Source organism: Acomys russatus, chromosome 10, assembly GCF_903995435.1.
Source record: "Acomys russatus chromosome 10, mAcoRus1.1, whole genome shotgun sequence".
Classification (NCBI taxonomy): Eukaryota; Metazoa; Chordata; class Mammalia; order Rodentia; family Muridae; genus Acomys; species Acomys russatus.
Window position 1 is genome coordinate 7,956,936 of NC_067146.1, and position 143,390 is coordinate 8,100,325.

At 45.5% G+C, this 143,390-nt stretch overlaps 3 protein-coding genes and 1 pseudogene across 3 annotated transcripts; 1 reads left to right on the plus strand and 3 right to left on the minus strand.

Moving 5' to 3' along the window:
• Positions 1-28,519: 28,519 nt before the first annotated feature.
• LOC127194399 (aldo-keto reductase family 1 member B7) lies at positions 28,520-37,928 on the minus strand. Its single transcript, XM_051151757.1, has 10 exons — positions 37,786-37,928; positions 35,233-35,400; positions 34,561-34,677; positions 33,294-33,371; positions 32,338-32,460; positions 32,076-32,182; positions 31,571-31,652; positions 31,051-31,134; positions 30,385-30,467; positions 28,520-28,655 (listed from the first exon to the last, which is right to left on the minus strand). The coding sequence occupies exons 1-10, from the start codon at positions 37,849-37,851 to the stop codon at positions 28,613-28,615; spliced, it is 951 nt and encodes a 316-aa protein (XP_051007714.1). The 5' UTR covers positions 37,852-37,928; the 3' UTR covers positions 28,520-28,612.
• Positions 37,929-48,274: 10,346 nt separating this feature from the next.
• On the minus strand, positions 48,275-53,397 carry LOC127194397 (aldo-keto reductase family 1 member B7-like; annotated as a pseudogene).
• Positions 53,398-76,388: 22,991 nt separating this feature from the next.
• LOC127194398 (aldose reductase-related protein 2) lies at positions 76,389-87,922 on the minus strand. Its single transcript, XM_051151756.1, has 10 exons — positions 87,768-87,922; positions 85,777-85,944; positions 84,332-84,448; positions 83,010-83,087; positions 80,010-80,132; positions 79,467-79,573; positions 78,818-78,899; positions 78,038-78,121; positions 77,378-77,460; positions 76,389-76,626 (listed from the first exon to the last, which is right to left on the minus strand). Exons 1-10 carry the CDS (start codon positions 87,831-87,833, stop codon positions 76,584-76,586), a joined length of 951 nt encoding a protein of 316 aa, XP_051007713.1. The 5' UTR covers positions 87,834-87,922; the 3' UTR covers positions 76,389-76,583.
• Positions 87,923-123,515: 35,593 nt separating this feature from the next.
• LOC127194400 (aldo-keto reductase family 1 member B1) lies at positions 123,516-137,966 on the plus strand. Its single transcript, XM_051151759.1, has 10 exons — positions 123,516-123,683; positions 128,982-129,149; positions 129,713-129,829; positions 130,756-130,833; positions 131,182-131,304; positions 131,713-131,819; positions 132,090-132,171; positions 132,671-132,754; positions 135,214-135,296; positions 137,911-137,966. The coding sequence occupies exons 1-10, from the start codon at positions 123,618-123,620 to the stop codon at positions 137,951-137,953; spliced, it is 951 nt and encodes a 316-aa protein (XP_051007716.1). The 5' UTR covers positions 123,516-123,617; the 3' UTR covers positions 137,954-137,966.
• The last annotated feature ends 5,424 nt before the right edge of the window (positions 137,967-143,390 follow it).

Genomic DNA, 143,390 nt, shown 5'->3' on the forward strand with positions numbered 1-143,390 from the left:
TGTTTTGTCTTGTTTTGCCAACCATGATTATTCAGTTCTGTTAGTCATTGTAACCGTCCATGCTTTATAATGAGATGTGACTAAGAGATTTAGTGCTTTCAGATCACTGCAATCTTGGAAAATTCCTGTGAGATCAAAGACTGCAAGAGACTGCTTTCAGCCATGGGAAGCTATTTTCGGATCTCTGAGAGCCTTTTGATCATTTTTGCTTGTCTGTGTGTGTGTGTGTGTGTGTGTGTGTGTGTGTGTGCGTGCATATAACTTCAAACATAAATAATACAATGAGCCTCTTCAGTGATGGCCTGTGTCCTGCCATTCGTGTTTCATTTATGCCTCGCGGTCCTCAAATGTTCCAATTATTAACATTATGACTTGTAAAATTTAAATGTTTTAAAATATGCAAATCTTAATTATTTCGCCAGTTGGACGTAAATGCATCCCTACATGCTTATCATACTTCTGTCTCACAAGAGAGAGAAATTCCTCCTTGAGGTCCATTTCCTTACCTCTAAAGGCAAGCAGTAATTTATTGTTGGGCGCCACATGTCGTTTTTAATTTACTTGCATTATCAGTGTGCCCAGCTAGCAATCAATCGAGAAACAGACACCTGTTATATTTTTATAATAGCCTTAGTTAACCTCTAACTACTTCCCATAGTGGGGCAGGTATGGGATACCTGTCCCAATCCCATGCCATCTGCTTCTAATAATGTCTATCACACTACCTCCCATCCTCACACTACCTCCCATCCACAATCCCAAATATTTGCTAATGTTCTTTATCTGGGCCAACTCTTCCATCCACACCAGCCATGCGCTTTTCTTCCATCTAACCCATGATGGTCTCCTTCTCCTCTCTCTCCTCCAGTCTCTTCCTCCCTCATCCTTCCCAGGATTCCCTCTGTCTCCCTAAGCCCAGGAACCTCAGCCACACCTATCTCAGTTTGCCCTGCCCAGGTGATTGGCTTTTTATTAATTAGCATCAAAATACATCAGACCAACCTCCAACAGTAATTTGTTTTCACTTTACCTTATTTTTTTTTTTAACCTATTCTATAACATTGTAAGTAGAGTTTAAAGTGTATATTCTTTAGTATCCAGCTTCTGTTCTCAGCGTTCATTCATGTTGTTCTGTGTATTGGTATAAGAGTTCATTCTTTGTGTCGCTAGGTGCTACTGTACCATAACATGTTTACCCACTCTCTTCTTGATGGATACTTACATGGTTTTCTATTTTGTAACCTTTTGAATAAAGCTGCAGTAAACATTCTTGAACAAATCCTTTTATAAGCTTCACTTGTTGACTAAGTACCTAGGGCTGGCCTTGCCAATCCGAACGTTGGTGTGCACTGAACTGCTAAGAAGCTGCCAATCTTGTCATTTTATATTCCTGTAGAAACATAACTGAGCTGTATCCAAATATTCCACATCCTGCTGATAGCTGAGATTATCACTCTTAAATTTCAGCTGTTCTAATGGGCATGGAGTAACATAGAGTAGGAAAACTGGTGTGTTAGATACAACGTAGCCTCCTTTCGGGCCCAGGTTTCCATACACAAAATAATATAATTAAGTAGATGGGCGTGGTGGTGCACACCTTTAATCCCAGCACTCGGGAGGCGGAGGCAGGTGGATCGCTGTGAGTTTGAGGCCAGCCTGGTCTACAAAGCGAGTCTAGGACAGCCAAAGCTACACAGTGAAACCCTGTCACAAAAAAAAAAAAAAAAAAAAACAACCAACCAAAGAAAACAAAACCAGAAATAAGTACTTGAAGGGCTTTGCAAAGTGTGAGTCTGGAATCAATGCAAGCTGCTGCTTTTGTTGACAGAAGCTGAGGGACAAGGTACACCACAGGATGGACATGAATGCAGGCGGAAACAGGTCAAGCTGAGAAGGGGTTTTTAAAGCCCCTTCCTTTTGTTTTATCACTTATCCTTCTTGTCAACTAGTACAAAAGAGAGTTAGCTGATTAAGATTTCTAATCATCCATTGTATCCATTTGTCAGGTGTGCGGTAAATGAAACCTGTGAGCCGTTGAGAGCCACACATTCCTCATGAGTGTGTGAACACACGGCTCTTGTTCATTTAAAGAAAGAATCATTTCTTTGAGGAGATGCCATTCAATTTCCTGTTTCTTACTGCATGATTGGCCGAAACCCAGTGGGTGGACCCTGAGAAGGGAAGCAGGGATGGGAGTGGAGGGCGGGGCGGGGGGGTGCGGGGGTTGGCTGTGGAGAGACAGACAGCTGGGGTGAAAGAGACCTCAGGAGGCTGTGAGGACAAAGAAAAACAGACTTCCCAGGAGACAACACTATCGAAACAGCTTGTTTAATTAGGAGAGACAAAGGCTACTTAAACCTTTTGGGGATGGGTAGGAGCTTTTGGGGTGAGTGTACATTATTGGCCAGGGTCAGGATGCTGGGAATGCTTCATTTGCGTAAGGGGAAATTCCAGATGCTGCCAGACCTGTTAAGGGGAGATGAAGTTTAACCTGGCTAACAGGCTACATTACCTGGGGTGGGTGGGGTGGGGGGTCCTACTTCTGCCAATCTCAAGATGAGATTTCCAGGGTCTGAACACCCCTTGACTCCATCTCCCCCATGTCTCTCCCTCCCCCCCTCCTCCCCCCTCCCCTGTCCACATTGCCCCCCCCCCACATTCCCTGGCCTCACAGCCACTCTTGCTTCTTCAACAACAGCAATATCACGTTTTCATAATCTAACTAAATAATTACATTTATTGAATAATCAATGATAACAGCCACATGTTTAAGATTTATTTTTATTTATGTGTGTATGACCATGCGTGCATGGGTGACTGCAGACTAGAAGAGGGTGTCAAATCTGGAATTAAAGTTACAGGCAGTTTGAACTGCCCAACGTGGGCCTGAGGTACCAAACTTGGGTCCTATGCAAGAGTAGCAGGTGATCCTAACTGCCAAGCCATCTTTCCAGCCCCGCACGTAAACATATTCTATTTGGAGAAAAGTGTTTGTGTCATTTGAGCGATGCTTGAGAGCTGGGGAGATGCGTAAAAACACTTTCTGCTTGAGGCTGAATGAACCCAGAGTGAAAAAAGAACCAAGTCCTGAAGGTACCCTCTGGCATCCACACATGCATTGTAGCAACCTCACTGCACAGGCATGCATGGACACACACACACACATACAGCACCACACACAAATGATAATACTTTATAATTTAAAGTGATTGGCATTTGAGTGGAGGCTGGTGCACCCATAGAATCTAAAGAGAAGTGCTGTGTAGACCTTGTCCCTGAAGGACTGAAAGCATTTCCGTTTGGAAGGATACCCTTGTGGCTTTCCACCTGTAAAGAAATGCAGTTAAAATTCACAGCATGAGAAAACAATTTCCTTGTGACATAGGCACTAAGTTCTCAGTAATAGGCAAAGTGTCGCATCTCTTGCTGAGTGTGCTCTGTGGAGCTTCTCTGGCCTATCCCTCTTGCCTTCTGAGAGAGGCTTGTTTTCTCAGGCTGTCCAGATAGCCTGATTTTGAGATACTACCTGGGGGTTGAGGAAGAGCATGCAAGGATCTTGTGTGGGGGAAAAAGGATACAATTTATGCTTTCCATGTCTAGCATCTTTGGCTCCAACCTTTTGGTTTTGCTGTTAAGAGTAGTGCTAATTATTGGCCTTATAATCGGTCACATCTCTGAAGGCAACTGTGCTCTAAGTATATATCTCTTCCACATCTGATGTTTCTCTGAGAGCTCACAGACTAAAGTAAATGTCTGTATTTCTAGGTGTTAATCAATCAGTCCTTTCTTTGACCACTAGATGCTACTGAGGACCAGACAGGTGTTAGACTTGTTGGGAATGATCCTCCAATTAGTGACAGATGGTAGGTCTCTAGCTTTCTCATCCTTTGGCTAATACAACTCCGAAGCAGGCTGTACTCTAATGGTCTAAATTAGCCTAGTAGCTCCCTACAGCAGCAACTGCCTCATTATTGTATCCTCAGCTTGCTTCCTGCTCTTCTCAGACTCATTGCCCCCCACCCAAACTACCAGCTCTCAACCTACGTCTTGGGGGCTGCTCTGGAGAAAGACGCCCGATTAACTTAGAACCAAGCAGAAGCACTGCTAAAGTACTGTGGGTGAACGTAAGTAAATATTCTGATGCTCCAGTGTTCCTCTTGGCGTTGAGTGTCCCTGAAGATTTGCCACTCGCTTGCTTTACGTGGCATCCTCTTTGAGGTATTTTTGTTTGTTTGTTGGCAGGGTCTCACATGATCATGCTGAATGGCTCCGCCTGGTTTGAAACTACGTGGCGTGCTGGCTTCTAGCACACAGCAATCCTCCTACCCTAGCCTCCAGAGTGTCGGGATTACAGGGCACGGGCCACCATTCCCAGCTCCTGAGATACTAGCCGTAGAGCATTTCCCTCAGGTAAAGACCTGTATTAACAAATAGTCCCTAATCTAAAGAAATGTGTCTTGTGTACTGTATTAGATGGCAGTCATCTAATTGACTTCTCAAGGAAGACTGTTGTTTCCTACTGCATTGCCTTGTGTGTGCAATAAGAGAAATCCTTAACATATTAATATTTTGGGTTTGCCAATTTTGGATCAGGAAAAAAAATGGAATGAAAGAGTAATTTTGCTGATAAGAAATGGCTGACACCAGGGTACATGTATGAGCTGACAAGTTATTAGAATTCTCCATCATCCACACCCACCACCCACCCCCAAACGTTAAGAATTAAAATACTCTGGGAGGGGACTGGAGAGATGGTTAAGAGCATCTCAGTAGTTAAGAGCACTGGCTGTTCTTCCAAAGGACCCAGGTTCAAATCCCAGCACCCACATGGCAGTTCACAACTGTCTTTAATTCCAGTTCCAGGGACCTTATACCCTCACCCAGACATACATGGAGGCAGAACATCTACATAAACAAAATAATAATTTAAAAATGCTCTGGAAGATGTGAGCTTATGAACTTGTCTTAGGTTGGTAAGCTTGGTTAGGCATTCCACATAATAACTGTATAGGTCAAGAAGAATGTTATGGAGTTGAAGTGCGTCAGGTTACGTGGCTTTGAGTCTGCGAGCACTAAAAAGCCCCAATTCAAGGTCTGGAGATCCAGCTTGAAGCTTAGTTCCCTATCGTCCCTCGCAATAAATACCTTCCAGATGCTTTTAACTTCATCGGTGCCTTCTAGTGCCACAGGGCTATCTCATGATCTTTTCAGAGAAAATTTTGAGGTCAACCAAGTGCCTCACATGGCTAGCAACTGGTTGGAGCTCAGATTTTATAACTATCCACTTTGGAGGCACACAACTCAAGACTTCATGACTTCCTGGTAGCCCAGTTTTGTTGTAAACTGACTCTCCCTGCCCTGCTTCCTCCCAAAGGTTAAGAAACGAGCGTTGATATTCTTATCACATGTCCTTCTCTGCTTCTCTGTTGCCTCCTTTTGTCTTGGGATCCTGACCTCTGTAAAGTGTGCTGCTTACATTTCTTTGTGCTCTGGCTTGTGGGACAGGAGAGAGGTCTGGATAGGCACTCCACCCCCCCCCCACTCACCCTGCACCCCCACCCCGTCTCAGTGTGATTTTGACAGTGACCTTATCTACTGCTGTGTGTCCTTCTGCAGTTGCCTTCTTCCCTGTTCTCTTCATCAGACGTGGGTAGTCACCTTGTGGGAGCGGAAGGGAGACACAGTGACAAACTCCAAAAGCCAGATGATACCAGATGTTGAATTTAAGGAGAGGTCAGGGTAAATAGATGAAGAGGAAGGAAAATACCCCAGGGGGTAGTAAGATCACGGGAGAAAACTTTGGAGTTGGTCAGGAATGTTTAGAAAGTACTGTTAGGTCTTAGGGAGGAACAAGGTGTGAGATAAGTTCAGAATCAGATCCACCTCCAGGCAAAGAGTTTATTAAAGTAAACAGCAAAGTCTGAAGTGAAAACTTTAGCCTGTTCAGGGAGAACAGACTATGCTATTTTAAGGTCCCTTGTGAGGGTGGGAAGAGAAAAAGCTATGCCACAAGAATGGAGTCCAAAGTCGGCTCCTATAACCCAACAAGCCTAGTTAAATTAAAAGGCACATATTCTTTTAAAATATATATTACATATTAATATCTATTTAATTTCAGCCTGAGGTCTGGCTATTTCTGGATATGGTGTGCGGCTGAAAGAGCAGTGTGTCCAGTTAGTCTCCGATGTGCCAGGACTCACTGCTCATGCAGTAGCTCTGTTTTTCTGCCTTGCTGTCTGGAAGGGCCCATTCTAGACTGCGATTGCAGATGGACAGGTTCGCTGCTGATGTGACATGCCAGAGGCTCCTGTTCATCAATATGGGAAGACGCAGCAATTAGGTGTGAGATTCAGACGATGAGTCTTACAGGCGGAGGGATACTCTGTGATAGGTGCTTTGTGGCTATTGTGTGAAGTGGTTGGACCACCTTGCTGGGAAGATTCTTTAGTGTAAACATCCGCAGCTGAGCATCTGTCTGGTTTCCATGGTGACTCTTGGCCAGCTTTTGATTTAGAGATAGTGGTGACAGTGAGTGAGGGGATGACTCATGTATTTCTTCTTTCTTTCTTTCTTTCTTTCTTCTTCTTCTTCTTCTTCTTCTTCTTCTTCTTCTTCTTCTTCTTCTTCTTCTTCTTTAAATAAATCCAAGTTTAGCCTAAATCATAAAACAAGTCTGTAGCCCTTTCCCACGGTCCCACGGTCCTAGTCCCATGAGAACACACTGCTTACCTCTCCCAAATTTCTCTTCACGTTTCTGCCCACAGCTCCTGTTTACAGGAATGCTTCTACATCTCCCATAGAGCATACTTACATAGAAGCTTAGATGCTCGGAGCAGAAATCTAGCTGGTTTGAACACAGCTAAGCATTCATTTTTAATATTTCTAAAATCCAAAATCGTCCTGAGGTGACCTCAAGTGAAACACGATGAGAAGGGACATTTGGATAAAGTGCAGAATGACAGCATCCAGTGGAACACTACCTGCTGTGGAAGCTTCAGCTGTCTGCATTGACCACACAGGGGGAATGTGGTCCAGTGGGATTCTCTGGTGATGGCTTCTGGCAAGCTTCTGCTAAGCGAATGTCAAATACAAGAACCCACCTGCCACGTGCTCCAGGAGCTGGTGATCCCGGCATGGCACTGCCACTCCCATCTGCAGGGAAGAAACTCCTCTGACCATAATGACAAAGCATTAAGCACCTGAGACTTCTCTGCTGAACTCAGTGACGTAAGACACACTAATTTCTATGTCACTTTGTCTCTTTGTTTAAATTTGAATGACCTGAATCCTCAAATAGAAGAAATTCAATCACAGCAGTTGCATGTTTTATAAAAACTTGGAACGTGGTTGTTATAGATTCTTGATATTAACTTTCCTTGGCTTCTATGAAAAATGTGGAGATAGATTCTAGGCTAAGTGTTTCAGGTAGAAGTAAGCCATGACAGAATTTAGTCAGTTCCTCAAAAGAAATTCACAGTTCTGTGAGAACAAAAGAAGCCATCACTAATGCCTTGCTTGCATGGACAGAGCAGAAGATCTTGAGACAAGTGTTGAAGGATAAGCAGGGACCCACTAGAATCAAGTAAAGCATCCGTGAGTAGAAGCATCAAAGGATGGCGGTGGTTGCTGACTTTTCTCATTTCTAATGAGACCAGTCAAGAGCCCAGAGGCATCCAGATGTGTGGGAGGTTGCCCTTCCTCCAGGACAGACTTAGCGCAGACTTACTGTAAGCTAGACTTCAGGACTGCAACCCTTATGAGTAAGCCATAGGGGCAAGACTTCCTGGAGAACAAAATATTTGCAAATACTTTCATGGAAATGGAACAATGGACTCAAAATAACTGCAGAGTTTCCAGGCTGTCTCTCTCTGTGTGGTTTCTGGAGGGTTCACAGCGTTCTAGAGGGGCCCAACGGGAAATGTCATAAGGTTTCAGGAACTTCAGATGGTGCCAGTCTCCTTTCCTAGCTACAAGAAAGCTTCCTTGTCTAGTTCCGCAACCATTCTCCTTACACTTCTCTGAAGCATGCGTTTCCTCCCTGCCTCAGCTTCTGGGGCTACCCTAGGAAATGACCAGAACCTGGTGACACACAACAAAAAAAGCTTATTCTCAGGTGAATGAGACAGAACCAGAAGTCAAGCAGGGCTGTTTCTTTGGGGAGTGGAGGATTGTTCCATGCCCATCTCCTGGCTTCTAGAGGGGACTAGCAAACGTCACCCTTGCGGACACACCACTCTAATCTCTGCCTATATCCTTGCATCACCTTCTGCCCACCAGAAATCTCCTTTCTCTTACAGAGAGCCGAGTCGTTGAGTTTAGGGCCTACCATCAATCTAGGATCATCTAATTCCCCCAATTTTTAACTTGGTCAATCTGTAACAACCTTATTCTCAAGTAAGTTTACATTCAGAGCTGTTTTTTCTTTAATATATTTTATTAATTTATTCATTTTTATATCTCAGTTGTTATCCCATCCCTTGTATCCTCCCATTCCTCCCTTCCATTTTTCCCCTTACTCAGAGCTGTTCTTAAGACTTGGAATTTGAGGTTATGATCCTTGGAAAATGCTTCTTAGCAAATTCCTATATGTCTTCCTGGAGCAAAAGTATGTGTTGAGAGCTGTTAAGGAAAGTATATACAATGTAGGGTAAGTTGAATTCACCTTTATACTAAGCCTGGACCCAAGAGGCTGCATAGAGTTGGAGAAAGAAACATCCCCTTGTACTTTAGACTTAAACCCACCAACCTCAAATGAGACTGTTGCTTCCTGGTCATTCCTCTTTCCCAGTCTCGGACGGTTATCCCCTTCTGTCTCCACAGTCTGCCAAAATTTTGTCCTCTCCAATCACCAGCTACCAACTAGAACATCTCAAAAGAGAATTTTTGAAAATCGTAGCCTCTGTCTTTGTTCTTCTAATAGGGTGGAGGGCTCCTGTGTCTCAGATGCTGATGAATATGGTATTCACAAAGGTGAGCCAGCTACAGTAGATTCCTTTTCATTTTTGATAGGCTAGCATAAACTTTTGAAGGTAGCATAAACTTACTGTGTGGACCTGTACAGGCATTTAGAAAGGTCCTTCATTTTCATGATGAAAACATCTAACAATAGGTCCGAGATTATAGATTATGTAAATCCATACCAATTAAATGACTGTACCCAAAGAATAATGGTAAATTAATTTCTTTCAGTCTTCTTGTGGCAAATCTCAGGGCTCTGTTCTATTTAAACATTTAGCAATATATTCAATAAAGGCCATAATTCAAAAATAGAGTTAACTGAAAGAATATACATAATGTGATCATGGGACAGGATAGTAATGTGCTAAAGTCTGTCATGAAGACAATGAATCTAACAAGATGGAATTTAATGAATATAAAAAGTTCTTTATTTTGGGTCTATTTTTTTTAAAAATCACATAAAACACCCACTCAGAATTTCCTTTGGCGTGAAGATAAAAATGAGTCAATGACAAGTTGTGGCTGCTAACCCAAACCAGACCAAACAAAACCCCAAAGAAATTTAGCCTGGAAAAGCAAAACGATGGGGTGGGGAAATGTAGCTTGTTTATAGTGTGATTGTCTAGAGGCATGAGGCCCTGGGTTCAGTCCCTGGGATTGCACAAAGCTGAGGGGTGGCATGTGAGGCCCTGGATTCAGTCCCTGGGATTGCACAAAGCTGAGGGGTGGCACGTGAGGCCCTGGGTTCAGTCCCCGGGACTGCACAAAGCTGAGGGGTGGCACATGAGGCCCTGGGTTCAGTCCCCAGGATTGCACAAAGCTGGGGGAATGGCACGTGCTGCTAGTCCTGGCACCAAAATTAACGTGTGCTCTGAAAGTTCTCTACGTAAAGACACTATTCCTTTTATGTAGAGATATTTCAATAAGAATGCTAAAATATCAGTGAGCCACCACCAAAGCCTGAATATATAAAGCCTTACTGATTTACCAGCTGTAAACCTCCAATTTTCTGAGAATCTCACAAGCAAGGCTATATAGCCTTGTTAAAAGAAAAATCATATGTTGTAATACCCTTTTGACTTAATATCTTAAGGATTTCTTTGACCTTGTGACCTACAGACTCATGCTATGAGCTCATTTACTGAAAAAAGAAGTTTTAAACGACCACTTGAAACTTACCTTCAGAAGCCACAAATCATATATATTTATATATGTATACATAATATATATTGTTGTAAAGGCACATAGCCATCATACGTGAGAAACCCACACCCACATTTAGAGTGTGAACTGTCCTTTCCCTAAGCACCTCTTTATTAAGGCCTATGCTTAAGTCTATGTTAAAACTCCTCCTTTTCTTTATTTTGAAGCAAGGTTGTTTAAGCCCAGACTGACGCAAACCACACAAGTTGTGTACCTAAAGATGACCCTGAACTTCTGATATTCCTAACTCCACTTCCTGAACACCGGGGTTATAGACATGTACCACATACCCAGTTCACACAGTGCTGGAGATAAAATCCAAGACTTCTTGCATGTACTCTGGGCTGTGGGGAGTGGAGGAAGCACTGAGTGGAGTCCTGGGTGGATGTGTGCTATTGAGGCTCATAAGGAAATGGAGAAGCCTTCCTTTCTGGTCCATGTGTGGATGCTGACAGTATGTGCAGAAACGTCAATCACGGCTTTATTCTCCCACCCCTCCCTGGTATTTACGGCCTGAACTCTGCTCCTCTACAAAGACTGCTCTCACTAAGATTAGCTTAACCTGTCTCCAGATGTGATCCAGATGTGTACCATAAGCTCTGCTTGCCTGTTTACCTGGATGTAATAACAGCTGCCTCCTGCTTCATCTGTTTATAGCACACACACCAAGCTTCTGGGGTGCTGATGTTTCTCCAGCTGAGAGCCTAGTCTACCTGAAACCTAGCTTCTCTGTGCTCTTTCATTGTCCCTTCACTGCCCCAGTTAGGTCTGTCTCTGGAGCCATGCAAGGACATGGCACTAGGGCAAACAACCCATCAACTGAGCTACATGCCCAGCCCCGAATTCTCAGTAAAGTCCAATTCTGCTTCCCAGTGACTCAGCCTGAGATTCCTTTCTGTAGCAAAGTCAACAGCAAAGGAGGAAGACTGTTAGGCACAAGAAACACAGATTTGGGGAGCTGAAAGAATTTTTGAGTTAGAGGTCTTGCCAATGGAGGAGTATTCAAGTGCGAATAATATCAAAGGGGTGACTTTCAAGTTCTGTAACCTCATCTGAATAGAAGTCTCTGGAAAAACTCCCTGGGCTGCTAACAACACTGTGGTCCTGTGTTTCTCACGCTCACTGACACTCACAGCTGACAGAAATATAGTCCAAGGAATGAAAGAAGTCTCTAGAAATCATCTTGCCTTTGGGGAGTAAAGAAGGGAATTCTTCCAGACTGGCCAGAGACTAATGAGGTCAAGGACAAGGACAAGGCAGCCAGGAAGCAAATATTTATCAATTCCAAATTTCCTGAGGAAAGTCTGAGGAAGAAAAATAGCTCAGAGTAACTTAGGAGATCAGAGAAGAAGGAGTTCTCAGGAAGGCACAGGCCTAGGATCAAAGGAAGTCGCTTGCCCAAAGCAAGAGCTCTATATTCATGAGACACAATCCTTTTAAGAATGTTCCTTTTGGGCTGGAGAGATGGCTCTGTGGTTAAGAGCACTGTCGGCTCTTCCAAAGGGTCCTGAGTTCATTTCCCAGCAACCACATGATGGCTCACCACCATTTATACTGGGATCTGATGCTTTCTTCTGGCCTGCAGGTGTACCTGAAGATAGAATATATATATAACATTCATATATATACATATGAATGTTCATATACATAGATGAAAGAGACCTAGCAAATTCCTCTATATGATTTCAGGGGATCCTCCATTGTCTGAAGTGCATGAACTGCAGATTCAGAATTCTTGAATGAAAATCTCCCTTGGAGAGCATAACCAGGGAGACTAAGCAGTTGGGACGGCGAGGACATTGTTTCCAATGGTTCAATTTTAAGCGACAAGTCAACAGCAGCAACCAAGGTTTTCCTCTCCTGCAAGCATATACAGGCCACTGAAGTGCCGGGTGCCGGGAACTGCTCAGTGAGATAGGAGGACAGCCTTGGAAAGGCTGAAAATAGCTGCTTGACTTGAGAAAGCCAAGTATTTGAAACTGTCTCAATTAAAAGCTAAGCCACCCAGTTCAAAGCACTGAAACACGGATGATACACAAATCTGAGCGAGGAATGTGAGTGATCATTCTAACGTCTTTGACTTTCGACTTTAAGGACCTCCTTTTGTCTTGTCTATTTGCCGTCGTAGTTACTCCTTTGATGCTATCCCACATCGTACTCCTCTGGTGTCAAGAGCTCTAACTAAAAATTCCCTTTAGCCCAAAAAAATCTTACTATTTTGTATTTCTTGTACCTAATAACTCTTTTCCTTTCCCTTATGGCGAACTCCAGGTGTTAATATTCAAATCTTCCAGCTTTGTCTTGATTCCCTGTGACTACTTTCTGGCCTAGACACCACGGATGGATATGCTTGGATATGCGAGTTGGTTAAGGACCACTGTTAGGATTCTGCCACAGTCCGCCTACCTGTGACGTCACTGCTTACCTGTAACGGGGGCGTGGTCCTGCCCAGGGCCATATAAAAGAACAGACCCTCCACGTGGCTCGCGGCTCTCGCTCTCTTTTTACCTCTCTCTCTCCTCTCTACCCTTCTCAATTTCTCTTCCTCCCTCCCTCCCTCTCTCCCTCCCTCCCTCCCTCCCTCTCTCATCCCTCTGTACAGTTCCGTGGTTCACATCTAACCTCCACCGCTCAGCTTTTTATAACCACTAGGTGGCAGCAGAATCCTAATAAGATGTTTGATTCCCTAGGCACCTAGTCCTGTCAGGTAATTAGTATTTGTAAGGGAGCCTAAAGTCATTAAAGGAAGGAGAAACTTACTCCATTGTTTGAAATTAAATGTATGTGCAGGAGGGAGTCCTAGGTTGCCAGCAGGCTGTTAAGTGCATTGTTATAAGAGGGGTTTGTGTGGTGATTTTAAAATGGCCCCCAAAGGCCCATATTAGGAGGTGTGGCCTTGTTGGAGTGGGTGTGGCCTTGTTGGAGTGGGTGTGGCCTTGGGGTGGGTGTGGCCTTGTTGGAGTGGGTGTGGCCTTGTTGGAAGAAGTGTGTCGCTGGGGGTAGGCTTTGCTCCCTCAGAAGCTCAAGCTAGGCCCAGTGGCTCACTACCTCTCCAACATCATGTCTGCCTGCATGCCATCATGCATCCTACCATGATGATAATGGACTAAACTGTAAGACACCCCCAATTAAATGTTTTCCTTCCAGTGTTGTCAGGGTCATGGTATCTCTTCACAGCAAATCTTAGAGTTTTTGTGAGTCTTGGTATACACTCTACAACGTTATTAATGCTGTATACACAAGCTATTCTTTTTTTTTTTTTTTTTTTAAGCACCGATCAGGTGAGGTAATCCTATAGAGCTTCCTTATTGTTGTTGCTTGTTTTGTTTTTTTTAAAATTTTTTCCCCTTTTATCGCTTACACTGGAAGCCTTATCCAGTCTTGAAGACCCAGGTTTTGGGTCTTTGGAAGGCCCATACATATGACCCAGGTTTTTAAAAGACTATTTCTGTTTGTTTAAACTCAGAGCCTTGCACTTGCCCTACAAATTGTACCAAAGCTAAATTCCCAGCCTCCAGCTGCCCATCCCTCTATATTCCTCATAACAGATGGGTGTCTGACAAAATTTTCTCTCTGAGCACACTAGAACCTACCTCCCAAGCATCCAAGAATGTGTATTTACTGTTGAGAACACTGCCTTTATCATTTGTGGGGGAAAACTCCTTCCTAGGCTGCGAGGCGAAACAACAAACCCCATGGGGATCTGCAGGTAGATAATCATTCCCGTGGAGAGAAGCCTCAAGACAGAGAAGTAACAAGTGCCCACGCCTGCCTAGTATCTGCTCAGGCTATGGAGGACACACGTCAAGACAGCCTCAGGACCATCTCTGTATCAGTCAACCACAACATATAAACCCTTTCTTTCTGATACTTCTGGGTTAGCCTTACTCCATGTTGTTAGTATATGTAAAAGCCATCATTATCACTGTGAAAATTAACCCAACGTACAAAGACCAATGTAAATTTGGAGGAAATTTTCATTCAGGGTAAATAGGAGGGATGTAGTAGCAGCCAGCATCTATTGTGGCAACTTGATGACTGAATCAGGGATGGCATGCCACCATGACCATAGCTGGTCCAGAGGGGGGAGGCTAGGAATTCCATTTCCTCCCGGCGCTTCAAAGCAGGCAGGAGGAGGCCCCCAGGCTCTGAGTGGTAGTTTTCCAGGGTAGGTTGCCTCCCTCTCTGCATCAACAGGATGCCGACCCATGAGTGCTCTTGGGATAGCAGGCCCAAAGCCCCACCCTCTGGCACCTGCACTGATGAGCACATTGTTCATTCTGGCTCCTCATCCTAAAAAATTGGCTCCTTTACAGTCTCTGCATCTGCTGTTGAAATTCTGAAAGTTCATCTCTGTGAAGTTCTCCATGTGAGTGGATTCCCCGGAGACCCACAGGGGAGTGTTTGCTGTTCTGATGGATGTGAAATTGTGATTTGGAGCAAATTGTGTTCATCCACTGAGATTTCAATCCAGTATTTAAAGAAAGAGAGGTCCTGCTCTGTGTAAAAAAGAGGAGAAAAACAGGAGGCCATCTGGAGATGAACCCTGCGGGACAGGAGCGCAGAAGGGCCTGGAAACCAGCTCCAGGCAGGTACAGTGGCTCCTGCTTGTCGCCTTAGCACTGGGGAGGCTGAGGCAGAGAGATTGTTCCAAGTTCAAGGACACCGTGTTACCTTATTTCAAGGAACCAAAACCAAAGGCAGCTCCCGGAAAACAAGCTAGCTATTGTCATGTTACCGCTGAGGGGAAAGGCAAGGAGGAAGATGCTTCAGTGGGTACCAGGAGCCTCAGGAGACTGTCAGGAGAGGTAAATACAGCCAGGCAGAACCTGTGGGGCCACCCCCAGACTCTCTGTCATTCTGGTACCCAGACTTGACTATATACTAGAGCCATATGGAATCTTGGTAAAGTGGACAGGCCTGTTCAGTCGCCTGGGATGGGGTCTGAGACTGCCTTTCTACTGGCTCCCAGCCAGATGATGGGGTCCTTCCCCATGGGCAGCAAGGAGAGCTGGGTCATTTGGGAGTTTGGGTTGGTTTTTTTGTTTTGTTTTGTTGTTGCTGCTGCTACTGCTGCTGTTTTTTCAAGACAGGTTTCTCTGTGTAATCCTGGCTGTCCTGGAGCTTGTTTTGTAGACCAGGCTGACTTTGAACTCACTGAGATCTGCCTGCCTATTCCTCCTGAGGGCTGGGATTAATAGCGTTCACCACCACGCTGGGCCTTTGTTCACAGCTACAAACCTGTGCCCTGGTAAGAAGGCAGGCAGTGTTCTTATGTCCTGAATCAGGAAGTCAGCTCTTACAGTGTGGGCAGGCAGCCACAAGTCAGGGTCTGGCACAACAACAGAAATTTCAGCCTTTCATCAGGCTGAGTAATGTGGATGAAGATTAAACACTATCTAGGGATGTAAGACCTTGTTTTTGTTTTTGTTTTTGAGTTTTTCGAGACAGCCTTGGCTGCCCTGGACTCACTTTGTAGACCAAGTTGGCCTTGAATTCATAGCGATCTGCATGCCTCCAACTCCCAAGTACTGGGATTAAAGGCGTGCGCCACCACGCCCAGCTTCCAAGATGAATTGGTTAGGTTTCTTGGGAAGGAGCACTGTGACACAAGGAGGCACACTGTGGTGAACTGTGTGGACACTGAGAAGTCTAGGTCAAGGGCAAGCTTTCCAAGGCAAAAGCAGGGAGTCCACACAAATTATTTTGAAACCAAGTATCATGAGACACACGGGTCAATAAAAGGAGGCTGTCTGTCTGAGATCAAAGAAACAACTGGACAGCTGTCCTGCAGAAAGATATTTTTTTTTAATCTAAGGTTGTGGTAGACTTCATACCAGCCTATGATTCCATAAATGCCCATGATTTGATTTGTACTTGTCTAATTGTTCTGAGATTAGTTATTAAAAAAATCTCATAGAGTGAGAAATACCTGTTAACCCCTTGGCCAAGACTGTAATACCTACTTTAAAAGTCTTTTGTGATTATAAGATGTTATGTGCTTGAAAAATAATGAAGATGATTGTAAGTATGAGCCTATAAGTTCTGCCTTTTGGATTTTTCGAGATGGGGTTTCTTTGAAGCCCTGGCTGTCCTGGAATTATCTCTGTAGACCAGACTGGCCTCAAACATAGGGACCTGCCTGCCTCTGCCTCCGGAGTGCAAGGATTAAAGGTGTGTGACACCACTGTCATGCAGAGACTATAAATCACTTTTATTCCCATTACTCAAGATGCCACTGTCCAGTACAGTCTTCTTGCAGTTTTTGCACATGTGTGTGCATATGTTGTGTGTGTGCTACTTTTTATACACGTCATACATATTTTTTTAAAAATTGCAACTGTAAAACAACTTTCTGCTTATTTATAGAAGGTCAGTTGACAGTTCTATCACCCCAACTATTTAATGATTATAAAAGGTTCAATTTACGACCATTTTATTCTGTTGTTCTGAAAATTTCTTAGATGCTTGGTTTCTAATATGAATAAACAATATTTCAAGGTATGTGAAGCCACCTAGTTTCTTCAGGTTCTCCAGTCTCTCCTTCCCATCTCACCATAGGGATATTAAGATTACAGATGCTCCTACCTTTTTACTGTCTGAAGATTTGAACTTTGGTGACCATATTTGGATAGCACATTTTTATCTACTGATTCAATCTCTCCAGTCCCCACCCCATATATATGTATGTGTGTGTGTGTGTATATAAATATATGTGATTTTTTGAAACTGATGAAAACTTAGCTACTAAACCAAATGATAATGATGACCCTGATAGAGATGATGTGGTGCTGGTGATGATGATGATGATGATGCCGACGATACGACAATGACTATGATGATGAGTTTTTGCCTTCATTCAAAAATCTAAAGATAAGAAATTTTTATTGGTTTTTTTTTTTTTTTGACAGCTTACTACAAGGATGAACATAATTTAAAGATTTTAATAAAATTTTGCAACTCATGAAAGCATTCTTATCTCTGGGGTTGACAGAATATATTTCATTTACTAAAAAAAAAAAAAAAAAAAAAAAAAAAGGAAAAAAGAGAGAGGTATAGACTTAAGCAGGTGACCCTATTCTTAGCAGGCTGTCTGCCAGCAATGGTTTCCCATTTCACAAAGCACAAACAAGCACACTGTGAGGGCTTTCCAGTCTGTCCCACCTTTACCCAACCAGAGCAGGACTTCTCCCCTGAGAACCCCACCCCTTGAAGAGCATCACCGTTTCTTTGTTTGATCCCAGCCTTCAGTAGCCGCTCTGCCCCGTCTGGCCATTGCCTGTGTGAAGGATGCCTTTAGTTCCTCTAAGCCCAACTTCCCATCCAAATTAGAAAACAGCCTGTTATTTGTTCCTATCTGCTGCAGGAAGAAACTTCTTGGATGATGGCTGATTAAGGAACTGCTCTACAAGCATAGCAGAATGCCATCAGAAGTCATTTTATTGCTGTGATCCTTACAGGATCGTAGTGTTAAAATTAAACACTTCATCTTCAAATGAGGTTTCTCCTTTTACCTTGATCAACAGCCATTTGTCCGTGGGCCATGTCTGTCTCCTCTCTGTCCTAAGGCTGCTCTTTGTCCCCTTCTCCCTTCCTCCCTTTCCCCTTCCTCTCTTCTCCTTCTCCCTTCCTCCCTTCCCCTTCTCCCTTCCTCTCTTCTCCTTCTCCCTTCCTCCCTTCCCCTTCTCCCTTCCCTTCCTTCCCCCTTCTCCCCTTCTCCCCCCTTCCCCTTCCCCTTCTCCCTTCCTCTCTTCTCCTTCTCCCTTCCTCCTTTCCCCTTCCTCCCTTCCCCTTCTCCCTTCCTCCCTTCCCCTTCTCCCTTCCTCCCTTCCCCTTCTCCCTTCCTCCTTCCCTTTCTCCCTTCTCCTTTCCTCCTTTCCCTTTCTCCCTCTCCCTTCCTCCTTCTCCCTTCTCCTCTCTATTCTCCCTTCCTCCCTTCCTCCCTTCCCTTTCTCCCTTCTCCCTTCCTCCCTTCCTCCCTTCCCTTTCTCCCTTCTCCCTTCCTCCCTTCCCTTTCTCTCTTCTCCCTTCCTCCCTTCCCCTTCCTCCCTTCCCCTTCTCCCTTCCTCCCTTCCCCTTCTCCCTTCCTCTCTTCTCCTTCTCCCTTCCTCCCTTCCCCTTCTCCCTTCCTCCCTTCCCCTTCTCCCTTCCTCCCTTCCCCTTCCTCCCTTCTTCTCCCTTCCTCCTTTCCCCTTCTCCCTCACTCTCTATCTCCTGTCCTTATCGCTTCCTCCCTGCTCTTTGTCCCCCTGGAGCAAATCAATCTTTGTTGTGCTGGCAACTTGACCTTGCCGGATACCAGCCCCTACACTTAGAGCTTGCCCGTCATGTCGGTTTTTTTCTCTCCAAGTCTAATAAAATCGTTCTTCCTTTGAAACAGCTTTAAAAATAACTTTATTAATAAGGCTAAGACTCCAAAAGTAACACCAGATTCCCTGGCAACACTTGGCAAGCAGTTTACCAACTGAGCAACATTCCCAGGCCCTCACCTGCAAAGCATTTCCCCCGCAAGCTATAGCCAAGGCATTCTTTCACTATTCAGCTAAGGTTGGCCTTGATCCCCTGATCCTCTCTACCTCCACCTTATAGAGCTGGGAGTATAGGAATGGACCCTACCTGGTTCCGTTTCCTGTCTTCATAATTTTTTTCCAGTGTGCCCCACATGGAATCAAATAGCTTTTCTGGAATGGTATCCATAACTTGACCATACACTCAGGACTCCTCTGTGCTCATTTTTGCTTTCTCAGAATTACTATTCCATCGTCTGCATGTACCACAGTTCATGTATCCATTTCCCTCTGAAAAGGCATATGCATCTCTTCCATGTTTGTGGACTTGTGTGAATGTAGCATTATAATTTTCTGTTGGCTCACCATGAGTCAGCATAGCTGGCTTTGGAAATCTAGACTTTCTTAATGTAGACAGGAACTCAGGCATTGGAGAAAAGAAAAAATGTGTGAAGGGCGATCTCTGGCCACTTGAGTGTTTACTATGTGAGATGAGGTCCAGAGGAGATGGGAACAATAGTAGCTTGGGTTTTTTTTTGTTTGTTTGTTATTTATTTATTTTTATTTATTTATTTTACAATTTTTATTAAATATTTTTACATATGCATTTATATTATTACACATATATACAATAAACTACCTACAGCAAGAAGAACCACAAAATAATCAGGAATTTTATATATATATATATATATATATATATATATATATATATATATACACACACACACACACACACACACACACACACACACACATATATATATATATATATATATATATATATATATATATATGTTACATTCATAGTGTTTTGGCTATTTGTATTTGGCAGCCTTGAAGAGAACATCTTTCCTATCTTGGTGAGTCTAAAATCTGAATGTAAATCACTATCTATCATATCTCATCTTTAGCAACTTAAAACATCTCTTTATGTCATGACCCCTCCAGTGGAGTCTGTGTGACAAATGTTACTGCACAACCCGAGGCGACAACCCCTCCCCAGGGAGAGCCTGCTGGAATGGGTCTGATGTTCCTGCCGGGGGTAACTGATTGCAGCCTTCATTTTACACATTGTGTTGGCATATTCTGTGTTTATTTTTTTCTTCTAGCCTTACTCTCATATCAGAACTTTTCAAACATGACTACCGTTTCCGTGAAACTCCCTAACGTGGGACTGCAGCCAAGGACCATTCAGGCCCGGAGTTCACCACCAAGTTCTGCTCCGCTTGTTAAAAGAAACACGGCTAAGAATTAATGATCAGTTAGTAATTTATATTATGACTTCAAAATAAAGCATTTAAGAAAGCTCCAGAAAGTGAAGCTCAAATAAAAAGAAGAACTAAGAAAACAACTGTCTTGGCACACAGATGTTTGGCACAATGAGAGAACACTGGCCCTTGATAAAGAGGGCACATGCGTCCTGATACCAAACTAACGACTTAGAATGATAACAACACTGTTACTTTGCATTCTGTACTTTGTACTGTGTATGCCTGATTGTTTCACTGACTTCCTTGAATCTACTCCATGGGAAATGAAACCACAACACACTCCCTGTTTCAAAAACTGTGTATAAAAATCTAGACTGCTTGCCTGCAAAATACACTCAGATCAAACTTCCTCTGTGTTTGACTCTGTTTGTCCACCGACGCTTCGAGAACTCCCGTTCCCAAGGACCTATACCCGACTGAGATGGTCCGTGGCATATCTAGACCTAAGAACCTCTTAACCTCTAAAACACTAAGCTTAATTGTAAAATTAAACTATCTGGTCTTCAACCCCATCAGAGACTTGATAAGGAATAAAAATGATTACCTGAGTAGACCAGGTGCAGGTTAGCAGCTTCCCAAATGAGAAGGTGACAGAAACAGTTTATTGCCTGAACACTCAATCAAAATTCTCTATAACATTGGCGCGTCATCTTCAGCCTTCTGGGCCAATATATCTGACAGACATATTTGTGAGGCAGGAACTATTGAGGACTTGCTTACCCTGTCTCGGCAGAGTTTGGCCATAGACTCTGCCTGCATCCAAGCCTGCCGATTTTGAGGAGAATTCTGTCTGTGGTAGAAATGAGGACATTTTGCCCAGTGGCTTGTTTGCCACATTTGAAGCCATCTCCATAAGGAGGTTCTTTGATGCTCATCATCTTCTTTGAGGTGGGCTGGGTGTGGCCAGGAGTTAACCTGTCTCATTGTAAATGTATCTTTGAAATAATAAAAACATCTTTACATGCCATATTCTGTATGTCTGAGTTTTTTAAGACTTTATCTATTTTACCTTGTCTTTCTATAGAATCATATCTATATCTGTTAAACCTAGGATGTATATTCTTATGATAAAAATAGACTAGTAATTGAGATGACCATGATTTGATCGACTAACAATTAACTTGTATAACTTATTTATGCTAAACCACCTGCAATATCACTTTCAAAGTATTGGAAGTAAGCCACGTATTATAATTTAGTTGTATTGGGTACAATATCACATTGCAACTCCAGATTCAGTTTAGGGGTGGATAAAACGTGTCATGATTGGAGTCAGCTATAACATTTGTAACCGGCAAGCCATGGTAAGGACATAGGCCTTGGAATGGTGAACAGTATTTTTGGTTTGGCACACAGTAAGGGTGTTTCTATTTATTCTTATTTTATTTTGCTTCTCTATTATTCCGTTTTATGTGTATGGCTATTTTGTTGCACGTGTGTCTGTGCTTGATACCTGAGGAAGTCAGAGATGGGGTCAAATCTCCTGGAGCTGGAAGTGGTTGTACAGAGAAGTGGTTGTAAACCACCACGTGGGTGCTAGGAACCAAACCCAACTTCTCCAGAAGTGCATCTAGTGTCTTAACTGCTGAGCTACCTCCAGTTCCTTAACTAATTGTTTTTTTCTTTTCTTTTTTTTTTTTTTTATTTATTATTATGTATACAGTGCTCTCCTTGCATGTACTCCTGCAAGCCAGAAGAGGGCGCCATATCACATTACAGATGGTTATGAGCCACCATGTGGTTGCTGGGAATTGAACTCAGGACCTTTGGAAGAGCAGGCGGCGCTCTTAACCACTGAGCCATCTCTCCAGCCTTAACTAATTGTTTTTATTAAGTAGTTCTATATGTGTATATATAACATGTATATATATATAAGTGTGTATATATAACATATAAAATATAACGTATTTTAATAATGGTTTTCACCTCTCTATTACTTTCTGTCCTTGTCACTCTCTTGAAGAATGCCTTTCTTCCCTACTGGTTCCCCCTTTGCTTTCACATTTTGTTTGTTTGGAGTTTTTTTTTTTTTTTCTTAGCTTTTGATCCACTGTGTTTGCATGGATGAGCATGGGTAGGGAATCATTTTCTGAAGCATGAGCATCCCAGCCATGGATGCAGCACTGAATAAAATGTCTCTCTTTCTCTTTTGTTTTCCAGCATTTTACGTGTTTTGGTTCATTTGTAAATTGATTTTGGTTGGATCTTGACATAGATTTTAACCTGTAGGCCATGTACAACTACGCCCGCCATTCATGGGAGCTAATTGGCATATCTTGTATCTGTAGCTAGAAAACCTCAATATACATCATTAATTCTTGCTCAATTATTACCTCATTAATTATAATGAATGTTTCCTAATCAAGTAGCCACCAGACTGCAGTACAAAGTCTTCTGAATCTACTCCCCTGCATATACAGTAACATGGTTGTGCAAGAGTTGTGAAATTTGGAAATCCTTTATGAAAGATGTAAAGGTGAGAGCATTATTCCTGATCAGATTTATTCTGGAACCAGAAAAACTGATTCAGAGTAAAGACCTTTATCAAAAATTGGGGTTAACTAGTTTTCTAATATGTTGTAAGAAGTCAGCCTAGTGTCACAGCAAATGTTAATCTGCTGATGACTTTGTGGAGTTGGAACTGGCTGCTCTGTTTATCTCTGCTCGGCTTGCTGGCATTTGGCCTTGCTGCCATGTTTGAGTAGGCCAGGATGTCAGAGGAGTCTGGGACTCCGCTTCCTAACCGACTAAGCCTTTTTACACTGTCACTAGGAGTACTTCTCAGTGACTCTACTTGTGCTATGCATGAGCTGGTACATTACCCTGGCCAAAGCAAATCACCAGACCACCAGGGAAGCTGAGAAGCAGGGAGAGATCCCACCTCTTGATGGGAGGGAGTTATTGTTTAAAAACAAAACAAAACAAAACCAAAAAGAACAAAAACAATGAAACAAAACGCCCATGGTATCTTTTAACCAACCCAGAAGGCTCAATAAGAGCTTTGCTTTTACTTAGTTACTTTCCAATACCTAGAATAATAGGCTCAGGGATTCATCAATATATTCTTGGCTTGTGTTTTTAAGAAATGTATCTGTCAGCGTTTCACATAAATATGTACATGTAACTAGCTGTACTTTGTTAGAAGTACATACAAAGCCGAGAATAAAGAATTTAAGATTAAGAATGAACTGAGCATTGTGATTTTATTTTATCATTTTTAACATCCGAACTTGAATTTGTCAAAGAAGAAAGAAGATCACATAGAAACAGGCAGGACAGAAAGTCTCAGTATTGGAGTGCATATGTTTTCATTCAAACCATTACTATTCTATTTTTAGAAGACACTGTTGCCCCTTCATATTTCCTTGCTTCTAATGCAACTGCTTGCAGAAGACTTAATTGTAAGGATGGATGGCTACTGAGAAGAAATGTCCATCTAGGAGATGTCCCCAGTAAGGGGACTAGTCCTCAGCCCAAGACCATGTTCTCAGGACAAAGGGCAGAAGGCAGGGAATGAGAGACAAGGACAAGAGGTAGATGATAAGGGAGAAGTGTAAGAGAGCAGGGAAGGGGGGAAGGGGCATCTGTCCTGAGATGGGGACAAACAAACCTGCCTTTGGATAGAGAGGAGACAGACATGGCCCACAGGCAAATGGCAGTTTATAAAGGTAAAAGGGGGAACCTCATTTTAGGATAAGATGCTTAACTTTAATTGGGCATGTTAATTGGGTGAGCCAAAGGGGACTTTTGATTGTTGGACTTCAATACTTTAATAGCTAGACTTTGGTAGGCAGCCTTAGGAAAAGGAAGTGACCAAATTAGGGCCTAAACCTTGGGCACTAGCCTTAGGAATGTAATCTAAGGGTTTTTAGCAAGGCAGGGGGAATCGGGGAGAAGAGCAAGGCCTGCCAGAGCCCTGCTTGCCAAGCTCAGGATGCTTAGAGTCCCTTCACGCAGACCACCCAGTAAACAAGGGGTAAGCATGAAAGCCTGCAGCGACACTGTGGTGCCGCGACACCGAGGACGCTGCAATGGTAACGCTACAAGACAGTGGTGCAAATGTAAGAACCAAGAGACTTCAGTGCCTTTAAGGGCACTCAAGGACCCTGCAAGGGCAGAGGGTAGCAACATTGGCCAAGTAATTAGCAGGCAACAGACAGTCAAGGTGAAAGCTAGAGTCAGAAATGAATGGGGGGAGGCCTTGTGGGAGGGAGGCCTTGTGGGAGGGAGGCCTCGACCCTAACTTGACGAACATGAACACTGCACAATCATAGCCCTGGTTGAGTAAAGATGTCAAGGATACTCTCCGTTGGCTGTGCGCATGAAAACTCAGAGAATTAATTAATCAAACATAACCTCAGGTTTTGTCCAGCATCTGCTCTCTTTTACACAATCAATTTACTTACAAGTAAACCTGTTGCAACTAGTTGCATTAGAAGAAATGATATGTAAAGCGACAACCATGCCTTATATCTGTCTCTACACACTACACTATAAAAACTGTGAACAAAGGACATTCATGTCTGTTTTTCTGTGGGAACTCCCACTTTCCCTTAACTTCCCTCTGTTCTGTGACAGTTCTTTTAAAATTTGAAAGAGATTCATTTGTTTCATGTGTGTGAATGTTTGCCTGCGTGTACGTCAAAGCCTGCTCTCAGTTCCTTACTCCCAGGAGAGTCTCTATCCTTAACTGTCATGACCACGGGACAACAGACTCGGGGCCACTGTCACAAATGGAACCCTGATGACTGTGAGTTTCAGGCACTTTAGAACTCTGGGTCAAGCTGGGCGTGGTGGCACACGCCTTTAATCCCAGCACTCAGGAGGCAGAGGCAGGTGGATCGCTGTGAGTTCGAGGCCAGCCCGGTCTACAAAGTGAATCCAGAACAGCCAGGGCTACACAGAGAAACCCTGTCTTGAAAAACAAACAAACAGGGCTGAAGAGATGGCTCAGAGGTTAAGAGCACTGACTGCTGTTCCAAAGGTCCTGAGTTAATTCCCAGCAACCACATGGTGGCTCACAACCATCTATAATGAGATCCAGTGCCCTCTTCTGGCCTGTGGGTATATGTGCAGGCAGAACATTATATACATAATAAATGAATAAATCTTAAAATTAAAAAGAAAAACAAACAAACAAACAACAACAACAAAAAGGACTCTGGGTCAAGCTCAATTTGGCAAGAAGGGCCTTGTCACTCTCAAAGGTCTTGCATCAAGACCATAACTCAATAAATAAATTAAAAAGTAGAAAACACATTTAGCTCATGGTTCCAGAGTTTTCTAGCCATGGATTCCTGTCTCTGTGGCATTGGACCGTAGATAAAGCCACATGTGTAGAAGGCTATTTGTTCCATAATGACCAAGAAGGAACGGAAAAGAGACAGAGAGGAGGTGGCGGAGGGAGAACAGAATAGAAAAGAAGCTTCGAATAAAGATACAGCATCCTGGGGCATAGTGCTCATCATCCATAACCTACAATTGGACAATAGTGTCTAAAATTTACACTACCTGTCAATGGCAAGTTCAACACAGGAACCTCTTGGGAGGATATTTGTTTTCAAACCATGACAAGAGTCTATTGGGGCTTCTGAACTTCAGGGCTTGCTGCCTTTTTGTAGATAAGATGACTGCACCATGTACCATTTGTTAAGACCAGGACAGCATCTTAGGTGGCTCCCAAAAATCTCTGTAGAAGGCAACTGTGGTCAGCAGAGACTGTCTCCTATCTCCAGCCAGGTTCTTGTCTCAACCACCCCCCCCCAACCCCGTCCCCCTTAAGAAGGAAGTGGGCTGACAGCAAAGTGCTCAACCAGGAAACATTGTTAATTCAGGATAAATAACCTGACATGGAAAAAAACACCACCCAGGAGTGACAACTTCAATGGGATGGATCAGAACTTTCCATAGCAGCAAGGTGCCATCTGGAATCTGGTTTTCTCCCCCATGGATAAAACTTGAGTTAAGAGAGGTGATTGTTCACCAAGGTGCAAGCTTTGCTCTCCTGTCTCTGGACTGCCTCTAACTCAATGTCAGGAGTTCTACAGAGACTCTGCTTTCCCACTTGCTGGATGGCACCCACTGATTAAGTACAGGACCCCAGAGGGACACTCTCCAAGCCTCAACATAGCACAACTGAATTAAAATGGCAGTAGGCCATGTCATATCAAAATGGGATATGAAAAAAAAAAAAGATGATACTGCATAAAAATAATTTTAAAACTAAAAATGATCCTGCATTATCTAACAGCTGAGGGATACAGGAAGCCTAGGGATTATGGGAACTAAGGAAAGTCTGGTAATTTTAAGTCACTGGTGCGAAACCTGCTGTGACTTGAGATTTTCTCTCACTGGAGTCTCTGAGTGAGGGCTGGGCAATAACTACATAGAGAAGCTGCAAGCTCTCCTTCTTTTCAGGCAAGCCCTCTTTCTGTGGGAATGCATGAGGTAAATGAGAACGTACCAGAACTATATTCTACCACTTTTCCACGGGGAGGGCAAGCTTGGCATGATGACCTGAGATCTTTGAATGGGGCCAAATTGTTGACATTGGGGCTGCCATAGAAATTGGCTTACTGGTCACTTTCTCATGCAAGGGCCATCCCTACCCATGCATATCCATATCAAATGAGTGTACCAGGGTCTTACAAGCCAGGGCAGCCTCATAGTGTACAGTGGCCCAGGAGGACATGCATCTTGGGTCTGTTGGTTTCTGTTGCAAGCTTGCTTGAGCTTTGGAGTGCAATGTCTGCCAGTTTGAGCGATTGTGGCATGGTGAGTTTGTGGAAAGGATCATTGCACTGGGATCACCCTTTACCAGTTAGAATTTCCATTTTATCATTAAGCTATGAAATGAACGTGTACCATAGAAGCAGCTAGGTCTCTCTGCACCAAACAACAGGAAACGCGCTAACTGGCAGGCGGTGCGTGTTCTGTGTGCATCCCTTGCTGCCCCGCTAGCTTCTTTCAAGCACTGGACAACTAGCTCTACAAAGCTGCTGGGGGGCTGCCCTGTCCCAGGAAGCCACAGATGCCTTCGACCTCTTGCTGCCTTTTCAGTCCTTGTGTTTTGTTTTATTTTGTTTTGTTTTTTGGTGAAAACATCATGTGACTCCTCCTACCCGCCCCCCCCCCAGCCCCGATTTCTGCCAATTGTCCTGAATATCCTGCTCACAAACAGAAGTAGGTGATAAAAGATTAATAAGATTGCTAAAGGTGGCTCAGGATAATTTGGCTCTGGATTTTCACCTTGCTGATTGCTCAACATCATGGAAACCCAAATCCCTCAATTAACTTTACAAAAGACTCACCTGATGATGGGATTCTTTCTAGGGACTTCTGTTCATACTGGCCCACTTAGTTCTAGAATCATTTCCTTCCCTTCCCTTCCCTTTTTTTTTTTTTTTCTACCTAGACCAAATGGTACAAGATGTTGGTGATGTTATGTCTGTGAGACACCTACGGGTGCCGCTCTCTCTCAATGAACAGAGGCACCTTTGCTCATTTTGCAGATTCTACTGCCAGCACCTCAAACTCTGGCAAGATGTCATATTACAAAACAAGATGGGAAAACAACAAGAGGGAAAAAACTGAGAAAGTCACAGGGGGAATTGGAGGGAAGGAATCAGGGCAAGGCTTGGAAGGAGAGCATCCAATTGCCTGGAGCTCTGCTACCTGGGGGCCTTCAGCAAGTTCGCGGCTCCCTGGTGCCTCTATTTCCTCTGCTGTAAAACGGGAATCAGGAGATTTTGGATGCAGTGGGTTTACTCATTCGGGGGGGGGGGGAGACTTCAAACTGTGCTGGATACTTTGGTGACTGTGCTCTTTAGTTTTTGTCAATTTTGACACAAACTGGAGCCACTGCCTCCATCCGACGGCCTGTGGACAAGTCTGTAGGGACTTTCTTGATCAGTGACTGGTGTAGGAGGGCCCAGCCCTCTGTGGGCGATGCCACCCCTGAGCAGTAAGTGCTGGGTTATATAAGTATGCAAGCTGAACGGGCCACGGAACAAGTGAGTGAGCAGCAGCCTCTATGGGCTGGGCTTCAGCTCTGCAGCCAGTTCCTGCCGTGACTCCCTTCTATGATGGACTGTGATTGAAACACATAAGACAGCCAGATGTGGTGGCGCACACCTGTGATACCTGCACTCAGGGAGGCAGAGGCAGGCAAATCACTGTGAGTTTGGGGCCAGCCTGGTCTACAAAGCGAGTCCAGGACAGTCAAGGCTACAGAGAAACCCTGTCTCAATTTAAAAAAAAGAAAAAGAAGAAAAAAAAAAAAGAAAGAAAGAAAAGAAAAGAAAAAAGGCCATGTAAAATATGTAAGCTATTATCTCTACAAGTTGCCTTTGGTCATGGTGGTTATCACAGCAATGGACAACATACTACAAGAGTTACTATTATGATTTTTTTTATTGCTCTATCTTTGTATCTTCAGTGTTACCAGTGTTCCTGGTACCAAACAAACATTTGGTCCAATGTCGATAACGAGAACCACTGTTGTTTGTTTCTCTAAGTCACATTGCCCTGACAGTCTGCTCCTTGCTAAACACAAAAATTTTAATTCAGCATTGCCTGATTGAGATTAGCTTTCGAAAAACTTGGCTAAAATCGGACTCAGGAAGAGTGAGTTTCACACAAGGAAGAGGGTCTCCGTCAAGCGAGCCAGCTTCAGAATTCAGCGTGGAAAGGATAGTCCTCTTCGTCAGCTGCGCTGCAAGAACAAACACGAAGAAGAAAACAGTCCAAAGAAGCAAAAAATATGATTTGAGGCATTCTTGCATGACATCTTCAGCTATCTCTTGCTCTTTCCATCTCTTCCCTAACAGGACTACGAACACAGGACATGGAGGAGGCCACCCGGCATGACTTTCTCCCAGATTATGAGAGGAGTATAAAGGAAGGAAGGCCTGCAAACACTCAATGACCCAATCATCAGTAAATTGTCTTAATGAGGGTCATAAGTAAGCCGACATCCAGCTGAGGGCTCAGAACTATTGTCTCAAATTCTCACATCTCCGTGAAGTGGGAAATAGTATTAAAATTGACAGATTGGTTATACGTATTAAATAAGATGCCAATAAAAGCAAAGAGATTAAAGTGTCTGCTGTATCCTAAGCTAGTATTCAGTGAATGTTTGCTGTAATTAATACCGGCATGTCTGCTTCGTAAAGAAAGTGACTTTGTGACGTCACTGAACTAGCCAAGGCCTCGTCACTAGTGAATAAGCAGTACAGTTTGGATTTGGACCCAGCTAGGTTTACTTCTGAGGCTTCCAAATGCACTAGCTCAACATATACTCCTAGCTGATACCCAACAGGCATAATAAATACATCTCAAACACTTGATTTTTTTTTTTTTTTTTTACCAAAATGCTAACTCTGCATTTGAGTTGCTCAAGAGAAAGCAAAACAAAAAGATAAAAAAAAAAAAAAAACCACACTGAGCTGTTAAAAGTTTTTGGTGAATTAAATTGACAGCATGTTCCCATTTATACAGAAGGTGGTCTTCCTCATTTCCTCCCCGACACCATGGTCCAGGTCCAGAGAATGCCATTTTGTCCATGGGCTACTATAGTAGTCTCTCAATGCACAAGTCATTGTGAATCTTTTAAGACATGTGAACTCATTCCAGCCTCTGCTAAAAGTTCCCTCATGGCTTATCTTCCCTTCAGACCTGAAAAACCAAAGACCTGTCCATAGTCTGTACCACCTGCATGATCTTTAACCTAGAGGCACTCCACATCCTGTTTTCTTACAATAACCCTTACTCGTTCCACTATATTCTCAATTCTTACTCAAGTGCTCTGAACACCTCACACCAGGGCACTTGGCCTGGTTGCTGTGGTTGTCAAGATTTCCCGAAATATCTGTGTTACTCCTCTTTCACTTTCTTCAACTGTCACTTTGTCAGCAAAGCTTCCCCCTGGATAGCCATGTATCAAAGTATCTCTACTACCCAGGGCTCACTACATCCTATGGCTTTTGCCCTAACTTATTTTTCTCTATGGCATTTGTTACTCTCCAACATATGTACTCGCAGTGGCTCACTTTTCCCCTCTGTAGAATATAAGACCAGGAACAGGAAGTCTGCAGTGTGATGCCCTGGATACCTACGTCATTCCTGGCACATGATAGTAGGTTACTGAGGGAATGAGTGAGGAACGGGAGCTTGAGAACGTCTGACTCCCACATAGTAGAGACAGCTCCTTCCTCAAAACTCCTAGCTCTGTGTGCAAGAGTCAGAAACTGAGCAGAAAAGAACAGCATCTCTCCTGGTCACTCCCTGGGACTCAAACTTTAGCTGTTCACAATTGTCAGAAAAAAGTATTTGAAGACAAAAATCATCCTACAATCCCACATGCCTTCCGTTTCTTTCAACTAACCCTCAAGAACCTTAGAAAAAGGCCTGACCAACCTCCCACTTAGCCTGGTACCACTTACACGAACACGCTACAGGCTCTCCAGTTCCTGTTGAAGCTGAGGATCACAGCCATCTCCTCATCACTCAGCTGGAAGTCAAAGACCTGGAAGACAAGAGTCCCAAAGCAGCCTCAGCAGAGAAAGTGCTGGTGGGATGTGAGGTTCTAGATGTTTCTCCTATATGTCCATTATAATGTGCAAACACGTTGTTCTCTGAATTAAGGGTAAATTATTTATAGAGCTTAGTGTTCTAAGAGGGAGGAAGTTGAGTTTATAGGTATGCTAAGTGTGTACAGTGGCTGTCACTCCTGAAGGTACCACACAGGACAGTTTTTCAAGCCGAGTCCATACGTCTACAAGGCAGTCCATAGCTGGCCAGCACAATGTTCGGCCTATGGTCTACGTGTTCAATGGTAAGAAGCGGTCTTTTCAGCGGTATGAGGCACAGCTGTGATCAATCCTGACAGGGCTTTGCTGCTACCTGCCCCGAGTCCATCAGTGGCCAGATCATCTCAGCTCTGGTGGGCCCAGCTTTCTGGCCTATGAGTTGATTAAAGTGCTTGGAAGAGGGGAAGACGCAGCACTAGCCATGAAAGGGTTGCATGAGAAGTTGAAAGCCAGGGCCCCCTTCTGCCCGCCTATCATCTGCTCCACTGAGGACTGTCGGATGAACAAGCCAGGTCTTACCTGGATGTTTTCCTGTATGCGGGAGGGGGTCACAGACTTGGGGATCACCGCCACATTCCTTTGGATGTGGAACCGAATCAGAACCTGCGAATGAAGAAGGGAAGGCACGTGTCCAGTTATCTACGAGAATTTCTCCTTCTGGTGAAATGGCAACCTATGGCTTAACAACAACAGTTAATATTAATAGCACTTCACTGTTAGGGACGTTTCCCAGCTCCCTTCTTACATCCCTCGATCCTGGAAATGGCACTGACTTTCCTGGTTAGGAATGAGGAGAGTAGCCTGTGCTCATAAGGCCAAGACACTAAACCAGTGCAGTTGAACAAAGCCCAAGGTCTTGGTGGGAAGCCTACAGGCAGAGGCAGCCCTTGCTTCGCTAATACAAGCTGTATTTCCTGAGGCTCCCAACAGGGTCACGATTCCCATTTCTTCCTCTCCAATGAATTAAAAGTAAGCGACACCGTTAAACACTTGACTACAAAGTAGATTGTGAGAGAAACGGGGGAACACTCTATTGTACCTGAGCTGCGGTTTTCCCGTGCTTCGCAGCGATCTCTTTGATCTTGGGGATCTCCAGAACTAATGGGTCCTCTGGCTTGGCACTAGAGGAAGAAAGATGGCTGGAGTGAAAAATCACCATGGCTACCACATGCCAGTGTGCATCCCTTCCAGGAACGGCGTCAAGGCTGAGCATCTATCTCAGCCTTTTCCCTGTGCAAGGCAGGCAAGAGGACCTGAGAGTGCTGTGTCTTTCTGCTGGGTTCCGGCATAGGTGCTAGTGCTTTAGCAACTGAGAAGATTGCCCTGCACTCTTTTGCAGAAATGGAGTGAATATTCCAGGGGATCAGGCATATTACCATTTAAAAAACACATTAACCTGGCAGTCCCACTTGGGTTGCCAAACACATTTTTTTTTCTTGTGCCTTGGAAATTACATGCTAATATCAACAAAATTATAAAATGCTAATTTTAAGAGTGATTGAAAAAAAAAAGAAGAAGAAAGTGCTAGCACTCTGAAGCCTTACTGAGGTCTGTCTGGTGAGCCCAGGGGACTGTAGGCTGTGATGGTGATGCCCTTGGAGTGACAGTACTGGATCAGCTTTTCCTGAGTGAGGTATGGATGGCACTCAACCTGCAAGAGAGAACACCTCCCTCATTAGGAAAGTAGGCAGTCTGCCTCCCACCTCCCTAAGCATCCTGAACTCTGACCCCTGAAAGAAGACTCAGTCCCCTGGCCCACAAATGTTACAACAGGCACAGAGCAGGACCTGCACACACAGAACGCACCTGGTTGGTCACTGGCTTATGTTTGAGTCCAGGCTTGTTCAGGAGCCTTTCAATCTGGAAGTGGTTGAAGTTGGAGACGCCCAAAGCTTTCACCAGCCCCTGGTCCACCAGTTCCTCCATGACCTGTCGCAGAGAGGGATATCGTATAGATGCCTATAGGAGGATATGTGATGCTGGCTTGCTTAGACCTTGCATCGGAGGAATGGCTCCTGCACGGCAAAGTTAAGAGAGGCACTAAAGGAGAGTTTTGGTCTAGATGGTGGTACCCTTAGGGCTGCTTATAGCTCTTCTACCCCCATCCTCTAACACAGCTGTAGTTACAGGAATACAGCAAGAAAAGCCTTGCAGCTATATGGCCTAGACTTGGGTGACCTGACATCTGTCCCACTGACCTCTCATCCAACCCAAATTGCATCCACCCATGGATCTGAGGTCTGTCTATTTATCGCCTAAATATAATGAGCTTGTTCTAAATTTTCCCTTTAGCTAGGATAAACTTTCTCCTGCACCATACCTAGGAGGAGTCATGTCCTTCCTTTTTATCTCTTTGTTTTTTATTTTTCGTTCACTGACGTACTCAGTCCTGTTGGTGTCTATCAGAGTCTCTGGCTTGCAGCAAGATTTTTTTTTTTTTTTTTTTTTTTGTTCCTTTAAGTGTTTCATGGGACCAGGGAAATGTCTTAGTGGGTAAGGTCCTTGCTTCCAAGGCAGAAAGTCTCAGTTTATTCGTGGAGCCTACATGGTAGAAGGAAAGAACCTACTTCTGGTAGCTGTACACTGACCTTCCCAAGCACCTCTGCATCCACTACTCTAAAGGAGAGAGGGAGAATGGGAGAACAATAGTCCTGAGACTGTATACAAAGCACTTGAGCCTTTTCATGCCAGGGTGGAGTCTCGAGGGGCCCGAGAAAAGATTTTCTTAAGCCCAAGCACACTTGACAGAGGTTGGAACCTACCTCCCAGGCCTCCAAGAATGTGGATTTACCCATGATCACTTTGCCTTTTGGATCTGTAGGTATTATCTCATTCCCAGCCTGCAAAGGAAAAAACAAAAGGCCCTGGAATCTACACTGAGACATCCGGTCCTGTGAAGAGACGTCTCAGGACAGTGAAACCACAGTGAAACCAAAAATACCCGTGCCTGCACAGTGTTTGGTCAAACTCCTCGGGGCTCACATAAAACAGTCATCTTCAATAAAGTATCTGTGCCAATCTACCATGGGATGTGAAGTCCTCTATTTCTGGCAATACTGGATTGGCTCCAAATCCATTAGTACATTATAGGAGCCATCATTATCATCATGAAAATTAACCAACGTAAACTTGGAGGAAATTTTAATTTCAAGGTCATGAGACCATGCCACTGTCACTATAGCTGGTCATGAGGGCAACAGATAAGAATTCACATCCCTCCAACTCTTGGGAGTAGAGCCCCAAACACAGTACAGTGGTTCTTCAAGTTGGACTAACTGCCAACATCACCATACTTGGAGGCCACTCCCTAGACATACTTTGAGTAATAGGGACTTATTCAAGGTTATCTCAAGAGATCCTGCCTAGGGCACTCCTAGGTGTGGATTCAACAGGAAGGTGACTGGCCACTTGCAGCTTATCTTAGCTGGTGGCAGAAATGACTGTTTCTTTCACAAACACCATTGGGGGGTGGGGTGGGGAAACAAGCATGTGCTTGTCTGCTCTGAACAAGATCATCTGGGAACCAAAGAAATGACTCAGCAGATAAGAGCACTTTTGGCTCTTGCAAAGGAACCAGGTTTGGTTCCCAGGATACATGAGGTTTTTCATTCATAACTTTAATTCCCAGGGATCCCCTGCTCTCTTCTGATCTACACAGGCACCAAGAATGGGCATGGTGCACATACATACATATAGATAAAATACTCATACACAGGAAATAGATTTAAAAAAAATTTTAAGCCCGGTGTGGTAGCCCATGCCTTTAATCCCAGCATTCGGGAGGCAGAGGCAGATGGATCACTATGTGTTCGAGGCCATCCTGGTCTACAAAGCAAATCCAGGATAGCCAAGGCTAACACAGAGAGACCCTGTCTTGAAAAACAAAACAAAACAAACAAGCAAACAAAACCCAACAATTTTTTTTTTTAAATCTCCTGCTTCATCCATTCCCAGTGTCATTGTCTGGACACAATAGCCATTTTGTGTCATCTCCCAGAAGATAGAGAGGAGGCAAAGAACAGCTCAAACCTGAAATCCCTGTGGCCAGTGAATTAGATACAGGTCCAGATAGTCCAGTTTCAGATCCAAGAGGGTTTTCTGAAAGGCTTTCTTCACCAGGCTTTTCTCAAAGAAAGTGGACCACAGCTGTAGGGTGTGACAAAGGGGACATTAAGACTAGGGCGAGAAAGGGCCACACCCACAGCCACTCTCCTTACTTTGAGATTTCTAAACCGTAGGACAGGCCATTCACTTATAATAAATCAGTTAAGGAACCCACCCCAGTAGGTCATCAGCTCTCAGCGAGTCAAGGTCATTTCCTAAGTGCTCTTCTGTGCTCCTGGCCTTCTTTGTTTCTTAGGCCACCGAACATAGTTGAGCATTGACTAAAGCTTTACGTTCCTACGTCATGCCTTTCTGTGGTTCTCTCTTCTCTAGGGTCGGAGTTATGACTCTTCAAGTTCAAGCTCTGGCCCTTTTAGTACTTCCTCATCCCCAGGCCCGCCTGGCTCTGTGGTGAATGATAATAAGTATATACAGTTGTAGACACTTCAGCATCAGGTGTATTTGTATGTGGACGTCTACCTAGAGCTATAATGAAGGCAGGGACTATGGGCTGGGGATAGCTAATAAGCCCTTGAAGCTGGCCACACCCAGATACTCCACCTGCCTTGAATTGCTGTCCCCTGAGTGTCACTGTACCTTGCTGACGATGAAGAGGTCTTCCCGCTTCACAACCTTCTCTTTGATCTTCTCTTGGATCCCTTCTCCCACCTCGTTCTCATTCTGATACACATAGGCGCAGTCAATGTGGCGGTACCCAGCATCAATGGCTGCCTTCACAGCTTCCTTGACTTTGCCTGGGGGAGACTGAAAGGCAACAGAAAGGGCCACTAGATGCTCCCAAAGGCCCCTGTCAAAGGCTCCACATGGACCAGATTCTCAAAACCACAGCCTTGCTGGAGCCCCATTTCCAAGTGGACACGGGAGAGGAAAGTATACACTAGGAAACTTTCCAAAGGGAAAGAAAATGTGAATTTTTAAAAATTTTGTTTAAATATTTAGGTTAGCATACAAAGTGATGAATCTCATCGTAGCATCTTAATACATGTATCATTGTAACGATTATCACCCATATCCTAGTCTAGTCAACATCACTTGTCCTCTAATCCAGGTTGGTCTTTAAGTGTCCCCAGTTTCTGAGAGTAACAGATGGCTCCTCTTGCAACTTGCTGAAGGCTGGACTGAAAACTAGATTATGAAGAGACCAAAAGGAATTCTCAGACTCTAGACAGAAGGATCTCAAAAACCATTATAGTGACCTAATTTGAACTCTATTATGGTACAGTATGAGGCTGAGCAGATTCTTCAATTTCTCTAAATGTTGACAGCAAAATATAGCAGTAGTTATGGGCCCTGCCCCATGAGGCCTTTGTGTTGCTTGCTTGCCACACAACTGTGAAATTTTTAGCACAGCACCTGGTACTTAGTAAGGCTGAGTGGATACATCCAATATGTAATCACTTTTTCAGGAAGCTGTTGTGTAGGCACCTCTTCCATTTGTCCCGGGTTTTATACCTAATAGAAACTTTATCACAGTGGATCCCCTCCCCACTGATAAGAAAAAGAAGATGAAACAAAAGAAGCAGATATTTGTAATATTGTCTTGTGCCCTAACATAGCCTAGCCAGGCACTGGTTTAGGAAAACAAGCACCGAGAACTCAGGTGTCTGCAGAGGACAGTGCTCCCTGCCTGTGACCCCGCTGCAAGAGGCACAATCGCAGAATGGCCATGGCTCTGAGGCCAGCCTAGGGCACACTGCCATCTCACTCAAAACAAAACAGAAACATCTTTCTGGATATGGTGGCCCATGTTTATAATCCTAGCATTCGGGAAGTAGATAGTAGGAGAATCAAGGCCAGTCTTAGCCACATAATGAGTTGTAGGCCAACCTATGTAAGACACTCAAACAATAGCAAATAAATAACATGTCATCGGTCACAAAATCTAAAAAAAAAATTTTTTTTAAAGTATCCAACCTTGAGAAGCATATAAAACAAAGGTCAACAGCTCTGCCATCACGAGCACAAAGAATTGCCAGAGAATCAAAAGCCCTGGAGTCTGGGCCCAAAGCATCAGTCTCCTTCCTGCACATCCACTGAGCGCGCAGCATCCTTAAAACAGCACCAACTCCTTTCCTTGCAAATGACCCCTTCACAATAGTTCCATCTGCTTTTGAAAGTTCATCTCATCTCATTTTATCCAGGGTGAGTGGATTCCCTGGAGACTTGATGGAATGTGAAAATTTCTTATCTGGTTGAAAGTCTCACTACTCTAGGAAGATTACACTCTTGCACAGAAACAAAAAGGGACTCTACCCTCTGTGCAGAGAAGAAAAAAGAAATAGAGGAGGAAGACTGGAAATGAGTCTCTGAGAGAATAAACATGTGTGCAACCCACTCCTGATCCAGGAGTAAAGCCTCACACTTATGATCCCAGCAGGCAAGAACCTGAGACAGGGGGGTTACTCCAAGCTCACTCAAGGTCAGTTTAGGTTACGGAGTGAGACCCTGTCTCAAGAAACCAAACTCAAAATTAAAAACAGCTCCTGGAAACAAGCTGGCTATTGTGTTATCGCTGAGGGAAAAGGCCTGAAACCGCGTCAGGTATGTCCCAAGATTTCCTGGGAAGTGTGTTGCATTGGGCACTAGATGGGGCCATGGAACATCTGGCCAGCAGACGTTAACACAGCTGGGGATGGATGTGAGCTGACTCCCAGCCCAGGCTCTGTGGTTCTGATGTGCTCAGGTCTTACTGTGTGAGGGAGTCATGTCTTGATAAAGTGCAGGGGCCAGTTCAGCAGCCTGGACCACTCAGAGTCTGGTATCATGAGCAGGAGAGGGGGCAGGGCCATTCAGAACTCTCTATCTTCTCTCTCAGTCACTCAGCCAGCAACAAACCATCAGAGAGCCTCTGAGTCCCAAGGGAAAACTTCCTAAGAGAATAACCGCCCTCAAAGTTGTTTTCTCCCCAAAGTATAGTACCAACCTAACCGTCACACTTGCCAAGTAAGCTGTTGCCATTTCTGAGAAAGGCTTGTCTTAGAACTTTGTAACCCAAAGCAGCCCCAAATGAAAGGACCTTGGGTGATAATTGTGGGGTTCCAAATCCAAGGCAGATGCTGTGCAAAGAAGGGAAAATGCCAAGATACTAAGCCTCCAACAGAAACAGGTGTCCCAGGATTGCACACTCACCTTCCAGGTGCCCAGGCCCACGATGGGCATCTTGGCTTTGGTCCTGAGCTCCACAAAGGCGGCCATGGTTGCTGCAGAGACTTCTCTGAGAGAGCAGATGAAATGTGCTTCCTCTCTAAGGAGGCCGCTGCTGAAGTTTTTATGTCCTGGATAAAGGAGGCGGGCTCTAGCCTCCTGTTAGCAAACAGCCACAGCCAACGGTTGGGGCGCTGGACTAACTTCATTCCAGCCTTTTGAAGGCCAGATTAATAATTAAGCTCGGTAGAATACAAAGTCTCTGTGGTGCAGAATGCATGGTTTGCTGGGAGTGAGGCTCAGAGGTGTGTGAACCTAAACAGCAAGGTTGAAAAGTCAGCCAAGAAAAATTGATAAGCTCATTTGTGACGAGACACTGCCTGCCATGAGGGCGAATATAACCCTAGTGAACTGCGTGAGTGTTCAAGCAGTTTGAGGCAGGGGAAAATGTCAAGGAAAAATGAGAGGTTTTACAGTAACTATTTTGAAACAGACTGTCCGGGCCACAGAATTAAGAACAAGGCCATATCTGTTGACAGAGGAAACTGACAGGCAACCCAGTGGGAAGATGTTTCTTTTGTAGGCCATGGACACCGTTGTGCTAGGCTGCAGTTATGGGAAATGCCTGTGATTTACTTTGTTTTAATGCAATTTCTTTCAGATTGTTGGGCAAATATTTCCCGAAGGATGAAAGTTACCTGCTAATCATTTGGACAGGACCTTTTAATAATAAAATTCTCTTTCTTCTTTTATTTCCCCTTTCTTTTCTTTGCTTCTTCATTCCCTCCTTTTCTTCCTTCTTCCTATTCTTTTCCTTCAGATTTGGGAATTTGACCAATTGTGTTTATAATGAAGTTTTTAAAAATTGTGCCTGATTTTTAAAAAATTATGATTATAAAATGTTACACACTCAACTATGAAAAATAAAGATTGTTTATACACATTATATTGTGAGATTATAGAGCACAATTATTCCCATCACTCAAATTGCCATTTCCAGTGCTGTTTTCTTCTGTTTTTGCATATGTGTTATTAATAGTTTCTCTGAGAATATATGTCTTAATGCTTAAAGACTATATATATATACATATATAATTTACTTCATAAAACAAGCTTTTAAAACATTTTTAACAATTCATTTTGGCTTTTTTTTTTAACTTGTGCATGTGTCCAGCATGTGTGTGCACATTCCTTTATAGGCCATAAGAAGACATCAGATCCCCTGGAGGTTTCCAGGTAGCTATGAGCCACCAGATGTGGGTGCTAGCAATCAAACTTGGGGCCTCTATTAGAGCAGCATGGTCTCCTAACTGCTGAGCCTTCCATCTCGCTCTAAAACACCACTTTGTTTTATTTTATTTTAGTTTTTTGAGACAGCTTTTCTCTGTGTAGCCTTGTCTGCCCTGGACTAACTTTGTAGCAACCTGGCCTCGAACTTACAATGATCCGTCTGCCTCTGCCTCCCGAGTGCTGGGATTAAAGGCGTGCGCCACCACCACCCAGCTAAAACACCATTTTAAAATTACTTTTACAACATACATTCGAAAGGTTTATGTTAGGGACAATAGGCCATATGGCCAATGTTCAGCCATCTTGTCCAAGTCTGCACCTTTAAGTCTCTGTCTTTCCCAGAGCTTACCTTTCACCAGAAATTAGCTGACCCTGTTGTGAGTCAGCAGTTAAAGACAGATAGGATGGAGCCACCCTGTTGTGAGTCAGCAGTTAGACTAAAGCTAGATGAAGACAGAACAAGATACCCTGTGTGGCAGGACATTATGACCCTGCCTGGAATTCCCTGTGTTTTGAGAAAAGCCTGAAGCTGGGTGACTATAGCAATATGCTCCCCTGCCTTCTGACTTATAAAAGCTGCTGCCTGACTAATAAAGTTTGAGAGTTTGATCAATCAGACTTGCTCTCCTTCTTTGTGTCTTGCATTTTTCAACAGGTGACCTCCCTCCTGAGTTTTAGTTGAACCCTGCAGGTCGAGTCAAGTGGCGCCTAACGACGGGCTCGAGGAACGGAGCACTCACCTGTCCATTGTTCTTTAAGGACCGGTCACCCTGGATCACCACGGACTTCGTGCCTGTGAGACAGATCGGCTTGGATCGCCACGACTCTCCCAATTGTGAGACAGATCAAACAAGGTAAATGATGGCAATACATATGGGACAATCTCTTAGCAAACATGAATTATTTATCAAGAGACTTAAAACCTCCCTCAAGACACAAGGAACGTGGGTAAAGAAAAAAAAACTTAGTAAAATTTTTTTCTCTTCATTAGTGATATTTGCCCTTAGTTTCCAAAAAAGAGTACTGTGGACAAAAAACGCTGGCAATGGGTAGGGGATTGCCTTCATGATTAGTATAGGTCTTTTGGGTCTGAAAAAGGTCCCTGTTGCTGCCTTTTCCTATTGAAATCTATTTAATGATATCTTGTGTGTTAGATGCTTTCATGAGGATATTAAAAATGTGTTAGATAAAGGTAAATTTTTCTTTAAAAAAACTTAGAAAAAGTCTGGGGAAATGTAAAAGTCAGCCTACCCAGTCCTCCCTTAAGGACCCCTATTAAGGCCAAAGGCTGTAAATCTCCTCTGCTTTAGGAGTCCCTTCCCAGACCGGGACCCTAATCAAGGAGTTAGGTAAGGCGGCCACCACTCTTCTTTGTCTGTCTTTCTTGTCTCTCCGTTCTTTAGTTTCGCTTTGGAGGTCGAGCATTTGAGTTAGTCACAATGTCAGGGTTGTTCTTTCCCTGTGCCTGGAGATAGTGTACCTCCTGACGGGGAGGCTGGAAGACGTTCCTGACCTCCAGGAGGGGCAGTCAATCCCCCTCCACTTGGGGAGCACTCTCGGGCCGCCTGATCACCGGGTTGGATCACTCACTTGGTTCTGGTTTTGGTGTAGTCCAAACTATTGTGGCTTTTTGGTGCCGTTTTCTGTTTTTGTTTATTTGTGTTTATTTGTGTAGATTTTCTTACTATGAGACAGAAATAATCAACCCCCTTGACTGTTTTCTTAGACTACTGGACGGACGGACTAGGGCACATAACTTGTCCCTCATAGTGAAGAAAGACAAACTTGTCACTTTTTTTGTCTTTGTCTGGTGTTTAAACGTTGTTTTATATATTATATTCTGTTGGAGAGAAAAAAAAAAAAAAACAAAATTTCATCTGCTGGCCATTAGTTCTAAAGTTCTAACTCAGTTCAATGATTCTCAAGAAAAAGAAACAACAAAAACTGATTAACTAGCTCTATCATTGGAGCTAGGCTGCCTGGATCAAACTGGCAGACAGCCCAGGGCTGTCTCAACTCCTAATGATGTGCTCTAAACTCCAGCCAGCCCAAACCCCTCAAGCATGGCAAGTACAAGGTCACTACCCACAACAGAAAAAATTAGGTTGCTAAAAAAATGAGAGCTAATATGATGGGTCTTTCCAGGAACTGCGTGGTAAGCAGTGACCAGATAAAGCCACTGGTAAGGTCTTTTTCAGTCCTAGTCACTCCTTAGACTCCTTGGTAATGGGCTCTGAATAACTTTCACTATAGAGGCTGTATATTTTCAACAGGGGCTGGAGAGATGGCTCAGAGGTTAAGAGCACTGCCTGCTCTTCCAAAGGTCCTGAGTTCGATACCCAGCAACCACAGGGTGGCTCACAACCATCTATGATGATATCTAGTGCCCTCATGCAGAAATACATGCAGGCAAAACACTGTTATACTTAATAAATAAATCTTTAAAAAAAAGAACGGGTACGTTTGAGAATACAGAAAAATATATGTTCTGGCAAACAATGGTATGTATTCACTTATAAGTAGATATTAGCCCAACACAGATGCTCTCTGAGAGACTCCACTCAGTGAAGGATTGGGACAAATACTGGAAATCATTGCCAAACTCTGGGCAAAGAGCTACGAGTTATGTAAAAGAGTGGTCCAGATGAAAAACATTAACAAGTATTTAAGATTATGGATGAGACGTAACTTAATAAAAATCATTAGAAACAGATGGCATGGGATTGAGACAAGGATCCCATACCTGCCCCACTATAAAAAAATAAATAGTTTAATTAATTAATATTATCTATGTCTTGATTGATTGCTAATGGGTTAAAAAATACAACAATAATCATAATTATAGACATAATAATAAACATTCTTAAGCCACACTGGCACCTTAACTACAACTGGTATGTAAACTTAAGAGCTACTATCACGAACTGTTTAAAATAATTAAAACTTATGGTTTTGTTAGGTACTAGCTCAGTTAATCACAGGTGTTTTCTAAAAATAATCAGCCAATATATAGCTAGAAACAAGCAATTCAGATATACTAAAATTAAACAGATGTGGTCCTCTAGCACTTACCTACAAACCACAGATTATAATGTTCTGCTTTATGTTTATAAAATATAGGTTAGAGCAGACAACTGAAGACAGACGAGGACTGAGCACAGATATGCTGGTCCTCAAGCTTATCAGAGATCTGCTAAATATGGCATTAATTATATTTAAACTAATTAAGACAGAGATTCCCACATCCTAGCAGTGGCTTCCTATGTTTAAAGGTCTGAAAAAATGTTGAATATTTGAGGGTCTAAGAAAGTGTTTAAATGTTGGTAAGTGCAAGTTACAGATTTAAAATAAGATCAATGGTCATAATAACCTGGTAAAATACTGGCTGCTTATTAAAAAACGAGTCTGTCAAATCTGTATATCAGGTCTTCTGGAAAAATGTTTATGCTCTTACTGGGTTTCGAAGACATAAGCCTACTCTAGCTGCCTTATGGATACAATTTTAAGTCCTGTCTCCAGTCTGTATTTGTCTCAACAGATTTTTATCTAACAGATTCCATCCAAAGATCACCTTTAAATTACAAACTGCTAAGATCTAGACCTGCTATTCCTCCAACAAGGTGGACTCTGTGCTGCCCTCAAAGAAGAATGTTGCTTTTATATGGACCACTCTGGGGTGGTCAAAGATAGCATGGCCAAGGCTAGAGAAGGCTTAGAAAAGAGGAAAAGACAACGAGAACAGGAACAGAGTTGGTTTCATAACTGGTTCTCCACCTCCCCTTGGCTTTACTACCTTGTTGCCCTCCATTCTGGGCCCCCTGGTAGGATTTTTCCTCCTTATCTCTTTTGGCCCCTGGGCTTTTAGACGCCTCACTACCTTTGTAAAACAACAGCTAGGTGCTGGAGATGCTCGAGCAATACAGGTGCATTATCATAAACTTGACTTGGCCGACAAAGGCCATGATGAGCTTGAACACTAATGTGCCTCTGTTCCCCCTTCCTTGACATGGTGAGAACGACATATACTCAGATATTGCTTGCAAGGGGTGTGGGACAAAGTACCGCAGGGGGAGGACCCGATTGTCCAACTCTGAGTCCCCTGAGAAGCAAACCTGATTGCATAGAGGTTGATGTCGAAAACTGTCTTGTTCGCTGTATGTTGGGGATGCCCACAGACAGCAGATCAGGACCTCCCTCTCCTCCTCAAAAAGACATCTTGACCAGCCAATCTGGCCCTGGAAGGATCAGGTTGATGCTTCTCCCCTCTGGTTAATGCCCGCTCCCTCTGGGGACCAACGCTCACCCGTATATAGTGGATCCATCTGCCTCCTCTTTTAATAAAGAGAGGAAGGAGATGTTGGAGACAATAGGCCATATGGCCAATGTTCAGCCATCTTGTCCAAGTCTGCACCTTTAAGTCTCTGTCTTTCCCAGAGCTTACCTTTCACCAGAAACTAGCTGACCCTGTTGTGAGTCAGCAGTTAAAGACAGATAGGGATGGAGCGACCCTGTTGTGAGTCAGCAGTTAGACTAAAGCTAGATGAAGACAGAACAAGATACCCCGTGTGGCAGGGCATTATGACCCTGCCTGGAGTTCTCTGTTTTGAGAAAAGCCTGCAGCTGGGTGACTATAGCAATATGCTCCCCTGCCTTCTGACTTATAAAAGCTGCTGCCTGGCTAGTAAAGTTTGAGAGTTTGATCAATCAGACTTGCTCTCCTTCTTTGTGTCTTGCATTTTTCTTTTTTTTTTTTTTTTTTTTTTTTTTTTTGGTTTTTCGAGACAGGGTTTCTCTGTGTAGCCTTGGCCGTCCTGGACTCACTTTGTAGACCAGGCTGGCCTCGAACTCACAGTGATCCGCCTGCCTCTGCCTCCCGAGTGCTGGGACTAAAGGCGTGCGCCACCACGCCCGGCTCATGTCTTGCATTTTTCAACAGGTGACTTCCCTCCTGAGTTTTAGTTGAACCCTGCAGTTTGGGTCAGGTATAAAAGGTTTGGTTTTGTGAACGTTTATTTGGTCGTTTCTATTTATTTTTGAGACAGGATCTCTCTTCATAGTCCTGGCTCTCCTAGAACTCACTACAAAAGCCAGGCTGGCTTCAAACTCATCGAGCCCCACCTGCCTCTGCCTACTAAGTGCTGGAATTAAAGGCATGCACCAGTAAGCTTCACAGAATTTCCACTTACAAGTCGTTTTCAGTTTTTCTCAGCTCTACATAAGTTTTTCCATACTTATATTGGCAACATTTTGGAAGAAACACAAATTTAAATTGCAACAGAAATAAATAATACTTAAAGTGAACTAAAAATTATATATATATATATATATATATATATATATATATATATATATATACACACACACACACACACACACACACATTTAAATTTAGAACATTTAATATCATTTTAAATCACAATATCATATTTACGGGAATGTATTTGCTAATATGTATATAACCAGCTGAATGCTCTTATTCTTAAAAACATATCCTTCTTATAATTGTTAAACTTTTGAAAAAATAAAAACAAATACATTATACTAATTTATTAATAGTATAAAGTTGTCAACATTGGAGGCTAGAGAGATGGCTCAGAGGTTAGAGCACTGACTGCTCTTCCCGAGGTCCCGAGCTTAATTTCCAGCAGCAGCATCGTGGCTCACAACCATCTAGAACATGATCTGATGTCCTCTGTTGGGCAGGTGTACATGCAGGCAGATTACTGTATATATAATAAATAAATAAATCTTTAAAAGGTTGTCAACATTAAACTATCATTTTGCATAGGGTATGTATATATATATTTGCTTTTGTGGCACTATTTTACAAAAGTCAAATATCAAAATAAATCAACTCCTCTGTTTCACAATATTTATTTTCAAAATAAGAGAGCTGATGAGCTACACCACAGCTTGTAACTAGATAACTCCTGCATTGTTTGTTTAATAAATGATGACGCTATCAACCCTTTTCCCAAAGAATCATACGTTCTAAGTTCTAGTTCTTTCTTTTGTTGCTACTTACTTCCTGGCCCATTTCTATGCATCTCTTGTGTCTTTATTTTGTTGAGACAGAGTCATGTGCAGCCCATGGTGGCTTAGAACTAGCTGTATATTTCAGGCGACTTTAGAGTCTTGATCCTCATAATTCTATCGTCTAAATACGGGGATGACTGATGTGGGTCTGTTTCCTACTGTTATGTTATTTCTTCTCCATCTTTCCAAGTATGTCCCGTAGCTAGCATAAAAGCTTGTTCGTGGAAGATGTCAATGTCTTAACGTTCTAAACTTAGAATTCCCTCGTGCCTCCTAGTGCCTTGATGACGGGTCATTTCTATTGTAGGGTGCTGTTGTCTGTATGCACCGTATTTTAATTTAAATTTATTTTTATTTAATTTATGCATGTGTACTTGAAGAGGCCAGAGAGGGCATCCCAATTCCCTGGAGCTGGAGCTGGAGCTGGAGCTACTGAGCAGTTGAGAGATTCCAAATGGAACAGAACTTGGGTCCTTCTGGAAGATCTTAACCACTGAGCCATCCTTCCAGCCCTAATAACACCACATTTTGCTTGTCCACTTACCTCTGAAAGATCATAGTTGTTTCTTTCATGTTTATGGACTTTTGACTAAAGCATTATAAATTTTCTGTTTGTTTGCCATGAGCCAGCAAGGTTAGCACAGAAGACTGCTGGAGAGCTAGACTTCCTTGATGTAGACAGAAATTCAGTCACAGGGAGAAAAAAAAAAAAAAAAAAAAAAAAAAAAAGAGGTTCAGAGGAGAGGGGAACAGCAGACATTTTATTTTAAAGGTTGCAATTTTAGGCTCAGTTTAGTGGTAGACAAGTGCGGACCCGAGCTGAGTCAGTTATAACACTTGAGGAGGCAACAACCCGTGGAAAGGACACAGGTGTTGCCACGGGGGGACATGACTTGGGGCTCACATACAGGTGGCATGTTTCTTCCTCTCTCTTTGTGCTTCTGTCTGCCCTTCAAACCTTCTCATTTGTTCATAAGCTGACTCTGGTTAGATCTTGTAGCAGCTGCTAATTCTCAGGTATGACATGCCAGACACTGTCCCTTCAGTTTTCCTAGACCCTGTAAGTTGACAATCAGTATTCCCCATTACAGGTGGTGACTGTATTTTATGTTAACACCCCCCCGCCCCACTTCAGAGAGTGGAGCTATATGACTCAGCTGGTAGAATATTTGCTTGGCAAACTCACTCCTCTCCTTCCTAGCGCTGCTGCCACAGACTTTGTTTTCATGCATTGCTCTCAGGTGGCTCTCTGATCTCAGCAGGAGTGACGAGGAGAGTGGGAGGCAGCTGTGTGTTCTGGGTGTCGGTACAGCGGAAGCCTATGTGCGCCCTCTCTTCCTTCTCTTCCTTCTGGGAGTAAATACCCGCATCATCATGACTGCTCGTTAGTACTAATATTATTTTACAGATAACTCCAGGAAAAGAAGGGTTTGGTGGGGTGAGGGTGAAGACAGTGTCTCTCTCTGTGTAACCCTGGCGGTCCTGGAACTCACTATGTAGATTGGGCTGGCCTGGAATCCAAAGATCTGCCTCCCAAGTGCTGGCGATTGAAGGTGTGCGCCACTACCACCCAGCAGAAGAGGTTCTTAGAGAGAAAATGGGCTAGCCCTTCTGGTATTTTTAGTCTCACAAGCCTGCTTCCTTCTAAGTTCCAGCAGCTCTTGTCTTGGTGGGAGAGAGTAATGGTGAGGGCTGGTCATAAATCCAATGACTGGCATCAGAATGTCATTGGAAGACAGTTGGGGACATGAAAATGGAGCAACTACAAAGCCAAGAGCCTTGGGGATTCTTGTAACCACCAGAAGTCAGAAAAGGTCAAGGAAGGAAACATCAGAGCCCCAAAAGGCAGTACCAGCCTTCTGAAACCTTGATGAAAGAGCTAGGATGTCAAACAGTAAAGGATGAGATAGTTCCAAGGTTAGCCACGGCTGGAAGAGATTGCCACACTCGGGGGCGAGAGGGAATGGGAGGAAGGAGGACGCCCTAGCCCCAGAAGCAGTGTCACTGGTAGGATCAGAATCAATGTGGAAGCTTCAAGGAGGAGCTGAGATTGCTTGAGAAATGTTGCTTTGGCTGAAATACTACTAGAAAAGGCAGATGCCCCATCTGCAGACCTCGACCTTCCTAACAGAAGCCCCCCACTGAGCAATAGCAGAGGAACCATCCTACTAGGAAGCCTGAATTGCAAGTGTCCACCCATCCCTTGTCACCTCAGACCCAGGGGAAGAGCAGAACAGGAACTAAGCCTGCAAGCAGCAGAGAAGGAAGGGACTCTGCGATCCTCAGTGAACACTGATTGTGGGGAGCGGGGATGTGGGAGCACAGTGCAGCCCTCCATGGTCCTGACAACCACTTAGTTCTTCAATAAGTTTATTTTTCAAAAAAGCATTTGGAGGGACTGTGGTAAAATGTTAGTATTGTTTAACTTGTAAAACAGATGTCCGGCTGCTCATTAGCTCTCTTGTGGAAATTTCAAGATGCTTGGAATAGTTTCTACATTTTTTTCTGCAAATACTTTTCTATAGAAAAAAGTACATGTCCCAGATTAATGGCAGTAGTAAATGTTTTCATGTCCAGACTCCCCCATTTCCTGCCACATTTTCCCTCAAGGAGCAGTGGCAGTTTGTGAGTTTTAAGGGCCCTTGCACAACAGCACTGGCCCTTTGGCATGGTGGCATATTAAAGGCAAGATTAAAAAGCAATGAGAGGAAAGAGTGAAGAAAGTTACAGGAGAAAGAGGAGGGTACTGACCAGGAGAAGGCTTGGGAGGAGGAGGGCATCAAGTTGCCGGAGAACTTCTTCCTTTGAAACTTGCTTTAGCCACTTACTACCCAGAGCCTTCAGCAAGTTCTTGGCTCTCTCATGCCTCCATTTTCTCTTCTCAAACTTATTGGATACAATAAGTTTGTCAATCAAACTTCTGACTGTGTTGAAAATGTTTGTGATTATTATTTTTATTATTTTATCTTTTTTTTTTTTTTTTTTTTTTTTGAGGCAGGGTTTCTTTTTGTAGCCCTGGCTGTCCTGAACTCACTTTGTAGACCAGGCTGGCCTTGAACTCACAGAGATCCACCTGCCTCTGCCTCCCAAGTGCTGGGATTACAGGCATGTGCCAAAGCGCCCAGCTATTTTGTCTTTTTATCCTCAGTGTTGCCAGCGGTCCTGGTGTTTGACCAACATTTGGCCAGATCAAATTAGTGAAAAGCACTGTCCTTTGCTGAGTCACCCTTCCCTGTGACAGACTGCTTCTAGTTGTGCATGAGAATTGAACTGCAGAATTGCCCAAATTGCCTGGCTCGGTGTGATATCTGATGGCCTTGTCGAAAAAGGAAAAAAAAAACAGGACTCAGGAGGAGTGGGTTGCACATTGTGAAAACAGTCCACCAGGCAAACTCATCAGCTGACTCAGCTTCAGTATTCCACGTGGAAAGGGAAGTCCTTGCTCTGGCTTGCCCTGCAGCAAAAGCAAGAAGAAGAAAGTGTTCCACGAAGCAACTGGTATGATCTAAGAGGCATCCTTAGGTGCTATAGTCAGCCAGGTTGTGCTCTCTCAGCCTCTTCTCCCATAAGGCCATGAGAAAAGGAGATGGGTATACAGACCGTGGCCCTCTCCCTAAAGTACGAAAGAGGTATTTGAAGAAGGAGGACCTGCAAATAAGCAATGTCACGATGAGGGATCATGAGCAAAGTGACACACAGCTGAGGGCTCAGAACTGTTGTCTCAATTTATTCCCACATTTGTCACGAAGTGGGAAATACTATTGAAATAGATAGGTTGGTTATGATTATTAAATAAGATTCTAATATAAGCAAAGAACATAAAGTGTCTTCTGTTCCATAACTAGCACTCAGTGAATGTTTGCTGTGATTAATATCGTCATTCCCGCTTTGTAGATAAAGCAACTTGGTGACATCACCCAAACTGCCCAAGGCCTCATTGCTAATGAATAAGTGGTAGAGTTTCAAGTCCAAGGCAGTTTGTTTTACTTTAAGGTTCATCAATCTATGACCTCATATACCCAGCTTCATCTGGCAGTCCCACGTGATGCCAAACACACATCAGAAACACATCTCAAGCAGGTTCCTGACTTCTCCTATATAAAAATTCTGTTCTTGAGATTCTCAAGCAATAACAAAAATAAGCAAACAAAACCCGTATTTGTTAATTTTTTTTTTTTTTTTTTTTTTGGGCAAACTCAAATAACTGCTTTATATCTATCCTGAATGTGATCTTCTCATTTCTACAACCTTGACCCAAGTCCAGTGACTGTCCCCCTCCCTGGGCTACTATAGTACCACTCTGTCACTCTCAATGCAGAAGTCAGTGTGACACCTTAAGACGTGCCATATATTGCCAGCCTCTGCTCAGAATCCTCTCTTGGCCTCTCAGTTTCTCCTAATATAAAATCAGGGTGCTTCTCCTGGTCTATACCACTGTGTGTTCTTAGCTAAAGTCGTCTCTGGCTTGTCTTTTCTTCCTACAATAACACCCACTCATTCTGCTCCAGCATCACTGACCGCCTTACTCAGGTGCTACAAATCTCACACATCAAGGCTTTCACACTCTTACTTCAGGGCACTCACACTCTTACATCTGAGCATTCACACTCTTACATCAGAACATTCACACTCTCTTACATCAGGGCATTCACACTCTTACATCTTGGCTTCACATTTTTACATCTGGGCATTCACACTTTTATATCTGGGCGTTCATACTCTTACATCAGAGCATTCACACTTGTATATCAGATCGTTCACACTCTCACATCAGGGCATTCACACTCTTACATCTGGGCTTCATACTTTTACATCTGCTTTTATATCTGGGTGTTTACACTCATACAACTGGGTGTTCACACTCTTACGTCAGGGTATTCACACTCTTTTTTTTTTTTTTGGTTTGTTTTGTTTTGTTTTTCGAGACAGGGTTTCTCTGTGTAGCTTTGACTGTCCTGGATTCACTTTGTAGACCAGGCTGGCCTCGAACACACAGTGATCTGCCTGCCTCTACCTCCCAAGTGCTGGGATTAAAGGCGTGTGCCATCACCACCTGGCTGGCGTTCACACTCTTTCATGTGGGTATTCACACGCTTTCATCATGGTGTTTACATTTGCTCTCATTGCCAGTGATACAGTTCCCCTAACTACCCACGTGGCTCATCCTCCACTTCTTTCAGCTGGGACTTTGTCAGCAAAGCATCCCCTGGATAGCCATGTATCAAAGTATCTCTACTACCCAGGGCTCACTACATCCTATGGCTTTTGTCCTAGCTTATTTTTTTTCTGTGACATTTGTTACACTCCAACATATGTATTCTCAGTGAGCTCACTTTTCCCCTCTGTAGAATGTAAGGCATGGAACAGGAAGTCTGCAGTGTGATGCCCTGGATACATACGTCATTCCTGGCACATGATAGTAGGTTACTGAGGGAATGAGTGAGGAATGGGAGCTTGAGAACTTCTGACTCCCACATAGTAGAGACAGCTCCTTCCTCAAAAATCCTAGCTCTGTGTGCAAGAGTCAGAAACTGAGCAGAAAATAACAGCATCTTTGCTGGTGACTCTCCGGGACTCAAACTTTAACTTTTCACAACTGCCAGAAAAAAAAGTATTTGAAGACAAAAGTCATTCTACACGACTTCCATTCCTTCCTACTAACCCTTTATACCCTCAGAAAAAGACTTGACCAACCTCCCAGTGCCACTTACATGAACAGGCCACAGGCCCTCCAGTTCCTGTGGAAGCTGAGGATCACAGCCATCTCCTCATCACTCAGCTGGAAGTCAAAGACCTGGAAGGCAAGAGTCCCAAAGCAGCCTCAGCAGGGAAAGTGCTGGAGGGATGTGAGCTTCTAGGCGTTTCTCCCATTATGCACACAATGCATCCAAATAGTCTGTAAATATTCTGGGTTATTTAGAGGGATTAGTGTTGCACAAGGGGAGGAGGGGTGTCTGTATGTATAGAAGTGTGTGCAATGACTGAAACCCCTGAGGGGCCTGACAGAGCCACGTTCATTTAATCCATTCTATCCCCTTGCACAAAAAGGAGGGTGAGTAGACCAAGGCAGCCCACAGGTGACCAGGACAGTGGTCCACGTGCTCAAGAAATGTCCTCAGTGGGATAAAGCACACTTGTCCTCAGACCTGACAGGTCTTTGCTAGCGCCTGCCTCCAGCCCATCCTTGGCCCTCCATGATCACGGCAGCCACTGAGCCGAAGCGTGGATAAGGTAGTTGGAAGAAGAGAAGGCGCACTGACGATGAAGGGATGGCATTAAAGCTTAAGGACAAGATCTTCTCTAACTCCACTGCACTGAGGACTGTCGGATGAACAACCCAGGTCTTACCTGAATGTTCTCCTGTACGCGGGAGGGTGTCACAGACTTGGGGATCACCACCACATTCCTCTCGATATGAAACCGAATTAGAACCTGTGTACAAACAGGGGAGAGCAGGCATTCACCTACCTACAAAGAACCCCTCCCAGCCAAGTGAATAATAAAATACAACTATATTTCTCTGTGGCTTTAGCTATTACTAGAGGCATTTGCTGGTCCTCATCTTATGCCCCCTGATCCTGGAAGCGACACTGCAGTTTCCCTAGATAGGAAGGAGGGTAGTGTGCGAAAGATTAAGCTTTGTCACAGGTGGAAGCAGTCTTGGCGGGCTTTATCCTTGGGGCACCCCATGAATACCTTGTGACAGACTGAGTGGAGCCATCCTGGGCCTGGAATTCAGGAAGCAGACCTAGGAACCCCAACTGGGCTATTGCTTTTCTAATTGACCCTCAACAGGAGAAGGAGACCGCCCTTTCCATGTGACTGAGGCAGGTGGGGAGGAGAGAACAACAAGTTCAGCCCGGGCTTGAGAGCGTGTGGAGCAGCGAACAGGCTGGACCAGCAGGCGGGCCAGAGAGACACCGTCCCATGGAACGGATACCGGAAGGTTCACTCTTTTGTCTCTTTAACCTTTTTTCCTTCTTGTGTAAGCTAGTTGGGTTGTATAATAAAGTTTAATTATTAAGAAACAGAGCCAACAGGGTAGCCTGTGGTCATAAGGCTGACACGGTGTCAAGTTAAGCCTCGAAGCTGAGCCTGTGGGCTTGACAGGCAGCTGATGGACAGAGGCAGCCTTTCTCTGATACCCGCTGTATTTCCTGGAGATCCCAACAGACTTACATTTCTCAGTTCTTTCTCTCCAGTGGATTAAAAGGAGGCAATACAAATAAAACACATGACTACAAGAATGGATTGCTAGGTTAAAAAAAAAAAAAAAGAAAAAGAAAAAGGAAAGGGGGAAATCACTATTTTACCTGAGCTGTGGTTTTCTTGTGCTTTGCAGCAATTTCTTTAATCTTGGGACTCTCCAGAACTACTGGGTCCTCTGGCTTGGCACTAGAGGAAGAAAGATGGCTGGAGTGAAAATCACCGTGGCTACATACCCATAAACATCCCTACTGGGACAGTGTCCAGGCCGAGCATTGCAGCCACCCCCATATCTGTGAGACAGGCAGAAAGAAAAAGAAAAAGCAAAACTTTGTATCTCTCCCATGAGCCGATCTACAGGACCAGGAGTTTTAGCAGTTGAAAGGCATGACCCAGCACTGCATGTTCTCTGAGTGTCAGCTGTGACCACTGTTGGGTTTTTCTGAATATTATTACAGCTTCATTCCCTTTTGGGGGAGGTCCAACACATTGCCAACGATAGACACATCTTTCCTTGTGCCTTGGAATAGTAGCAATTTATAAAGTGCTAATTATGAGTAATAAAAAGAAAGTGCCAGCACTCTTGAAGCCTGACTAAGGTCTGTCTGGAGAGCCCAGGGGACTGTAGGCTGTGACGGTGATGCCTTTGGAGTGACAGTACTGTATTAGTTTTTCCTGGGTGAGGTATGGTGGCACTCAACCTACAAGGAAAACATCTCTGTCACTAGGGAAGTAAGTCTGATTTCTGAGCGGCTCAGAAGGACTTTTTCTACACAAGAAAATACAAACAAAGACCAAATACAACCCACTGATAGATGAGCTACGAACCAGACCCAGAGGTCTGCCTCCCACCTCCCTAAGCATCCTGAACTCTGACCCCTGAAAGAAGACTCACAAATGTTACAACAGGCACAGAGCAGGACCTGCACACACAGAACGCACCTGGTTGGTCACTGGCTTATGTTTGAGTCCATGCTTGTTCAGGAGCCTTTCAATCTGGAAGTGGTTGAAGTTGGAGATGCCCAAAGCTTTCACCTGCCCTTGGTCCACCAGTTCCTCCATGACCTGTCACAGAGAGGGATATCGTATAGATCAGTGGTTCTCAACCCTCCTAATACAGTTAATACAGTTCGTCATGCTTTGGTGAACCCTAACCATAAAGTTATTTTCACGGCTTGTTGGCTCTGTTTCTTAATAATTAAACTTTATTATACAACCCAACTAGCTTACACAAGAAGGAAAAAAAGGTTAAAGAGACAAAAGAGTGAACCTTCTGGTATCCGTTCCACGGGACGGGTCCTTAGGTGTCTCTCTGGCCCGCGTGCTGGTCCAGCCGGTCCGCTGCTCCCCCCCCCCCCCCCCCCCCAACGCTCAAGCCCAGGCTGAACTTGTTGTTCTCTCCTCCCCACCTGCCTCAGTCACATGGGAAGGGCAGTCTCCTTCTCCTGTTGAGGGTCAATTAGAAAAACAATAGCCCAGTTGGGGTTCCCAGGTCTGCTTCCTGAATTCCAGGCCCAGGATGGCTCCACTCAGTCTGTCACAAGGTATTCATGGGGTGCCGAAGGGTAAAGCCCGCCAAGATTGCTCCCACCTGTAACAAAGCTTAATCTTTCCCACAATGGCTACTTCATAACTGTAATTTTGCTACTGTTATGAATCATAATGTAAATATCTGGTATGCAGGATGTCTGATGTGTGATCCTAGTGAAAGGGTCATCTGACCCCAAATAGGTCTTGCCCCACAGGTTGAGAACTGTTGATTTAGAAGACTATAGGAGGATCCAGGGATGCCTGTGTGCTTAGCCCTTGCGTAGGAGGAATGGCTCCCGCACGGCAAAGTTAGGAGAAGCACTAAAGGAGAACTTTGGTCTAGACTGTGATTCCCTCATGGCTGCTTCCAGCCCTTCTACCCCCATACCTCACACCCACATCCCACACCCATACCCCATACCCCACACCCACACTCCACACCCCATATCCCACACCCACACCCCACACTCCACACCCCATACTTACACCCCACACCCATACCCCACAGCCTCACCCCACACCCATACCCCACACCCCACACCCCCTGCTCAGCATAATGAGGAAAGAGAAGGAAGATTTCATGTACTTTCTGCTCTCAACTCACCCAAACCTGGTTGTCCAGGAAATGAGCCCCATGGCCAGAATCTCTCCACTTGACTCTCTTTTTGGTTTCTATTTTGGGTGTTGGAGATGGAACCCAAAGTTCCTCCTGAGCTGGAGAAGCCCTCTGTCACTGAACTACATCCTTATTCCCCCAGACTTTCTTCATTTCAATTTTAAATTAAGGTCTCTCTAGGCCAAACAGATTGCCTTTGGCCTTACACTGCAGCTCAGGTAGGCTACGAATTGTGAACCTCCCGCCTTAGCCCCCAACTATGATTCTCAGCCTATACTCTGGCCCATCTGCTTGCCTGAGTTGTTATGCCTGTCTTCCCTGAACACACAGTATGGTGTACCCTGAGGAAGGACTCTGGTAGGAGCACCCAGCAGGAGCTGCAGTTGGGCTGAGATCCATCCAATTGACTACTTGCTTAGCCAAAATGGAGTCAACCCGAGGAGTTGACCTTTATCTATTTTGTATTACCCATAGGGATCTGGTTCTAAACTTGCCCAAAGTTAATTATCCAACCCTATAGTGCGGCCATAATGAATGTGAATTTATAATTCATTCATCGTAAGTTCCTGTCCAGTCATTGCTAGAATATAAATATATGCAATGTGCTCTCTGCTTGAGAGTCTTCCAGCCCAGCCAAGGGCTAAGGTTCCTGTGGATGAGCTGTTAGTCTCAATGCTAGGTGTCCTCAGCTTGTTTGACAGTTTGACTAGCCTAGGAATCAGGGCGGAAAGGAAGGGATCATCTGATCCCAAGGGAGATGTTAGAGGGAGAGTTCAAACTGGGTATAACATGAAGAGAGGTGGTAAGGTCTGGGCAGATTGGGAGGAAGGAGGAGCTAGAGCTGAGAGGTAGGGACAAGCAAAGGTGTGTTCAGCTGATACCTTGTCTACTGTTTCCCAACCTTGGCTACATCTTGCACCCTCAGAAGGCTCTAAAGAAATGGGTTTTCAGAGCCAGGCGTGGTGGCACACGCCTTTAATCCCAGCACTCGGGAGGCAGAGGCAGGTGGATCGCTGTGAGTTTGAGGCCAGCCTGGTCTACAAAGTGAGTCCAGGATGGCCAAGGCTACACAGAGAAACCCTGTCTCGAAAAACCAAAAAAAAAAAAAAAAAAAAAGAATGGCCCCCAAGCTGGGTGTGGTGGTGCACACCTTTAATCTCAGCACTCTCGGAAGGCAGAAGCAGATGGATCCTTGTGAGTTTGAGGCCAGCTTGGCCTACAAAGAGAGGCCAGGGTAGCCAAGGATACACAGAGAAACCTGTCTCAAAAAAGAAAAAAGAAAAAAAAAAAAGAATGCCCCCCCATAAGGGTTGATATCTACTGAAGGCCTCTGTTTTTCTGAGGAGAAGGGAGGACAAGAGGATGTTGCAGAGGTGAGGTGGGGGAGGGATGGAGAGGAGAGGAGTGAGGGGAGACTGATTATTTTGTAAAATACAAAAACTCATTAATAAAAAAAGAACAGCCCCCATATATTTGAATGTTTACTTATCAAGGAGTGGCACCACTTTAGAAGGATTAAGAGGTGTGTCCTTTTTGGAGGCAGTATGTTACTGGGGGTGGGCTTTGAGGTTTCAAAAGCCCAAGACAAGCCCAGAGTCTCTCTCTTGACTAGTGGATCAGAATGTAGCTCTCAGCTCCATTTTTTCCAGCACCATTAATGTCTGTGTGCCACCATGCTTCCCACCATGATGGTAATGGACTTAAAAACTGTGAAATTGTAAGCAAGCCCCAACTACATGTTTTCTTTTATAATAGTTATCTCAGTTGTGGTGTCTCATCACAGCAATAGAACACTGACCAAGACACTCTATCTATCTATCTATCTATCTATCTATCTATCTATCTATTTATCTATCCATCCATCCATCCATCCATCCATCCATCCAGGGACTTGTTCCCAACCCGCGGGTTCAGTTATTCGTGGAGTGGCGAGGAGGGTCGCGACCTGTGAATAAAGAATAAGGCGAGAGAAAGGCACGAGCCCAGGAAAAACTTTGCTTATCGAGGGCCGTTTATTATAAGGGGGTATCCAAATTTATAATAAGCTTCTGAAAGGGCGGGGGTGAGAAGGAATGCAGTGGAAAGTTACAAAATCTTCTGGGCCAGGCCCAAGGACAGCAGGTGTGGAGTGGGACGACTATACAGAAGTCTCGATACACCGAATGTTCTCTTTCTCAAGGTCAGTCTGGATCTTTGTGGTAGCCAGGCAGAATAATTATCTCAAGTATGCAGACAGCTGTGGCTTTCAGCCAGCAGGGCCTCTCAGCCACTGGGGTAGGTCAGGCAAGGTCCTATGGCTCCTGACAGGGACTCACTGTGTAGTTCTAGCTGGGCTGGAACTTGCTATGCAGAACAGGCTGGCTTGGAACTCACAGAGATCTGCCTGTCTCTGCCTTCTGGGTGCTGGAATTCAAGGCAAGCACCAACCATACCCAGCTCAGCATTATGTCTTTTCATTCCTTTAAAATGCTTCGTGGGGATGGCTCTGCAGATAGTGGTGCTTAAGGCCAAGGCAGATGACCAAAGGTAATTCCCAAAAACCCGCATAGTTGTGTTGGTAACAAGCATAAGAAATTTATTCTAAGTGTTACCATTTCAGACTCCATTTAATCAGGGAAAAAGTAAGTTCAAGTTTCCAGGCCCTACGGGAGCTAGGGACTTCCCAATAGCTGGACAGCTTCTGTTGTAAGGAGTGCAGGCATCTCAGGGACAATGTCTCCATCTTGTTGGCAGGCCAAGGAACCCATTCCTATCCTAACTGATGGGAACTCCCTTGCTCAACCCCTTATGTCAAAATATGGCTGGGCAAGGCTACAGCAGACCCCTCCTCCCCTTGCTTTATGGTTTCATACTTTAAATATGCTGTACAAGGTCCCTTCAGGGTCACACTTCAGCTCCCCAGTCTGTTTGTGGCCCTGATCAATCAGGCATGGCTTGAGCACAATAAATTTCTGTCATCCGCACTGACCTGGTGTTTTAGTTATGTTGTATTTAAGCAAGACCCACAATAGTTAAAGCAGAGAACCAACTTCCACAAGTGCTCTCTGACCTCCACAAGTGCTGTTATACCCAAAATGGATAATAAATGAGTGTTTAGAAAAGAAAGGAAAAGAAAACTTAGAAATAGTAGTAGTAAAATTAGACCCAGTGCACCTGGGCTTTTTCATTCCCCAGGTGAGACTCAAGTGGGCGTGTCAGAATTTTTTTTCTCTGGGCACACTTGGAGAATCTGGAGCCTACCTCCCAGGCATCCAAGAATGTGTATTTACTGGTGAGAATGTTGCCTTTATCGTCTGTTGGTAATAAGACACTTCCAGACTGTAAAGGCAAAATGAAAAGCTCATTAGGATCTACATCTGGGTACCTGGTTCTATGAAGAAAGCTGTGAGGACAATAGCAAGCCAAAAAAAAAAGAAACGCCTGCATCAGCTGCGTGTGGTGGCGCATGCCTTTAACCTCAGCACTTGGGAGGCAGAGGCAGGTGGGATCGCTGTGAGTTCGAGGCCAGCCTGGTCTACAAAGCGAGTCCAGGACAGCCAAGGCTACACAGAGAAATCTTGTCACTGAAAAAAGAAAAGAAAAAAAAAAAGAAAGAAAGAAAAGAAAAAGAAAAAGAAAAAAGAAACGCCTGCATTGCTATTTGTCACACTCCATGTGTCCATGTACACCCCATGTGTCTGACATAATGCATACTGTTTTACCATTTGTCCTTCATGTTGTTAAAAGCCATTATTGTCACCATGGAAATTAACCCAACACACTCAAATCCATAGAAATGTGGGGGGCCATTTTGGTTTCAAGGCTATTAGGCAAAACTTACATGAAAGGGGCTGGCAGCGGGGGACACTGCGCAGCTTCTAATGTGAGGCTTGGACAGTGTGCCATTGTGAGAATTCACATCCCTTCAACTCCTTTTTTCTTTTTCTTTTTTTTTTTTTTTTCTTTCTTTTTTTCTTTTTTTAGTGCCAATGGGTGTTTTGCCTGCATGTACATCTATTTACCCCATGAGTGTCTGGTGCCTTTGGAACTGAGATTATAGGTGGTTATGAATCTCTATGTGGGAACTAATCCTGGACTCAGGTCCTCAGAGTCCATTCCTGGACACCCAATTGAGAGACAGAGTCCAGAGTTGATGCAAAAGCAAAGAAATTTTTTTTGAAACGTTCAGGCATCTTTATTATGCTATGGCAGCCAAGAAATCCCTCACTTCGGTTGGGGTGAGCCTCCTGAAACCAGCTTTGTTGCAGATCCCAACTTCTACATTATCTTCTGTCATTATTAAGCTGACTCTCTGGGATCCACCAAGCTCCGAGGAGATAGAAGACCCCGTCCTGCAAGAACTCAGGGTTTAAATATCTTTTAAAGAAGCAGAACTTAGTGACAATGGCTAGTTAAAGTGTTCTACACTCGCAATAGAGAGTCTAAGGTGGTAAATTCTAAGTAGGGTGAGATGGGGCAGTAAATTCCAGGGGCAGGGTAGAGATGGAGACTGGAGGAGAATTTTTAACTTGTTCCTCTCAGTTCAATGTTACTTTGTTTGCTCTTGTTATCTGGCCTGCAATTCTTAATGTGTTTGCTCAGCTGACAATGCTATTGTCATGGTGGCTAAGTCCAGGCCACCTGGAATCTTATATTTCCTTAGCTAATAAGGAAACACCATTTTCTTAGCTAATAATGTCACTGCTGAGTTCAGGCCATCTAGAATCTTACACTACGAAGCAAACTGCATCCTCTAGAAGACCAGCCAGTGTTCTTAACGGCAGAGCCATCTCTCCAACCCCTCCCCAACCCCATTCAACTCTGAGAAGCAGGCACTGGGCTGTAGTTTTTCAGATTATAGGGACTCTGCCAGCATCGCTATATTTACGTTTTGCTCCTGGATGCTCCTCACCACTCTGGGGGTGCCATAATCTCCAGGAGAGTTGATTCTTTAAATGTGTTATACAAGACTATGCCAGAGAGATTACTACCCTCTTGGCTCAGGGGACCTAGACGTTTTACACATCAGCTCACATGAGATGACTGCCAACAACTTTTGCAGACCCTCTTCACCACTGAGGAGAGGGAAAGAATTCTCCTAGAAGCTCGCAAGAGCATGCCTGAGCAAGATGGCCATCCCTCCCAGTTACTCACTGACATTGATGCTGGATTCCTCCTCCAGTGCCCCAATTGGGACCCCAATTCGGATGCAGGTAGGGAGTGTCTCCAGGTCTATGGCCAGGCTCTGTTGGCTGGTCTCAAAGGGGCTGGCAGAAAGGACACCAATTTGACCAAGGTACATGAGGTGAGACAGGGAAAAGAAGAGTCACCAGCTGCCTTCTTGGAGAGACTAATGGAAGGAAGCCTTTCGACAGTATACTCCTTATGATCCTAGTACAGAAAATAATAAGGTTATGGTGACTATGGCATTTGTGGAGCAAGCGTATCCAGATATAAGGAGAAAGTTACAGAAGACAGAAGACATGCAAGATAAGTCATGAAGGGAGATTACTGCAATAGCTGAAAAAGTATACAATAATAGGGAGACAGAGGAAGAAAAAGAAGAAAGGAAGGAAAAATAAAGAGAGGCTCGAGAAGACAGACGAGACAAGAAACAGGAACGTAATCTGCTACAAATATTAGCTGCTGTGGTGCAGGACAAACCCCCTAAAGGGGAAACTTCTAAAATTGGAGGCGACAGCTCCCACCTTAAGAAAAATCAATGTGCTTTTTGCAAAGAGATGGGATATTGGGCTAAAAATTGTCCCACGTTGAAGGCAAAAAAAGAACAAACAAAGGGCCCTTGTTCAAAAGCCCTGACACTAGATGAGACAGTGACTAGGGAGGTCAGGGTTTGGACCACCGCGCCGAGCCCCGGCTAACTCTGAAGGTCGAGGAGAAAACCGTAGATTTCCTTGTAGATACAGGGGCTCAACATTCAGTTCTCACTTATATTTTGGGTCCCATACCCTCCAAGAAATTGTGGGTTCAAGGGGCAACAGGTACAAAGCGATATCCATGGACTATCCGAAGAATGGTTGATTTAGACATGGGATGGGTATCTCACTCATTTATGGTTATTCCTGATTGCCCCTACCCATTGCTAGGAAGGGACTTCCTAAGCAAATTTGGAGTTCAAATCTATTTTCTGCCAGAGGGACCCCACCTCAGAGGCCCCAAGGGGATCCCCTACCAATATTAACTTTACGTCTAGAAGATGAATACAAAATTTTTTAAACTAAACCAGTTACACAATGGCCCCCTGAGATGGAAACATGGATTAAAGATTTTCCAGGGGTGTGGGCAGAAACGGTTGGGATGGGAAAAGCAATTAACCAGGTTCCAATAGTAGTGGGACTTAAACCAACAGCCTTTCCCATTGCTATTTGCCAATATCCAATGTCAATTGAGGCCCATAAAGGGATTAACGCCTCACAATGAAAGACTATTAGAAGTGAAAAATTTTAAACTTTGTCAATCACCCTGGAGCACACCCTTGTTGCCAGTCAAGAAACCAGGCACTGATGACTACAGGCCAGTAGAGGACTTAAGGGAGGTCAACTCTCGGATGTTAGACCCTCTTGAGCTTCCTCCTTCCAACCAGGACTTAGTACACAGTGCTAGACCTTAAGGATGCCTTCTTCTGCCTGGAACTGGCTCCCCAGAGCCAAGCGATATTCACTTTTGAATAGCAAGATCCTCAAAGAGGGACCACTGGACAACTAACCTGGACCAGATTTAAGAACTTGCCCACTATCTTCGATGAGGCACTCCACTGAGACTTACGTGAGTTTCGAGCCCTCCACCTACATGTGACTCTTTTGCATGTAGATGACTTCCTAATAGTGGCAAAGGACCAAGAACATTGTCTCCAGAGCTCCTGAGCTTTGCTCCAGGAACTGAGGAGGCTGGGATACCGAGCATCAGCTAAAAGAGCCCAAATCTGCCAGCAAAAGATAAAATATCTGGGTTACATATTCTTAAAAGGCCAGAGATGGCTTTTCCAGGCCAGAAAAGAAACTATCTTAAGCCTCCCGGTTCCCACCACTTCCAAGCAATTAAGAGAATGTATGGGCACGGCAGGCTTTTGCCGCCTCTGGATACTGGGATTTGCTGAACTAGCTGCCACGTGTATCCACTCACAAGGGAGGACAACCCTTAATTGGACTAATAAAGAACAGGAGACATTTGAAGCCATTCGAACTGCCCTCCTTGAGGCCCCTACCTTAAGACTGCCAGACCTAGAGAAGCCCTTTTGTTTATATGTGGATGGACAAAATGGTATTGTGAAAGGAGTATTAACCTGGAAACTGGGACCATGGCAACGCCCTGTGGCATATCTTTCAAAGAAATTAGATCCTGTGGCCTCTGGATGGCCCCCATGCTTCCACATGATGGCAGCTACAACCCAATTGGTCAAAGATGCTAACAAAATACTTTGAGACAGTGTTTAAAAGTAACCACTCACCATGCTATTAAGAGTGTCATCCAGCAGCCCCCTGACCGATGGCTTTCAAGTGCCAGAATAGCCCGCTACCAAATTCTATTGCTAAACCCGTAGCGTATTATGTTTGGGTCCCCATCAGGCCTTAAGCCAGCAACTTTGCTTCCTGACCAGGAGATGCCTCCCACTGACCATGAGTGTTACCAGATACTAGTTGAGACACACGGTTGAAAAAAAGACCTCAGAGACTCTCCACTCCAAGGAGCCAACATCACTTGGTTCACTGATGGTAGCAGTTTCCTCCTGGATAAAGAATGCAAAGTAGGAGCAGCTGTCACTACCGAGGCCACCATCATCTGGGCTAGCAGCCTGCCCTTGGGAACATCTGCCCAGTAGGCCGAGCTCATCACTCTAACCAAAGCCCTGGAACTAGGTCAAGGTAAGAGACTCAACATCTACACTGGCAGCAGGTACACTTTTGCGACAGCTCATGTCCATGGAGCCATCTACCAACAACGAGGTTGTTTAACATCAGACGGAAAAGAAATTCGCAACAAACAAGAGATCCTTGACCTACTCCGGGCTCTACCCTTGCCAAAGAAGGTAAGCGTTATTCATTGTGCTGCCCACCAAAAAGGAAATTCCCTGGTCATTAAGGGAAATAACTTCGTAGGTCAGGTGGCCAGGCAAATTGCTACTGATCCAATGACCAGATTAAATGACCTGATCAACAACAAAGAAACTACAGAATCCCCAGTCAGTTTAAATGTTCTGGCAGAGACAGATCCTCCCACTTATTTTATTTTATTTTATTTTATTTTTTTTTTGGTTTTTCGAGACAGGGTTTCTCTGTGTAGCCTTGGCCATCCTGGACTCACTTTGTAGACCAGGCTGGCCTCAAACTCACAGCGATCCGCCTGCCTCTGCCTCCCGAGTGCTGGGATTAAAGGCGTGAGCTACCACGCCCGGTGATCCTCCCATTTATTATTGTCAATATCAATGGACAAAAGGGTGGCCACTCCTTACTTATACCTCAGAGGAACAAGAATGGAACAGTGGTTTCAAGTCCAACATTTACTCAGACGGATTCTGGAAAACTATAAAGGGAGAAGTTATCCTCCCTAAGGAACAGGCCAGAGACTGGATATCGCAATTGCATCATTTGACACATTGAGGAAAACAAAAACTGATTGAACTTGTCAACGCTTCCCCTGTTTGTGCCTGCTCTTAGAGACCTGGTAAACAAAGTGGTTACCGCCTGTGATTACTGCCATAAGTTAACAGTTACAAGAAATATGATCAAAAGGGAAAACGGTTTCCGGGGAGACAGACCCGGTGTCTTTTGGGAAGTTGACTTCACAGAAATCAAGCCCGGTAAATATGGTTACAAATATTTACTAGTGTTTATAGATACCTTTTCAGGCTACATAGAAGCTTTCCCCACCAAGCATGAGACTGCATCCATAGTGACTAAATAAAAAAATCCTAGAAGAAATTCTGCCTCGGTTCAGAATACTTAAGGTAATAAATAGGGTCAGATAACGGACCTGCTTTTGTGTCCCAGGTAAGTCAGGGTCTTAGTCAGGTACTGGGGACTGACTGGAAATTATATTGTGCCTATCATCCCCAAAGCTCAGGACAAGTTGAAAGAATGAATAGAACAATTGAAGAGACCTTAACTAAATTGACTTTGAAGACTGGCGCAGACTGGGTCATGCTCCTTCCTCTAGTCCTGTTCTGAGTGCGAAACACCCCCTACAAGTTAAAATTAATTCCCTATGAAATCCTTCTTGGGTCTCCAACTCCCTTGGCTGACACCGGGCCAACCCTCCAGTTGTCAGACAATCACCCTCGAGACCTCATGGCTAGACTCTTAGCCCTGCAAGCTATGCACCAGGAGATCTGGTCTCATTTATCTGTCTTGGATGCTCCAGGTACCCCTGACGTTCCTCACACAACTTCCAGGTCGGAGACGTTGTACTTGTGCGGAGACATCGCACTGCCTCCCTTGAACCCTAGCGGAAAGGACCATATACTGTCTTACTGACCACACCAACTGCGCTCAAGGTAGACGGCATCTCCACTTGGGTACACACCTCTCACGTGAAGCCAGCACTTACTCCATGTTAATCCTGGAAACACCTGGAAAATCCACAAGACTGGCAACCCGCTGAAACTCAAGCTCAAGAAAACCTCTCAGTCAAAATGAAGTTCCTGTTCACACTTCTAACCGTATGTACTGTGTCGGGCAAACCTCCATCTTCTCCCCACATGGCCACGACTCAAACCTGGGCTGTACTGTGAGCACTAGGGGAAAACATCTGGTCTACTGCTGAAGACCACCCACAATGGACCTGGTGGCCGGACCTGACCCCAGACGTTTGTAAACTAGTAGCCGGACTTGCAACTTGGGATATTCCTAACCATGCGGACAATTCACACCCTCCAGCTCCTATGGGTGCTCTGGACAGTTTTATAGAGCCAACCTCCAGGCAGCCCAGTTCTATGTCTGGCCAGGACAAGGCCTCACGAGAGCCCAACAACATAAATGTGGGGGGGGGGGGGCGGGGAACATCCGATTATTATTGTAAAGCCTGGGGATGTGAAACCACAGGTGATGCTTACTGGGGGGCCCACCTCGTCCTGGGACCTAATCACTGTAAAACGTAACAGCTCTTATGACCCTGCAAACTCAGGAGAAAGAAATCACTCTAAGTACCTTAACTCTGGCTGCGCTTTGGCTGACAGTCCCTCAGGACCTTGCAAAAACAAACTCTGCAACCCCACTGTTATTAAGTTCACTTTTTAGTCTTTTTTAAGACAGACCAAATAGAGACTGGTTCAAAGAAAATACTTGGGGATTATGTATCTATTGGGGAGAAGGTTCCTACCCAGGCCTACATTTTACAATCAAGTTAAAAGCAAGTAGGTCTTCCGTGTCCCTAGGACCAAATCCTGTTATCGCTCTCAAGTAACCCACCTCAGAGATATCTCCCCACCCCCCCCCCCCCCCCATCAACTTCCTTAGGTTTCACCTTGGCTGTTCCTCCACTAAAATCATTTCCAAATCCAAGTGCTGACTCCCTCCTCGAACTAATCCCTAACACCTTCATGGTGCTCAATGCCTCCAGACCTAATCTTACCGAGAAATGCTGGCTATGCCCTCCCCATGCTGCCCCCTTGCTACACATGTTTCTTTTCCTCTCAATACCTCAGACCCTAAACATCGCAGATGGCAGCAACATCATGATGCCCGGATGTCTCTGCAGTCCATTAAAGGTCAAGGTTTATGTATGGAAAAAGTGCCACCCCAACACAAGACTTTATACTTAACAGAACATATTCGACCTGAAAATGCCCACCCTGCTGTGTACTACTTGCCCCCGATCTGGCTTAGTGGGCTTGCTCATCTGGGATAACCCTTTGTATATACTCCACCACCTTACAAGAGGACTTTTGTGTTCTGGTACAACTGATTCCTAAGATTAACTATCACTCTTATGAGTCTCTTCTAGACACTTGGGAACCCAAAAACAGACAAGCAGAAAGGGAGGTCCTCACTGGACTGGTTCTCTCTTGCTGGGACTAGGCATAGCGGGAGCTGCCACCGGAACTTCAGCTCTCGTTATACAAGACAAAAACTATCAAGGCTTAAGGGCAGCCATAGATGAGGATATTAGACACTTAGAGCAGTCAATAGCGCATCTAGAAGAGTCTCTCTCCTCCCTAGCTGAGGTAACCTTACAAAACAGAAGAGGCTTAGCCCTGCCTTTCCCCCCCCCCCCCCAGCAAGGGGGTCTTTGTGCGGCTCTTAAAGAAAAATGCTGTTTCTACACAGAGTAACGAAAGATTCTATGGCCAAGGTGCGGGAGGGACTAGAAACAGAAAAAAGAATGTGAGGCTTCCCAAAATTGGTTTAAATGCTGGTATAACAGTTCACCTTGGCTGGCTACACTGATTTCTACCCTGCGGGGCCCCCTTCTCATCATTCTAGTTGCTGTGACCTTCGGGCCTTATATTTTAAATCGGTTACTTGCCTTTATCAAAAGATGCATAAATACAGTACAGGTCATGATCTAAAGACAAGATTTCAAACTTGATAAATGGGGGAAATGGAGGGTCCAGGAAGCAATATTGATATTGAACGAAGGTATCAATATCAAATCACTATGTGTGTCCTGTAGCTACTTGGCCTCATTGAGGGTCCAGCTTGAATCAAGGCCAGCCAGCCTGTGCTGAGGGTCGGCAGCTTGAAAGAGCTTGTCAGATCCCAACGCGCTTCAACTCAATAAAATTCCTGTGTGTATTGCAGCGACATCAGACTCTGTCTCTCTCTGGGACTCCGGGTATAGACAGAGATCTCTTTAAAGGTCTCAGTCTTACAAAAGCAGGATGTGGTGGTGCGTGCCTTTAATCTCAGCACTCGGGAGGCAGAGGCAGGTGGATCTATGTGAATTCAAGGCCATCCTGGTCTACAGAATGAGTCCAGGACAGCCAGGATTACAAGAGAAATCCTGCCTCAAAAAACAAAAACAGAACGGAAAATAAAGTTAGCCCTTAAATGTCCCACTGTCAGCATATTACATATAAAATATATTTGTTTCTTTTTAAAGATGTATTTATTATTTATTATGTATACAATTCTCTGCCTGTGTGTACACCTGCAGGCCAGAAGAGGGCATCAGATCACATTGTAGATGGTTGTGAGCCACCATGTGGTTGCTGGGAATTGAACTCAGGACCTCCAGAAGAGCAGTCAGTGCTCTTAACCTCTGAGCCATCATCTCTCCAGCTCATAAAATATATTTGTAACACACCAATGAGATGGGTAACAATTAGGTTATTGGAATCACATGTAATTACATACAACTTGGCAAGTCTACATGGTGAGAACAAAAAGATTACAAACATATGTCGGGCGTGGTGGCGCACACCTTTAATCCCAGCAATCGGGAGGCAGAGGCAGAGGCAGGCAAATTGCTGTGAGTTTGAGGCCAGCCTGGTCTACAAAGTGAGTCTAGGACAGCCAAGATAACAGCAAAACCCTGTCTTGAAAAACAAAAACAAAAACAAACAAAACAAAACAAAACAAAAAACCCTAAACAAACAAAGAAACAAAAATTCCACATAAATGTCTACACTTTCCAAAAATAAAAGTTCAGTGAGAAAAGCAGCATTGATTTGCATTTTAACAAAACCTTTAATATATTTTTCAATTCACGATAGCTGGGTCTCTAACATCTATCTGTCTGTCCGTCTATCTATATCTATCTATCATCTATCTATCTACCTATTTCTATCTTTGTTTTGCGAGGAGAGCCTTCGGTTGGCCTGGAACCCTCTATGTAACCAGGCTGCTTTGAATTTGGATCAATCCTCTTGCCTTTGACTAAAAATTCCATCGTGTACTTTGACAGAATAAGTTATCTTAGTTGCTTCCTGCTGCTGTGACTAACACCATGACAAAGCAGGCTGGGAAGAGGAAAGGGTTCACTTGCCTTACAGATCCTGGTCCCAGTCCATCCTTGAAGGAAGCCAAAGCAGGAACTCAGGCAGCAACTGTGGAGTAGTGCTTGCTTATTAGGTTCCTTTCCACGCCTTACTCAGCCTGTTTTCTTATATGCCCTAGGACCACCTGCATAGGGATGGCACTGTCCTGCCATGGTCTGGACCCTCCCACATCAATCATTAATCACGAAAATTCTACGCAGGCCTATGTATGCTGGTCCAATGGAGACATTTTTCTCAGGTGTTGTTCTCTCTGTCCTGCTGTCCCTAGCTTGTGTCAAATGACAACAATGACAACAATAACAAATCTAACCAGGACAAAAGTAAGAGGAAAATGTGGCTCTAGCATATTTATAAAAATGTTTTTGGGGGCTGGAGAGATGGCTCAGAGGTTAAAAGCACTGCCTTGCTCTTCCAGAGGTCCTGAGTTCAACTCCCAGCAACCACATGATGGCTCATAAGCATCTGTAATGAGATCTGGTGCCCTCTTCTGGCGAGCAGGTGTACTCACCATAATAAATAAATAAATAAATCTTAAAAAAGAAAAAAAAAAAAAAGATTTTGGTTTCATGGACTTCCCTGAAAGCATCGTGAAGATCCAAGACACATTCAAAACTTTAGGTTTAGAATCCATAAGCTCAGAGCAGCCCTGCGTCTTCTGCAGAGTGAGGGAGTGTCATCTGTGTCATGGCTGAGCCAGCATGGGGAAAGTGAATGTGACCATGAGCCGCAGTGACTTCAGCCCTGAGGTTGAAATGGGTATGAAGCGCCGTGAAATCGCTCCCTGCAGTTTGATTGCTTCTATAATAAAATTTTAAGAGAGTTAGGGAAGCATATAGTTATAGCCTGGGAATGTACTAAAACCGTCCTGAATGTTCTGTTGGAAAGCGATGGCTGTGACCGATTACCTAGCATTGGAAACACTCTCTCTTCTAGACAGGTAGTTGAGTCTGGTGGAAACTGGCAAAACAATACAAAAAAACAAAAACTGTCTTGAATGAAGAAGGACAACAATTTGCATTAAAGCCTCAGGGACTGGAAAAAAAAAAAAAAACTCCTTTCAAGACCTGAAAAACAAACATGGTTACCATAAGCACACGCACATTTCTTGCCTTTATTTACCTTGTTTCTCTGCCATGAAGGCATTTGCCTATATGAAGACATTATATGAGAGGAAATGCCCCGTTCTGAAGCCAACTGACCATAAATGCCCTGCCAAAGCCGTGGTGCTTTTGAGTGGCTATGCCCTGTGTCGGACACATCATGCTGAGGGCTCCATATCCACTGACAGTCTCACTCGGAAGTCATGGGCGGATCGGTGGAGATTTCAATGGAACCAGGCCATTATTGGATAAAGATGACTTGACCTCCACGATTGATTTTTCCACAAATGACTTCCACCTCTTACTCGAATGCTGAATGGTATTTAGATAGAGTTGTTACCTGCAGCAGAGAGTCCTTCGTGGAAAGTTCTAGCTGTGAGAGTGAGTTCTGCCCAGCCTTTAGCAGCATTGGGACAGGGGTTCTCCTGAGGTGGAGGCCTCTGCCTGTGCTTACGCAAAGGAAATGCGGCAAGATGGTGACCAGCTACACCCAGTAGGCCCAGATGACAAACATTCTGAAAGAGAAGAGCAATCTGACTCCTCGTTTTCTGATGAAGAGATATCAGGAAAGGCAAAGGTTTGGAGACCAGAAATGGAAAATGAACGGAAGCTAGTCGGTGACTCAGGCGGCGGCGGCGGCTGCTGCTGCTGCTGCTCATCTGGAACCCTAAGCAAATGGAGGGAGATAGTTTGCCTGAGGAATGTTCTGAAGGGACTGGATTAAAGCAAGCTTTGGAGGAAATGAGAGGGCAGGCTCTTGGCTGCAGTTCTGTGACTGGGTTTTCTGAGGAGTGGAACAGAACTGAAAATGACACTAAGCAAGACGGCCGGAAAGTTGAAGAGAGAAGCCTGCGGGCTCTGAGGAGTGGGTGGATGAGCGCCCTCACCTTATCCTGGACTTGCTTTGTAGACCAGGCTGGCCTTGAACTCACAACCATCCACCTACCTCTGCCGCCCAAGTTCTGGGATTAAAAGTGTGTGCCACCACCTCCTGGCTTCCAAAATGTTTCTTAACCTTCAACTAACAGCTCAATTCTCTTGAGAGCACGTCAGGCAGGTGACCCACTACTGCACTATATCCACAGTCCTCCTTTTCTTTACTCTTCGAGAAAGGTTTCCTTAAGTTGCTGGAGCTCGCCTTTAGCCCCTCACCATGAACTTGTAATCTGGCTGCCTCAGCCTCGCGTGCAGTAAGGCCCTGCACTTCAGACACTGCCAATGCTTCTGTCCTGGTTCATAGATATGTAAGTTCGCTAATTGCCACTAGGTGGCGACAGAGTTTAATGTGTGAGCTGGTACTTGAAAGGTCCCCAACTCTAAAGGGAAAGCCAGCCAGTCAATCGAAAGTGGTAACTCTGTGCTATAATACCAAGAGTGGAGTGGGAGAGGCAGGGGAACCTCAGGAACCTAAAGGCCAGTCTGAACTACGTTGTAGGTTATAAGCTAGCCAGAGCCAAATAACAAAATCTGGTTCAAAACAAAATAAAATAAAAAGAGAAAGTACTGTGTCTACAGTCCTGGCACTTGGTAAGGGGTGATGGGTAGATAGTTAGAGATAGGTGAACATCTTAGCCCAGGAGTTTAAGACTAGCCTGGGGCCGGGTGTGGTGGCGCACACCTTTAATCCCAGCACTCGGGAGGCAGAGGCAGGGGGATCGCTGTGCGTTCCAGGCCAGCCTAGACTACAAAGTGAGTCCAGGACAGCCAAGGCTACACAGAGAGACCCTGTCTCGAAACAAAGAAACTGTATCATGGGCATGGGGCCAGGAGGGGGTACAAGAAAAAAAGTCAGAAAGCCATGAGGCTAAGTGAGCTGAGGTCTAGATACTGAACCCCTTATAGAGGTAAACCGTAAAGCAGGTACGTCCAAGCAATGGGAGATGGCAGGCAGCCTCTGTTCATTGTAACCATTCGTACACATCCACAGGGCGGTCTTCCCTCTGCTTTGACACGCTTCTTGCCAGATGACTAATTTTTCTGTTTAAGAACCACTTTTTTTATATCAAGCCTCTAGCTCCCTTTGCGTTCAGCTGTATTTTGGCTTATTCCCCACGGTTGAACTCAACCTTATTGCCACCCCGAGCAACCAGATGTTCTGCAGAAATACAAAAGCCTGTGCATAAAACCAACTCTGAAATCTTCAAAGGATGACAGTTGTACACACGACCCACTTCTTTCCCTGCTTGGCTCCTAGTGGCCTCGCAGAGGCAGTTCTTCATCTTCTTTGCTCCCCAAAACCTCTTTTTTTTTTTTTTTTTCAAGACAGGGTTTCCCTGTGTAGCCTTGGCCATCCTGAACTCACTTTGTAGACCAGGCTGGCCTCGAACTCACAGCGATCCGCCTGCCTCTGCCTCCCGAGTGCTGGGGTTAAAGGCGTGCGCCACCACACCCGGCTCCCAAAACCTCTTTACCACACTTCACCAACCCAGGCACACAGATGACCTATGGCCTCTCCTGTCTGCCCTGCCTCCTCTAAAGTCCCCTCTACTGCAGGCAGGGCAAGCCTGGCTCCAGCCTCTGGGCGCATTGACTGAATTCCACTCTTCTGGTGGGAAGTGATCAAAAGATTTCCTCCTCTGGATCAATGTAGTCCAATGGGAGATGAACTACAAATGCTGGTGGTCAGAGGTGAGGGGTAGCAGCTCATACAGTTTCTCTAGAAGACAGGGCTTTCATGACATTCACGGAGGAGCTTACAATTTCAGCTAACGGTGCCCTATCCCAAAGACCCATCAGACATCTAATACATATTTGCTGACTATGGAGCCAAGATACCTAGGCACTCACTGTACACTGTGCCAAGTATAAAAGTAGGGTGAGGGATGGTCTATATGGCAGGTACCACATATGGACAACAGGGAGTCGTGCAAGTGAATCTGCCCAGGGGTCCCTTTAGCACAGTGAAGAGAAAAGCCACTCAGTGACCAGCAGGCACATGCCTGTGTGCTCCACTGTCCTGGTCAGTGAGACAGGAATTGACTCCGGCTCCAGACATTGAAGTCTGCAAAAATTCTTGTTTGTTTGTTCATGAAGAATACCTTCTGGGCTAAAGAGATGGCTCAGTGGTTAAGAAGACTGGCTGCTTTTCCAGAGGGCCCGAGTTCAACTCCCAGCACCCACATAGCAGCTCACAACTGTCTGAACTTCAGTTCCAGAGGATCTGACACCTTTACACAAGGATACATGCAGGCAAAACATCAAAGCACATTAAAAAAAAATAAAAAATAAAACCTTCTGGCTGGGCGTGGTGGCTCACACTTTTATTCCCAGCACCCAGGAGGCAGAGTCAGGAGGATCGCTGTGAGTTTGAGGCCACCCTGGTCTACAGAGTGAGCCCACAACAGCCAAGGCTACACAAAGAAACCCTGTCTTGAAAAACAAAAACAACAGCAACAACAAAACTTGTTTATGTGTGTGTATGTATGCTCATATAAGTGTGCTTGCCACAGCTGAAGTGTGCTTGTAATAACCTGTGAATATTACTTTTTCTTCTACCATGTAGGTCTCAGGAATTGAGCTCAGGTCCTCAAACTTGGCCGCTAGAACCCTTACCAACTGTGCAACATCACTGGCCTGATTGGTTTGGATTTTTGTTTTGGTTTGCTTTTGTTTGGTTGGTTGACTTAGTTTTGCTTTTGTTTTTGTTTTGTTTTGTTTGAAACAGGGTTTCTCTGAACATCTTTGGCTGTCCTGGAATCGCTTTGTAGACCAGACTGGCCTCAATCTTATAGAGATCTGCCTGCCTCTGCTTTCCCCCACAAATGCTGGGATTAAAGGCATGTGCCACCATACCAGGCTGTTCAGTTTGTCTTTTGAGACAAGGTCATACTGTATTAGGCTCAACTGCCTGGTATTCACTATATAGTCTAGGTGGCCTCAAAATCATGGCAACCCTGCCTCAGCCTCCTAAATATTGGGGCTAACACTGCTAGCTCAGTTTTCAAAAGCTTCCACCTACCAGCAACATAATTTAAAACCAGCAGACGCACGTGTGTTCCAGCCAGCGTGATGGATAATCTCAAAACAGTGATGTAAATTAGAATTCCATCATGGTGATGGGTTTTTTACAAAGTAGATAATACGGAAATATCTCTAAATGTATTCAATGATTAGACCAGCAAAAATGAAAGTTTTGAAAATTAATTTTGAATCTGCAATACTAGACACAGGACCTTGGTATCAGAGCAGTCCTGCCAGTGTGCTAAGATTCTCTAAGAGTCAGCCTTTTTTTTTTTTTTTTTTTTTTTTAGCTCTCTAAAGCCACCAGAGTTAGCTTAAGGACGCCAAGGTTTTAAACTGCCTTAAGTGAATTCAATACTTTAATCTGTCAGCTTAATGTTAACTTAGTGAGATAGCTCACTAATAAATTAAATCAATAAGATTGAAATGAACGGGACACATTTTAACTTCTTCTGCTAACTGCGCATATTTCTCAAAGGAAAAATAAAGGGGTGAGTATGACACAGACATATGCCAGTGTGGCAGCTTGAATGACTACCCTCCCTGGCCTCAAGCCGTGGAACACACCGGGGCTTCTCTTGGGGGTGCTGTCTGGGGGAAGCTTGAATGTCTGGAGCCTTGCTGGAGGAGGTACAGTGTTGGAGGCTGGCTTTGTGCTTACAAGTCCTAGTCCCCTCATTGTCCACTCACCTTTTCCTCCTCTTCCCTCTTCCTCTTGCTCCTCCTCCTTCCCCCTTCTCCTCCTCCCTCTTCCTGCTCTTCCTGTCCCTCCCCCTCCTCTCTCTCCTTTGTGCTTGTTCAGGATGTGAGCTCTCAGCATCCCGCTGCAGCCACCCCACCTCCTGGCTGCCTCACCCTTGCCTTTATAGACTCTAACCCTCTGGAACTGGAACTGTAAGGCCAAACGAGGTGTTCCATACAATACTTTGGTCATGATGTCTTACCACAGCAATGGAAAAGTAGCTAGTGCAGCCAGCTAGATTCAGTGTGTTGGCTTTTGTGTTGCTGCGTGCAGAGTTGAGCTGTATAGAAGGAAAATAGAGCCGGGCGTGGCGGCGCATGCCTTTACTCCCAGCATGTGAGAGGCAGAGACAGGAGGACAGGACTATAAAGCCACACAAACCAGTCAGAATGTCACAGGATGTCACAGGATATAGCAAGGATGGTATGAGATCTCAGCTGCATTCACAGGCAGGCAGATCTCTTTGAGCTCAAGGCCAGCCTGGTCTACAGAGGGACAACCAGGGCTACACTGAGAAACCCTGTCTTGGAAAAAACAAAAAACAAAGAAAAAAAGTGTAAGTATAAAAAGTTTTAACTAGTGTACAGGGTCACACACTGTAAAACTCTTATTTTAGATGACACATTTGCAAATGAGCATTGTTCTCCACAGAGCAGCAGAGATACGGCACAGAATCAGCAGCAGTGTTTTCACCTCCATTCTGGATATCGCCCCCCCACCCCGACCCCCCCACCCCTATCTACTGACAGGCTTTGCATCTGACTATTGACGAGTCCAGATTGAAAAGGAATTATGGCTTGCTCTATCAAGTCTCTTGTTCTCCATCACATTCCACACAGATGATTGTCTCATGAACAGAAGTGACACAGATAAGTCACACCCTCACTGATGTTTTCCTATCTAAAAACTCAGTGGGTCTGAGTCCCTTACAAAGACCAAACCCTTTATTTCATCAAATATACTGTATAAGTACAGGCTCATCACATTCACAGGGTCTACCCACACCCAGGGGAAGGGATCACACAGGGAAGGTCCTGGGAGGGTCACGGATTCTGATCACTGCGTCTGGGTTGGGACCAGTGTTGCCGGAAGGCTGCCAACATGTAGCAAGTCAACACGGCACATTGAACACTACAGAGCCCAGGAGTACAAAAGCAGACAAGCTACTGGGAAAAAAAGTGTGTTCGGATGGTGTCACGAGATGATAATTTGGCTGCCTTGGTAATAAATGAATGTAACGTGACAGTTAAATTACTTTGTAAATGTCCACACTATAGTCTCAAAAATACTGAGTAGCCAAATAAAGGTATAACAATGCCCCAGACCTAGCTTGGAGTGTGAGCCTCTGAATATGACCTGATTTGAAGAAACAGTCTTTGCCAACAGAATAAGTTACCTTAAGATACATTTCCAGGTATGAAGATGTACACTTCATCCCAGCATTCAGAAGGCAGAGAGGCAGGTGGATCTCTTTAAGTTTGAAGTCAGCCTGGCTTATTCAGTTTAGGGCAGTCAGGGCATCTTAAAAAAAAAAAAAAAAAAAAAAAAACCAAATAATATTGATTGATGATGACAATGACAATGGTGGTGATGGTGATGATGGCGTGCTTGGTGAGGGTGGGTCATGAACCCAATGGCTCACTTGTAAAAGCACCATGAGAAGTCAGTGCTTCCGAAGAAGTAACTACAAAGCCAGGTGCCACTTCAGCAGCCACCGACAGTAGAGGAGAGTCAATGAGGGAAACACCAGAGCTTCAAAAGGAAGTACCGCCCCTCCGATAGCCCGACGGAGGGCCATTCTAAGGAATAAACAGATTGCTGTGGCCCTCATCCTAGAAGCTGTGTGAACTGGCAAGACAGAATCCAGGCTAAAGCTGCAAGAAAGAGCAGCAAATGTGCCTTCTGTGGAAAATGGCATCCGAAAACCCACATGCTTTGCTTCTCAGGCCCTTCAGCTCCCTAATGGCAGCCCCGACTGAGCAACCCCAGAGGAAGCCATGAGATACAGTGTCCACCCATCCCTCACCACCACGCACACAAAGGCAGGATCTGAGGGCAAGCAGGCCTGTAAGCAGTAGATGAGACAACTCAGCAATCTGCCCTGACACTGACTGTGGGGAGTGGATATGGGGAGGGCTAGAGTGGCTTTCTACCCTATGGTTACCACTTAGTTTTTGAGTGTTTTTCTTTTTTCTTTTTAAACCATTTGGAGGAAACATGGCTGAACATGAGCATTTTTAGTTCGTAAGATGGGTGGCCAGGTGCCCTTTTTTATTCTTCTCTGAGCCTTTCCAGATGGTTGTGATGTTTCCAAGAAGAAACACTACAGAGAAGAGACATGTCCCAGGCTAATGGCAATAGGGCTTTTCATGTCCAGTCTCCCCACTAACCACTGGATTTCCAGTGATGTCCTTTGTGGATTTCAGACTCTTCTCTGACTAGGGCTGATTTTCTGGCATGATGGGCAAAGGTTGAGAAGCAACATGAAGAAAGGGCCAAGAAATACAGGAGGTAATAAGATTTGGAGAAAGAGGAGGAGGAGACCTAATTGCCTTGCGCTTTCTCTGAGTGTACCTTCCTGTGAAACTTAGTTTTGCCACTTTACTAACGAATCCTAGGAAAGCACGTTCTTGGATTCCCCATACCTCTTCCACTTCCTCCCATGCAAAATGTGAATGATAAGAGTTGGACGCACAGGGCGGGGTCTCAGCACTCAGGAGGCAGAGGCAGGCAGATCGCTGTGAGTTCGCTGTGAGTTCGAGGCCAGCCTGGTCTATACATCGAGTCCAGGACAGCCAAAGCTAACACAGAGAAACTTTGTCTTGAAACCCCTGCTCCCCCTTCAAAAAAAAAAAAAAAGAGTTGGACCCAACAAGTTCGCTCATTCAAAAATCACTTCAGAGCCGGGCGTGGTGGCACACGCCTTTAATCCCAGCACTCGGGAGGCAGAGGCAGGTGGATCGCTGTGAGTTCGAGGCCAGCCTGGTCTACAAAGTGAGTCCAGGACAGCCAAGGCTACACAGAGAAACCCTGTCTCGAAAAACCAAAAAATAAAAAAAAAATTAAAAAATAAAATAAAAATCACTTCAGAACGTGATAGGCATATCTGTAAATGTTATGATCTTTATTTTATCTTTATATCCTCAAATGTTACCTCAGTTCTTAGTTTTTGGTCAGATCAAACTAGCGAAAGAAATGTCCATTTGTTCCTCCAAGTCACCTTTCCTTGCCACAATCTGCCCTTGGCTCAACACGAGGGCCCTAAACACAGCCTCGCCTACAGCGCGACGTCAGGTAGGCTTGGCGCAAAGCGCACTCGAGTAGAGAGGTGTGCATCGCAGAGAGGAAGTCTGCTCCCGTGGTTCAGCCTCAGTAGTCTGCATTGTAGGGATATTCTTCCATGTTCACTGTCCTGCAGCAACAAACACGGAGAAAACACTGCTGCCATCTGAAAGGGTCCCACGGATCCCAGGCTGGCTCCGAACTCACGATCCTCTGCTTCCAGTGGACTGTGATTACAAGCACGTGCCACCAGGCCTGGCTGGTTTTGTTTTTTTTTTTAATTATTTCTTTTATGTTTTGCTATTATAATTATATCGCTTCCCTCTTCCTTTTCCTCCTTCCAAAATCTCCCATATACTCTCCCTTGATATCTTATGAATACATATGTGTATATATAAACATGTGTGTATCTAACAACAATGAATGGAGAAGAAGAGGTCACGAATTTGAAAGAGGCCTGGTTTGATAGACTACTCCTTCACCTTTTACCTACTTTATTTTTCTCTATGGCATTTCTTACTGTCAGACATACATGCTTCTTCAGATACTTCTAGAATACCAGAGTGGGAAACATGAAGTTTGTACAGTGTTATGTACCAAACAACTAAAGCATAGCCCACGTGGAGCACTGTGGTAAGTGAGTGAGTGAGTGGGGGAGTGCTTCAGCCTCCTGCAAGGGAACAGCATGTTGTTTCTTAAAACTCTGGCTCTCTGGGTTAACTTCAGAGAACTGGCAGCCATGACTTCCCGTGACTTAAGTTTTACCTTTTCACAACTTCTGAAATATAGTGTTTGAGGGTGACGTTTTCCTGGATGTCTCCCAACCCTCCCAGCTAGTCTCCTACAGCTCCAGAAAGTTCATGAAATGCTGCCACACTTACTCAGGCAGCAGGCAAGCCCTCCAGTTCCTGTTGAAGCTGAGGATCACAGCCATCTCCTCATCACTCAGCTGGAAGTCAAAGACCTGGAAGGCAAGAGTCCCAAAGCAGGCTCAGTGGGGGAAATGCTGGTCCCCAGGCTGTAGGCATTCCTCTATGCACACAGAGGTTACTGCATACAAACCATTTTCTAGATTAAGACTGAATTATTTATAGGGCTCAGTCCAAAAAGGGAGGCCTTGGGCTTATAGTCACAAAATCTTAGTCTGTCCAGTGTCTAATCGTTGAGGGACACATGGATTCTTTCAGAAGGACATCTGTTCAAGTGTAGTCCATGCCTGGTCTCCAGATAAAAGGTTGCTGTGTACACCAGAACAGTCAGCACTTGGGCAGGGTAGTCTATGCCTCTAGAGCTGAGTGCTCATGGGAAAGCCAGGGTTTTCTCAGTGGCATGGGGTACACCTGTGCTCAGAGCTGCCAGGGTTTCTCTGGGCCCCACCCTCAGCCCATTTGTGGCTCAGCTCTGTTGAGGCCAGCTTCCTGGCACAAGAGTTCACAAGATGTCAGGGATGACACACGGATGATACAGGAATGTGATGAGAAAAAGGCTAACGAGAGTCTCCTCATCACACATACGTATCAGATGATCAGCCAGGATCTTACCTGAAAGTTCTCATGAATACGTGCTGGTGTCACAGACTTGGGGATCACTGCCACATTCCTCTGGATGTGGAACCTGATGAGAATCTGTCCATACAAAGTGAAAGTTTACTAAGAGAGGACCACGATGCTTTACATGAGAATGTCCCTGGAGGTAGGTGCATGTGTTTGAAAACTTGGTCCCCAGTTAGTAGAACTGTTTAGGAAGGATTAGGAACTGTGGCCTGGTTGGAGAAGATGTCACTGGGGAAGGGATTAAGATTTCAAGACTTCTGTCATTCCCAGTGTGCTCTCAGCTTCCTGTTTGTGGGTTGAGATGTGAGCTCTTAGCTGCTCCACCAGCACCATGCCTGCCTGCCTGCCTGCCTGCCTGCCGCCACTGTGTCCCACCGTGATGGCAACGGGCTCCTATCCCCCTGGAACTGTAAGCTCCAAATAAACCCTTTCTTCTATTAGCTGTCTTGGTCATGGGGGTCTTACCACAGCAATAGAAAACTAACTAAGTAAGACAAGGGCTCTCTTTGCATCTCCCCCTGGCTTATTTATCTCCCTTAATCCTGTAGGCAACACCATGATTTCTCTAGTTAGGAGTGAGGACATGGCAGGAAGCTGGTGAACAGACTCGGTCCTTGTTTGACGCCAGCCTTATTTCCTGGAGATGCAAATAGACTTAACATTTCCCATTTCTTCCTCTCCAAGGGATTAAAAGAAGGCAATACAAAGAATAAAACAAGACTGTAAGAGTGGATTGCAGGGTAAAGAGGAGGAGGCACCATATTTGACCTGGGCTGAGGTTTTCTTGTGCTTTGCGGCAATCTCTTTAATCTTGGGGTCCTCTAGTAGTGAAGGGTCCTCTGGCTTGGCCCTAAAGGCAGAAGGGTAGCTGGAGTGAATAAGTCACCAGAGTTGTTAGACGCCAATGACCCTCATTTCCATGACAGTATCAAGGCTGAGTGAGCACCACAGCCTTCTCCATGTGCAAAACAGGCAGGGGAACCACCTGAAAGCTTTGTGTCTTTCCTGTGGTCCCAGCCATAGGCTCTGGAGCCTCAGGAATTTGTAAAATGTGCATTAAGTAGCAAGAACAAAGCACTATTAAGAGGTAAGACAGCCGGGCATGGTGGCTCGTGCCTTTAATCCTAGCACTTGGGAGGCAGATGGATCACTGTGAGTTCAAGGCCAACCTGGTCTACAAAGTGAGTGCAGGACAGCCAAGGCTACACAGAAAAAGACACCTTGTCTCCTTAAAAAAAAAGTGCTTTCCCCCACCTCTACCCACCATGCAATCCTATTTGGATGTGTCAGATGTATTGCCATAGATACATTTTTCCCAGGCGCATAAGACATTTATACCAACACTAACCAATTATTAAACAATAATTTAAAGAGTGATAAAATAAAGTCACCACTCTGAAACCTAACCTTCCCTCACCAAGGTCTGTCTGGCGAGCCCAGGGGACTGTAGGCTGTGATGGTGATGCCCTTGGAGTGACAGTACTGGATCAGCTTTTCCTGGGTGAGGTATGGGTGGCACTCAACCTGTAAGAGAGAACACATCTCCATCACTGGGGAAGTAGGCCTGCTTTCTGAGAGGCTCAGAAGGAACTTCAGACAGCAAGAAAAGACCAATACAAAACAGCTGGGCGGTGGTGGCGCCCGCCTTTAATCCTAGCACTCGGGAGGCAAAGGCAGGTGGATTGCTGTAAATTCAAGGCCAGCCTGGTCTATAAAGCGAGTCCAGGACAGTCAAGGCTACATAGAGAAACCCTGTCTCAAAAGACCAAAGAAGAAGAAGAAGAAGAAGAAGAAGAAGAAGAAGAAGAAGAAGAAGAAGAAGAAGAAGAAGAAGAAGAAGAAGAAGAAGAAGAAGAAGAAGAAGAAGAAGAAGAAGAAGAAGAAGAAGAAGAAGACTCAGTCCCCTGGCCTGCAAATGTTGCAGCAGGCACAGAGCAGGACCTGCACACACAGAACGCACCTGGTTGGTCACTGGCTTATGTTTGAGTCCAGGCTTGTTCAGGAGCCTTTCAATCTGGAAGTGGTTGAAGTTGGAGACGCCCAAAGCTTTCACCAGCCCCTGGTCCACCAGTTCCTCCATGACCTGTCGCCAAGAGGAATATCGTTTAAAAGGCTGTAGGATGACAGGGATGCTGGCTTGGTTTGGTCCCGAGATAAGAAGAATGGCTAAACAACCCTCCAGGTTTTAGTTGAGCTGCAGCATTAGAAAGAAATGGCAATCCTGACAGCGGATGCCCTTCAAGGGGCAGAAGCTATCAGGAGTATGTGCACTCTGCTCTCACTCATCCAAATCTGAGTAGACTGAGCAGATAGGCTCACTCACTTCTGCCTTCTTTCTCTCCCAAACCTCTGTGTGTGTGCGTGTGTGTGCATGCGCACATCAGAGAGAGGAGAGAGAGAGAGTGGGGCTGACACTAGGGCCATGCAACCACTCCATTACTGGGACACATCTCTAGCTTCTTTTCTTTGCATTTTGAAATTTTGAGATACGGTCTCTCTAATGATCCAGGATAACTGTGAACTTCTTCTGCAGCCCAGGTAGTCTTCAAACTTGTGATCCTCCTGCCTCAACCTCCTGCACCTGCGTTACAGGCCTGTGTCATCAGAGCCGGCTTCCTAACTGGGTTCTGACCCCACTTTCCTCTGACATTGTTTTCCAGTGGGGAAGCACGAAGACACACCAGACCCTGGCAGGGCACACAGCCTAGGGTTAAGCGGGTCTGAAATCCGGCCAGGTGCCCACTTGCCACAACTGTGACTGCATTAACCCTGAGAAAAGGTACACACTAAAATAATTATTTTCCCAGAATGAGCAATTTTCAAATTTGTCAAGTGATGATATAGCAGATAGTGACAGCCACAAGTTCAACATGTATTTATAATTCATTTCTGAGAGGTTCCCGCCTAGAGTTTGCAGAGCACAGTGTGCCTCTTTCCCGGAGCCACTGGCCTTCACAATGAGACAAGCAGCACGTGATTTCTCGAAATCTTATCACAGCTCGCTTAAGGCCAGCTCGTTCACTTTTTCTCTGTTGGTGTTTGCAAGAGGCTACAGTGGCAGGCAGTGATTTATTTTTAGAGAAAAGCATCCGTGACTTACTCGGTGTTTGAGCATTAATTATGTATATCAAGTATTGGTCTGGGTTCTCAAAGGAGCAGAACTGATAGAGTGCATGGTTTGATTTTCAAAAGCAAGGTACTTGTGTTTCTGATGTTTACATATATGTTCTCTGCCTGCAAAGCACTGTGCTAATGGTTCTGGTAGCTGGACTAATTAGTCAGATAGATCGGAGCCTAATTCTAATTGTGCCACACCCCTGTTCCATCTCCTGACCGTGTCCCAATGCTCAAGGTTATCGGCTTCAACATTTTTACATGGGAAAAGTAGCATTCCCCCAGCATGTTACCTCTTGTATTCCTTGTCACACCCTCACGGATATAAATCAGTAAAATGTGTTATGTGAGTGTGTACACGATATGAGTACATGCTTATGTGTGTGTTCCTGTGTGTGTGTGTTCCTGTGTGTGTGTGTGTGTGTTCCTGTGTGTGTGTGTGTGTTCCTGTGTGTGTGTGTGTTCCTGGTGTGTGTGTGTGTGTGTGTGTGTGTGTTCCTGTGTGTGTGTGTTCCTGTGTGTGTGTGTGTTCCTGTGTGTGTGTGTGTTCCTGTGTGTGTGTGTGTTCCTGTGTGTGTGTGTGTGTGTGTGTGTGTGTGTGTTCTGTGTGTGGTGTGTGTTCCTGTGTGGGTGTGTTCCTGTGTGTGTGTGTGTGTGTTGTGTCGTCCTGTGTGTGTGTGTGTGTTCCTGTGTGTGTGTTCCTGTGTGTGTGTGTGTGCGTTCCTGTGTGTGTGTGTGTGTGTGTGTGTGTGTGTGTGTGTGTGTGCAGGCACACATGTCACAGCAAGTGTGCAGAGGTCAAAGGTCAAAGGCCAACCTCATGTGTTGTTCCTCACATTTTACGTTGTAGGAGACAGGGTTTCCTTGTTTTTTGTTTTTTGCTTGTTTTTTTTGCTTTTTTGAGACAGGGTTTCTCTGTGTAGCCTTGACTGTCCTAGACTCACAGACATCTGCCTGCCTCTGCCTCCCAAGTGCTGGGATTAAAGGCGTGCGCCACCACTGCCCGGCAGTTTCCTTGTTTTGCATCTCTGTGATCTCTGTGTGTGCTAGACTAGCCGGAGATCGTCAGGGATTGTACATCCTCTTCTCTCCTTCTGTCACCGGGGCACTGGCGTTACAGACATGAGCTTCCATGCCTTGTACTCGTGCAGTGAGCACTGTACCTCTGAGCCTTCCCCCCGGCCCCTATGTAAGAGGAAACTGGCTTCAAGGAGTTAATTTTTTCCCCTAGGCTAACTGGGCATGGTGGTGCATGCCTTTAATGCCTTTAATGCCAGCACCGAAGGCAAAGGAAGGCAGATCTCTAAGTTCGAGGATACCCAGGGCTGCAGGGAAACCTTGTCTTGAAAACCCAAAGTTAATAATAATAATAATAATAATAATAATAATAATAATAATAATAATAATAATAATAATAATAATAAAAAATAAAATAATTTCCCTAGGCTACTCAGCTAATATGTGCAAACCAAGGCCATACCCTATACCAAGTGCCTGCCCTTAGTTTCAAAACAGTTCACCATAGACTGAGGAACACTATATTTCCTGTCTCGATTGAGGGCCTATTGTCACCTCAAAAAAAACACAGATGATTGTATTCTCAACACCTGGGAGCAGAGGCTGATGATCTCTGCGACCTCCAGGCTAGCCAAGGATATACAGTGAGACCCTGTCTCAAAAACAAACAAACAGTAGATGATTCTGGATTGAATCCTAAATCCAAACATGGTGAGGAAGGTGTCAGAAGAACTAGAGAAACACAGAGACAGAATTGCACACACAAGGCACATGGGCCTGCTCAGAACACAAGGACAGTCTCCACTGCGCAGTAGAAGCCGGAACCTACCTCCCAGGCATCCAAGAATGTTGTCTTACTGGTGAGGATATTGCCTTGATCATCTTTGGGGAATAACTCCTTTCCTGGCTGTAAAAAAAAAAAAAAACAAAACACCCCTTGGTTGCGCCCGTTCCTGTGAAGCACTGCTCCAGGCCAAGGAAATACCAAGTAGCCATGCTTGCTTAGTGCTTGGCCAGGCTCTGGAGGAAGACGCACTTGCAGACATAAAACGTCATCAGCTACTCTATCCCAGCCTACTGTGGTTAGGTAAATCCTAAATTATGGTAACTGGGCCTGGAGAGATGGCTCAGAGGTTAAGAGCACTGACTGCTCTTCCAAAGGTCCTGAGTTCAATTCCCAGCAACCACATGGTGGCTCACAACCATCTCTAATGTGATCTGATGCCCTCTTCTGGCCTTCAGGTGTACATGCAGGCAGAGCACTGTATACCATAATAAATAAATCTTTTTTTTTTTTTTTTAAATTATGGAGACTGCAGAAATGGTTTCCAAATCTGCTTTTATACATCATAGACACAATCGGGAATTTCTATAACCTTGGAAACTAGCACAGGGCGTAACTAGTATTTGGACCCACATAAACATGGAGGAAAATTTAATTTCAAGATCACTAGGCAAGCGGTAGATTTGAAGATTTTAAGGATACCCTTTGGTGAAGATAGTAACCCTATCCAGTCCTCGAAGCTTCTGGAAGGCCAAGAGCTTAGATAGCTACCATCACACTAGTTGTCTATGAGGGGAGCACCCTGAGAATTCACACCCCTCCAACCTCTCAGCCAAAAGCAGCAGCAAAGTTCCAAATACTGAGTAGGGTTGGTGTGTGTGTGTGTGTGTGTGTGTGTGTGTGTGTGTGTGTGTGTACTGACTACTTCCAAGTGTCACCATACTTGGTTCAGCCATTCCCTAGGCATGCTTTGATGGGCAGGAGACTAGGCTTGTTTTGATGGGCAGGAGCCTAGGCATGCTTTGATGGGCAGGAGCACTGGACCCTGAAATACAGTATTCAAGAACATCCCAAGACACTGTTTTTGTTGTTGCTGCTGGGGTTTTTGTTTTGTTTTGGTTTTGGTTTTTGGGAGGCAGGGTTTCTCTGTGTAGACTTGGCTGTCCTGAACTCACTTTGTAGATCAGGCTGGCTTCGAATTCACAGAGATCCGCCTGCCTCTGCCTCCCAGAGAGCTGGGATTACAGGCGTGTGCCACCATACCCAGATCCCAGGACATAGTCAACAGGAAGTTGACAGGATCAACCCGCCCCCGTTATCACAGCCCCGTGTCAGCGGCGATGGATAGGTACAGGGAGCGGTCAAACCTGAAGTCCCTGTGGCCAGTGAATGAGATAGAGGTCCAGATAGTCCAGCTTCAGATCAGAGAGGGTCTTCTGGAAGGCTTCCTTCAGCAGCTTTCTCTCAAAGCAGGTGGGCCACAGCTGCATAGTGCGACGGCAGGGGCATTAGGAACCGGAGAGAAAGAGCCACACTGCCCTCACCCTCCCTGCTCAGAGACGTGCAGTCTGATCTCACCTCAGGACAGATGATTTATATTTAACCAAACTACCTAGTTAACATACACAATCTGGTACACATGGTTCCTTGGGCTCGGTGAGGTCATTTCCTAAGTGCTGAGGGTGATATGTTTTTCCATGCTTGTAACATTCTGTGTGTTTCTTAGAGCAGTTAGCATTCTGATGCTATCTGGGGCATAGTCCCATGTCCCTAAGATGTCAGGCCCTAATGATGAGTCGCAGGGAATTAAGTGGCCACCATGTACATGAGTCTGTCTCTCGCATTAGGTGCAGTTTCCAGGTGGGCAGAATGTTCCAGCTAGTTACAGCCAGTCAACAATCTCACACTCTATACTCCCCTCTCCTTTTTTTTTTTAAACAGTGCTTTAGAATTCACCCTTATTGAGATAAAAATATATTCCTATATAAAACATATTCTCCTATATTAATATACTCCTATATTGAAAACATGCTATCTTGAGCCAGGCAGTGGTGGCGCACACCTTTAATCCCAGCACTCGGGAGGCAGAGGCAGGCAGATCTCTGTGAGTTCGAGGCCAGCCTGGTCTACAGAGTGAGTCCAGGACAGCCAAGGCTACACAGAGAAACCCTGTCTCAAAAAACTAAACCAAACAAACAAAAATCCAAAAACCCATACCCATTGCTCTCTCTACATAGCCACTGAGAACACAGGACTGACTAGTATGGCTCAGGGTCCATCCCCTTTGTAAAAAGATTTATTTTATTTATTATTTGTGTGTAGCATGTATGTACACATGGACGTGAGTGGGTGCCTGTAGAGGCCCGAAGTGGGTGTTGGATTCTTTGGAGCTTGAGTTACAGGAGTCGTGGGTGATCTGATATGGGTGCTGGGAACCAAATTACGGTCTTCTGCAAAAGCCGTGAGTACTCTTAACCTCTGAGCCATCTCTCTAGCCCCAGGACTCATCCCTGAGGGATCCCTACCTTCTGACTAGGCAGAGAGATCTCACTTGCAGAAGGCATGAAAGTCAAGAGTCCTGCAGTCTCAAAGGAGCCTTCCTTGCTGTGGGAAAACCAACACAGGAGGATGGACCAGCAGCATCCTGGCAGCGGCAGAGTGTTATCAGTACTGACTCAGGTGTGGATAACTTACACCCACAGATTTTACAACAGCAAGGAAGGAGGTTAGGAGAAGATGGGAAGGGCTCCTGGTGTGGACCAGAGTCTTCCCACGTGTTTTGAAGTGACACCCACCAAGTGGGTCATTGTACCTTGCTGACCACGAAGAGGTCCTCTCTCTTCACAACGTTTTCCTTGATCTTTTCCTGAATGGCTTCTCCAACCTCATTCTCGTTGTAATATGCATATGCACAGTCAATGTGGCGGTACCCAGCATCGATGGCCGCCTTCACAGCTTCCTTGACTTTGCCTGGGGGTGACTGAAAGGCAACAGAAAAGGCGTTGGGTGCTCTTATAGCAATGCATTCCTCAACAGGCTCCACTCAGCCCAGTGTCCCCAAACCACTGGACTGCTCAGGGACACGGCAGAAGAAAACAAACTTTTCAAAGGAGGAGAAAAAGTGACGGGTAATGTTCACCCATCCTGTCTATCCGATCCACCTGATCTTAAACAAAGGATCTCCTTTTTCTAGTATGACAGATGGCTAAAAGCCAAACAGAACTCTGAGGAGACCCCGAGGAATCTCAGCCCCAGACCATGATAAGACCATGGAGAACTAGCGGTGTGTGATACATCCAGTGTACAGGGCTGCGCTCACAAATGAAATATAATTAACTTTTTTTTTTTTTTAACAAAAAGCCAAACCACTGGGTATGGTGGCCCATGTGTGTAATCCCAGTACTGGAGAAACAATGGACCAGGGGGACTGTGAGTTTGAGGCTAGCCTGGGGGACATAATTGTCCTCAAAACATACATGCAAAAAAGCCTTCAATCAACAAACCAAACAACCAAACAAAAAAGCCCTTCTCTTACCCAATCTAGGGACATCTTGGTTAAGAGTCAAACACAGGAAAGCACCAGAGAGATAAGCAGTCTGCTTCTCTGGACAGGAAACAGCCTCTAGCAGTTCAGAAGTCCCCGCCAGATCAGAACAGACTGTCTTAAGCTAATACCACCTCCTTGTCGTGAAAACGACTCCCCTGTCAAGCTCTCCATAACTTTGAAATTCTAAGACTTTCTTCTGGTAAGAGTCCTTGTTGACTTGGAAGAACGTGAAATTTCTAATTTGGAGCAAATTCAAGTAGGATTTTATTAAACCCAGTGCTGAAACAAATAGGGTCTTACCTCTGTCCCATAAGCAGATGAAAAAACAAACAAACAAACAAAACAAAAAACCAAACAGAAACTGAAAGGGAAAACAAAACAAAACAAAACCACCACCAAAAAACAGCACAAAGAATGAGAGAGGCTAAGCCACCAGAACAGGAGACATGAACTCCAAAAACAGCTCACACATATAATAACCTCTGGAGTCTGAGGCAGGAGGATTGCAAGTTGAAGCTACAAAGTGAGTTCTAGGGTGGCCTGAACTCTAGTGTAAGGCCCAGTCTCCAGAAATCAAATAGAGAGAACCCTGGAAACAAGCGGGCCACTGTTCTGTGTGTTATCACCGAGGGAAACAAACGAAGGCAGAGTTAGAAGCCGGGACAGTGTTGGACTTGTCTTAACAGAGGCTGGGAAGTCTGCTTCCCCAGAAAATGGGATGGACCTTGGGGCATACTGCCAGGAAAGTAACGCAGCCAGGCAGGGCATGAGCCCAGGCTCTGTGGTCCTTGTGCTTGGAGTTTAACGTGCACAGGAACCGTGTGGAGTCTCGGCAAAAAGTGCAGGTGCCGGTAGCCTGGGCTGGGGTCTGAGAGTCTGTCTTTCCCTCAGGCTCCCAGGCCAGACGCTGCGGATGGAGTCCTTGCCCACGGGCAGCCAGGGGAGCTGGGTCATTTGGAGCTCAGTGTCCTGCCTCTGAGTGACTCAGCCAGAAAAGCAAAACAACAGTCAAGACGAATAAAATGTCGCATGTTTTATAAGTTCAGAGGAAAGTTTGCCAAACCCCGAGACAGCGTGCAACATGACACTTGTTGGGGTAGCTAGCATCACTGCCTGGGACAGCCTGTCAGAGCTCTGAGGCCTGAAACACTCACAAAAGCCAAAAGCAACTTGGGTCCTGGTTCTAGGGTTCCAACACATCCCTCAAGACCCCTTCCCACTTGAAAGAAACAGGTGTCCCAGGATTGCGCGCTCACCTTCCAGGTGCCCAGACCCACAATGGGCATCTTGGCTTTGGTACTGAGTTCCACAAAGGCGGCCATGGTTGCTGGAGAAATCTTTCTGAGAGAGCAGATGTCTGTGTCCTGGTTAAGGAGGTTGGTGAAGTCCTTGTGTCCTGGATGAAGAGGTAGGCTATAACTGCAGGCAAGCAGCCACACCCAGGGGCGGGCTCTGAGCAGGAAGTTCATCTCAGTCTTTTGTAAGACTGAAGAGTGAGTGAAGATTAGTCATAATCTTTCCATACCCGAGTGGCAAGTCTCCCTGATGCAGAGTATGAATTACTTTGGGAGTACTACTCAGAGGTTTATGAGCCTAAGTAACACGGGTGAAAGGTCCTTCAGGCTGCGTTGCTAGCTTTGTTCGAGTTACTGCGCTGTGTGGAGAATAGTGAGCCCTGTAGGTATTCCAGGAGGTTGAAGCAAGGGAAGATTTTCAGAGGCAAAACGGGGCTTGCACAGAGTACTTTGAAGTAACTGTTGTTGGTCACAAAAAATCAGGGACAGAGGTGTGTGGTGTGTGTGTGTGTGTGTGTGTGTGTGTGTGTGTGTGTGTGTGTGTGTGTGTGTGTGAACTTAAAAGACAGTTGGGCAGATGTTGTTTCAGGGGAGAGAGAGACAGAAAAGAGAGGGGTGGGGAGGACAGACCAGACCAGAGAGAGACTTTGAGTGAGACTATGGTGTTCTGGAAGTGTTTGTTTTCTAGCCACCTTTTTTTTTTTTTTTTTTTTTCTTTTTTTCTTTGTTTTTAGTTTTACTCATCTAATTGCTGGAAGATTGTGAAAAACAAAATTCCCTTGTTAACCTCCAAGACGGATCGTTTCTTTGATAATATTCTCTCCTTCTTTCTGTCTGTCGGTCTCTGTCTCTCTCTGTGTCTCTGTCTCTATCTCTGTCTCTCTCTCTCTTTCTCTTTCCATCCCTCTACCCTTTCTCCCTCCTTCTGTCCCTCCCTCCCTCCTTTTCTCCTTCCCTCCTTCCTCCTCTCGATTTGACCAGTTGTATTTATAATGAAATTTTACATGTTTTTGTGATTACATTTAAAAATCAGACTTTTGTGATTATAAATATTATATATCACTAAGGAAAATATGAAAAAGAAAGGCAGTTATAAGATGGAAATATAAGGGCTGGAGAGATGGCTCAGAGGTCAAAATCACTGTCTGTTTTTCCAAAGGTCCTGAGTTCAATTCCCAGCAACCACATGGTGGCTCACGACCATCTATAATGACCTCTGATGCCCTCTTCTGGTATACATGAAGATAGTGTGCTTGTACATAAAATAAATAAATAAATCTTTTTTAAAAATATGGAAACACAAAACACCTTTATTCCTATCACTCAAGAGGTCATTGCCTAGCATTGCCTAGCGCTCTTTCCTCAGATCTTTTTTTCTGCACGTGTTAGTTCCATGCACTGCAGTCACATTTTAAAGTTGGCACCGTAAGACAACCTTTCCTACATATTTATAGTAAGTCATTTTAAAATTGCTTTTATGCCAAACATTTTAATATTGTATTCTGTTTTGTCATCATTTCTATTATATCATTTCCACTATTCTTTGGATATCCACTTGATTTCTAGCTAGTTTCTAGTATGCATCAATAATATTTCAAGGTATATCATTGCAATGAGGCACTGGGCTGAGTGTCCTTAGGATGGATATTTAGAAGTAGGAGCATAAAATCAAAGGAAATTTATTTCAGTTCATCATATGAGGCCTAGGTCCAACTGATATTTTTTCTAAATGGTAATCTTTTCCTGTCATTTATAGAATAATATATTTTCACCTCCATATTTATAATTCTTTAATAATAACCATATCTAAATGTTCTTGATATTTACTTTATTGATATTATAAAACTAATGCATGGCCTCTATGAAGAGGGAAAAAACTCAGAGTAAACAAAAGATTTTTTTAGGGTTTGTGAGAGAATAAATATTGCCATATTTCTAGTTTAGAGATAATTATCATTGCTAGTATTGTGGTATAACTGGAGCACCCAGCTGATTGGAGAAGTCCCAGGTCAAAGCAACACTGTACCCAAAGCGAACCTAGAAATATCAAGCCAGGATAGAAGCCCTGACCCAAGGACGCCTACAGTGACAGTGGCAGGTAGTAGACATGTGCCTGAGGCATCTTAGTGCATCCCCAGCACAGAGAGAGGGGCAGATTTGTCTGGGGATGCTGGCTGAGGGGAGATACAAACTGCTCAGAAATATTCCTCGTCTACTTTGTTAAGTTGCAGTGTAAATACAACATATACTCGAGATAGACAGAGCCAAGGTCAAAGCTCTATGTCTGAGGATTTGATGGCGATATGATACGGGCATTTTAATAAGGCTGACTACTGCTGAGGACCCAACAAAGTAGTTTATAGGATGACAGACTTCAGGTAGACGGTACAACTCACAACCAAGACTCGCAACTCACACTGTGACATGTTTTAATGTGCTCTTCCCACCCCCACTGAAATCCCACTGACACCTAGAGAGAGAGAATCCTAAATATAGTAGATTTTAATCCATACATAAAGGTAACAGTGAAATATAAATGCCAGCAGCAAGCTAGAGTGAAGAGGCCATATGTGTTTAGCCTAAAGATGTTGCGTACTTTCATGTTGGCTAACTAGACAACTCTGTGGTCCAAGGAATGTCAGATTTCCCTTAGGCTATCTGTAATTTTCTTTACAGTCTTTTTTTTTTTTTTAAATGTGACCTAATACCCAGACTTCTAGGCAAAACTCCAGGTATCTCAAAGCTTCTAGCATCTGAATGTCCACCTCAGAACGGACAAAGCCATACCAACTCCCGCAGAGGAGAGCTCGCTGCCTTGCTGTGTTGCACATGGCGGAGGCTTCCACCAGGATAACTGACAGTGTTGGCTAGTGGGTTGTCCCTTAGGTTCTCCTGTCTTTCCCTTTCCCCTTTCCCTTCCCCTTCTCTTCTTTCCTTTCTCTTGCAGCCAAGGCCTGCCCCAACCCAGCTGAGGATGGCCTTGGCCTCTCTATCTTTTCATCTCACTGAGTATTGGAATTACAGGTGTGGACTGCATAAGCCTCTGTTTCCTGTCTTCGTAATGTCCAGTGGCATTAAGAGAGATGGCTCAGTGGTTAGATCATCCTGCACCCACACTGGCAGCTCATAACTACCTGTAACTCCAGTTCCAGGGGATCCAGCATGCTCTTCCGGACCGCTTGGGCATCTTCACTCTGGTACACATGTCCACACATGTCTACACAATTATACAGCAAATAAACATTTTAAGCCTTTCCAGATTTCTGTTCCATAGCATAACGGTGTACACTCAGGAAACCTCTGTCCCATGAGTGGTTTGGAGGCTCATTTCTGTTTTCCCAATTACTATTCCAATTACTTATCCACTTCCTTCCAGAAGCACTTAGAGGGGTCCTCATGTTGATTTTTCTGCTGGCTCACTGTGAGTCAGCAATTTAACCAGAGCTGCATATTGGAAGGCTAGTTAATGTAAACAGGAACTTGGTCACTGGGGGAAAGAAACCGAGGGGGACTTTTTGGCCTGTTGAGTGTTTCCGGAGGAGAGTGGAACAGAGGACTCTTGGCTGTAAAGAGCGCCATTCTGGATTCAGTTCAAGTGGCGTTGGAACAGTTCTGACCTGACTGGAGCCCGATATAACAGTGACTCAGGGACAATGACATGGGCTTTGTCGTGATGTGACATCATTTTGGATTGACACAGCAAAGTATATCTGTGTGTGTGTGTGTGTGTGTGTGTGTGTGTGTGTGTGTGTGTATTAGTGGCAGGCAGTTTTGCTTGTTTTTTCCTTTAAGATTGTCTGTCTGTCTGTCTGTCTGTCTGTATGTATGTCTGTATGTGTGAATGTGTGAATGTTTTGTCTGCATCTATATCTGTGCACGTGCATGCCTGGTACCACTGGATCCCCTGGGGTTGGGGTTACTGATAGTTGTGAGCCACCACATGGGTGCTGGGAATCAACCCCATGTGCTCTAGAAGAGCAGGTGGTGTCCTTACCCACTGAGCTACCCTTCCAGCCCCGTGGGCTGAGTCGACTATATAAAGTCTTGCTTAGATACTTTCTAGCTTCCTTAATTGTCCAATTGACTCCTGGTTTATACTTAATTTTATTTCTCTTGTATATGTGTACACCCATGTGCATTAGCGAGTGCACGTGGCCATGGTGAACATATGGTGATCAGAGGACAACTTTCAGAAGCTGTTTCTCCCCCTTAGGCTTGCATGGTCCGTTACAGGAGAATTCCAGTCTGGGAGAATCAAGAAGATCCTCCTGCCTAAATGCTGTTGGCCTGGCTATTGGCGTATTTCACATACGTCCCGCCTCTCTGACAGTTTTAATGATGTTCCTTGCAGGACTAAGTTGAAGGCTCTGCCACAGGTACACTGTGAGCAGCTGGAAATGGCCAAGCAGACAAAGCCATCAGACATTATTACAGCCTCATTTGCTGGGCAAGCTTGCCCAGGCTGTTTGCAATAGCTTAGTGTGTCAGACACATGTGATCAAGAATGCATGTGACCAAGCCATTCATGTATTTGTTAAATGCACAAGTTTAATTGAAAACTACATTGACTCAGAGTTAATAGAGCTTTTAGTAATGAAACTGCTCCTTTAGAAGACCTGCCCACTTTCCAAGTTGTCCCTACCTTATAATAGGCTCTGCTTATCAGGAGTTTCTAGAACAACAGCCACGTCACCAGCACTTGCTCCTAGTGGCGCCTCGTCACTGGAGTCTCTGCTGCCATGCAGCCTCTGCTCTCTAGACATCCATGCTGGAGTCAGACTGGAGTGCAGAAATTACCTTCTGTACTGAAAAGGAGCAGGAGTTTGGCGGAGGGCATCTTGAACTCCTGATGCCCACCTCCCACCCCACATACAGAAGGGAGGGGCTGTGTAGTTCAGGGCAGCCTGGACAGGGGAGGTTGGTTAAGCTAAGAGGCAACGCTATGGGAGATATTTGCTGTCCCACGTGCCGCTCCTAGGTATAGCTAGCTTCTGGCATTGTTTGTGGTAATGTGACCTCTCCTGCACCCTTAGGCTACTGAGCCCTCGGAAAGTCAGTTGCTTGCTAGATCATAGTCTCTGTATGCAAGAATCAGAGGAAAACATGAATTTTATTAAGTGCTATTCCTTAAGGAATTTGAAACTGATAGTCTTCTTTATTTTTGAGGCAGGGCAGTCTCTGTATGCAATAATCAGACGAAAACATGAATTTTACTAAGTGCAATTCCTTAAGGAATTTAAAACTGATAGTCTTGTTTATTTTTAAGGCAGGGTCTCATGTACCCCAGGCTGGCCTCAAACCTTCTTTGTAGCAGAGGACGATCTTGAAATTCTAATGCTCCTCCCTCCACTTCCTGAGTCCTGGGATTAGGTGCCACCATGCCCTGTTTTATGCTGTGCTATGGATTGAACCCAGGGCTTTATGTATGTAGGATACTTCCCAGTGAGCTATATTCCCAGCCCCCAAATCATCTATCAACAGTCTCAGACCAAAGTCCAGAGAATGTCTTCAACCCTGCAGTGCCTTGAGACAGACTAGAGCATTGCTGCCCTCTCCTGTGATCCTTCTAGGAACGAACTGGCTCTTTATAAGACACTGAAATAGCAAAACAGAACAAAAGGCCCTCCAGAAATACAGCAGATATCCCCCATGTCCTGGAAAGCAGTAAGTCTAGGGGCATCCTTACCAGGTAAATTACAGGAAAGACACAGGTTACTCATAAGCCTCTTTTTCTGTGGAGTTTATCTTGTCCCATCTGGTTACTGTTCATCAAATCAGGGCAAACATTTAATTTATTTTATTACATTTATTTGTTTGTTGGTGCGCGAGCTTGTGTGTGTGTGTGTGTGTGTGTGTGTGTGTGTGTGTCTGTGTGTCTGTGTGTCTGTGTGTCTACCACAGCATGTATGTGGAAGTCAGAAGACAGCTTTGAGTGTTAGTCCTGCCCTTCAACTATGTGATTCTGGGAAATGGAACTCAAGTTGTCAGGCTTGGTGTCAAGCACCTGTATCCACTGAGCCATCTGAGCAGCTCAGGCAAATATTCTATTACCCATACCCCACCACAAGATCCCAAAACAAAACTAACAATAGCAACAAAACCACACCACGCGCAGCAGTTGCGTCATACTTGATACCATCCTAGGACTCATGAACTTTAGAGAAATCTAGACTGATAGGAAGAACTACAGCTCCAGCAGTGTGCTCTGTAGACAACTCTTACCAGCCAACCCGAGTCTTCACTAGAGAGCCAGCTCTGCATCTGTAGGACAATACAGAAACCCGTGCGTAGGTCTTGCCTCATCACCTTGAAGCTCTATTCTTTCACTTAGTGATCTTTTTATTCCTTCCAGTGGGGTTTTGCCATGGCCTTGAAACTCACTGTACAGCCCAGGTTGGCCTCAGTCTTCTCAGTGCCAAGACTGTGGGTGTGGCCCACCAGAGTAGAGCACAGCTTCCATCACCAACAAATCTGGTAGCGACTGATCTGCTGTTACAAGAATGATCTCAGAGACTGGTCCAAATAAAGTAGTCTCTGTGAGTGTGGCCAGAAGAGTTCCTTAGTCACCTGTGCCACAGGTTGTCAGTCTATTGCCTTGTGGGTGGGATTGCCCTGTGTTCATGTATTCAGTCAGTCTTAGCATTGGGAACCGGCTGAAAGGGAAGCCACTGCTAGTCCCCAGTTGCTGTCCATAGCATGGATTGCCCAGTGGCTGAACAGAGGGACCTCCCTGCAAAAAAGGGTATAGATTAAAAGTGACAATATGGCTGGAGAGGTGGCTCAGCCATTTAGAGCACTTGTTCCTCCAAAGGATTAGGGTAAAATTGCGTAAAATTGCCACCACCTACCTATGTGGCAGCTTATAACCATCTATAACCCTAGTTCCAGGAATCCAGTGCCTTTTTCTTTTTCTTTCTTTCTTTTTCTTTCTTTCTTTCTTTTTTTTTTTTTTTTGTTGTTGTGTTTTGTTTTTTGAGACAGGGTTTCTCTGTGTAGCCTTGGCTGTCCTCGACTTGCTTTGTAGACCAGGCTGGCCTCGAACCCACAGCCTGCCTCTGCCTTCCAAGTGCTGGGATTAAAGGTGTACGCCACGAAGCCCAGCCCAGTGCCCTTTTCTGACCTCCAAGGGCACCAGGCATCCATGTGGTATACAGACATGCATGCAAACAAAACACTCATGCACATAAAATAAATGTGGAGGAAAAAAGTGATGGCAAATGAAAGAAAAGTAAAGGTATGGAGAGAGAATGCGCGGGTAGGTTGATGTCTCAATCCAGAAGCTCCTTGGGTTCCTAGAGCTGAAACTGCAGTAAAGAATTCAGAGGTGAGCTGCACCATGCTGGAGTGGATAAGCCCGATAAAGAGCTTGCCCTCAGCAGCGGCCTGTGGCCGTGTTCCCCCAGCAAATCCAGGAAAAGATCAGTCATCAGCCAAACAGAACTGTGTGGTCTGACCCACAATTATGAAGGTGTGGCGGCTATCTTGGGTGTAACGTCAGTTACGCCCCTCCCATTGGGCCTGATTGCTCATTCCTGTCATACCAACTGCTTAGGAGGCTGATGGAGAATGGAAAATTCTAGGCCATCGCTGAGGATTGGTGTGTATCCCTTTAATCTCATCGGGAGTTCAAGGTCAGCCTTGGGCTTTAAAGTAAATGAGTTCTAGGTCAGCCTTGGCAACTTAGTATGATCTGCTCTCAAAGCTTTAAATAATAATTTAGAAGAGAGTTGGAGATGCTGGGAGTTCCTTTGAATGTGCCAGGCCTAAGATTAGTCTCTGCTACTGAAGAGAAAAGTTATTTTCTACATATGCCAACGTATTTAAAAATGTTCAAAACAAAACAGCTATAAGACATCTATGAATAAGTAGAGGGACCATTAGGAATGCTGGAATGCTGACAAAGGACAATTGTTACCTCATAGCATGGCAAGCCTGCATCTCAGAGGATGAAAACCCAGCGATTCTCCTTGGTGGCTAGGAGATGCGCTCCAGTGTGCACAAAGCCGACTTCATCAGGAGTGCCTGCCTTTCACCTACCTTCTTAGAAGTGGGACAAGCCAGGCAGATGGTGAATATGACCAAGGGCAGGAGGGAGCTATGGAGAGATCTGCCACACGACAAGTGCCTCACCTGAGTGCTCTTCATTCTTTGCTTATAAAGTGGACAATTGTGGGACAGTGGTTTGTTTGTTTGTTTGTTTGTTTGGGGTTTTTTTGTTGTTGTTTTTGTTTGTTTGTTGAGCTGTCTTGGAACAGGCTATGTAGTCCAGGCTGGCCTTGAATTTATGGAGATCTGCCTGTGCCTCCTATGGGCTGAGACTAAAGGTGTGTGCTACCACCACCCAGTAGGGGCACAAATTTTAAGCAGTCTAGGGTAGGTAGGTGAGCCTGTTTCTTCTTGACAAGCAGTATTTGTTTGCTTAATTTGGAGGAAAGGCTGTGTCTCGGCGCATTTGATCCAGAAATAACAGAGATTTGACCTTAGACATAGAAGGCAGAGGGGTGTCCCTCCCAAGACACTTCTGTCCTGGTCTCTGGCATCCGAGAATACAATTCTGTCTGCAATTGGGATTACAGCTGCAAATCTTCTAATTCTGATAGGGGGGGGGGTGAGGGTAGGTGGCTCTTTAAGCAAGACTCAGCAGGTAGAAGTCCACCGCCAAGGATGTGACATTGTCTGAGCTTTCAGAAAGAATACAGCCCCAGGCCAGCTGCATTTTAATGGACTGTCCTCTTTTAGTGCTTGAGTTTGAATTCAGGGCTTTGCAGATTTCTAAGCAAGTACTCTACCACTGAGTGAAACTCCAGTCTTGACATGTGTATTTATTTTTTTGTTGTTGTTTTGTTTTATTTTGTTTCTCCAGACAGGGCTTCTCTGTATAGCTCTGGCTGTTCTGGTATTCTCTCTGTAGATGCGACTGGCTTTAAACTCACTTGACTCTGCCTCGGGAGTGCAAAGGCGTGCACCACCATGCCTAGCCTGAGCCCACATTAGACTTCTCAGAAACCTACAAGATACCAAAATGCAATGTTTTAAGTTGTTGAATATGTAACAATTGGGTGCAGCATACTTAGGACACTGCTACATAGAGTTTACAAGGATGGATCTATAGGAGGGGCTGGCAAATGCGTCTCTAACTCCGTTTGATTTATATTGTAATCATGTATGGTAAGTAATGAATACTATAATATAGGAAGATTAGCTAAGATTAATATGTAAATGTCTACATTAATATTAATGATATAGAATCTAATTAATATTAGATGTAGAATCTAATAAAAATTTTAATGTTGAGGTCAATAGTCAAATTCGGAGAAAATTGGATAAGGATGCCGTACTGTATTATCCTTGCAGGATAAAATAAACTAAGGGAGATTAAAGTTGTTTAATTGGAGAGTGAGGATGGTCTGTAATCACTCCTCAGACACGTTGCCCAAGGTACAGACAGCTGCTGATCAGCAGGCTTAATGATGATGGTTTTAATCACTCACTAAATGAGGCTGAATAATATACACGTAGCTATAGGTCAGGAAATATAAAATTTGTAAATTACTATAAGAGTATAGGCAAGCCGGGCGTGGTGGCGCACGCCTTTAATCCCAGCACTCGGGAGGCAGAGGCAGGCGGATCGCTGTGAGTTCGAGGCTGCCACTCCTAAGGGTGCTTGTTCTGTCTTAGAGCTTTAGTTTTAACTTTCTCGGTGACATCCTGGGCTTGGTCTCCACGGGATGGTGTTGTCCATCACAGTTCTGACAGAACCCTGCACCTATGAGACCACCCTCTATCCACGCAGCCGTCTTGCTGAAGATCCCTCGGCTAAAGGAACTAAAGGGACGCATTTGCAGTATCAGGAAGACAATGGTTTTGAAGGAGGCTAGGTGGCCAAGGACAGAGCAGAGCCTTTCTTTTGCTCTCTACTGCCACCCAGCGAGGATGCTGTTTTGGTTGCTTACACACGGTGGGGCCTCAGAGCTTGTTGTGGTTTTCCACACTGGTTTGCCGAGGTGGGAGACTCCCAGATCACAGGAAGGCACCTTGCCCTTTTTCCTTGCTTAAAACAGCCAAGACAGCCGGGTGTGGTGGCGCCCGCCTTTAATCCCAGCACCCGGGAGGCAGAGGCAGGTGGATCGCTGTGAGTTCAAGGCCAGCCTGGTCTACAAAGTGAGTCCAGGACAGCCAAGACTACACAGAGAAACCCTGTTTCTGAAAAACAAACAAACAAACAAAGAAACAACACCCTAAAAAACAGAACAGCCAAGACAGTTTCCCCAATGTGATCTGAAAACTTCACTCTACTGTTTGAGTGTAAACTGTGACCAGCAGAGGGCAGCACAGACTAAAATGTAAAGCGTCCCCTGGGGTCCTCCTTCCTGGGGACAGAGACTAGGTTCTGTCCTATGCACATGAAGTTTACCATTCAGGACACAATTTGGAACTCAAGCCCAGGCTCAGGGGTGGACCAAAGCAGTTTTCAGACGCAGGCAAATGTCTTCGAATCTTCACCAGCTGCTGTTCTGTGTGCCTCCTATGCTTCTCCAAGCATGATTAAAAGCTGATGGCTAGCCATGGTGGCATTGGGAATGCGAGGACAAAAAAAAAAAAAAAAAAAAAAAGTCTCACTGAGGTAGAATGTGGATGTTTATGATGTGCCGAGGCAGTTCCTGTTCACTGAGAATTTGAGGTGCTTGACATGAAGACCTTCCCCTCTAGATGCCTGGGACCCACAAACCTGATCTTCATCCTCTCCCAGCCCTGTACTGGGCAGCAACACAGGAGAATGTTCTGTGTGGTTTTAGGCTTCAAGGGAGGAGAGGAAGGCCATTGGTGTGAGTTCCAATAGGAGAATCTGACATGAGAGAGACAGAGAGAGACAGAGAGACAGAGAGAGAGACAGAGACAGAGAGATAGAGAGAGAAAGAGAGAGAGAGACAGGGAGACAGAGAGACAGAGAGACAGAGAGACAGAGAGAATGAGAATATAAACTAGCAAGAGCTAGTTTGTATAAATACCTAGCTATGTGACTTTTCAGTGTTGTCTGATTGTTGTTTTTATTGTGTTAAGTAGCTGTTTGAAAGAGTAGAAAGAAATGAAACCGGGTGTGGTGGCACACATCTTTAATCCCAGCACTTGGAAAGCAGAGGCAGATGGATCTCTGTGAGTTCAAGGCCAGCCTGGACTACAGAGTGAGTTCCAGGACAGCCAGAGCTGTTACACAGAGAAACCTTGTATCAAAAACCAAAAAAAAAAAAAAAAAAAAAAAAAAAAAAAAAAAAAAAAAAAAAAAATCATGACCTGGAGCCTGTTTAGGGCTTTTTCTCTGGGTGCTCAAATCTCTGAAGAAGCACTTGTTTGCCCCCTCAGGTCCTACAGAAAGCGGGTTAGCTGTCGGTTTGCTATTGAGAAGGGAAATAGGCATCACACAGGAATGTCTCGGGTGGGAGTCGTGTGCTGTGACCTCCTTCTGGGGTCTGTATCCTGGGGCTAAAGGACTTGGAGTGCCACCCAAGCTGTGTCAGTCATCTCAGACTTCTCTGATGGTCCTTGCCAGTGGTTTTTTTTGGGGTCCTGTGGGGAGAAGGACAACGCTTAGCAGTACCAGTGGATGACTTGGGCTGATAACTTGGGCTGAGAAACAAGCCGATTTTCCGTGGAGCAGTTTGCAACCTACAAGGAGAGGACACCTCAGTTTCATGGACCAGGTGACAGGCAGAGCACTGGCAGCGATCTGCAGGCTGCCCCTTTGCTCCCTCCCCCCAAGGCTTTGATCTTTTCCTTTTCCATATCAGAAAAGACATAGTATAGATGGAAAGAAACTGTGGCTCTCCAGCTCCCTGAGATAAGTGCACTTTCCAGCTCTCCCTCCCCCAACCCCGTCACTCACTGCCTTTAGTCACCTGTCACTCTATCTCAGTCTCTCCCTCCTTTCTGCCCCCACCTCCACCGAATCTGTTCCCTTCTGTTTCTGCTCAGCCTCACTAGGGGCTTTCTGGTTTTCTCTGTGCTAAGAATTAACTTCGCTGTATCCCCAGGCTCTTCCTTAGTCTGCATCTTCCACAGTGCCCATGTCTCCACTGCTCCCTAGGCCATTTCATATCCCGACAGCCAGACCCAGGCCCCTTGGATTCTCCACTCGCTTCTTGTAGCTTAACCCACAGAGGAGAACTTAGACAACAGTTCTGTGCTTGGCCGAGCTGGTCAGGCTTCTGAATAGCTGGGTCCGTCTGAGAACTTCCTTGAGAATCCAGTTTGGTAAAGAACTCTGTAGTCAGCTCAGTAAGAACTCTCTGTCCACAGTATCTGTTCACTCTCTGCACTCTGCACCATGCCCTCAGGGCTCACATGACAGAGTACTGGTTCTCAAGAATCCTTCCGGGGCATCCTTACATCTGACGCCTGCTCTTAGTAATTTTCCATTCGCCAATCCTCCCAGGCTCTCAGTTCCCATTTGCTCCCTGTATGCAGTGTTGAGGCTTCGCTCTCCTTTTGAAACAGTTATGAATAAAACCTGTTGCATACTTTAACACGCATCACTAAGGTTTTCTTCGGCATTAGTCACCTTTTGGGGCGGGGCCTGTTCAAGACAGGGTTTCATTATGTAGCCTCGGCTGTTCTAGAACTCGCTTTGTAGATCAGGCTGGTATCGAACTCACAAAGATCTGCTTGCCTGTCTCCCAAGTCCTGGGATTAAAGGTGTCTGCTACTGCCACCCAGCGATTATTCACCTTAAACTAAGTGGTCTGTGGCTCCACTAGCTCCCTTGGGATCCTAGTGCTGAACTAAGTCCCCTTTCCCCTCCTCCCCTCTTCCTTCTCCATCTCTCCCTACCACTTCCACCTTCTCTTTCTTCTCATCTATTTTTTTTTTTAATTTAGAAGTCCCCAGCCCCCGAACTTTCCACTGATTCTCTGTGAGCTTCACACTGTGCATGCCAATCCCACCCATATCCCTGAACCCTTATAGCCGCCCTTTGCCCTTGCAACCTCCCCCACAAATAAAAAACAAACAAACAACAACACAAAACAGGAAACTTCTCGTAGTGGAAGCTGCAGTATGTTACAATGTGTCCCACAATATGTCTCTCTTTCTGGCTACAACTTCATTAGCAAATATTCATTGCAACGAGTCACTGGCCTGGTTGGAGCTCTCTGGCTTCTGTGACACCATCAATATTGCATCCTCACCGAGCCCCCTCTCGGTGATCCTGTTGTTGCCCTCCTGTGTCATGGAGACCCTGCAGCTTTGGATGAGCAGGACCATCCACTTCATAAGTTGCAACCATTCTCAGATGCTGTAGATTTTGGGGTGGCCCTAATCTGGGCCTGGGTGGTAGCTGCGCTGGTCAGCTCGCCAGCTCTCCTCATCTGCACCATCGGGGCAAACTTTCCAGCATTGCTCCAGCGTGGCCACCCAATGCCACCATCAGCAGGAGGCAGGGGCAGCCCTCTTGCCCTCATGCCTTCATGGCCTTATTCTTTTTCATCTTCATTGTCTCCTTCTTCCTTTCCATTTTCTCACACAGGCTGGGCAAAGGCTCTCCCGCTGAGCTCTGAGCTGAGTTTTTAAGGCTGCATGAGTGGAGAAGGTTTGGAGAGATGACATATTCCATTCTGCTGTCTTGAATGCTGAATCTGTAGCAGTCAGGGTACTGGCCACTTCATATGTTTCCTTCTTCTGAATTTTCCCTCCTAGAAAAGTGCTGGACCTAAGAGTGGTAGTCATTCAAAATTTCAAAAACAAAATTTCATGTCATTCAAAGTGAAATATGTAACTCAATGCCATGAATACCATAAGTATGGGGCTTTGGAAGCATAAGAACACAGGAAATGTTAATCCCAGCCCTCGGGAGGCAGAGGTAGGCAGATCGCTGTGGGTTCGAGGCCAGCCTGGTCTACAAAGTGAGTCCAGGACAGCCAAGCTACACAGAGAGACCCTGTCTCAAAAAACAAACAAACAAACAAACAAACAAACACAGGAAATGACTGATACTATTGACACTGAATTATTGATAGGACATCAAGGACAATTGATGACTTTGCATAGCTGTGCATTGAGACTGGCTTTTGCTTTTCAGAATCTAACAAGGCTTTGTCAGCATGAGCTTCTCTCTCTCTCTCTCTCTCTCTCTCTCTCTCTCTCTCTCTCTCTCTCTCTCTCTCTCTCCTTGTCTCTCCCTGTCTGTCTGTCTGTCTGTCTCTCTCTCTCTCTGTTTGAGATAGGGTTTCTCTGTGTAGCCTTGACTGTCCTGGACTCATTTTGTAGACCAGGCTAGCTTCGAACTCACAGAGATCTGCCTGCCTCTGCCTCCCAAATGCTGGGATTACAGCCATGTGCCACCACACCAGGCTGGAGCTCATCTCTTATGATCAAGTTGAATTTAGCTTCCTTTTACACATAAGAAAAATTCAGAGAATCATTTTTAGTGTTTGCAACACTCAACATTGACTGATGATAGATTAGGAAGGCTTCTGGCATGCACAGTGAATCTGATCTGTGGCCCTTGTTCCAGTTACTCGTATTTGCAACTGCTGGCTGGCATTGAGCAATCCCCAGGAAGGTGACAGGCTCTTCTTGCACAGGAACAAGGTGCTGCATTTCTTGATTCCTCCAGAGGGCCTGGGCAATGTAATGCCCTGGGGAGATGCAGATCCTTGTAGAGTGAGTGCACCCAAAGTCATATGTGTCCTGTGTTATATGGAAAGCATCATTCTGACATGCTAAAGATTAAAAATATGTCTACAAACAATAGGTGAGGAGAATAGCAGGCATCCATTGGCGCTGGGCACCACACTATGTTCATATAATAGCTGTTACTATAGGGGTCAAAGAGCATTGTCCATAGCGGCTGTCTTACCTGGTTGATATCTCTGAATAGTAGTCGCTGTTGCCTTCCCTGCTTGGCCAGATCCTCTCACCCTCCCACCCATTAGAGTCTGTCTTTTATGTCCCTTTCCCCTTTTCGGGTCATCTGGGTAAAATCTAGGCAGTAAGTACCATCACCTTTATGTTTTTTCAGCATTTAACTCAGACTGCCTGTACTATAGTGTTTCCCATGAGTCTGGATTCCTCCTGAGAGCAAGACCTAGCATAATTAACTTAGCACAGTTTCTTGGGCAATCCATATTTAATAACATGTAGGCATAAGGTTACGGTGTAATTCAAATGCTGATTTCTGTATACCTCCCACATCTGTTTGGAGTCCTTGGATCTCCTGTATCGGTATTGTGTAAACACTGCTCCTCAATTGTCCCCTGATATGCCAATAAATCAGCTTATATCCAATCACTGAGCAGAGGAGAGAATAGGGCTGGACTTCCTGCCGGCCAGGGGAAGAGAAGCTAGAGAAGGAAGGAGGGTATTGAGCCACAGGAAGAGATCCAAGAAGCATCAGGCGAGAAAGCTCAGCAGGGAAAGCCATAAAGTACAAATATCTCTAAGATTTACACTGAGGGAGCCAGACTAGCCTAGAGGGTTAAAGAATAGAGTTAAAACTGCTTAGTTGTTGTGCTGTGAAGCTTGTTAAACAAACATAATAGAGTCTCAGTTATTTGGGCTATGGCTAGGTTAAGAGAAAAACTGAGAAACACAATATTATAAACATAATTTAACAGTAACATTTGTGAGTGGATGGATTAGCTAATATATGAACAGATATGGTTCCTAGAGTGGAACAGTTGGAAATGAGTCCACAGGTAGATTCATATCACGTGCAAACAGCTGGATTGTGACTTGGAGTAGAAAGTAAGACTGTGTTACTACAACCAAACTAAGGACCTTAGCAATGATCAATTATAGATATTATTCTTTTTTTTGTTTGTTTATTTGTTTGTTTGTTTGTTTGTTTGTTTGAGACAGGGTTTCTTTGTATAACAGCTCTGGCTGTCCTGGAACTCCCTCTGTAGTCCAGGCTGGCCTCGAACTCACAGAGATCCACCTGTCTCTGCCTCCCAAGTGCTGGGATTAAAGGTGTGCGCCACCACCACCTGGCTAGGTGTTATTCTTATAGGTAGTTACTTTTAACAAGGATCCCAAGAAAGTGTAATATGCATTCCATGCGGGGACCTGCTAAATACCCATAAGCCAGGACAGACCCAGACCCAGGATTCTCTTCATGGGGTAGCAACCTGTCTCCTGAGCGAAGCCCCTGTGGGGCATTTTAGGAGCAACAGCCAGCTGCATGGCCAGGACTTCTTCCCCAGGGTGACACAGAAGGGGAGCTGTCTCTGCTGGTGTCTGTGCAGTGGGTTGAGCAGAGAGCTTCCTGAGATGGAAGGCAGAAGCTCAGCTCAGAAGGAGGTGTTTTCATGGCTGGGGCCTCTCAAGTGGGTCTTTCTTATTGACCCATGAAACTAGATACAAATGTTAGAAGTATTGCAAGACACGGAAGTAGTTTTAAAAAGTAGTTTTGAGAAATTAAGAGTACAAGTCCTTATCCGTATGTGGCAATAAAAATAATTCTGAGCAGGAGGACATTGGTGAGAACAGCTTTCTAGTGACCTGGACAGATTTAGCGATAACTTTGCAGGGGGTGATGCTGGCTGGCAGCTTAGACCCACAGCTTATGGGACCCCACTCTGTAACCCTGGCTCTCCTTGGGCTGGTGGCAATCCTCCTGCCTTAGCTTTCCAAGTGCTAGGATTACAGGCCCATGCCTGGCACAGTGCCTGACTTAGTATACTGTTATTGCAAGGCCCACCCACTTCTGGGTTTTAAATATATATGATTTTTCAAGCCCGGTATTGTGATATGTGCCCGTAATTCCACCACCTGGGGGACTGAAGCACAGATTCTCCTAAGAGTTACAGGCCAGGCTGGGATTAAAAATATATGAGCCCTAGGATGTCTGGAACTGCCTAGCAAGACTCTGTCTCAAAAACTTAAAACCAACCAAGCAAATGAAAACTAGATGTAGCTAGCTTCTTCTTCTTCTTCTTCTTCTTCTTCTTCTTCTTCTTCTTCTTCTTCTTCTTCTTCTTCTTCTTCTTCTTCCTCTTCTTCTTCTTCTTTTTTGGTTTTTTGAGACGGGGTTTCTCTGTGTAGCCTTGGCTATCCTGGACTCACTTTGTAGACCAGGCTGGTCTCGAACTCACAGTGATCCGCCTGCCTCTGCCTCCCGAGTGCTGGGATTAAAGGCATGCACTGCCACCACTGCCCGGCCTGTAGCTTCTTGACTCAGTTTGATCACCTCCAAATAAATGAGGGTAGCCAGGTGTCGTTTACGTTCACTCACCAGATTATAATCCTTAGAATGTTTACAAAGCCAGTGAGAAGGCTCAGCGGGTGTCTCAGCTTGGGTTTTATTACTGTGAAGAGACACCATGATCAAAACAACTCTTAATAAAGGAAAACATTTAGTTGGAGCTCGCTTATAATTTCAGAGGTTTAGTCCACTATCAGCATTGCAGGAAGCATGGCAGCGTGAAGGCAGACATGGTGCTGGAGGAGGAGCTGAGAGTTCTGCATCTTGATCCTCAGGCAGCGGAAGGAGACTGTGTCCCACAAAGGGCGTAGTTTGAGCACATATGATCTCTACAGTGACACACTTCTCCAGCAAGGCCACACCTACTCCAGCAAGGCCACGCCTCCTGATAGCGCTATTCCCTATGGGTCAAACGGTCAAACACATGAGTCTATGGGGACCACACCTATTCAAACCACCGCGGCAGGTAAAGGAGCTTGTGACCAAGGCTGGCAACCTGGATTCGGTCCTCATGACCCATTTGGTAAAAGAAGAGAGCCAGTTTCTGCCAGGTGCTCTCTGGCCTCCACATGCAGGCTGTGGAACCTGCACACATGTACACACACACACACACACACACACACACACACACACACACACACCCCACAATAAATGTTTTTAGAGGAATATTTGCCGCAAAGAGAAAATGTATATGTGAAACCAGCAAAATTGAACACAACAAAGTTGAAAAAAAAAGCAGCAAAAGATTTTAAATTTCTTGAGTAAAACTCTGGCCAGGAATAAGTGTTATGAGCTTCCAGCTCAAAGGACTTTGATTTTAAAACCAAGCAAGTCCCAGGAAAACATGAATTTGTCCCTTTACTTAGGAAAGATCTCCCCTGCTCATGGATCGGAAGGATTAACATAGTGAAAATGTCCATCTGACCAAAAGCAATATACAGATTCAATGCAATTCCCATCAAAATACCAACATAATTCTTTAGAGATCTTGAGAGAGCAATCCTCAAGTTCATATGGAGAAATTAAAAATCTCAGGATAGATAAAACAATTATGTACAGTAAAGAAGCTTCTGGAGGCATCACCATTCCTGATTTTGAGCTATACTATAGGACAGCAATAATTAAAAACCACATAAAAGGGCTGGAGAGATGGCTCAGTGGTTAAGAGCCCTGTCTGCTCTTCCAAAGGTCCTGAGTTCAATTCTCAGCAACCACATGGTGGCTCACAACCATCTATAATGTGATCTGATGCCCTCTTCTGGCATGCAAGCTAACATGCAGGCAGAGCACTGTATACATAATAAATAAATAAATCTTTAAAAAAAAAACACATAAAAACTGACAGGTTGATCAATGGATTTAAGTAAACCCACATGCCTATGGACACTTGATTTTTTTGACAAAGAAGCCAAAGCTATACAATGGAAAAAAGAAAATACAGTCAATAAATGGTGCTGGTCTAACTGTAGTCCATGCTGGTCTGAATGTAGACGAATGAAAAAAGATCCATATTTATCTCCCTGCACAAAACTCAAGTCAAAGTGGATGAAAGACCTCAACATAAAACCAGATACACTAAACCTAATAGAAGAGAAAGTGGGGAATAGCCTTGAACTCATTGGCACAGGGGACAACTTCCTGAATAGAACACCAACAGCTCAGGCTCTAAGACCAACAATTAATAAATGGGACCTCATGAAACTGAAAAGCTTCTATGAGGCAAAGGACACCATCAAAAGGACAAAAAGGCAGCCTACAGAATGGGAAAAACTCTTCACTGACCCCACATCTGACAGAGGGCTAACATCCAAAATATATAAAGAACTCAAGAAATTAGACATCAACAAAACAAATGACCCAATTAAAAATGGGGTACAGAGCTGGCCATGGTGGCACATGCCTATAATCCAAGCATTCAAGGAGGCAGGGGCAGGCAGATCTCTGTGAGTTCAAGGCCAGCTTGGTCTACAAATTGAGTCCAGGATAGCTAAGTCACACAGAGAAATCTTGTCTAAAAAAAAAAAAGAAAGAAAGAAAGAAAGAAAAGAAAAAAAGAAGAGCCCGATGAGATCAGTAGCTAAGAGTGGCTGCTGCTCTTGAAGCTGACCTGCCTTCAGTCCCATGTGTACAGGAGGCAGCTTGCAAGTATCTGTAATCAAGTTTCAAGGGGTCTGAAACCTTTTTCTGCCTTCCATCCTGAGCCTGCATGTGAAAGCACAAACCCACACTCACACACGGACAAATTAAAAATAAAATAAGAATTTTTGTTGTTGTTGTTGTTGCTGCTGCTGCAGTTGCTTTTGAAACAGGGTTTCTGCACAGCCCTGGCTGTTCTGGAACTCACTCTGTAGACCAGGCTGGCCTGAAGCTCAGAGAGCTTTGTCAGCCTCTGCCTTCCTGAGTGCTGGGATTAGAGGCGTGTGCCACCACTACCTGGAAAATTAACTCTTTAAAGAAGGGAATGAGGATTTTGTTATAAAAAAAAAAATCTGGTAAGAGACAATAGTATCAAAACCAGAACAAGTCCAGAAAGCTGGTGAGTGTCCCTTCTGTCCCTGCTTCTAGTACGATTCTCTGTGAAACCTTGCTTCTTGGTGTGTATACTTAGAAAATGGAAAACTAAAAACCACACTAAAGGAATAGATGGAGGTCATGACAGACATAGGCACTGGCAGTAATATGTTTGGAGAATAAGCCGTTGTAGAGAAATTTTAATTAAGAACATGGCTGCCCTGGCAAGAGATCATATCCAAAGGCCTCTAGCATCCAGATGGAATACAGACACGTCTTTAATCCAGGAGACAGAGGCAAGGTGATCTCTGGTTTCAAGGCCAGCCTTGGTATAGAACAAGTTTCAGGTAAAGAAAAGCTTAGGTCCAGAGATGGTGGTATTTGCCTTTAATCCCAGCACTCTGGAGACAGAGGCATGCAGATCTCTGAGTTCTAGTGAGTTCTGTTCAGGTGGTTCTGTTGAGAGTGAGTTGAGAGACAGTGCAGTGGAGTTGAGTTCATGGCAGTTCAGTTCACGGAATTAATTCCAAGGCTGAAGAGAGAACAAGCTAGGCACAGGTAATGACAGAACGAGCCAGAGGTAGTTTGAGGCCAAAGCAGAGCAATCTAGTCAGAAACTGAGAGAAGCCAATTTGGAGAGGAGGTTGACGCAGAACAGCTGAGTTGAACCAGCCAGCCAGAGCTCAGTAAGAACAAGAAAGGGCGAGCTTATTCAGCAGGACGTTTCAGAGGCTGAGAATGTTCTAGGTCTAGATTAGATTGTATAGAAACTAGACCCTTCCAGGATTAAGCCTACGTTAGCAGATGGAGGCAGTAATCCTCTGAGATGACAATTACTTCAGGCAATCCTGGGCTTGGTGGCGCACGCCTTTAATCCCAGCACTCTGTCGGCAGAGGCAGGCAGATCTCTGTGAGTTCAAGGCCAGCTTGGTCTACAAAATGAGTCCAGGACAGCCAAGACTACCCCTGTATTAAAAATACAAAACCAAACAAAACCAACCAATCATTTCAGGCATATAAGAGTTACTTTTACAAGGCACTAGGCAAGCTGTGACATTTGTTGAAGGCTTGTCAAGAAACTTTTTGGCAGTGTTAAGAGCAAAAGGAGACTTGACTTCTATATGCTCTGGCTATAAAAGAGTTCATGACAATCAAGACATGTGGGCACCTCAAAGTCTGAAAGGATTGTTCTGACTTTTTAAAAAAAAATATGTATTAATCTTCAACTAGGAGTTCAGTCGTCTGGGAAGCATCCTACCATCAATGACTAAATAATTAATCTACCTGAAAAGAAACCGTCCAGATCATCTTACAAAACAAGGCAAGTGGCCTCATTCTCATCTGGTAATGGGATAACTGATACAGTATTTGGTTAATGTAAGAAGAAGCCATCTGGTCATTTCCCTGGAGCATCCAGCTTCTTAAACTCGTTTACTTTTATGTTGTTTCTAGCCAATGCACAGGACATTCTCTACAGTTGTGTGGAGACTGGGGACTGACTCGGACATGAACTCTGGTGTCCCACATTTGACCACTTCCCCATGGTGGAGAGGCCTGGTGGCACTCAGAGAAAGAATAAGCGGGCTACCAAGATGAGATTTGATAGCTTATGACCATATAGTGGGGGAGGAGGTCCCCCTAAGTAACAGACATAGGGGAGGGGAATAGGGTGAAAGCGGGAAGGAGGAAGGAATGGGAAGATACAAGGGATGGGATAACAATTGAGATGTAATCTGAATAAATTATTTAAAAAAAAAAAAACAAGGTGAGCTGGGCAATGGTGGTACATGCCTTTAATCTCAGCACTTGGGAGGCAGAGGGAAATGGATCTCTGTGAGTTCAAGGTCAGCCTGGTCTACAAAGTGAATCCAGGACAGACAAGGCTACACAGAGAAACCCTGTCTTGAAAAACCAAAAACTAAAAAATAATTAAAAACAAGGCCATCTGACTTTTCTTACTGTCAATATCTGATCCTTAAATGGGTTGTGTGTACTTTCAGAGTTTCAATTATTTAAAAAAAACTCTAATATAATATAGTCCTACTTAAAGTGTATGTTGTTAGTATGTTAAAGGAAGGGTTTTTGTGGCAAATGGGATCCTCAGCATAACATCAAATGATCTGTTGTTCCTGTTGGGAAGACCATAGACTCTTATTGTCCTTTCAGGGGTAAAGGGCAAAAATGGGAAATTCATTGAGAATTTTAAGTCTAGTTTAAGGCATATCTCTCAGTAGAAGATAAGGGTAGAGTTTTGTTGTGGAATTGGATAATAGACTTTACAGAGCTTCTCTATCCCAGCTAGTTTCCAAATAAATGAGAAAGAGACCTTTCAGATTTATTAGCACTGTAAAGCACAGTAGCTGGGCAGATATCAACCCTCTAAGCTACTTTGCTGTTCCCCAGCTATACTCCCCAAGTTACTTGCCATAATTGTTCGTGCCTGTGCTGTTTCTGTTCTATCAGGCCAGCCCTCGAGGCTATGTGCTTGTGGCTTCTCTCCAGCCTCCTCTCCTCTTCTTCTACCTCGTGGTCATCATCTTACCCCCAAGCTCAGGAACCTAAGCTCCACCTATTTCTATTCTGCCCAATGACAGGCTTCGGTGACTTTATTAACCAATTAACTTTAAATTAGGTAGAGCCAAGTTTACACAACAAAGCCTTGTGCACTGAGGGTGTGCTGGATTGCAACCAGATCTTGGGGGCCAGTAATGTAGCATTTGAATGCATAGCACCAGTCCAACCCCGCAGAGTTTTATTAGGAGTGTAAGAATTGCAACATAATAATTGAGAGGGAAGACCAGCAATGATTTTTTTAAAAAGATTTATTATTGTGTATACAATGTTCTACCTGCATGTACACCTGCAGGCCAGAAGAGGGCATCAGATGACATTATAGATGGTTATGAGCCACCATGTGGTTGCTGGGAATTGAACTCAGGACCTCTGGAAGAGCAGTGCTCTTAACAGCTGAGTCGTCTCTCCTGCCCCAGCAATGATTCTTTTTCAGTAAAAAATTCAAAGAAATCTTGATGTACAAATTATCATCAATGCTTTCTTGGAGTGAGTGAATGGATCTTTTAAGAAGTTCTTCGGATGAGCAGTGATGTTTGCTCTAATTTTTATTACTATTAGGCACAAATCTTTGTAATGTGTATGTGTGTGTTTCTGTGTGCCTGTATGTGCACATGTGGGCAGAGTCCAAAAGGGACTGTTAGACACTTTGAATCTGAAGTTACAGGCAGTCATGAGCTTTGTAACATGGTCCATAAATTGAATCCCAGGCCTCTGTGAGAGCGGCTAGTCCTCCTAACCTCTGGCCATCTCTTCAGTTTGGGCATGAGTCCTCTGGCCATCATCTCTCCAGTTTGGGCATGAGTCCTCTGGCCATCATCTCTCCAGTTTGGGCATGAGTCCTCTGGCCATCATCTCTCCAGTTTGGGCATGAGTCCTCTGGCCATCATCTCTCCAGTTTGGGCATGAGTCCTCGGAAGGAGATGGCTAAGGAAGAAAGCCAGCTGGTTAACGTAAATGCAGCTACAGTGTCACTTCTCAGAACCTGTCTCATGAAAGGAAATAGAGAACTACACAACTTTTAGTAGAGAAAAGAAACTGTACACAGTAATATTTTTGTGAATGCCATGTTTTAAAATATAAAATGTTATTTGTTTATCAAACTGGATACAAGCACATGTATTCATATTCAGTGACGAGGGATGGAGGGAGTGGACACATGAATGAATGAATGAATGAATGAATGAATGAATGAATGAATAAATGAAAGAAAAATCCAAGTGAAGGAAAAGCTGGTCAAGCAGCTGGTTCTATCGCCAGGCTTCTCCTTTCTCTTTGGGCTCCACTAAGCATGTCCATTGCTTGGCTTCAGGAATAGCCACACACTGACCACTTGAACAAGAGACTCAAATTGATGAACGTTTATTTGAATGCTGACCAAGAACTGACCCATCAAGGCCACAGCCCAACTTTGGGAATCAGACCGTAACACCGGTCTGTTTCTAAGGCAGACCTTTTATAAGAAAAACTGTAATGAGGTAACCAGGTGGGAAGCAAGGGGGGAGGGCAGCATCAAATCATTTTGACTAGCTAAACACAAGAAGAATTGATTTTCTTCTGAGCATAATGTACCCAGGTAGACAAAACATTTCAAGCGGATTGGCTGGGAATTAAGGTAGGCTAGCACTTGGGGGCTTTCCAATAGAACACAAATTTATCTTGAGTCTGAGCAGAACATGCATTTATCATCTATTGTTTTATTCTAATCAGCAAGCGTTGAGCCTTCCTGATTTCAGGCACTTAGGAGCCTGAGAACTTGAACTCAATTTCACCTTGTGATCAAAATGGAGACTTGGGGTCAAAATGGTTCCTGTTACGCTAAGAGCTGGTGTTCACAGAAGAGCTACAATCATGCTAAGAACTAAAGTAGGTGTTAGGGAGGGGCTATTGTTATATGAAAAATTCAAGCTGGTTATAACACCATCACCAGATGCTCAGGTATCCCCCAAGACCTACTTACAATTCTAGGCCTGGTAGAACAAAGCTTTTGGTTTTTGTTTTGTTTGTTCCTTTATTCTCTTAGCATAGGTAAGCGAGGCAATGACACAGAGACATCTGCTTTCCAGCAGCAACCCAGTATTGCTGCTGATACCCCTGCCTAGCAGTACATACCCAGGCTTTCGGCAGCACTCTCACACTGGGTCAAAGCCATAGGGTAAAGTTCAGAGTTGTCGACAGAGGACACATCACTCAAGGATAGTTACTAAAATACAAGAAAGAATGTTCTCAGGGCCACTGCCTCAGGGTCCTACAGCAGGAGAGAGATGAGGTTCAACTCTAAATCCTGCAGGGGCAAGCAGAAATTTAAGACCAAGGAGAGGTGTGTGTGTGTGGGGGGGGGTCTGTGGGTAGATGGTTGCTAAGAAGAACACACCATGGACTAGGGGGATCGTGCCTAAGCTGCTGTAAGGACTTGTATGACAAAGATGTGAGGGTGACCAGCTATGACCTGGGTGGTAGAAGATGAGGCGTGTGATTGGATTTCAAGGAAGAGGGGCTTTTGCTGAATTGGCTTAACAAGGCTCTATGCTAAAATTCGACTTTATGAGAAGTGTACAGATGGGCCTAGCCGACGGTTCAGAAGGCTGACAATTTTCCACAAATGAAGACTCTGTCTCAGCTTTTTTTCTTGATCTCCCTTGGACTTATCAGGGCTTGGCAGCAGGCCTTCGCTGAGGTCATCCCGAGCTCTGACTTCCAGGCACAGTAGGAACTGTTCTCCCAAGAGACTGTACTAGCTTCATCTATCCTTCTGTGAGAATATTTTCTTTTAAAAAGTAGCATGGGGGCTGGAGAGATGGCTCAGTGGTTAAGAGCACTGACTGCTCTTCAAGAGGTCCTGAGTTCAACTCCCTGCACCCACATGGTGGCTCATAACCATCTATAATGAGATCTGGTGCCCTCTTCTGGATTGCAGGTGTACATGCAGGCAAAGCATTGTATTCATAATAATAAATAAATAATTTTTAAAAAGTAGCATGGAAGGTTTCTTTGGATTACTGTTTCAATTTACAGCCCTTTGCTATGGGAAACTTACATCAGGAGCTCAAAGCATGGTCAAGAGCAGAGAAAGGGTATGTGCACGGATATGTGCTTGGCTACAGTTCAGCCTCAGCTACGTTTCACTAAGGTTATATCTTCTGGAGCCCAGTCTATGAAATGGTGCCACTCACGATGGAATGGGTCTCCCTACGGCAATTGGCCATCAAGACAGTCATTCACACACATGCCCAAAGGCCAGCCTGGTCTAGACAACTCCTCAGGTTGTGTCAAGGTGACAGACTCAATCTCAAGTTACACACACTGAGTCCCAAAATTACTTCCTCCAGTAAGAAAAGGGGGGGGGGGCCTTGTCCTTGGCATCATTTGTCTGGTGAACATGAAAGCTTGCAGCTGAATTGAAGCAAACTGTAAAAAAGCAATCTAGAAGGGATTTTTAAAAACTTGTCCATAGCATGTTCTACATAGTGAGTTTTCAGACCAGTCAGAGCTACATGGTGAGACACTGACTAAAAACAAAACACAAAACAAAACAAAAGTTAGATGTTCACAAGGCTTATACCCTTGTAGTCTAATAAAAGATAAAGATGGACTCTGAATTCCCAGAACCCACATGGCAACTCACAGCCATCTGTACCTCCAGTTCCCAGGCATCTGACACCTGGCCTCTGATAGCACCAGGCCTGCATTGGTACACACTCACAGACATACGTGCGGATGAAACCCTCATACATGTCACCATCACCACCACCACCACCATAAATAATAAGATACTGATGGTATGACAGCAGAACGACTCAGTGGATAAAAGCACCTGCCACCAAGATTAATATTCTGGGTTCACTCCCTGAGCGCCACTTGCTGAAAGACGAAACAGACTTCTGCAAGTTGTTCTATGACTTGCGCGCGCACACACACACACACACACACACACACACACACACACACACACAGACAGAGAGAGAGAGACAGAGACAGAGACAGACAGAGAGACAGACAAAGACAGAGAGACAGACAAAGACAGAGACAGAGACACACAGAGAGAGAGAGACAGAGACACAGAGAGAACAACTCAGAGAGGGAGAGAGGAGGGAAAAAGAATGAGTGTGATTTAAAAATTTAAAAAGGAAAATCTCAAAGAAATGCCGACACTCAAGCTCTATGGTGTGATGTCCATATTCATCCTCCTCTAACGACCATCACTTCCCCCAGCTCCACAGAGCTTCTCCAGGTCTTTTTCTTTTTTTTTGGGTCTATCAAGAACCAACCACCGTCCAGGAAAGCAGCAAAATGTCCACTCGTGGGGCTATCTTGAGAACCACACTGAACAGCAATATACAGGCTCTATAGCACCGTCTCTGGGATATCACAAACACACATCAACTTATTGTTAATAAAAGATATCACAACACAGAAGCTAAAAGCATGCAAGGGACACTCAATTAGAAGCAGCACACACAGAGATGACCAAAGACACAAATTATGCATATAAGGGAGAATGTGCGGGTATTAGAAATGTGTTTTCCCAACAAAAAGGATATAAGTAATATAAATTATTTGTGCCTAACCGGACAAAAGGGAAGCTGGCCAGACTGCTTTTTAACAATGATCTTTTCCATTGTTCCGCAGTAAGAAAGAGCGTGTCCCAAGCCCAGCCACGTGATTCCAGGCCACTGCACACTCAGTGCTTTTTTTGGGTGTGTGCGCTCATTCTTAAACAAAAACGTCTTCAAAAAATGTGATGACTCAGGGTCCTCATTCTGATGAAACTGAGGACTCTCACAGCAGCCAACAAGACTTCTTTCATGAGTCCCCTTTTCAGAGCACTTGAAAGACCTGCTAGGAGGCTGAGATAGCCCACCCCCAACCCCCTGTTCCCACGCAGCCTTCATTCCCCTGCCTCAGTTTAACTCTTCCAGTGCTGTGATTGTGCCAGGAGAAACAGTGAAAGGTGACTAAGTACAGGGCTTTGGACCTCGGGCTTGTGAAGCATTTTCCACACAAACTTTTAGAGTGGCAGTAGGAGGCGGGGCGTGGTGGCGCACACCTCTAATTCCAGCACTTGGGAGGCAGAGGCAGGGGGATTGCTGTGAGTTTGAGGCCAGCCTGGTCTACAAAGTGAGTCCCGGACAGCCAAGGTTACACAGAGAAACCCTGTCTTGAAAAACCAAAAGGAAAAAAAAAAAAAAAAAAAAAAAAAAAAGGAAAGGAAACAACAAAAACCCAACAAAACAAAACCAGAGTGGCAGTAGGACGAAGCACAAGGTCTTTGAGTATCTGTGACAGTAAGTTGGAACAAGGCAAATAGTAGATGTGTACTAGCTGGTAAAGCAGCGTCTCACCAAGGTTGACACCATCTGTAGTGATCCTCTGTGATTTACCCACAGTTCTCTTGAAGAAGCAGGATAGGGAGCATTTTATCTTTATAGCTCTACATGCTGCTCCCCGCCCCCCTTTCTTTCTTTCTTTCTTCTAAGATTTATTATGTATGCAGTGTTCTGCCTGCATGTACACCCGCAAACCAGAAGAGGGCACCAAATCTCATCATAGATGGCTGTGAGCCACCATGTGGTTGCTGGGAATTGAACTCTGGACCCTTGGAAGAGCAGAAAGTGCTCTTAACCTTTGAGCCATCTCTCCAGCCCCTACATGCTGCTTTTGAGCTAGAAAAATACCTCCGTGTCACATCAGTGCCTTAGCAGATGAACTGGCAACTGAGACTACCACATCAAGTTCCTGATCTGGAACCCTCCCTCATGGATGCTCCAGTCTGTAATGCACATATCACAGTGTGAATTTTATTCTGGAAATCAGGCATCATAGATCAGGAAGTGGGAACCACACGTTGAATCAAAGTCCTTTGTGTATAGTGTAATATGGCCCAAGGGTGGACAGGAGTGGTCCTTGCTCAGTGCTATTCTCAGAAAAGCTCTGGGAACCTGTGCGTTCCATCCCTATACCTCTGTACTCTTCAGGACAGGGGTAGCACTTTGCAAGGTGACAGAGCTAAGAGTTCTTGGGAATTCTTTTGGTACGCAGCCTTCATCTTTTAGACCCTCTGGTAGAGAGTTGCCTTGCCCAATATCACATTCCTTCCAATGTGGCCCACTTTCAATGCACAACAAATCTCATGGTTTGGTGAATTTTATGGTCATCTTGGTACAACTGGGAACATTTCAGGACCATGATAACACCAGAGCTCTCAGCACATTAGTCAAAACTGCATTGGGCCTATATGAAAATGGATTCCGCCCTTTGCTCACTCCTCTCCAGTCCCTCCCTTTCATGGACGCTGATGCAAAGCATCCTCCTGGATCAACATCTTGCATCCTGGATTTCATCTCAGCAAACCCACGACATCACTCATGACCTAGACCCTCTTAACCCTTTTAGAGCACTGCAGAGTGATACTAACTGGTCTTTCCACTTCCGCTCTTGTACCACGACCCCCCAGTCTAGGCTACATATGGCATCAAGGATGACCACTCCATAATGTATATCAGAACATATTTCCCTGTTGAAATCCTTCCGCATCCCTGTTAGCTACATTCAGAATAAAACCCAGCCTCTGGCCAGGGAGATAGCTAAGTAGGTAAAGCACTTCTTCTACAAGTGTAAGGATTCGAGTTTGAGTCACAGTAGAAGCCTGGCACGTAGCACACATGCCTGTGATCCTAGCCCTTCTATACAAAGTCCATGCTGATGGGAAGAGAGAAGCTGTATGGCCCACTAAAAAGTGCCAAGACATCAGAGCTGGAGAGACAGCTCAGTAGGTAAAAAGCCCTTGTCACACAAACACTGGGACTTGATTTTTTATCTCTAGCACCAACATAAAATGACAGCCGCAGTGTGGTGCACTTGTAATCTCAGCACTGTGAAGAGCAGCAGACCCCTGCCTATGGCAGGCCATTCATAATCAGTGAGTCTCAGCTCTCAGTGAGAAACCCTGTCTCTCACAACAAGATTGTGTTAGCTGAGGAATGACGCTTGAAGCTAACTCTTGACCTCTGCACACCCTTACATACACACAGACATACATGTATACACAATGCCAAGATATGCTGGCAGTTGTGAAGTTAAAAACATTTTGGGCTGGGCATGGTGGCACACGCCTTTAATCCCAGAATTCGAAAGGCAGAGGCAGGTGGGTCTCCATGAGTCTGAGGCCAGCCTGGTCTACAGAGAGAGTTCCAGGACAGCCAAGGCTGTAATACAAACCTGGTCTCAAAACAAACAAAACAAAACAAAACCATTTTAGTTTTGTACCTGGCTTCATGGACTCTAACATTTCTGATCCCACCCAGAGACCAGAACCCCCAATTAGTATGAAGTTCCATCAGTCTTACCAGGCTGTTCCTAAATCAGACTGCAAGGTGCGAATTGTTTTCTGGTTGAAGACCCATCTCCCTACACCATTACCGAAGTCTCTTCGCTTGCCGTTTAACAACCTTGGGCCTCTCACTCAGGAAGTGTTAGACACCCGAGGTTCTCCGCCACAGATCCACAAGGCCTTTGAGCATCCCAATGGCTGAGCACCCCAATGGCTGTAGGTCCTACACACACCTCCTACGTTAGAGTAGCCCCAGCTCATCTCCATTCGGCTGGAGAGATCTTCCGGAAGAGCATCAGGGTGCTCGCCCCCAGGCCTGACAACCCGCGCTCAGTCCATGCAAACCGCATGGTACACAGAGGGAAGTGACTCCCACAAACTGTCCTCCTATGTGCATGCCACCTCCTCCCTTGAAATCAAATAAGTAAGTGCTATTTAACAGTTTAAAGGCTTTCTTGGGCTGGTTGAAAAGGCTCAGAAGGTAAAAAAGGTAAGGCTGTTGCCAAGCCTGACAACCTAAGCTGAATCTGCCAGACTCACTTGGTGGAAAAAAAAAGAATCTATTCCCATAATTGGTTTCTGACCTCTACATATACCCTGGGACAAGTATGCTGCAAAATTTAAAGTTACTGCGTTTTTTAAAAAAAATCATCTTAGTTGAGATGCTTCCTCTACCTGCCCTTTCTAGAGCTTTCATGACTAGAAACTGAAGGGAATAGTGCGAGACACATTCACGTGTTGACTCTTAGTATGACAGCCATGATTGCTCAGTGTCACTAGCCCTGCCACTGTTGCTTGGTTGGTATTCATTTTGATGATCTAAGTGGCATGGGGTGAGTTGGGTATTCCCTTCTGAAAAAAAAAAAAAAACTTAGAGAGTTAGTGGAAGGCCCACAAATTTCAATAATCAGGCCAGGCGTGGTGGCACACACTTGCAATTCCAGTATTTGGAGGCTGAGGCAGAAGGATCACAAGTTCAAAGCCAGACTGAGGTGTATAGCAAGGCCAGGCTCAAAATCAATCAATCAATCAATCAATCAAGTAAGGCAAAAACCAAGGTGAGTAATGTTGTAATGAAACTTTAAGATTCTAATACAAAACGGATTCAGGCTGAACAAACTAGCAAAGTTTCAAGGAAAGGCCATTTCATAACTTCTAGGTTTGGAGCAAATTAAGTGAACAAACCTCAGTGTATTCGTCCTGAAAACAGAGAAAGGAACATAGGTGATTGCCTCTGTGGGAGGTGAGAGGGTTTCGTGTGTGAAGCCCCCAATGCTAAGTGCAATGGAGCAGACGAGGGATCATATCACCCACAAGAGCTTGCCACAGCCACGGTGAGGCTGACAGAATTCACTTGCTGGCCAGTCCATCCTTTACTTTTTGTTGTCCTCCCCTGTCTGGTAGGAGGAAATAATACTGACAGTTAACTTGATGGTGTTTGTCCTTTAAACCTGGCCTCGCAAACATGAACAAATATTGACACATTGGAGCCAGCTCCCAGGGAAGATCCATTTCCTGTATCTTTGAATGTCAGTTCTGTCAAGATTGGGGCTAAGGCCCTCTGAGCACCCTGTGTCCTCCGTGTTCCTCCTCTCCGGCCATGTCCTCTATCCCTGTGCTAAAACAACAACAACGGGCTTCTCGCTATAACACTGATGGATGGTTGGTTGGAAGCAGAGAAAGAGAGAAGATGTATCTGCCGGGGGAAAAAAAATCAGTGTTGGTTACAGTGACAGTTGCCGTGGTTGGTTGCTGTGCAAAACTGCCTGACAGAAACACGAGGGAAGATGGGCTGATCTGTGCCCACAAGGATTTCAGTCCGTCAGGTTGGGGAAGGCATGGTGACGTAGCTCTATCCGGGGCCAGCAGAAGCGTGAGGCAGTCGCTCACCACTGTGGAGCAGGAGGCAGCAAGAGTATCTTACTTTGCTTTCTGTTGCTGTGATGAACACCATGACCAAAAGCATCCCGCGGAGAAAAGGGTTAATGTCAGCTTTCAGTTGAGCCCATCACGAAGGGATGGCAGGGGAGGGACTCAAGGCAGGAACTGAAGCCTGGATTATGAAGGGATGCTGCCACTGGCTGCTGGCTTTGGTCTCATGGCTTGCTTAGCACACATATTTTCAGGACCACCTGCTCAGGGTGGCACTGCACCCAGTGAGATGGGCCTTTCCACCATCAGTCACTAGTCAAGAAAATGTCCCACAGACTTGCCCCAAAGGCCAGTCCGTCCGGTGGAGGCATTTTCTCAGTTGAAATTCCCTCTTTCTAGATGACCCTGGCTTGTGTCAAGTTGTCAAACAACCAGGACAGAGAGCAAGCCAGACTCCTGGACAGGAATGATCTCTAAGAACCCACCGCTGTCCCCAAAGACCCAGCCCTGATGCTGTCCTCTCACCATCCAGGCCCCACATCCCAAAGGCCCTATAGGCTTCAGGTTAGCGCCACAAGTGACACAGCACTTCTTTAGGCATTGTGAAACCTCATGTTCTGAGTGAATTGAGCTCAGAATTTAAAGAAAAGGAAAGAAAGAAAGAAAGGAAGGAAGAAAGAAAGAAAGAAACACAGACAAGAATGTGCCAACACATGTAAAGAATAAACAACACAAACAGCATATACCTCTTAAGATTTCTTGAGCTTTTATTTATTTTATGTGTTTTAGTGTTTGCCTGGATATATATGTGTGCACCACATGTGTGCAGTACCAGGTGAGGTCAGAAAAGGACATAGAATTCCCTGGAACAGAAGCTACAGGTGATCATGAGTCACCACATGGGTGCTGGGAACTGAACTTAGGTCCTCTAGAAGAGCAGTCATTGCATTGCTCTTGACCACTGAGCCACCTTTCCAGTCCCTACACACACACACACACACACACACACACACACACACACACACACACACACTGGTTTGTTGAGACAGAGTTTCTCTGTGTAGAACTGGCTGTCCTGGACTCACTTTGTAGACCAGGTTGGCCTCAAACTCACAGAGATCCGCCTGCCTCTGCTTCCCTGAGTGCTGGGACTAAAGGTGCGCGCCACCACCTTCCAGTTCACTGTCCCTGTCTCCATTTTACAGCCAGGATCCCCAGCCTAGGGAATCGTCCTAGGCTCCTCACAACAGTTAATGCAATCAAGAATAGTACCCCTTCCCCACGATAGCACGCCCTGTGGCCCATCTGCCAGGTGAGTCTAGATGCCACCAAGTTACAAATTAACCCTAGTCATCACAGGCTCTATAGCCAGATTCCTTGTGTTCAAATCATGACTACACATCTAAGCAAGACATTACAATTTATCTGACTACTTGATGCCCTAGCTCTGTTATATGCAACGCGTATTAGTACCAGTACCCACGCACCCAGACAATGAAGATGAGAGCATGTACACAATGCTCATGAACTAATGCTGGAAATGCACGCAGCACAGTAGGTAACCACTGTCACATTATCATCACTCCAGGCCTTACAAATGGCAACAGCATTTCCTTCAGGTAACATTTGTATCATGCTTAACACAGTGCTTGAAGTATGCTGAAAGCTTGGCAGATTTCATTGTGGAAGAGATTCATGGTCCTTCCCATATCCCAGGTAACCTTTCTTTCTATTATGTAATCGCAACGCTTGGTCAGACCATTGCCGAGAGGCAAAGTGTCCTGGCTGGCTTTTGTCAAACTACAGTCTGCTGGAAAGAGAGAGCCTCATCTGAGAAAGTGCCACTATCAAATTGGCCTGTCTGTGGAACCTTGATTGATAGTTGAAGTGAGAGGGTCAAGCCCACTGTGGGTGGTGACTCCATGGTCTTGGTTATGTAAGGAAGAAAGCTGGACAAGCCATGGGAAGCCATGGCAAGCCATGGGAAGCCAGCCAGCATTTCTGCTCCTGCTTGAATTCCCTAAACGAAGGGCTGTTATCGCAAGCTGGAAATCTTTGCAGATTGACTTCATGTGCACTGTGTTGATGTTGATGTTTGTACACACATGCACACATGGCTGTGCAGTGTTGAAACGAAGTAGGGTCAAGTAAAATGCCCTGGGGAAAATCTCAGGTAGTACCTAGCTCTCTCACGAAAATTCATATCTACACCCACAGCCTGCCTTCCCCCCTCTCTCTTGTGTGTGTGTGTGTGTGTGTGTGTGTGTGTGTGTGTGTGTTCTCACAGAGATCCTCACAGAGATCTGCCTGCCTCTGTCTCCAAAGTGCTTGGGATAAAGGTATGTGCCACCAGGCCCAGCCACCTTTCCTTATTTTGCTTTTCAAGACAGGATGTCTTTGTGTAGCAGCCCTGCCAAGCCTGGAACTCATTTTGTAGACCAGGCTGGCCTCTGACTTCCAGAGATCTGCCTGCCTCTCTCTGCAGAGTGCTAGCATCAAAGGTGTGTGCCGCCATTGCCGAGCTATATTCTTCTTTAAAGAAGAATTCAATACGTGCCCAATAAATTTTTACAAGGATTATGGAGGCAACAGGAGTTACCAGGAGACTATTGTAATGGTGTGTCTCAACTTTAGCACTATGATTGCTAGGAGAATTCAACAGGTGTATTTTTCCGCTTTTGAATAGCCCAGACAAAATATGGCGTTTTAGAAATCAAACGTTATATTTAGTTTGTTTTGCAATAGCAAGGCTTTTGCTACATAATGCTTTTTCCTAACTGGTGATCACCTTTCTTCGTATACCACCTGTCATTAAAGATATATGCTTTTTTGGTCGTGGTACTGTGTCCCGTTTCTCTTTTGAGACAGGATCTCATTAAGCGACCAGGCTGACTACAAGTCTCAGTTCCTTTTGCCTTAATTTTCTGAATGCTGAGTCAAGAGATGCGGGCTGCCATCCCAGGCGAGTGCGTTGCTTCACAAGACATCAGCTCTTACTGTTTGGGTCTATGAGGTTCACATGGCAGAGAAGCCTCAGCGACAAGAGGGGTTTGTTTCACAGAGGAGAAGTGGTGGGCCAAGTCGCCTGCTATCTTACACAAATACTTCAAATTCTATTATTTAGAGAAAATTTACACCAGAGTTTCCACGTGCCAACAGTTGTGGCTTTGTTTTTAATAAAAATTAAGTGGAAAATATCTGTTCTTTATAAATTTTCCCTGAGGTGGGGGTGGAGGAATGCCATTTTTTAAGAGGGCACCGCCTGGAAAATCACCAGAATGGGGCTTAGAGAGGTGGGGTTCCTGACTCACTGCTCAGCAGATGCAGTTGTCCATGTTGCATAAGCAGGGGGCGACTGGAGCATGACCCAGCAGACAGAGGCTGGGACAAAACAGAGTCTCACTCAGAGGGGCACTGGAAGAGAACCAACATAGCCTCCATAGTCCTAGGGGCAATCTGAATAACCTTAGGAAAAGTCTTTGTATTTCTACCTAATGCAACTGACTCCTTTGCTTAGTACCTCCTAATTTGGAATCACTGCACTGTGAGAGTGGCCGGACTTTTCTTTCTATGGGACTCCGCCTGTTCACTTTTCTTCCAGAGTTTGTCCATCTTGCTATACTGGAACCTGCCAGTTCAACCGTCTTACTTTCCAAAACCATTTGTGTGTTCTGGATCAAGCTTACGAGGCTTTCATAACCTAACGGTTGCTAATTTTGTTATCAAAGCTTATTGAACCAAATTGGGTATGTATGTACAGTCACCGATAGTGGCAGAAAGCTACTACTAACGGGTAGGGTCAATTTCCTAGTAGTATGCAAAACCGGTTACAAACATTTCAATCTAAGACAGAAAAAGAAGAAGAGGAGGAGGAGGAGGAGGAGCATTCTTGAATACACCTGAAACCTATCTGCTCCATCAGATTAAAAACAAGACATGTAGGATTCATTCTGAGATTGAAAAAGACACAAACGTCTTCTTTTGGCCTCTGAAAATGAAACCAGAACTCCTTCCCAGTCTCCTTATCTCTAGTCTGCCCGTCGGCGGGTTATTTTCAGAACGTTCCCATCTTGGCGCTACAACAGCAGGCAAAACTCTGCCACGTGGGGCGCTGGCACAGCCGCTGGAGAATTCCATGCCGCTAGGACCTAGCGAGAGGAGCATCCTGGCCGACCCCTTAAGGACCGAGGCGGCGACCAATCAGAAGGCGCCTTCACTCAACCGTGCGCCAATCGCGGGCTTCCTTCCTACAGGCCGTTGGGGCTATTTAAAGGTGCGCGCCGGACCCAGCGCTGCAGTTGCCGGTCAGCTTGTATAACGTGTATCGGTCATGGCCAGCCATCTGGAACTCAACAATGGCACCAAGATGCCCACCCTGGGCCTGGGTACCTGGAAGGTAGGTGCTCTGAGGGGCGCGGCCCGGCACCCGCTGGGTGACCATGAACGGTCTGCGCTGAGAGGGGCTCGGGTGGCCGGGCCTGTAGGCGCACCGGGCCGCGGCCCCGCATGTGGAGCTCTGGGGCGAGCAGCGCGCGAGTCCTCGTGGGCGCCCCAGGTGGAGACACGCCCACGGGGACCCCGGCGGGAGGAACAGAAGCCGAGCCCCAGCTGTGTCATTAGGCACCCTGTGGCGCCCAGCCTTACGAGTGGGTGGGCCCTACCTGGCCCTGATGTGGCTCTCTCGACACTGAGCCTCCCGCCGGGCCGATGGGCCTGAGATAATTAAATTAGGAGGCGAGGGTTTGCCAGAAATCCGGCTGTTTCTCTGTCCTCTAAGGCACTGCTTGCAGCACTTAACGGGTGCCGGAACTCCTCGAGAATTAATCTGGCTTCCGCGTTGCTGGATGCCACCCATGATAAGAGTGCTCCAGGCGGGACACCCCCAAAACCTCAACACAATACAGCAGGGTTGTGAAGGGGACAAGATACAGCTGAGTGAGATAGGAAAAGGAAAGAACAGATAATTAAAAATTAAAAGCAGTGGCTTATTTGATTATCTGGCAACTGAAAAACCAGTTTTGGTGTTTTTGCGGAAGTAGAAAAACCCAGTTCTTAGCTACTTGTAGAGTGGTTGTAAGCATCGTATGTCACACCCTACTGCTGTGACCTATATCTTATTGGTCTTGAGTATGGATGGACCTAGGCAGTAGGCACGTAGACACAGTGAAGGAAAGAGAGGAACCGGGCAGGGTCCAGTCCAAATAGTTTGGATCAGGACAGAGTCTGTTTCTACCCAAACTACAGTTCAAACAGATAATGCATATGGTGAGGAAGAAACAGGCCATAGACTTGTCTTTCTCTGAGCGTGTTTCTAGGCCAGTAGATTAGCGTGGGCAGCTTGTGTTTCTTTCCAGAGGGTCCTTGGTGACTATAAAGGTGTGATTGAGTTACAACCACCGCACTAGGTTGAATTCCCTGCATTGGAAAGATGGCTTCCCTGCTGTAGTAAACACAGCTACAGGCCAGGGCACACACAGGCACTTGTAACTACAGTAGATGCTTTGTAAGTAATGCTGGGCCTAGCCGGGCGGTGGTCATGCAGGCCTTTAATCCCAGCACTTGGGAGGCAGAGGCAGGCAGATCTCTGATTGCTGTGAGTTCGAGGCCAGCCTGGTCTATAAAGTGAGTCCAGGACAGCCAAGGCTACACAGAGAAATCCTGTCTCAAAAAACAAAAACAAAAACAAAAAAAGGTAATGCTGAGCCTACAGTGTGGGTAGGAATCTTCCTTTTCATTTTTTTCCTTTCTTTTTGGTTTTTAAAGACAGGTTTCTCTATGTAGCCTTGGCTGTCCTGGACTCGCTTTGTAGACCAGGCTGGCTTTGAACTCATAGTGATCCCCCTGCCTCTGCCTCTCAAGTGCTGGGATTACAGGTGTGCACCACTACACCCTGCTTTGGGTAGGGCTCTAATTCTTTAACTCTCCCATTTCTCCAGAAAACCATGGTCCTAACTTTAGAACATCATTTCATGGGCCAGCATTTTGAGGTCAGGTCTTGGGTAAATAAGGAGTGAAGTTGTTAAGTCAGTTGCTAGAGCGCGTGCAACAGCCATAGAGAGCTGGGCGTTTGTGTAAAAGAACACACATTTGTATGTATAGGTCACTCTGGCTTCTTCACAGATACTTCTTGCACTTACCACAGTGCCTGGCTGGTAGAGTGGATCCAAAAGTCACACCTTAGGTTATGTGAACAAATAAACTAGGGAGGAAACCATGCCGTGAAAATGTCCCATTGTGTCTCTGGGGGCCCGATGGGGTTGGTATGAGGTCAGTAAGAAATTGGTGTACCTGCCCTTTGAAAAAAGATCATCAACTTAATACTTGCCCTTGTGGGTGTGTGCATGTTCCTTCATAGATGACACAGTGTACTCATTGTGACAGCCGCAGAGAGGGCGCCTGGATGCAGTTTCTTGTTGTCATGGGTCCGTGTCTGGCTATGTCGTACCCCACAGACCAACAGCAGTCCATGTGATCCACTCGTCCCTTGAGGGGCTTCAAATTCCCTTTTCTCCTCAGAGGTGAGGACGTGAGGCAGGTGGGAGACACTCGTACTTACATGGAGTTTCTTCCTGGCTGGATTGCCTGCCCACTGTACCCCAAAATCCGCCCATAGTAATATATGGTCAGGAGGCCTTTAAGGCAGAGCTAACCTCTGATACAGACTGGCGTCCTAGGTGAAAATCTTTGTAAGGGCATGGCCCTTGTGTCTTGCACACACAGGCTAGGAATGCTGCTAGGAATGGAGGGGCAACTGCATTCTCAGGCTTAACGCCCTCTGTGCCTTACAACTATGAGAGTTTTTTGGCCTAGTTGTACCCCAGTCAGATTTCAAAATCTCAGGTAAAACTGTTATATATGTGCACATGCCTTGTAGCTCTTTCATAGGGTCACATGCTGTTCTTAAGCTGTGGCAGGTTTTCTTTGCTTTTCAAGTCCGATTTTTGCTTCTTTGGGGTAGAACTTGCCCTGAGAAGAAAAATGTTCAAGTCTTCCTGCCCCCTCTTGAGTTAAAGCAAGCATCGCTGACCATCCTCGGGCCTGGGGCCTGAGAGAAGTGCTGTGGACACTGCAGTAGGAGTTTGGTTTCCTGGTTGCCTGCCAGGGACCAGACTACGCCTCTTTGAAGCTTCTTTTTTTCAAAGATTTATTTATTTACTTATTTATTATTATGTATACAATGTTCTGTCTGCATGTATACCTTCAGGCCAGCAGAGGGCGTCGGATCACATTAGAGATGGTTGTGAGCCACCATATGGTTGCTGGGAATTGAACTCAGGACCATTGGAAGAGCAGACAGTGCTCTTAACCTCTGAGCCACCTCTCCAGCCCCCAGACTGCACCTCTTAACTTTCCCAAGTTCGAGATCAGAAATAGTCAAATAAAACTTGCCTGTGTCAGGCCAGTCCTGGGTCCACATCTCTACGGAGTGGTGATATGTCTTACAATCAGGGCAGGTTTATTGACTGGTTGCAGTAGAACCAGTTTTATTAGTAGTGTTATCAAACTACGATATGGGCTTTTGGCGTGATGAATCTGGGGGCAGAGCCGTTCTTCAGGGCTCAGGCTGTTTAAGTTACTGAGCTATAAGGCAAACAAGAGACAAGTGAGCTTGCCTTCTCCGAATCCAGCAATGGAAAATGTTGTTTGCGGTGACTGGGTAGGGTGTGAAGGGTGGCACATTGCCGTTGTTCTGTGGGTTTTCTGTCAGAGGCTTGTGGATGTGGCTGATGTGAGCCTGTGTGAGGAAGGAAGCCTCCAGAAGCAGCAGCTCTTTCTCCTCGGCTTCTTGCACTTCCAGCCCTTATCTGTCTCTGTCTTCCCTTGAAAACATCACACAGATTTTTTTTTCTGTGGATTTTAGTTTGTCAGTTGTCCGGCAGCGTTGCTTAGTGTAGTCTGCACCCTAGCTCTGAGGAACAGAAAAGTCAAGTCAACCTAAAGCAGAAAAGTTGTATTAGGGGCCGGGGCCCATTGCCTATACCCATGAAGGTCACTAGATTCACACTTGGGATTCCATTCGGGTTATAAATTAGGTCACCAGGATTCAGTTGGTTTTGGCCCCGTTCTCTCAAAGAGTTGCAAACCCTTGTTCTCCAAGCACAGGGCTTGAGCTGAGGGGAGTTCCTCAGCAGATCAGTGCAGGCCCTGAGATGGAGTCTCATGGCCTGTTCCTACTTACGCATGAGTGGCAGTGGCAGATGTTACTTGGCTTGGCTCAGCGTGGACCCTGTGGCCAGCACTCTGTTCAAAGCTAGGTGCTGCCAAAGCCCTAAGCAGGCCTACTGCAAAGAAGACAGGGCCTCAAAGAGAAGAGTCAATGGAATTGTCCTGAATCCTGGCAAAAGCTCATTGCCTTGAGGCAGGAGAACCCCGACTTACCAGGCCCCTCTTGTGTTGTCTTCCTCAGGCAGGCATGCGCTTTCCCTTCATAGCTAGTATCAGCCATGGCTGTGTCTGGGCGCCCCACTCCCAGGTGTGGGAGAGCTCCCTCCTGCATATGTTGAAGTAGTTCCTTGAGCCACAGAGGGTGGAGAAGCCACAGGTGTACTCTTACAGGGAAATGAGAGGTTGCCCAACTCTCTAAAGGCCTTGTGGTAAAGGGTACTCACACCTGAGAATGGCATGGCCCCAAGGACTGCTCCCTGCTGGGTGAGGAGCACTGCCACCTGTGCTGGTGACGGACTTGTTCTGGTGTTTCGTGCTTTCCCCCAGGCTCCGGACAGAACAGATATTGGCAGCTGCTGGTGGCCCTGGGGAGTTTTCCTTTTCGTTTGCTTCTGCCCCAGCTCTCCAGAGGAATGTGCTGTGTTTATTCAGCATTGCCCAGTGCAGTGCCTTGCTCAGCTCTCCAGTCTAGGCAGCAGCAGTCAGGATACAGGGAGCAGTGTGGTGCAGTCTGGGGGTGGGTGAGGCTCAGGGCCATGCAGGGTCTCCCCCCTCCTTAGTGGCCAGGCTCCCCACATTCGTCTTGGAACTCAGGTGGTAATTTACTTCCAAGGTTCCCGTCTTCCCTTTCCACTCATTTCTGTCTGCTGAGCCCTGTGAGGGGCCATCAGTTTGTGTCCATCTCCTAGACTGGGGCAGCAGCAGCAACAGTTGAGCTCTTGCCGTATAATAAATATCTTGAATTATTTAAATGAAATGGTGTACTTTATTACCTCAGATTTCAGCTAGTGGGGGATTTTTTTTTTCTCTTTCTTTTCTTTTTTTTCTTTTTTCTTTCTTTCTTTTTTTGAGACAAGGCCTCATCATGCCTCTGCCTCCTGAAAGCTAGGGGCATACCTAGGTGTCGAGTAATCTGTACTGCTGACAGGTGGCTATCTGCTAAGGTGAAGTTACGTGCCGTTCACGTTGGTCCCCCTTGCCTGGAGGCTGACTGGAATGCCATCACATAAATACATGCCAGCCTGCCTTGGACTAACCTCAGAACAGGAGCCTGATCCAGGACCACTGACGCCCTGTTCTTCCTTGGCTCTGTGCAAACTCTGCCTTGTTTTGTTTTGTTCTTCCTCTGTTTTGTTTTTGTTTTGTTTTTGAGACATGGTCTCTCTGTGTGGCCTTGGCTGTCCTGGACTCGCTTTGTAGACCAGGCTGGCCTCGAACTCACAGCGATCCGCCTGCCTCTGCCTCCTGAGTGCTGGGATTAAAGGCGTGTGCCACCTTCTTCTAATGGTTTACACCTCTTCCTCTTCAGTCCCCTCCTGGCCAGGTGACTGAGGCCGTGAAGTTTGCCATTGACGCTGGGTACCGCCACATTGACTGTGCCCAGGTGTACCAGAATGAGAAGGAGGTGGGAGTGGCCCTCCAGGAGAAGCTCAAGGAGCAGGCCGTGACACGCCAGGAGCTCTTCATCGTCAGCAAGGTACCGATCTGGGACGGGGACCCAGCTGCCGGTCAGGTCCACACTCACTTCGATGGCAGTTAGCTCTGGGTAGGCGGGGCCTGTACATCTCTCTATTGGGCCTGTAGGTTAGAGCTCTGTGCTGATGAGACTGCTTGGGGGTTGACTCCCACTTTTAACGGAGTGACTTTAGGTTCCGAATCGAGTTCCCTTTACAGACTGGGTCCCACTGCTGGCCTGTATTTTTAGCTAGAGGCTGTGCATGCACAAAGGAGTCCAGACTGGAGGGTGAGGCTGCCTCCACGTGGACTGGCTTGGCAGAGAAGCAGACCTAGAGCATGTGGTTAGCACCTCCAGGGCTAGCATTAAGGCTTGTTTGGTCTTCGAGGTGCCCTTGACCTGAGTGCCCCACTTGCCTCTGGGTAGTTGGAATCCACAATACGAACTGGAAACTCTCCAGCCACTCCTAGCATCATGGTTAAAGGGAGAGGAGAGCATCTCCTCTGCCTTGGAGCTGTGTGGCTCCAGCCGGGAAGAGGCGTTTGCGTGGCAGGGGTAACACGTGCCTTTGCCGCCGGCTCCAGCTGTGGTGCACGTTCCACGACAAGAGCATGGTGAAAGGAGCCTGCCAGAAGACACTCAGCGACTTGCAGCTGGACTACCTGGACCTCTACCTTATTCACTGGCCAACAGGCTTCAAGGTGAGGGGCATGCTGGGACAGAATCCCTGTGGTTCAGATGCAGTCTTCATCTTCCTTATTAGCGCATCATGGGTGCTTAACTCATCTCGTTTCTGCTGTTCCGGGGTGTGGGCGTTGGCCAGCATAGAAGCCAGCCATGTGCTGCTCCTACACCTGCTGACCCACTGGTGACTGAGATGCAATTATGCAGTCTTTGTAGTTTGAGGGATCCTACTGTTTTCACTCAGTGCCTCCAGAACTTAAAACGGCTGATAAATATGGCTAACATAGCTACTGCTGCTGTCCCTGTTGCATGTGGCTGTGGCTGTTGCCAGCCCCCACTGCCTTTCCTCCCTCAGGTATATGGACGCAATGCTCAGACATACGTGAGTCTGTGCCTCCACAGCAAGTCCTTCTCCTTTGTGTAAATACACGGTCACAACCTGGCTCTTTGTGCCGCAGAACTCAGAACCACAGCGTTTTCGCCTTCTGGCCCATGGCTTGTTTTTCGTGCATGTTTACCCACATTGCAAGGTCATGGGTTTTATCCCACGGCTCTGTTTCAGCTGGCTGGGCTCTCTTGGGGCCTGAGGGACTTGATTTTCACCCTTTGTTTTTCTGTGACAAGCCAGTGAGAGATGAGCAAAGTGAGGTTTATAGGCCTAGGAGCCGCTGAGGTAGGAGCCCCGGGGTTTCCCAGCCTTGAGCGTGGACCCTGTCTACACACCCATCTCCGTGGCCCTGATTAGTCTCAAATCTCCATCTGACAGCCTCACGGCTCCAGGCAGGACAAGGACCTCCATGGCGTCACTTTCTATTTTCCTTTTCATCTTGGCCACCAGATACGCCTTTTACAATCTTCCTCAGTGTTGGTAACTTGTGAGATTAAAGTAGGTCTGTGAAGACCTGTCACTGATGCTTGTGTGTGTATTTATTGTTAATGACAGCCCGGGTCTGACTATTTCCCGCTGGATGCATCAGGGAATGTGATTCCTAGTGACACTGATTTTGTGGACACTTGGACGGTAAGATGACCCTGGCTGAGACCCTTATTTATTCTGGTATCATGTTACTGCATGTGAGGCAGGTGTGAGCAGTCGGCTCTGCCACCTCTTCCTGTGCATTGATCGTTCTGTGCATGTGTGTCTGTTTCCTCTCATGGAAGCTGGTCCAGATTTCATATCCTCCTCTCTGCTTCTGACAGGTGTAAGATGCTGGCCGTAGGGGTGGGGTGGGGTGGGAGGGGGGAGGGGGGTGGAGTTGGGGGGCTTGGGGGGCCATGGCTGTTAAACTTCTGGGCACAAACATGCTTCTGGCCCTTGTTCTTTTGGGGTTCATTTTAGCATCCAGATAGACCTTTCTTTTCTCTTTAGGCCATGGAACAACTAGTGGATGAAGGTTTGGTGAAGGCAATTGGTGTCTCCAACTTCAACCCCCTTCAGATTGAGAGGATCCTAAACAAACCTGGCTTGAAATACAAGCCTGCGGTTAACCAGGTAAGGCTCCGCCAGGGAGGATGCTAGCGCGCTGCTTTATCAGCCAGTCCTGCCCCTTACCCGAGGTCCACATCGCCCAGGGAGAGGCTAGGAGTTATGACCGACACGTCTGAGAGTGGAGGGGTTGCAGTGATAGGATTTGAGGCTAGCCAGCAAAGATGTGGCGCTGGGTAGCTAGTGTGAGGGCTGCAGGCTTTTATCTGTGGATAAATAGCCAAGGCCAGAGAATGCCTTACAGGCTTATGGTAACAGTTATTGTTCTTAATGAGAAGGCCATCGACTTAGAAATGTAGAGTTGTTACAGCTAATCTGGGCGGCAGACATTTCTGTGTGGGGAGAAAAGGGACACTGACCGCATCACATTAGCTTGTGTCCACTGCCACAGTCAGCTCCCCTGCTGTGTTGCAGATTGAGTGCCACCCGTACCTGACTCAGGAGAAGCTGATTCAGTACTGCCATTCCAAAGGCATCGTGGTGACTGCTTACAGTCCCCTTGGTTCTCCTGACAGGCCCTGGTGAGCTTCCGTGGGGGCGGGGCGAGGGAGGGAGCTTTCGTGGGGGTGGCGGGGGAGGTCACTGTTGGAGATTAGAAACCCATCACAGGGAACGTCTGTGCTGCTGTGCAGACCTTCTCTGCCGCCTCAGGGCTTCCTGGGAGGTGGATGTTTGCACAGGGACAGCAGGTGGATCATGACACAGCTTCCGCCCAGGAGCCTGGCCAGCCACCCAGAAGTCAGTGGGTGGGTCAGGACGAAGATGTTGATCTCACCATCTCTCTGCTCCAGGGCCAAGCCTGAAGACCCTTCTCTCCTGGAGGATCCCAGGATCAAGGCAATTGCAGCCAAGTACAATAAGAGTACAGCCCAGGTATGGCCGCTGCCGGTCCTTGACTGTTGCCTGAACTCTGCACTCCTGGTGGTCCCGTCAGTCAGCAGTGGAGGGAGCTGAGCTGGTGAAGCTCTCTCTGGAAGGGTGACTTGGAATCCTAGGATGTCATCAAGGGGACAGAGCTGAGATTTAGAAAATCAGTTGCCGCGTGGTCTCTGCATAGCAGTGCCACCCCTGTTCCCTCTATAGGCAGCACAGACATCCACATAGCATTTATTGGTGTTTTTGGTAGCTCATCCATGTACAAATAGAGCTCTTACTGTCTGCGGGATGGGAGATGTTATCTTTTCCCGTGGGTGGTATGAGCCCCAGATGGTGACTTCCTGTGGCCTTGTGCCCGGAGACACGGATAGAGCAGGACTCTAGAGTCAGATATGGACTAACTGGTAGATGTCACTAGACAACTCTGAACCTCTTACCTGTGTAGTTGTAGACTGATAACAGTCAGTGTACACACTCGGCACCTCTGGGTCCACAGGTGCTGATCCGATTCCCCATACAAAGGAACTTGGTGGTGATCCCCAAGTCTGTGACACCAGCCCGCATTGCTGAGAACTTTAAGGTAAGATCCCAGCTGGCAGGCCTGGCTTTCCTCCATGGTACATGGGGGTGGGGGTTCTCAGGCTCCTGTCTTTCCTAGCTGTGTGACTCTGAGTAAGTCTTGGCTGCACTCAAATAAACCCTGTTGAGGGCTTTTGTGAAGCTGAAGTTAATGATGCGCACAGCACTTGATGGTGCTCGGTTCCACCATAAGTGCTCAGGAAACCTTGCTGGGCTGGCGGGGAGTGCATAGACTGCTAGGGCCTTCCAGAACACACACTGGATACCAGGAGGAGGCATTCGGAATGTCCCCTGGAGTAGCTCAGGCTACCTGGTGAGAGGGCCAGCTGGCAGGAGAGCTGTCCAGGATGGTCCTGGTGCCCATGAGCCTCTGTCCTCTCTAAGTAAAGGCACGCCCTGCTGAGGAGGTTCAGAGTCAGCCCCAGGGAGTCCACAATAGGCAGGTCAGTTATGTTTAGGGCGGTTCTCAAGGCTTAGCAACAACTAACCCTCCCTCACCCTAGTGACCATGACCGTGCCACTTGGTGGGCAAAGAAGTGGGAGGACAGGCCTGTCCTGCTAGAGATGGGTTAGTCCCTCGCCTTGTATTTCATTTTTAAAGTATTAGAAAAGGTATAGTGGCACATGCCTTTAATCCCAGCACTCAGGAAGCAGAGGCAGATGGATCTCTGAGTTTGAAGCCAGCCTGGTCTTACAGAGTGAGTTCCAGAACATCCAGGGCTACACAGTGAAACCCTGTCTCAAAAAAACAAAAAACAAAAACAAACAAAAAACCGGGGTGGGGGTGGGGAGCTGTGTATGATGACGCACAGCTGTAATCCTAGCACTCATGGAGGCAGAGGCAGGTAGATCTGTGAGTTTGACACCAGCCTGGTCTACAAGGTAAAGTCTAGGACAGCCAAGGCTACACAGTGAAACCCTATCTCAAAAAATCCAAAAGAAGAAGAAGAAGAAAAAAAAAAAAAAAAAAAAAGGAAGAAAATGTAGATGACAAATTTCAAAATAGTAACTTAGTGGTTAGTTTTTTGTTTTTCTTTTTCATCTTACTGTGCATCCGTTGCTTATTTTCCCATGCCTGTAATCACAAGAGTGTATGGTAGAGTCTTGTCCTGCATAGTCTGTGATCAGGAGCCAAGTGGAATGGGCTGAGTGTGCATGCGTTTCCGAGCCCCAGTGCTGCCAAAGGCCATCTGGCCTAATTGTCCACTTAGCCACCATGTACCCTAAATTCTTTCCTGTATTGTGTTGTAGGGTATCCACCAGTGAAGACCACTCAGACCTGAGTTTAAGCCAATAGGAAGTCTTTAGTAGCCAGGCCGTGACTACACTGGGTGTTTGGGATCCCAATGTAGCAAGTTTTTCAGAGCAAGTTTTTAAGCACAAACCACATCTTGGGTGACACACCTCAGTTAACAAGAACAGTTAGCTAGAAACAGAACTACAGAAGCCAAAAAGCAAGGTTAGTCATTTAGAGACTTTCCCAGAACTGTGGATTTTGATGTGAATGAAAATTAAACAGGAAAGGAAAAGACATGACGACTCCTAGGAGTGATGGGGGAGAGAGTTTCTTATCGATGTGTGGGAGAGCATAGCCAGAGGCAGAGGCATCTGGGAGAGGAGAGTGGGGAGAGGGGGAGGGGGAGGGAGAGAAGGGGAACCAAGCACAGCGGCCAGGAGGCCAAAATGTCTGGATTGTATGGGACGAGCCTCTGGGGGAGGACAGCCCAGCTCCTGGGCTGGTGAGCTCAGAGTAGAGGGTGGGGTATGACAGCCATATTCTGTAACAGGTAGGGACTGAAGCATGCTGGGAGAACCTGGAGGCTTGATCTGCTTTTGTTAAATAGTCAGGCACCTCAGCTGCTTGTCGCAGATTTGAAGTGTAGCAGATGAATTAAGTCTTCGTTTTGGATGGCGGTGCTGTCTACCTGTGTTAGGATCTTGTTCTTCCATCATGGAGTCAGTGTGCTAAGGTCTGCGGACCTGTTACATATTCCTGTGTTTGTCCTTTTGTCTTCACGGAAACGGTGAGGTTATCCCAGGCTGCGTGCTCTTGCTCTGTACTTAGGCCGTCTCACACAGTGCCACACGGGGCAGCATCTTTCAGTGCCCCGGCTGGAATACATTGCTGATTGCTGGTACCCAGGGGCTTTGTGTCATCTCACACAGAGGTCATGGATTGATGGGTGTCGCAGCTGTTGAAGTGCCCCCTTCCTGTACTTCCTGGTGAATGCTTATCACAGTAGGACTCCTTAGTGAGGAGTGTGACAGGAAGGAAGCTGCCAGTGCCCTCTGTGCTTGGGAGTGCTGGGAGGGAAAGGCATCTTCTGGAGAGTAGTTTCATTTACTCTCCTTCCCTCTGCATCAGGCAGCAGGAGCCATCTGGAACCTCATGGTATTGCCTCTGTTTTCATTGCAGAGCTTATTGGCTTTTTCTCTCTCTCTCTCATGTTTGTGTATAAGGTTTTTGATTTTGAGCTGAGCAGCGAGGATGTAACCACTCTACTCAGCTACAACAGGAACTGGAGGGTGTGTGCCTTGATGAGGTGAGTCCCAGTGTGACGCCTGTTCTGTGTCACCAAATACTGTACAATAAGAGGCATCTCGCTAGGCCCCAGAGGCCCAGTCCTGCCCTTGCAGTCTACCCCGCTTTCACACAGACCTTATTTTCTCATCCATGCACGGGAGGAGACACTGCACACAGCCAGGGAGGACGGCTCCCAGGAAACTGTCCAGTGTTGGCCCAACTTTGAAACTTTAGTTGCTTTTTTGAGCTCACGATCCCAGGGGCTCATCTGGCACCTATCTCCTTAGAAGAATTTGCCTGTGGCCTAACTCACTTAATGACCCTAGTCAGGAGTTTAGTAGAGAGACCCTGGCACTGGGCTTAGGATAGCCACAGCTCTGACACTGACTGTCAGTCCGTCAGCAAGGGCCCCTTCAGCTTTGTCTTTGCTGGGTTTCTCACCTTCCCTCTGAAATGGGGTTTGAATTCAAGTCCCTGGGAAAGTGTTTGCTTTAAGAAGCAGCCTCTAGGCTGGGCAGTGGTAGTGCACGCCTTTAATCCCAGCACTCAGGAGGCAGAAGCTGGTGGATCACAGTGAGTTTGAGGTCAGCCTTGCCTACAAAGTGAGCCCAGCACAGCCAAGGCTACACAGAGAAACCCTGTCTCGAAAAACAACAAAACAAAACAAAACAAAAAAGAAGCAGCCTCTGTCCCCAATGCCTGCTTTTTCTTCCTAGCCTTGATTCTCGATTACACTCTTTTGTCTTCTGCACAACTCAGGGTTTACTTGGTGGCTGCAACCTCTACCCTCAGTGTGCCTTAGGCAGTAACATCTGAGATTCAGGCTGAGATTGCCTGTTGGCATGTTGCTGTGACTGGGTCCTCTGGTTCTAAAAAGGCTGTACTTAAACAGAGCCAGCCCAGGAGTCCCAAACAAGACTCTTTCTAATATTACACTAAAGACACTTAACCTTTTCACATGAAAATCCTCTTTTATTTTGGATCTAGTAGGCAGGAGGGAGGAGAGTGACCTGCCGCTGGCACCTATTCACTTCCCAGAAGCTGTAGTAGCCCCTCAGCCTTGTGTTGTCCCTGCCTCTGCTAACGTTCACATTAAAGCTTTTTGGGCACGCCAGTCATGTGCTTTCTATCTGGCTCCTCCATATCTGCCTGCCACCTTTGCACCTATTGTAGAAACATGTGCACTAGCCATACTGAGTGGGCATGGGGTGGGGAGGGAAAAGCGAACTCTCGTACCCCCAGGAAGCCTTTCTTAACTGTCCACGTGCCAGCCCTCCCCTTGACACACACTGCCACACTAACTCCAGGGTGCAGAAAGGCAGCTCAGGGGGAGCTTGAGTGGTCTGAATGTTCCGGGAGTTACGGGCTCCAGGCCTGGCTCACCCTCGGCCTCTGATGTTTTATCACAGTAGAGCTGCATTAGCGGTATGGAAAGAAATAGTGATCAGTGCTCTTTTGCTTGGAAGTTCTGGAAGGGAAGGGCTACTACAGATGTAACAAAACATGTGCATCTTCTGAGGAGGAGTAACAACCTTCTCTCGGTTTGATTTACCCTTTGCTCTCCTCACTCCAGAGAGCAGGAGCCATCTGAGACTTCATGGTATTGTCTCTGACTTTCGTTGCAGAACTTACTGGATTTTAAAATTGTTTTCATATCTGTGTATGTGCTCATGCACACACATGTGTATGCAGGCTTTGACACTCTGTCCAGTTTTTCCAGTGTTATTGCCGTTTTGTTCCCAGTACAAGCCATTGGCTCTACCGAATAGACTGTGAGCCTGGGCTTTATGCCAGCCCCTCCCTGGTTCCTGTAGTGAAAACCCAGCTGCTGTTTGGTGCTCATTCACCTCCAGATGTAGCGGTGCCTCTCCTCCGGGGGCGGCTGCTGCTTGGCTTGCCCTTTGGGGTTTGGTGTTGCACAGCTTGTAAGCCTTTCAGTGTTTATCATTATCTCTGTTCTTTCCACCCTGTGGTCAAGGTGACAAAATAAGCTGCATGTGGTATCACGTCCTATAGTCCCAGCACTTAGGAGCTGGAGGTAGAAAGATCTATAGTTCAGGGTCATCCTCAGCTAAGTAGTGCATTTAAGGCCAGCCTGGCTACTGTCTGCCACCAGCTCTGTCTTAAAAAAAAAAACAAAAAAACAAAACGACAGAAAGGTGATATGATGCTATATAGTCCTGCCAGCTAGTCTGAGTTACTAGAAGGCTGGGATCAGGACTCCTTGTTACCCAGTGTGCCCCAGGGCTAGTGCTGGGTGTGGTCTAGGTGAGCTTGCTAGGTCGGCGACGTCAGGAGACTAGAAGGGCTGGAAGCTCAGCAGCTGTACATGTGTGATCAGAAGGCTCTCCTGGCTTGTTGCTTCTGAGGCTCAGCTCATGAAGAGACAAACATTTCTTTGTGTTGGTGACTTACTGCAGTCAGACTCTTTGCCTTCAGGTCTGGCAAGATGGCTCAATGTGTTAAGGCATTTGGCACCCCAGGGCTCACACGGGAGAAGGAGAGAGCCAACTCACACAAGTTATCCTTTGACCCCAACATCAGCATTGTGCACACCCACACAGTAAATAGGTAAACCCAATTAATTTTGAAAGGCTTCAACTTGTAAAAGCACATGTGTTCTTTCCTGACAGCTGTGCCAAACACAAGGATTACCCCTTCCACGCAGAAGTCTGAAGCTTCGGGTCCCTGCTCCTCCCCAGCGACCTGCACCTGTTCTTCCTGCCTCATGTGTCTTTGCTAGTGGCCTGTGGCCTGTGTACTCTGCACTGAGTGGCACCTTGCAGAGTTTGTTAGTTTGGTGTAGGCTCTGGAGAGCAGTGTCGGTAGCTGAAGTGTTTCTTCCAGCCTTTCTTGGTCTTTCTTCTTCCTCACCTGGAAGACGTTTAACACTAGTACCCTTTCCAGCCAAAGAGAACAAGACTTACAGTCCAAGTAGTGCCACTAACAGCTTCTGAGTGCTTCAATCTGTAATCCTTTGGGTCAGACTTCTCTTTGCTTCAAATAAAAGCTCCTTTTGTGAACTTGGTGGTTGCATTTTGTTCCTGTTCTGTGAAATAGTAGACCCCGTATGCCCCAGCTCCTGCCTGCCCTCTCCGAGTCCCTAGCACTTTACCACTTAGTGTTGACATGGTGAGCTTAAACAGGGTGTCTGGACCTTGTCACTGCAGCCGGTGCTTTCTGCTAGGGCATAAAAGCCCCTGAATGTCACATTTTACTTCAGTGGTCCTCCCTGTGAAGGCCTAAGTCAAAGACAGTTCTACCTGAGGGAAACAGGCTTTGGTAGTGTCCGTCATTCAGACAGAGGGAAGAAAGGCATACAAAGCTGACATCAGCTGGATATGGCAAACACTCAGAGGTTACAGAATTAGGTTGGGGGCCTCATGTTCTTTTCTCATCCAGGGCTCAAATGATAGAAGGCAGGAGAGAGACAGGATGCACAATGTGACCTGAGGCTTCGTAAAGCCAGCAGCTCTGTTCCTGCCTTAGTCTGTTGAATGTTAGTTTGTTAAAGTTCCATCTGATCATGTTTGGCGACTACATGTTACTGGTATTTATGATGCTCCTGAAGGTGAGTTGGATGGCTGCGGTTGCTACGCTTCTCCTGAGGAGGAACAAGGTTCTGAACCTCAACAGCGGACCAAGAGTTTCCACTTACACAGGCTACTGGGTGGCCTTGGTCGGAGCCCTGCTAGCGTCACAGTGGCCCAGTTTCTCTCGGTGGACTGGGTAGGCCCCGCTTTCTCTGTGACTGCAAGTGTTATATCACCAGCTGATTAACTGGCTAATACCCACCCCTGACTGCAGGTATAAAGTGCTTACCTTATAATGGACATAAGGATTAAAGTACATCATAAATATAACTCCTAAAACATGGTGCGCACAGCTGCTCAGACATGGCAGCCAGGCCAGGGAAATAGCTCAACAGGTAAAGGTGCTTGCTGCCAAGCTTGACCTGAGCTTGACCCCTGGGATATACATGATGGAAGGAAAGGACTGACTCCCACAAGTTGTCTTCGGACCTCCACATGCACACCATGGCGTCCATGAGTATATGTGTGCATATGTGTACACACACACACACACCCCTAATAAAAGATTTATTTCTGATACTAATATGATAACCAGATACGGCAGAAGTAAACCCACAGTCTCTTTACAGCTCACAGATGGTACCCAGGAGTGTAGCCCTGCGCAGGGAAGGGCTCTTTTCCTCTCTAGAAACAGCACTGTGTCCATGGTCTGAGCTCTGCCAGAACTTACCCAGAGCAAGGGAAAGATCCTGATAAACTTTATTTTCCATCTCTAGGGTTTTATTTAATGGCACAAGGAATGAGTGCTGGGGAAAAAATGCTGCCCATGGTTTTTTTGTTTGTATTTTTTTTTTTTTTTTTAATGAGGATTGTTTCGTAGAAACAGTTAAGTGCAATCATAGGACATAAGAGATAGTAAGGATTATAGAGAACATCTAATCTGGTATTTCTCTAAACCAGTTTTTTCAGTTTTGCTTTTGGCAACAGACTTTATTCTGTAAAGAAATTCTGCCTTCAATATACAAACTGCAGATAAAGACTGAGCTGCTGTGGTTCAAGTCAGGGAGGCACCCGGGCATGGAGCCAACAGCATCCTTTTCCATAGCCTCCTACCCAGGAGGGACTTATAACAGTTTCAAAGCCCCTTTTTGTTGTCTCTAACAGACAAACTTTTATTTCATAGAGTTGCTGGTATCTGGAATTCGAGGTGGAGCTAGATCAGTCTCATTGGTCAAGGTTGTCTGAAGATAGGACTAAAGTTCTTGTGGCTGGGATCTACTTTCAAGGTGGTGCACTCAACCAGTCATGTCAACACTGGGTACCTTTTCTGAAAGCTACTAGAATGTCCACACATGATGGCTGACTCGGCCTGAACAAGTGACTTCAACATAACATGGAAGCTACAGCCCCTTCGTGATAGCATCCGTTTGGTATACAGCACTGTTTCCACAGTGTCTTACAGGTCAGCTGGCCTGGTGTATTGGATGTACCTTGGACCTACCAAAACTTACAACCTGAGCTGGGGGTTGTTGGTTGTGGTGGCGGCGGCGGTGATGTACATCTTTAATCCCAGCACTCAGGAGGCAGAGGCAGGCAGATATCTATGAGTTTGAGGCCAGCCTGGTCTACAGAGCGAGTTCCAGTGCAACTAGAGCTGTACACTGTCCGAAAAACCAAACCAAACCAACCAACCAAACAAACAAACAAAAGCCTTTACAACCTGAAAACTGTATGTTCTTTAGAGGACACTCGGAAGCAGTGATACACATGTGCACAGGATTTTAAAGACATCTGTTCAGATTAGAACCACACAAAATCCCCCAAGGAGCAGAGGGTGACCTAACCAAAGTTCACCAGCTGTTTAGTTTAAAGTGGACCCAGAATCTGGGTCTCTGGATTTTTGTCTACTGTGTTGCATCATGATGTTGTGATGTTAGATTAACATAAAACTCCGGAGGCTGTAGAGATGGGTCGGCTGTTAAGCACATGTTCTGCTCTCCCACAGTGCCCGAGGTGGGCTGCCAGCACCCATATCAGGTGGCTCACTACTCGTCTATAACCCCAGCTCCAGGAGATCCAACCCTTCTGGCCTCCGGGTCACCTCACTCATATGCACATGCCCACACAGACAATTTAATAAAAATAAGTTCTTTAAAAATAAAAGTTAGTGTATACTACACATGCGTAAAATGTTATCCCCAAGTAAGCAAAGCTGATGGCTACAGTGTCAGGTCATGTTGATGATGAGAACTTAATCTGATAGGACAAGACTGTCACTCAGTGAGGGCAACTATGGCTGTGATGAAACACCATGACTTAAAGCAACTTGAGGAGAACAGGGTTTATTTGATTTATACTTCTATGTCCCTGTTCATCATGGAAGGAAGTCAGGGCCGGAACCTGGAGGCAGGAGCTGATGAAGAGGTAATGCAGAACAGCTGCTTACTGGCTTGCTCCCCATGCCTTGCTCAGCCTGCTTTCTCACAGACCCCAAGACCACCACTCACAACAGGCTGGACCCTTCTCCATCAATCAAGAATTAAGACGATACCCTATCATCCTGGCTACAGCCTGGCTTTATGGAGGCATCTTCTCAGTTGAGGTTTCCTCCTCAGGTGACTCCAGCTTGTGTCAAACTGTCAAAGTCATCAAAATAAGAAACAGCTGGGCTGGAGAGATGGCTCAGAGGTTAAGAGCATTGACTGTTCTTCCAGAGCTCCTGAGTTCAATTCCCAGCAACCACATGGTGGCTCACAACCATCTATAAGGAGATTTGATGCCCTTTTCTGGCGTGCAGGTGTACATGCAGGCAGAGCACTGTATACATAATAAATACATCTTAAAGAAAGAAAGAAAGAAAAAGAAAGAAAGAAAGAAAGAAACAACTGAGAACAGATTAAATATAGATGAGGCCCTTGGATGGGAAGTGAGCATCAGCAGTCTGAATCAGCAGAGACTTCAGCTAATGAGTTTACCGATACTGGCTCACTAGTTAGGCCAAGTCAATTGTTAATAACTGGAAAGTAGGTGTGAGGTATTTGGCACTGGCTGTACTATCTTCAAAAAATTTTTTTTTATAAATTCTAAAATAAAATGCCTCATTAGAAAGGCACTTGTTGCTGGGCAGTGGTGGCGCACGCCTTTAATCCCAGTGCTTGGGAGGCAGAGGCAGGTGGATCACTGTGAGTTCCGGGCCAGCCTGGTCTACAAAGTGAGTCCAGGACAGCCAAGGCTACACAGAGAAACCCTGTCCGGAAAAACCAAAACCAACCAACCAAACAACAACAACAACAACAACCAAACCAAAACAAAAAAACAAAAAAGAAGAAGAAAAGAAAAAAAGAAAGAAAGGCACTTGTCACCTGTCACTGTGAGCAAAAGATCTAAACTACTCATCTGCTGTAAGGGTGGCCATATACATTCTGTACATTAAGCAGATGCAATTACTCTCAGAGCGTAGAACTGAATGACAGCTTTTCTGACCTTATTCTTGGAGGACACATTTCTAAGTACAGATGTTTATGAAAATCAGTAATATGCTTGGCCAAAATGCCTTGACACAGTGCCAAAACCTGATACCACATTCATAGTCTCTGGCCTGCGCATGTGGAAAACTTGAAACAGATATACCATCATGTCAAAAGTTAAAGAGAATTGACAGTAAATACTAGCAATGGTGCCTTCTCATTAGTTAGCGCTTGGCATATGTTAATACTCACTGACCCTGTAATAGTGATAGGAAGTTTTTTTTACCCCATTTGCAAATAAAACTGCTGGGGTCAATACACTACCAGCCCAAGGTTATATAGCTAGAAAATGGTGGAGCTGAGATTTCCAGATAGCCTTCAAATTCCTCAGACTGCCTCCTAACACAAAGTAGAAACACATGCATAAATATAAAGACATGACCTGACAGAACTTTGCTGTGCAGACAATGTGTAGGGAAGCTCATAATCTCATATTCACAGAAGATACTGAATGGTGGCTCTAAAATCTTTCCATATTGAATATCCAGGCTAAGGACATAGCTCATGGAGCAGTTCTTGAATAGCATGTGCAAGCCCTGGGTTTAACCCCCAGCATCCCTCAAAATTTCATAATAATTGGATTTATATAAGTATGTGACATGTCAGGTATAGAGAATGACAATCTTATTCACATTCTTTCAGAAAAAAGTGTTCTGTTTTGGTTTCTATTGCTGTTATAAAATATTGTAACAGGAAAGAACCTGGGGGAGAAAAAAGGGGTGTTTGCAGGTTACAGTCCATCGTTGTGTCCTTGTGTGGAAGTCAAGACAACAACTTCAAGCAGCCAGTCACATCACATCCACAGTCAAGCAGACAGGAAGTGAATGCACACATGCTCACTTTGCTGCTCAGCTCTGTCGCTCTGCTATTACACGTCAGACTTCCCCACCTAGGGGATGGTGCTGCCCACAGTGGGATGGTCTTCACACAGCAATTATCAATCAAGGCAATCCTTACCCCCGTGCCTAGGGGATGGTGCCGCCCACAGTGGGATGGTCTTCACACAGCAATTATCAATCAAGGCAATCCTTACCCCCATGCCTAGGGCATGGT

Excerpts from the sequence above, each read along its gene's own strand:
- LOC127194399 (XM_051151757.1), bottom strand. The coding sequence starts at position 37,851 with ATGGCCGCCTTTGTGGAGCTCAGGACCAAAGCCAAGATGCCCATCGTG. Across the intron at positions 35,401-37,785 it reads TGGGCCTGGGCACCTGGAAG|TCTCCCCCAGGCAAAGTCAA; the intron begins GTGAGTGTGCAA and ends GTTGCCTTTCAG. Across the intron at positions 34,678-35,232 it reads ACCTCTTCATCGTCAGCAAG|CTGTGGTCCACTTTCTTTGA; the intron begins GTACAGTGACAC and ends CACACCCTACAG.
- LOC127194398 (XM_051151756.1), bottom strand. The coding sequence starts at position 87,833 with ATGGCCGCCTTTGTGGAACTCAGTACCAAAGCCAAGATGCCCATTGTG. Across the intron at positions 85,945-87,767 it reads TGGGTCTGGGCACCTGGAAG|TCACCCCCAGGCAAAGTCAA; the intron begins GTGAGCGCGCAA and ends GTTGCCTTTCAG. Across the intron at positions 84,449-85,776 it reads ACCTCTTCGTGGTCAGCAAG|CTGTGGCCCACCTGCTTTGA; the intron begins GTACAATGACCC and ends CGCACTATGCAG.
- LOC127194400 (XM_051151759.1), top strand. The coding sequence starts at position 123,618 with ATGGCCAGCCATCTGGAACTCAACAATGGCACCAAGATGCCCACCCTG. Across the intron at positions 132,172-132,670 it reads ACAATAAGAGTACAGCCCAG|GTGCTGATCCGATTCCCCAT; the intron begins GTATGGCCGCTG and ends CTGGGTCCACAG. Across the intron at positions 135,297-137,910 it reads AGGGTGTGTGCCTTGATGAG|CTGTGCCAAACACAAGGATT; the intron begins GTGAGTCCCAGT and ends CTTTCCTGACAG.